We start from the raw sequence: 144,179 nt of genomic DNA, 5'->3' as shown, positions 1-144,179 counted from the left end.
TCGAATAAAAGTGGTTTTACATGTTAATAAACTAAAACTAAATACTCGATAGCTAAATAAACATTTGATCGCATTTTTCCCTTGAAACTATGAAATTCCCCTCAAGGGGGAATTCCTACCTGGTTGAGAACACTTAAGCTACACTTTAGGACTGAACTATACTTACGGATGCTTTAATCTACCTGCCTTAGAACTGCGACTGAGAACAGTTTGACAGTGTACTACTGAAAATTTGATAAAACTATTTCCATCATAAATGATCTCCCTAATAATGAAATAATATGTTATGTATATAAATAAAGCATCTTTCCAGTTGGGGACTGGTAAATATAATGCAAGCATCTAATAATGGTTTTTAAAACGTTTAATGATATTTTTTTTAAGAAAAACGTGAAAATGACTGGTTTCCGAATCTGTGCAGTTCTTCTATAGTAGAACTGACAGTTCTTTTATTTTCTCTCAACAAAAAGCACAATACTAAGTGATTTCAGTTAAAACTCTCGCACTTGTTTAAATGATGATTTGGAACGGAATGAGGGATCAATAGGCCAAGGACGTTTCAGTCGGTAGCGGAGTTCGCATGGCTACGAGTGACTCAAATGTTGGAATGCAGCTTACGGCATCAGTCCCAAACTACAGATACCATTAACAGAAGGCCTGACCAAGACCATTCGAGAGCCATTATGCATACGCTGGATCGATAAATGGCATTAAAAGCGCCACTCTTATCGCTGCATCTGGAACAATAGTTTGCAGATGAATTGTATAGAGACGCCTAGCCTTTACACTCAGCGACGAGCCGTTCATAACCTCCTCAACGTCACAGAAGTGAGCCCGTCGGGTTTGGAGCCAAGCATAACATTCTTGCGTCCAGTAAGATGAGAGCTATGCCCTCTTTAATGAAGGATCGATATTTAATACACAGAATGATTCTCGATAAGTTTTCACCTGAAGAGAGCCTGGGACCTGTTATCGTCCCTCCAAACATAAGAAAAATCTAACATTTTGGTGGAAGTGGAAACATTGTATGTTCAGGCATCATTATGGACGACTGCACATCACTACATGTGTTTTAGCAACCACACGGAGTTATGGAGATGAGGGTCTTAAACTCTGTATGATGCCAGGTATTAGAGGAAGGGACCCGGGAAGGTATTAGAGACCACTTCCATTTTTACAGACGATAACACGAGGCCGCACAAATCTAAACTAATCGATAATTTTTGGATGAGGATGGTATTAAGTATAGCACGGCTAGCCAAATCACTGGAAATAAATCCAAAGCAGCTTATGGGGTATAAAAAGAACCATTCCATGATGTCAAACTCTAACAGGACCCTTCGGACAATAAAATCATCGCTTTTAGAAGAATGGGATTTTTTACATAATTATGATTAATAACCTTATTTACAGTATAATAGCCCACTGTGAAGCATACAAAACTGTGTATGAGTATGGCTAATACACTCCTTATTAGTTGGACAATTCTGGAAATACAAAATGTTACGACGAAGCCATTTTTGGTTTCATTTGAATAACACAAACTACTTACTACTTTACTACTCTTATTTATTTTAAGGATGGTATTTGAAGTATAGTATAGCCGGACAAATCGCTGGAAATGAATTCAACACAGCATGTGTGGCATGCTTTAGAAAAGACCATTACGTAGTGTCAAAACTCTAACAGGACCATTCAGGCAATAATATCCTCGCTTTCATAAGAATGGAGTTGGCTGCCACAAACTATGATTAACAATCTCACTAACAATATGATTCCTCACTGTAAAGCATGAAAAAGCTGTGCAGGAATATTACTATCACACTCCTTATTAGACAAACTATTCAGGAAATATGAGGAAGTCGTCTTTAGTTTCATTTGAATAAAATAAACCACTTTCCCCTTATTTATTTTGTTATGTTACTGTTAGCTGTCTCATAATATTGGGGCATCTGCGTACAAAAATTTCATTACACTATGGAAGGAATTTTCTCTTCTCATCTCATGCATTCGTGGTGTAATTGGGATTGGCAGCAAGACCATAGCAGTCGGGAGGTCAAGAATTCGAATCCTCATCTAAGGCACTTTTCGAGTTTCATATTCCAAAATAAACCTAATGACTCTATAACCAAACCAATTGTTTTTCTGGAAATCATACCTTTTGCACTTGCAACCTAAATTTTGGACACCAGTGTAGTATATCTTCGTAGCATTAATCTAATTGTCTTTAAAAATTAAACGAATCGGAATCACTAAAATATCATCTTTAAAATTTCAAACGTGTAATTATACTCTTATTCATTTAGTAGTTTTGCTTCTTTGACAATCTTAAAAATTGATTAGCTCAAGTAATATTTGGATATATTGACTGTGAGGTTGTAAAGACATTAGGTATTTTTGGAAGCAGGCAAGATGAAAAATTAGCAGCCGCCTTCGCCGGGAATCGAACCACGGATCTCTGGAATACCGGCCCAACATGCTGACCACCACACCCCGAAGGCATGCTAGGAAGGCGGGAGAAATACCTTATAAGGTAAAAAATCTTGATTTATATATAAAATGCATAATTTCACCTTTCTGAGGTGTAGTGAAGGATATATTTCCATTCTTTTTATCTTTTTTATTGATGAAACTGTTTTCGATTTTTCAATACCTGTTTCCGATGCAAACTGCTTTTGTTACGAATGGAAGCTTCTGGCAATTTTATCTTATTTTTGTATTTGAAATCTTTACTTTTCAAATGTTTCCGTAAGATAAAATGGATTATAAATGCATTTAGTAAACTTAGAAACAGCTTTACTCTCTTCAAGAACAACTTGCTTGTTATAAAGTCTATGCGAATTGAAAAATAACAGCATATCGGTTAATCCCCATAATTTCTTTAAATTCTTTTTAATTTTTTTAATTTATTCTTTTTAATTTGCTTATTATTAAAAAATAATGCGTAAAACACATGGAAAAATATGAAAAACAAATTAAGATTTGGTTGGTTTATTTGATTTAGGAAAGCACGAGAGAGCTATCTACCGAAAGGGAAGAATACCTTCATGGAGGCCTTCCGAACGGAAATTGGTTCATATCCATGGTTTACATAGGGAAAACGAGGCCGGGATTCGAACCCAAGTCGAACTACCAATGTTATGCAACTTTTTTGCTCGGCTACTCCTGGAAGACTATTAAATTAAGATTTTTTAAGGAATTAGCGCTTCACCTATATATAAGTACTCTTATAGTATAAGCAAAAACGTCCAACTAGCATAATAAGATCCGTCATTCGAATCCCAGTGGAAGGAAGTAGTTGACTTTTTACGTTTTCTCTGATTTACTTACTGCTTCCTTTATGCTCTGTGTGTAAGAAAGTATTTTAAAGGAGAAAACTGCGAATATGGTTTTCCAATAATAACTAGACTGGTCAGTGATGAACTGGCAGAACACTATCAGTTCACAGAAGATTCGGTTCTCGACGCCTGAACATAATGGCTTTCTGAGGTACCTACTTGCTTCTTTTTACAAAGACCTCCTCAACGTCGGCAGAAAATCATCCCATGTTTTGCCATAACTAGTTAATTAGTGTCCTTACACACTGCTTTGTTGACTGTTTCATCAAGCACAGAATATCACATATGCATTATTTCAACCACTATCTACCTACACCAGCTTGAAATGACAAAAATGGCTCTAACACTATCATATAAACGTCTCATTACGTTACAAAATGTAAACAATGAAATATTTTCTAGCCCTTTCTATTATCAGGTTTGATACGGTAACAGGTTAAGAAAAATTACCTTTAATTTGCCTAGTACCAGCTGCTATAATTTATTACATACTTATGCTGCAATATATTCTAATAAAGCCACAGTGACTGTACCCCCGAATATTCATTCTTTCCCATAAATTATTCTTTCGATATGTTATACAAGAGTAAACCAGATTGGTAGGAAAGTAAAATTTCTCTCCTATTTTAAATTATATGTTCTTCCGGCCGTAACAAGAGTTTTCCCTGCTAAAAAAACATTAATTAATTCTCTTGAAGTATTATTACTATTATTTTTCACTAACCTCCTATTTTATGTTTTATATCTTTACTGTCACTTCTCGTTTCCGTTTTTCTACCAGAATGTAAATGAGGGAGAAAGAGTTAGTATTTAAAGGTAAGTTTCAGGAGTTTAGTTCAGAACGTGTTCTGCCTCTCAAGGCCACTTTACTAGGTTAACCTCAGATAAGATTATATTGCTCGGCTTTGCATTATAGTTGACGGTATTTATATTGCTACGCCAATAGGAAGTTTTGAGCCAACTTCGCATTAAATCCTTTGTGTAGTCCTTGATTACTAGACATAGTTTTAAATTTGAAATCTGAAGTTACTATTTCTTTACGATATCTCGCCACAAGTGACTAGCGGAGTTTGTAAGCAAGGATCGTGCATTTACGTTCAAATTTCTGATTTAATGAAAAGGTTTGTTTTAAAACCTTCATAAGATTTTGCTGTTCTGTTTAGAGATAACAATAATTCGCCTAACGTTTGTTAGGTGTTTGATAATAGTTTATGCGATCACAGCAAATCAAACCTTTTAGCGGTGCCCGAACAAAAGTAAGAACCATGGCTGAAGACAATTCGGCGTTTATTTTGCCCCTCCCCCCTTCAGCATCACAGGCTCCACCGGTACCAATAGATCCGAGGAAGCGCCAATGAAATAGACAGAAATTCCGTAATAAACTTTTTAAAACAACTGGATTCGTATTTCTTTCTTTACCCAATTGGGGAAATGCAAAAGTTCCCTATAGCAACCGCAGCATTGAGAAGACAGGCGTTGACCTAGTACAAAGTCATCGTTGGGTGAACCAAGCATTGAGACGTACAAGTTTCAAGTATTTAAAGCCGCCCTGGCAAAAGCATTACCTGTGGTAAAAAATAGGGCCGTCGCGTAGACGGTATAGTGGTTAGGGAAGCCTATTGCGGTACCGAAGGGGCCCAGCTTCGAATTCCGGAGAAGGCATGGATGTTTGTAAATGTATAGTGTCGGTGCGGAATGGCGGCACTCTAAATATGCGACAAGCCTAAAGTCCTCTCGTGTGGATTGCGGGATTAGAGAGGGATGGAAGACCCCCGGATTTCCCCGCGGGGTGCTCTCCCTCAAAATTGGGGGCGGGAAATAAAAGTCCAACCTCTCTTCGGAGTAGGCTCTGGCAACCATTGTTCCATGTAATATGGACAAGACAACAACAACAACAAAGATAGGGCCAAACTATAGGCGGAATTGTTTAGTACATACCAGATGAAGGTCAAATAACTGACCGAATTTTACAAATAAGGAAAAAAAGCATCATCAATGGCATTGATTGCTATTTCAATACATTTTGTATATTGCTACATTTTGGATTTCCTTGCAATGCCCAAATTTCGGATGCTTGTGAATTTAAACCAGTTAGTTATTTTAACTTTAAAAAAAAATAAGTAAGGTAGTAAGGCAATCAAGATTGCCATCTGATGATAATGGTCTGAAGATTGCAATCTGATGAGGTTAATGTTTAAATGTGAAATGAATAGTTGCTATTTATTATATATTATCAGATGACTATTAAATTGGCTAAAATTGCTAAGAAAGGTACTGAATGCTCTGCCAAAATATATTTACTAGGAAATTTGAATTTGATAATGAGTGTATCCAAAAACGTATTTTAAGTCAAAGGTTTGCAATGTAAATATAGATGTTAAAATATTTGTAATTCGGCACGTAAGTCAGGTTACGTTTTTTAAATAGGATAAAGCATGCAAGATCTATCTGCCTAGGGTGAAGAGACTCGAGATGGAAAACTGAATTTTTGAGTGCGTATTAAAAATAATGGCATGTAATTTCCAGTAATTTTTTATTTATACGTGTCTCTTATGCAAAAGCTCTGGTATTTGGTAAACTATTGTAAATTACTTTGCTTCAAAAATACTGTGAATGCACAGGAAATCAAGATTTGCACATGCCAAAAATGAAAAACCTTTAAATATATATATCAGTATTTATGCATATCCTTGTAAAAAAACGTGCATTTGCCTTGAACTAAATACGTAAATATTGATTAAATTATTTATAACTGTATTTCGAATGGAGGATTTATTCATGCATAAACTTCGGTGAATGTGACCGTGAAGAAAAAATCTAGTTATTAAATATATCTAAATTTATAATTATTATAAGTATTATCTAAATATATAATGACCTTAACATTTAATTGTAAACATAACCTAAAATTCTGATCATCAGATCAGAAGGAAATACCTGCCACATATTACTAATGATAATACAAATGAGCAATTCAAATTTTAGACAAATACAATTACATTACTGGCATATAGTCAGTCTTTTTGAAGTCGACACGAATGGAAACGAAAGAGTTGGTACATCATGGGGCATCGAATCAAAAAACACGTTTGGCTTGTATTAGCTTTTTTTTTTTTTTTTTTTTTTTAGTCACCTGCTAGGCTGCTTCTACTGCACCCCTAATTTATTTGTACTGTTTGTTAGAGAACAATAATAAGCCAGATGCCGAATACCCATTCCTACATCTGTACGATCAGCAATACGTCTGGCGAATGGGGTATGCCAGGGAAGGAGCGTCATCTGCTGTGCTGCAAATTGGATATTCCGGGCAACATGTGTTAGGCCGGGGTCTTATTGCAATATAACGCCATGAGTGATCTGATGAAAAGTATGATATCAGTCTCTACCTTGAAAGAGCGGTTGATATTTAGAGCAACCTCAGTTCACAACACCTGGAATCACTTATGATAATCTACAGTTCCTCACACCATCATGTCTATCGTTCATCGACTACGACGTTGTAAATTCCATGCCGGAAAATGCACTCGTCACAGTACTCTCTAATGAGTATGCGGCCGTCGTATATCTAAGTAGAACTCATCGAAAAATACGAATTCTGCATGTCTTTGTCAATGTTCATGCGCCCATAAGACTTCAATGGTTCACTTTCAAAGGACTCCACTGCAAATTAATGCTTGTACATAGACTTCTGCACAGCGAATTCAGTCTAATCGGGTAAGCAGATGGTATACCATACTTGTAGCAATATACCAGTGCTGTATTAAACCTCAAAAAAAAAAGTCGTACGGTTTATCACTGCTACGCGAATAAGATATCTATCATCATGTGTCGTCAAATTTCTTGGTTCATTGTCGGACATCTCTACACTCATATCATGGTGGTGACACTGTATATGGTACGAATAGCAGTGGAACCACATGAAGATTCTCTTTCATTCAGACTAATAATTCGTTCCCATTGGAAATTCTAAATTGCTTATAAGGTGCGCTTTGACATTCAGGAGGTATAGTTGTAAGGATCTTAAGTTTTACTAACGTTTATTTTATTTTAAATCTTTACTATCACTTCTTATTTTCTACTTCCGGCCAGAATTATAAACGTTAAGGTTTTTATGCAAAGTTTGTCTGGCGAACGCCAAGTATTTAAGTTGTGGCCTTTTGCCAAGCGAGAGAGAGGAAGCAGTTGAGTCAAAGCAGGCCGCTTACCTTAGAAGTTACGCAGTTGCTGTTTGCCTTCCAGGCCAGAGGTTTTAATCCTCTTGATAACTTTTAAACGTATTGTAGTGTTCTCAGTTATCTGTACTACATACGCCTTCCTGTTAATATAAGGCCAATCTTCCACGTTTATTATTCTAAAATTAGAGTTTAGTTTTATTTTTATACTTTTACGTTAGACCCCGAGTAGCGGGTCGGTGTATTCCGAAGTACGGAAGTTATTGTATATAGAGAAAAATAAAGGGTTTTGTATACCCTTCGTCTGTATCCTGTCTACTTACCACAATTAGTGAACATAGCTTTAGTAAGCTCTCTGTTCCGAGTCAGGTCCTTGTATGTTCCCGAAGAAGGTAAGAAGGAACATTGAACCTGATAGTGGCGCCCAACGAAGAAGAATAACCATGGCCGAGTTTCAAGAAGAACCTGTGCTGCCTGCAGAAACGGCTCAGAATCCAGAAATGCCAGCTGCCGCCCTGGAAGGATTTGGTTACATCGTCCAGACCATGCGCGCTTCGATGAAACCAGAAGCATCATTTAATGGAAACTCACCGGTAACCAGTTTTTTGGAAAAATTGGATGACCACTTCATGCTCTACCCCGTGCACGAGTTTCAAAAAGTTACCTTAGCTACCAGCGCTTTGAGGGGCCAAGCGCTTAACTGGTTCAAATGTATAGGCAGAAGTCTCTTGGGTCAAGCAGGAAGTCCCACCTATACTTACGAAAATTTCAAGACTGCCCTACTAAAAGCCTTCCCTGTTGTAAGGGATCGTGCGAAATTAGAAACGGAACTTTTCAGTATATATCAACAAAGAATTGAAAACCTCTCGAGCTTTATTTTAAGAAAAATTCATGTTTTCAAACTCTTGTATGGAAACCGTCCGGATCCTGAAATAATTCAAGTGATTTTGCCGAGGTTACTGCCCCAAGTGCAAGACTTTATTGAATTAAGAAATCCGACTACACTGGAAAAGTTATTTGAGCTAGCAATCCAGTTTGAAAGTAGAAGAACGGCGGACGTCGAAAGAAGACGCCAGTATCAACAGCGAAACCAATTTGACGCCAAGACTACAGCAAACTCAAGCACATGGCTACGGAGAAAAAGCGAATCAGTGGGCAAGGAAACCAGAGCATTCAAAAACAGCCGGCGAACATCGACAGTTCAATAGCAACCCAGGAAAAAAGTCTCAAGGCCAGTGGAAAAAGAAGGAAAGCACGGAAAGGAAAAATAATTTAAACTAAAACGGATTTCTGCTGACGAGAGGGTGCGGAAATCCGAAGGCCACGAAAACCCCTCTTCCTACAAGTTAAATAGAGTAATGGTGAAAAATTTGACTCTTCCGAAGATTGAAGTGTTGGTGAATAATATCCCAGCCACCGCACTCTTGGATACCGGCGCGCAGTGTTCCTGTGTGGCAGAAGAGTTTTTTAGGAAGTATTTTCGCAAATACCGCATATATAATGCGGATAATACGACAGTGTTAGCGGCGCAAGGAGAAAAATGTAAGTGCGTAGGTAAAGTACCTTTGTATATCCGTATCAAGGACGAACAAGTAAAGGTGATGTTTTTTATAGTAAAGAGTCTGCAAGCACATTTAATTTTAGGAATAGATTTTCTTTCAGAAGCACAAGCTACGCTGAATTTTAATGAAGCGTCCCTTAAGCTGACAATGAAACCAGTTCGTACAGAAAACGCTGAACCGCCGATGTTAAAACTTGACCACCTCCCTAATGACGAGCAAGGAAGAATCCGACAAGTGGTAAGTGAATTTGCTTCGTTATTTAGTGATATTCCAGGATTTACTCAGGTTACTAACCATAGTATTGACACCGGAGATGCAATGCCAGTTCGTCAAAAACCATACCGGTATGATAAGAATAAGGAAAAAATTATAGAATGGCATATTACCGATATGCTACGTAAAAAGATCATAACGCCCATCTCAAGTAGTTATGCTCTAGCCTGGTGGTTTTATGTAAGAAAAATAATGACTATCCTTTGACGCATCCAAAAAGATGGAGATTCGCTATTGATTACCGTAAATTAAACTCCATAACTAAATATCCGGTATATCCGTTACCGATTATAGAAGAAATTCTAAGGAACATAAAATCAACCAAATTTATGACGACTTTAGACTTAACGACTGGTTATTTTCAAATAGGGGTGAGGCCTGAGGACGTGCCTAAGACTGCTTTTATAACCAAGTCTGGCACTTATGCATTTTTGCGTATGCCGTTTGGCCTTTCAGGAGCCCCGGCAACATTTCAGCGATGCATGGACATTGTGTTAAGACCTGTTCTTGGAAAGTCCACATTTATCTATTTAGACGATATCATTATTACTAGTGATAATCTCGACCAACATGTACAGGATTTAAGACAGGTGTTTTCTTTATTAAATGAGGCCGGTCTAAAAGTTAATGTCGAAAAGTGCAAATCTGCAGCCCCTGAATTAAAATATTTAGGTTACAAAATATCTCAAAAAGGGATCGAGACAGATGAATAAAAAATAATCGCTGTACAAAAGTATCCGACTAAAAACACGGCAAAGAAGCTCTCTTCTTTTCTAGGACTTTTTTCATATTATAGGTCCTTTATAAAAAATTTTGCAGCTATTGCTGAGCCATTGTTAAAATTAAAAAAGAAAAAGGCAAGATTCTCGTGGACGGCCGAAGCCAATAGTGCTTTCGAAAAATTAAAACAAGCATTAACGCAAGCCCCTGTGTTGAAATTTTCTGAAAAGGATGAGAATTTAGAAATTTCAGCGGATGCTTCGGATTATGCGGTAGGAGCGGTACTTTCGCAAAATCAGCAGCCCGTGGCATTTTTAGCCGAACTTTAAATCAAACACAAAGAAACTATTCCGCGACCGAGAGAGAGGCACTTGCAGTTCTGTTAGCAGTGCAAAAGTTCCGAGTCTATTTTGGAAAGGCGCCGATAACAGTGTACTCTGATCATGCGGCGGTAACTAGATTGTACTCAGGGAAAAACTTATCCCCAAGGTTAATAAGATGGGCACTCAAGCTACAAGAATGTAATCTGGTAATCAAGCATACCCCCGGAAAGGAAAATATCGTAGCAGATGCCCTATCAAGAATTAAAATAGACGAACAAGGAAATACCGTAAAGGTGGAAATGCTTACAGCATGTACAATAAATTCCCGAGAAACTGTAATAACCGAACTGGGTAAGGATCCTGAGTTTGGAAGCATTTATGAGTATTTGAAGGATCCTGAAAATTTTAGCCACCAAGATATTGTGGCGATAAGAAATAGGGCGGCCCATTACGAACTAATAGATGGTCTATTATTCTATACAAAAACTACGAATTCCAACAACGAATTTCGACCTGTTATCCCAGCTAATCTTAGATTAAATATCCTGCAGGAGCTCCATGACAGCCCTTTAGCTTCTCATGCTGGTATTCGAAAAACTATCCAACGCGTACGCGAGGCAGTCTACTTTCCTGAACTGCAAAAGTTAACAAGGGCGTATGTCCAGTCCTGCCCAACATGTCAAGCAGTTAATTATATTAATTTCCGCCCGGCCGGGCTTCTAAATAGTATTAAATCCGAATTTCCAAATGAAATAATTGGCATCGATTTATTGGGCCTTTTCCCAAAAAGTCAGTTAAATAAAAGTCGCTATCTCCTTGTTATGGTTGATCATTTAAGTAAATGGACCGAAATTGTTCCCTTAAAACGAGCCTCCGCGAAATTAGTTACTGATTCTATTTTAAATAAGTATATTTTAAAATACGGGGCGCCCCTAAAAGTTATATCGGATAATGGTCCTCAATTTGTAAGTAATATATTTGAAGACGTGCCAAAAACTGGGCATACGTCATTTAAAAATGGTCCCGTATCGGCCGCAATCAAATATAGCGGAACGGGTCAATAGAAATATAGTGAAAATTTACCGTAGTTAAAAATTTTCATAAAAGCTGGGATAACTATGTCAATGAATTTGCTTTCGCCCTTAGGACCGCAAAACATGATACAACGGGCAAAACTCCTGCTGAGTTATTTCTAGGCAGAAAGATTATAACACCGTTAGATAAATTATTTTATGTGCAACAAAGAGCCCTAGAATTTAAAATGGGTGATATAGAAAAACTAGTAAAAGAAGCAAAAAAGAATACGGAAGTAGCACAAAGAAAACAGAAGCTCTATTATGATTTGAAACGACGGGGAGTAACTTATAAAGTAGGGAATGAAGTTTTAAAAATTAAGCATTCACTTTCTTCAGCACCAGAAGATAAAACTGCCAAATTTTTTCCACGATTTGAAGGACCATATGTTATAGAAAACATAACTCACGCTGTAGTAGTGTTAAAAGCCAGAAATGGTGAAACCTGTTCCGCAAACATTGATCAAATCAATTCCTACTTCGATCGTAATAAAATGCAAATATTTTCAGATCTTTTGCAGAATCCGGTACGGCAGACACCGCAGGCACAAGCTCCAGAGGTGGAAAAACGACAAGTACAAGGGCAAGTCAATAAGAGGCAGGAGCAAGTGAAAAGAAAATTGCCCCGCGGAAAAATTGAAGGTAGCAAGAAAAAGAAGCCGTTCCACCGTCCAGAAAAGAGAGTTCACGAACACCCCCAGAATGAAGAAGGGAGAAGTAAGACGTATGTGAAGAGAACCAGGAGAAATGACGGCAACTATAACCCGGCTCTAAAACGGAAGATCGACTCATCCGACAGGACTCCCCGCAGTAAATGTAGCCGAACTGCGGAAGGGCCATCAGCGGCGGAGGAAAAGTTACAAGGAAAATTTGAACGGCCAACAACGAGGTCCAAGCAGGAACACGACAGAAGTTTCCCGGTTCCGCCAAACCAGCTGCCATCAAACGGCCAAGACCACAAGCAGAGGAGAAAAAGAAGGTATTCAAGGGTGACCGAACTGGTGAAAAAAGGAAGCTTCCAGAGGAAAGCACTGAAGGGCGAGCCCGTACAAAAAGGAGGATAAATCACACTACTATCTGCAATACCTTTAAAGACTGGGCCCAGAAAAGGATGTCCGAATATCACAAAGATAAGTAAAATTTTATGTTACTTTGCAAACTTAAGTTAATCTTTCATTCTTACTGCAAGTGGTAGATTTCAAGAAGTTTTACCTCATGCGAGGTCTACCTTTATTGCCAAAAGGGCGAGAAATGAGTTGTTACCGATTTTCGTATTATGTTTTTAAATTACTCGCGCGTAAAACTAAAGTTGATGTATAATAGCGTTGTGTAAAGACTTAAATATTGAAAAAAAAAGTTATTGTATAAATTTTATTTAAAACATTCTAGCAAGAGAGAAGTTTTAGTCTGAAAGACTTTTTGAAATGTAGTATTTCAATGTAGAAAGAATTGGCACTTGCTTTGAAAAGAATAGAAGTTAACAATGTACTACTAATGTATGTTTTCAAATGTGTAAAATTAACGGCATGTTGATATGTTCTTATATACAATGTGAACTGTTATTTTAAATGTTAAGAAATACCGTGATATGGTAAAAGTGAATGTTAAATTTTTTTTTATTCGTGTGACTGTAAAAAGACTAAAGCATGGAGAATATGTGTTAAAGGTTGAATGATGTAGTTAGGCTCTCTGACGCTACACTTTAGAGTTAGACACTTTCAGAATAGTACCTCAGGGTTTAGAGTTGAAATTAGGGTGTGTTAAGAGGTCTGGTTATGTTGAATTTTAACACGTTAGTGTTTTGATTGTAGGAGGAAGTGTGGAACACGTAGACAGAAACACATTCGTGTTTGGTGTTCTTTTACAACACATGTCAGAGAGCACGGGGAGAGATAATTAAAATAGTCATGAATGAAATAAGAATGTTAAGAGAAGTATAATTGTATATGTTACTTGCCATTTCATTGTGTAACATTTCATTAAATTAGTTTTCCTTCCAGATCTCTGGAAGGAACCAGAATTGAATAAATGCTCCTGTTTAGATGCAGTACAGATGAAAAAAAAATTGTTGTATATCCTGGGAGCTGCTATTGTAAAAAAAAAAAAAAAAAAAAAAAAAAAAAAAAAAAATTTCTTTCTTTTAAATTTCTAGTTTCTAGCGAAGTATGTTTGTAAAAGATTGGCCTCGCGTTAGATTCTAGAGCTAAAAGTTTTCAACAAGGTCGTTTTAGACCTCAGTTTCAAACTAATTAACTCTGGCGGGAAGTATGTAAGGATCTTAAGTTTTACTAACGTTTATTTTATTTTAAATCTTTACTATCACTTCTTATTTTCTACTTCCGTCCAGAATTATAAGCGTTAAGGTTTGTATGCAAAGTTTGTCTGGCGAACGCCAAGTATTTAAGTTGTGGCCTTTTGCCAAGCGAGAGAGAGGAAGCAGTTGAGTCAAAGCAGGCCGCTTACCTTAGAAGTTACTCAGTTGCTGTTTGCCTTCCAGGCCAGAGGTTTTAATCCTCTTGATAACTTTTAAACGTATTGTAGTGTTCTCAGTTATCTGTACTACATACGCCTTCCTGTTAATATAAGGCCAATCTTCCACGTTTATTATTCTAAAATTAGAGTTTAGTTTTATTTTTATACTTTTACGTTAGACCCCGAGTAGCGGGTCGGTGTATTCCGAAGTACGGAAGTTATTGTATATAGAGAAAAATAAAGGGTTTTGTATACCCTTCGTCTGTATTCTGTCTACTTACCACAATTAGTGAACATAGCTTTAGTAAGCTCTCTGTTCCGAGTCAGGTCCTTGTATGTTCCCGAAGAAGGTAAGAAGGAACATTGAACCTGATATAGTGACCCCTTCAGAACAGTTTCTGAGCCCAAACATCAACTAACCCAAACGCAGCATTTCTAATCATTTTTCACAGTCTGTCTTCAGTGAATTTTATTCTATATTCTAAATATCTACATGCCGCCGCTCTAGTCGGTAAAGTGTTACCGACGCTGGCTGCCGTACCGATGGACACGGCTTCGAATCCTGAGGAAGGCATGAGTGTTTCTAAGTGTATAGTATGTGTGCGGCTTGGAAACATTTAAAATACTGTCTATCCGAAAATCCTTTCGAGTGGATTAGTACTCGATGAAGAAGGGTAAGATACCCTCAGGTGTCCCCCATTGTACTTTCCATCAAAACTGGGGTGGAGCTACACAGTTAGTGTGTAGGGACTATACCTGTACGACGTATTCTTAAAGACCATTCTTAAAAGATCGTGCTTTACATCTCCTGTAAAGGTCACGCTTTTCCGATTTCTTCATATTACTGCAGTTTTAATAAAGATGAGTGTATATAGGACAATGACTCAGCTGCAAACAAAGATAGCTTAGGAAATTATGTAAATTTACAGCAACAGACTGCTGCTGTAAATGATACTTAAATTGACATGAATTAAAGTTTGTAGTGATCAGTAAGAGCACCTTAAATGACCTAAATTCATGACAACGGTTGCGAATTTGTTAATAGAAGCCTCTACTAAAACTAAAATAGCCTCTTGTAAAACATTTTTTATTACTATTTTATGATCGAAATGTAGATATTCTCAAAGAGTGCAAAAGAGTGCAAGAGAATTGCAAACAAAAAAGTATTTGTTTCAAAATAACCTTTGTACCCACCAGTGGCAGAGTGGCTAAGACCGCTGAACACAAGCAGTTCGAGCTAGGTGTGAGTCCCGGAGAATGGGCTGACTGCAAGGGTGTACAACATGGACTGCAAGGGTGTGTAACATGGATCTGCATTTTCCTCACGTGTAACATGGATACGAGCTAGTTTCAATTAGAAATTCTTTCCCTCAGGCAACTAGTCGTCATGTACTTCGCCATATTCAAATAACCTAAAGTGTTACCATGTCAAAAAGTGTGCTACAAGCCCAACAGAGGGTGTGCGATCAAGTTGGATGGCTCTTTATAGAAATTTTCCGTGGTTTTCCGTAACACGGATAACACCCAGTTTTCACTTAAAACGTCCTGCTTGAAAATATCTCTACCCTTGACGAATACTCTTGTGGGGAACGCGAAAATGCCCCCTTCCTTCTGAAAGAAGATAGCGCATCATAATTCAGTACTTTAACTTAAGATAAACGACAGGTATTTAACATTGAGAAGAATTTTTTCGAAAGACGACATGCGTAATGCGAATACGAACGAATTCTTCTTAAAACGTCCTCCACGAGAGTATCCCTCCCCTTAGACAGATAATCTCGTGTGGTTTGTCATATTTAAAATAACCTAACCTAACATTTTGAAGAATGAAATTTAGCTATAAATTTTCAATATTTAAAGGTAAACTTTTACTTAATGTGAGAAGAAAGAAGAGTACCCGTATTACTATATCGTATATTTTTACTTTTTATTCTAGTAACTGCATTTCAGTTAAATTGATTTCCTTTGTAATTTTACGTTATGCGTTTAAAACCATTATTCAGTTAAAAGCATTATTCTACTCGGTGACCTTCACATGACTAATGAAGGAGTCTGATTAAGTGCATGAAACTGTGCGTGACTTACTAATTATTGCGGAGAAATCATTTGTTCACTCGTTGTGATCAAATGATTCTTCTATAATAATGACCAAGTTCAAATGTGAAACACTTCTTCATTATTAAGCATCTTAAAGTAAATTCTTCCTCCCCCCTGCTTCCATGTATTTTACTTTGTTTCTATTTTATTCAGAAGAGCTTATTATCTAACTTATAGCCCTAAAATTTTTTAAATGTTTGCATTTGAAAATTCTTATGTATAATGAAAAAAAAAATAGAGTTTATACCTTGTAAGTGAAATTAGTAGCACTGTTGCTTAGTCACTTCATACGTAATCTCAGTCAAACAGATTAACGCGTTTCTTTTTCTCATTATCTCTGATAGAAACTAATTCCTTTTTTATCGGACTTTCAACGAACTTCCCAAGCCAAGACTACGTTAAGAGAGCTTGGATTAAAGTCATTAATTCTTCTCGAACTTCTAACTCTGCGTTGAGCTTCAAACACAAACTGACAGTTTCCTAACAAAGCAGTTGCAACAGCTTTAAAAAGAAATGCAGACGCAGTGCAAAAATATCATAAGGTAAACAAGTGCAAAGTATTATTCCTTGGAAGGTTTGCAAAATATTTTTCTAGCAAAATTTTTAGTGTACACAAATCTAAACAGAGTTAAATCACATAATCCGTTCATGATTCTTTTTCACTCTAAACCTCTTTCGACCTCGATTTAAATGCCTTCTGCTTAGAGCAACTGGAATGTACTGACTGTCATCATCTTCCGGTAAATTTGTTTTGTTCATTTAACTATGGCAAAGCCCGCGGGGGCTATTTGCCTAATGGAAGGGATGCCGTCAGGGAGAGCTTTCTAAAGGAAACAGGCTCTTTTCCAAGTTATGCACGGCGAAAACCCCGAAAACTGCCGTTCGCCTAGAATCGAACACAAGTCAAACTACCAGTGTTCTGCGACTTTCCTGCACGGCCGCTGGTGGACTTCATGCGATAGAAAAAAATGCTGCTTTAAATAACATAATAGTTAAAAGTTGCATTAGTTATTTTTTTTAACTACTAAGAAAACTTTTCTTATTTTAGACATCTTCTACAGAATGCTAAAATTCCTGACAACCAAAAAGGGAGCCTTGTTTTACAAATAATTTGGGCACACGAGGGCTATCTGCCTAACGGGAGGATTTTCTAAAATAATTGACTCGTATTCAAGTTGCAATTGCGCAAAATTACGAAAAACCTGCAATCAGCCTGGGATTTCTCAATATTCAGAGGTTTTAACCATTCTGTAACTGGGTCAGACAATACATTGTCGTCCCCATTTTTAAGCATTTGAAAGCTCACAGCGCTTATTAGAGTAACTACATTAACATCATCTTATTTAAGCGTTAGGGTCTATCCCGTAGTTAAGATAAGCAATTACACAAAAGGGAAAGTTAAGAAAAGACTGAATAAAAAACTCATAATAAACCATAAATAACCATAAAGTTCTACTTTCAGAAATTCTGCTGTGGAATATTCATAAAATTAATGTAATCAACTTACGAATTTCTTTATAGAATGGAAAATAGGTATTTTGGTGTCATCGCAACCAATTTACTGCAAGTCGCCAAATTTTCTGAATGGGCCAAACTATAGCAAATATGATCATAACAATTCTATCCGGCAACCATTTTCATAACAATCCTTCAATTTAGCAACGTTGCCATTTTCGTACGCGTTCTCTTTGTTATATTTCGAGCACCAATCTGTAGACAAATCATGATATTTTTTGCCTTAAATTTGCTAGTTTTGAAATTTGTGCCTCAGGAATTTGCCAGGAGTAGAAGAAACCGCGGAAAATTTTCTGCAGAAATGTAGCTTTTTTTTTTCCGCAAAACTGATAAACAGAAGAATTGTTTTGAATCTTTTGTTAAAACGATCACCATGAAATTTCTACCAGAACAAAAGAAATAAAAACCACTTTGTAAATAGACTGAATAATTGATTTTTTTGGGAAAAGTACTTAACCAGAATGTAAACTATATCCGTAATAAGTAAATTTCTGGAAATGAATTGAATGATGTCTTATTCTTTTTTATTGGTCACTTTAATGGCGTTCTTTATATCTGCAATAAATCGCTGAATTACGCCTATATGGTTGCGCCAGTACGTAAGTACCAAAAACTATTCATTTAAAATACATTAAAAGCATTTCTATAATTTATGGAAACCACTGACGCTTCCGTTTTTGGTATATTACTAACTTGTTGTAAATTTATTTCATGTTATCTGACTCCAAATAAACGATTCGCGAGTAACAAATATTTCTTTATTTGGAATGAACAGCTTTCTTCTTCTTTACAAGCATCGCCCACTCGGCGATAGAAACAAAGACAATAGAATAAAGAATGTTTTCAACGCTTAAGATATACCTGCAGCTCCTTCAACAGTTAGAACTCAAAGTCCAAAATCAGCACCCAATTTTAAAGTCTGTAGGATGCGTGCTGCGCATGCTTGCGTTGTGCCAAGCCAGCAATGAATAATTGCATCATTTCTGTTACATCCTCCTCCCGAGATGATAAAATTCATCAGAAATAATTTAAACCGTATGAACCTAAACTAATTTACCTCTGCAAACTTCTTAGTTCTAAATAATAAATTAGTTGCACTGGTTCCAGTTGATGTCTTCAAAGCGCAGCTGCGTACCCAGTGGCGGACTAAGGCTAAAGCGGGCCCTAGGCAACATTATAATTCCTGGCCTATTTTTCAGTCATGACACATACTTTGCGTTTGGTAGTTTAGTTTTAAAGCATATAGTATGTAGTTCTATTTAATTATCGGATTCCAAGGAAAAAAAAAAGGAAAAATAATACACACAAAAATTAAATAAACATAATTTATTAAAACAAACAATAATACTTAAACAAATATACTCAGATTGATTAGTTATATTGCCTTTTTTCTCGCTTTTAATTCTGCAAACTCGTCAATTAGTTTGTCATAAATAGAGAAAAAGAGTAATTAAATTAGACTTATTTAATAACTCTTTTTCTATATAAAATAATGATAAACTATTTAATATAGAAAAGATATAACTTTATATAGAAAAAGACTAACTTTATATAAAAAAATAATAACTTTATATAAAAAATAATAACTTTATATAGAAAAAGAGTTATTAAATTAGAGTTATTTAATAACTCTTTTTCTATATAAAGTAATGATAAACTATTTAATTTTAGTTGGCCTAATGTGGATCTTAAAATTTTTTTTATTCTGGCCATTACTGAGAATGATCTTTCACCGCTTGCATTGCTTATTGGAAGTGATAAATAAATTCTCAGAATTATGTTTAAATTAGGAAATGTTGCAAAAATAATTTTTTTTCTGAATAAATGACCACATGGATACAGGCGAAATAATATTTTCTTTACTTATAAAAGTCTTACTAATTGTGAAATTAGTAATTGTAATACTTCATTGTAGTACTAATACTAAAATTGCAATACTTCATTTTTCAGTTCTGCTATGTTTAAATCTTGTTCATAACATTTTAATTCCTCTATTGAAGAATCACTAACATCACTATCATGAAAAATTGTTTTGAACTTAATTGTTAATAGTTTTATATCCCTCAGATCTTTTTTTAATGTTGCTAATTAAAAAATCGCATACAACAACAAAAAAAAAATTAGTTTTAAAATGTTCTTCGCCACTGAATCCTATTTCATGTTCTGGAATTTCACCATGAAATAGTTTTCGTATTTTCTGCCGTTTTTTATCATTAGTATATGCAATATCTTTAACTTTTTCTGCTTCTTTTTCTAATTTGTCAAAATCATCTCTAACAATTTGTATGAAATCTATCAATGAGTCATATATTAAAACTACTGTATTTAGGGATTCGTCTTTTTGTTGAAGAGTCTTGTTTGAAGCATCTATTCTCTCTAAAATATTTTCCCATATAGTAAGTAACAGTACATACTCAAATGTATTAAGTTTTTTATGTAAATCGGCAGCTTCGGATCTTGTTAATGGTTTTTCATCATTGTTTGAGGAAAAATGACGTAAACAATGTTTAATTTCTTCATAAATATATACGTGAATTTCTTCATAAATATATATGTATATAAATATATACGTTAAATACATACGTGAGATATATCTTTAAGGATTTCACAGCATCGGAACGAGCAGACCACCTGTGTCACAAATAGGTTTAATACTCAAGTGTTTGCTCTTACAAAATTTTTGTAATGCATTCCACTTTTGTGTAGAACTTGAAAAAAATACGTGCAATACCTGAACGATATTGAAAAAAGTGGTCATGCAACTTTCGGCAGCAGCGTTTCCAATTAAATTTAATGAATGATTTGCGCATGGTGTAAAATGGGCAGAAAAATATTGTAATACTTCATTTTATTCTGGATTGGAGTCCCTTATATATACCTGACATATTAAACGCATTATCATAACTCTGTCTCCGACAGTTAGTGATGTCTAAATCTATATTATTTAAAAATTCTAAAATAACTTTCTCCAAGTTTTCACCAGTATCAGAAAATATAGGTAGAAATCCCAAAAGTCTTTCTTTTATACCACTTGGAAGAACATAGCGAATAGTGACGGTCAGCTGATCTACGTGAGATATATCAGGTGTTGAATCAGTAATTAGAGAGTAAAATTTGGCTTCCTTTATTTCGTTCACTATTGTCAGTTGTAGATCTTTCGATATAATAGAAATAAATTCATCACATATTGTAGACGATAAATAGTTTATAGTACCGGTGCCGCAGTTTGCATATTTTTTCATGTGTTCCCGCAAAAATGGATCGAACACGGATAAATATTCCAAAGCACCTATATAATTACCATTATTTTCACTAAAAAACATTTCATTTTTACCACGAAACGCTAAAGAGTATGAAGACATAAATTTGATTGTCGCTGCCACACGTTTAAGTACTTCTCTCCAATATGTTTTTTCATTTATAATTTCTTTTCGCAGTTCAGTGTTAATGCGTCCGGTAATTTTAGATCTTGTTATAAAACTTAAAGTGGAGTTAATGTGGTCACTGGAGTTTTCATGCTCTGACAATTTTTTATGTACATTTTTCCAATCATTCGTCCCTTTTGTCATTAGCGTTGTTTGCTTGGAAAATAATTTACAGCCGTAACAATACAATAAATTGTTGATTTCAGTATAAGCCAACCAATCTCTTTTAACTTTTTCCCCGCTATTAATTGTTCTGAAGAAGGAGGCAATAGTTAATTTTCTTGTTATTTGTTTTGACCCTTCGTTGCATCGAATAGAAGATGATTCCAAAGACCCATTTATTGATTTTGATGGATTTCTTATATAATACCCTCGAATGGCGTCTGTTAAGTATTCTGGCCATAATGCAATATCGTTTACAAAACTCTTAGTTCCATCATTACTTTGAGATGATTTTAAATTTATATTTTCTCCTTTTGTTTCATCTTCACAAACGGAATTGCTTGGTTTCCTGCTGGTCTTTTTGCAGAATAGTTTCGGACACAAATGATGTTTCTGGAGTTTGAGCAGGTGACATTTGTGAAAATGATGACGATTGTTGTAATTGTTCTCCATCTACAGTTAAAAATTTGTCCAACGATCTTTTCATTTGTTTTGCCACTTTATCTCGATCTGCTTTTCGTTTTCTTTTTTTACTTACACTTAAATGTTTATAGGAACTAATTTTAAAGACCACGTACTAAAAAGAAAGAAGAAAATCATCTTCAATTAAATTTATTTTTACTCACTATCACAATCACAAACAAAATCACAATTTGTGGTATTTTATATTATATATTATTTTAATTAAATAATGTAATACTTTTATAAAAACTTACATTTTTATTTTAGTAATTCCAGAAAGTATTAACTATGAATCCAAAACAATCTATTTGCAATCAAGTCTAGGTACTTAAGTCTTAATTGTACAATTTTCAATCACAACTCACATAAGATGCAATACTTTCAGGAGACACTGATTTTAAATAGCTACGTTTGATTTTTTAAACGTGTGCATAGTAAAGGCTCGATAGGTGCGAGGCTCAATCGTATTTACACACATCGACACTCGTGTCGTCGTGGATGCATAAGCACGGGAACGCTCATCCACACCTTGTCGACTTTATCAATCAACGATTCGATATAATTTGGATACGTTTCATCAATAATTATGAATATCACGTTTTTCTGTTAAATAAAAATAAAAATTAATTATAAAAATTAAAAGCCTAATTTTCGGGCCCCTAGGTCTAACTGCCTAGGTCTTAGTCCGCCCCTGTGCGTACCTTTCCGTCTCTCTTTCCTGTATGTACATCTACTACCTTCCCAAGTCTCCACATATGGCAAGGTAACTTGTCTTCTTGAATTAACATGACACCACCAGTCTTGAACTCATGGCCACGCCGATAGGCGTTGTATAATGACCACCCTTTAGTTATAGCAAATACTCATTGCGCCACCTGTTCCAGCGTGTTTATAGTAGATCTTCGACGACTGTAAAAAGTGTTGTTGGAGCTGTCCTGATTAATATTGGCTAAATATAGTGTGTTTCGATACTTCATCAAGTGTCGTCGTTATTCACTCCAAATACATACGAACCCCGTACGAACGTGAACGAAAAAAATAACGCAACAACTGGTGTCAGAAGAAAAGGAAAAACGCAGCAATATGATATACATTATATTCTTTAATATGAGTAAAAAGAACCTTTTAAGACTTGCTTGGTGGTATTTGCATCGCATTTTCTTTTCCTCCTGTTCCTACAGCCAGCCCTCCTCAGGCATTTTCGGTGCCCTAGGCGATTAGATAAGTGATGCCCCGTACAAAGTAACATGTTTATACCTCGAAGCAAAATGCACCTTAATTTAGCTGGCGCTTGTTAAAACAACTTGCCCTCCTCCGAATATTCGGCAATCTAAAGCGGTTGCCTATGTCGCCCATGGCCCATGCTTAGAGCCTCCCTGCCTCCGAGTATACTTTTGACAATTACATATTATTAGTTAGACTAGTAGCGTGTGTGTGTGTGTGTGTGATTATGGCAAAGCCTCGAGTGCTATTTGCCTAAGGGAGGGATGCCTTTGTGGAGGACTTTCTATGGGAAACTGGCTCGTATACACGTTACACATGGGGAAAACCACGAAAACACCCATGCAGCCAGCCTGTTCGCGGGATTCGAACCTCGGACCGAACTACCAGTGTTCAGCGACTTTACCGCTCGGCCGCTGGTGGGCCCTATAGACTAGTAGCAAAGAGCACAGAATAAACAGTGATTTAGTGAACTGCAACCAGGCCTGTCTTTAGATATACATAGCAAATTCATATTGATTTTTCACAAAAAAAAAAAAAAAAAAAAAAAAAAAATAGCCATTCCTTCATTTTTCGCTTTAAGTTGCTTAATTACTTGAAATTCTTCAAAACCATTTTCAGAACGGTGTTGACATTTTAGAAGGTACGAAAGCAATCGTTTTGAAAAATAAGGGTTAATTATGTTGGAAGAAACGACGAAGTAAATAAACTTGAAAGTTACTACTAGTAATGAGGATTTTCAAGCTGATTAAGCATAAAAAATAAAACAAAGTTTTCAGATAAATCTAACCAATTAACGCCTGAAAGATAAGATAAACAGTTAAAGTTTTGATAAAAACAAATATCGGTGTGAGTATTTTTAAGCATTTGAAAGCAAGTTTGTTAGTTAAATAACTTCTAAGCTTCATTCGCCTAGCTTCTAGGGAGCATAAGATCATTTTGTAATTCATTGTCTGTTATAAATAAATATAAAGTATCCTTACTTTCCTTTAAAGAAAGATAATGCTGCCAAATTTATTGATTTGGAGGTGAATGGCAGTGAAGTTTTACCACAGTATTTCTCATTAAATGTTAGAAGCAGAAATAATTGTGTTATTAATTCTAATTTCATCTAATATAGCTAACCTAAATATGTTTGAAATTAAGATCTTGGAAGGTTTTTCTTTATAGACTAACAATTTTCATGGAACGTTCCTCTTGTTAAATGTGGTATATAGACTTAATTCGTGCAGCTGAAAATAACAAAGGACGAAAGCAAAGAAATTTGTCTGAAAATAAAGACTTGCTTTTTAAGTTTTAAAGCTAGTGAATGATTTGAATGATTACAGAGAGATGGTTGATTCATAGAACTAAGGCAAAGTAGGTCAGAGATGTCCGTCTATAGGAAACGGTGCCTGCATGGACGATTTTCAAATGGAAACTAACTCGTATTTACATTCCACATCAGGAAAATCGCGAAAACGCTCATGCAATCAGCCTTGTCGCCTGAACTTGAATTTGGTTTAAACTCCCAGTGTTCCGTGGTCTTAGCGGATTTGTGTAGTAAATCGCATCCCTTAATTCAATGAGCAATAATATGTTAAGTTAGGCTGTTTTAATATGACAAAGCACACAAGAATTATCTCCCTAGAAGAAGGGTTGCCTTCATGGAAGACTTTCTAAGAGGAACTGGCTCTAATTCACGTTATATATGGGGAAAACACAAAAACCAACCATGCAACCAGCCCATACGCCTGAGGTTAAACCTGGGTTGAACTCCCAACATTCAGCTGTCTTAACCACTCGGCCACTGGTAGGGTTAGAACAATAATCCATCTTGTTTCAAAATTTTGTCTATGTCATGTGCCCACATTTCTTGCTCTGAAGACAGTTCAATTACTGAAATTTCAATATTTTTAGAAAAATTCGTTTTAACACCGAAAGAATAAGTCTCCAAATATTTTGATATTACGATGCAAAATATTTGGAAAAAGATTAATTTTTTCAGTATTAAAACAAATTTTTCTAAAAATGTGTAAATTTTAAGAGAGGAACTGTCGTCAGGGCAAGTTACTTTATCTTTTGAGGCTACAATAGAGGCTATTTTAGAATGGCCGTTTCCTCTTTACCGCTTAGTATATAAGATATTTCTCCCACTTCCCTAGCGTGCCTTCGTGGTGTAACGGTAGCACGCTAGGCCGGTATTCCAGAGGTCCGTGGTTCGATTCCCGGCGAAGGCGGTTGCATATTTTTTATCTTTTCTACTTCCAATTAACCTAATGACTCTACAAGTAAGCGATGAAAAAATTCATTAAATGTTCCGTTCTGAGATGACTTCTTATGATGCAGATGATGACTTTCCATTTTCCGTAGCTGCAGTTCAGGATTTTATTAAGGGTTTAAAATTAGGTAAAATTCCTGAGCCGGACAGAACTACAAATTAACTGATTCAACACGATGTTTGTCCACCTACCTATAACGCCTGTCTAGATCAGAAACACTTTGAAGCAGTGTGGAAGAAAGCTAGAATTATGACTATTCCTAAAAATACTGATGTTAAGTGGTCTAGTATTGAAAATATCAGTAATATCAGCCCTCTTCAACGCCTGTAAATGTCTCGAAAAACTTCGTATAAACAGATTAAATTAGTACTTAAGAAACAGAAATACATTGGATAAGGATCGATACGACTTTGCGCCTCAGCGTTCGGCTGAAGATGCGCTTCTTTGCTTGTATGACAAAGGTACGCGGAAAAACTATCTTATGATTTTGATGTTTCTGGATATAAAAGGAGATTTTAAAAATGCCCTTCGTGTCCAGGAATCAAAAAGTTATCGAAACATGCTAATGTACTTAGGAACACTTTCTACTGATCAAGGGGTTTTTTGTCTACTCACACTGTATAACATTCTCTAGGTAATATTACGAAAGAACTTAGTTTGGGAAAGGGCTAACCTCAACGATATGTCTTTGGACCCTTTTTGAAGAATCTTATAATTAATGATCTTTCATGTGAATTATCTGCTTTTCAAAACGGCTTTAAAGTTGCTTTTGCGGAAGATTTTCTTTTAATTCTTCAGTGCAAACGTTTCGTTGATGTTTGTCCTTTATTTCAAGATTTATTTGATATTGCTCTTCGGTGGTCCAAACTTTATAAACTGAAATTCGATCCGCTTAAAAGCAAAGTTATAATGGTACATTGAAAAGATGAATACTGACTGCAGAATAAATTTATTATTTGGGGACGTTCCTGTAGAAGATGTTACTCAAATTATATAAAAGTTTCTCGGATAACGAATTTCAATGGAAATATCATATTTCCCATGTCTCAGAAATATGCGAGAAGGTATTATCAGGATTATTTAAAATTTCTAAAACCACTTATGGAGTCAATATAGATGCTCTTAAATTGATCTATAGGCAAAGAATAATGCCGGTTATTTCCTAGGCATCAAGGGTTTGGGGCCGTTCTTTACTGGAAAAAGTAAAACTGGAAGCTTCTAAGGAAAATTCAAAGATTTCTTTTAAGAATTACTCGTGCCTACAGAACTATTAGTTACGGGGCAACTTTTTACTGTCGCTGGTATTCCGCCCATAGATATTGAAATTTGGAGCAATATTGAGATGAAAAAAAGTATTTGCGCGCAATCCTTATCAAATTTTCTTGATGGCAGTCTTCCAGCTTCTTCTTTACTGCATTCTTTCAAGAGCATCCTATACCGGTTTTTGGTTATTTCGATGCTACTCTTGAAGAGTACAAATTAATTTGTTTTACTGACGAAAGTAAGATAAATGATAAGGCTGGCTTTGCTTTCGTTGTTTATGAAGGTAAACAAGAAAGAGGTTTCAAACAGCGATAAGTGCTCTGTTTTTCACGTTGAGTTGCTATGCTTCAACTTCGCTGTGAAATGATTCCAAAATTCTTATAGTGGCTGGGCATCAATGCGCATTTTATGATGTAGTGATTCTCTTTCTTCTGTACAAATATTATGCAGAAAATTTGTGTTTCAAAGAAGCTTGCTGTTGTAATTCAGGTTATTATTAAGCTCTTGATATCGAGATTTATTTTGTGTACGTTCGTAGACATTGCAAAATTTGGAAATGAGAGGGTTGATACACTAGCAAAGCTATTTTGATACAATTAGTTTTTTCTATACAAAATATTTCTATACAATTTGTTTGCAATTTCTATGCAATATTCTGCCTATACAATTTGAAGTTTCGTGACCAGCAAAGCTAGTCATGAAACTTCAAAATGATTTAAATCTCCGTGTTCCTGTTTCTCACTGGAAGCGCTTTTATAGAAAATAGAAATATTGCTATATATATCTGGAACAGAGAATATCTAGCCTCATCAAAAGCAAAATTGACCAAAAGGCATTTTCCTACAATTTTTCAAAAATTTTTAAACTCAAATTTTGATTGGACATGGCAATTTTAAGAGGTATTTAAAGCTAGTTGGACTTTCTTCACGTGCTTTGTGCAGCTGTGGTAACGGAAATGAAGATATAAAGCATATTCTTCTTGAGTGCTTTCATGCCCAGCAAAGGAAAGTATTTCAGCAACTTTGAAACGCTTGTCTGTACCATGGCCACCAAATTTTTCTGAACTTTTTCGGACTAAAGAGACAATTTCTGCTTTTCGTAATTTCATTCTCAATTTAGATTACTGAGTTTTCTTTGTTTTATTATTTTTTATTTTTCTTTTCTTTTACTTACTTTTTTATATTTTTTTTTTACCATTTGCAGTGCTATTATACATTTATTTATTTACTTCATTAGTGCTAACTTACTTGTATAAGCTCTAGGGTATACTTTGTGGAACACAAGGAGTTGAAATAACAACGAAAAGAAATCATACCGTAGTTTTGAAGTTTGGTTTGGTTTTATTAGATTACGGCAAAGCACTCGATGGCTATCTGCCTTAAGAGAGGGATGCCTTCGTGGAGGACTTTCTAAGGGAACCTGGCTCGTATACACGTTAAACATGGGGAAAACCACGAAAACGCCCATGCAGCCAGCCCATTCGCGGGATTCGAACATCGGACAGAACTACCAGTGTTCACCGTAGTTTTGACGAACTGAACTCATATTACCAACTACATTCCTGTTCTTCATTTTATTTCATTTATTTATTTTTGCTGAGCCTTGTTGGTGGTAGCTTGTTAAAATTTATAATGAGAAAACTTGGTCGGCTTTCAGATGATCATACTAAAAAGAAAAAGAGTTAGGATAGTAACGTATTATAATTATAGGTATTATGTATTATCCCGTCGAGCGTAAATGTTGACTGCCATTGAATCGGGAAAGTTGATGGAGATCTTACCAAAGTTGCGAAAGTCGTTCCTGCAGAATTTTTAAATAATTGACGTCTCTTTATTTCTCAACTAATCAGTTTTCGACCCACTTTGTTTTTACTCTTCAGAAAAAAAGCTTTCGCCGGTTTCTGCCGTTTTGTTAGGCCCTCCGATTTTATTGGAAGCTTTGTTTTATCGACCATATGCAGCTAACCATGTCTTATTCATTAGGATACACTTTTCCTATGATATTTTCTAGAAAGTAGTTCCCAAACATAAATATTTTTTAAATGCAAGAAAAAAAAACAACAATAGCAAATAATTTATACCTTTGGTCATAAAAACAAAGCCGACCAGCGGCCGAGCGGTAAAGTCGCTGAACACCGGCAGTTCGGTCCGAGATGAACGGGCTGACTGCATGGGCGTTTTCGTGGTTTTTGCCATATGTAACCTGTGTACATGCTACTTCCTCTTAAAAAGTGCTCCGCAAAGGTATTCCTTCTCTTAGGCACATAGCTATCGAGTGGTTTGCCATCCAAACCAAATCATTCTAAACCATAAAAACAAAATATGGCTTGTCTAAACTCAATCAGTCTACCGAAAACGCATATGTAATGAGTGTGTTGTTACCTCACGCTTATCCATAACTGGAGCTAAATCTCGTTGTTTGGCAATAGTTTCATGGTCGATGGATAATACGTAAGTACCCAAATCAGAAATATTTGTTTCATTTTTAAAAGATAAATGACTCAAGGGAAAAGATCTAATCGCTCTTTTTCTCTTCTTTCTAATTCCGTAAATTAAGTACTTTTTACTGGAAGAAGATCCTAATTCAGTTAAATTGTTCAGTTACCTGTTAATAGACAGTGATAACGATACCTTTCAGTTTCATCATATCTGCAAAGTAAAATCTTTATTATAAATGTGAAAGTAAAAGAAATATTATTGCAGAAAAACTGTTTGGTTGTAAGGAAAGAGAAGTTCGTGAGCAAAAAGTTATTAGTTGTAAGAAAGTGCCGTTTTGATGCAAGAAGGTTTCATACCGACGAAATCGATGCCTATATTCTAAAAAGGTTTAGAACAGAAATCAGGTGTTTCATCTGCCTACCAGTGGGTAGTGGCGGAAAAACTGGCAGTTAGCCTTTCACCCAGGGATGGCTGAGTGTAATTTTTTGCCTTTTCTATGCCTAATATAGAAACACAGTTAATTTTCTTTAGAAACAATTCTATGAAGGCAAGCTTCCTCTCAAGCAGATATCCCACGAGGCTTTGCGATAGTTAATTAACTAGCCGACCAGCTGCCTCACGTAAATATGATCTTGATATTATCTTGTATAACGAAAATTATCGCGAACAGTAAAAGAGTCGTTATAAGTCAGCAATGTAAATGTTAGCTGCTTCAGATATAAAATAGATTCGATCACTTGCGAAACAAAATTGATTTACTCCTTTCGGTGATTGAGAGACAATAATAAAGTAAGCGAGATTAGTACCAATCTACTTTCTTGAGCAGAATTACAATTTGATAAACATTTTTAATTTGAATAGTTTTGACAGCGTATATCGAATCTAATATTATTATTTTATTTGAATCAAATATGACAAAATACACGAAGGTTGTCTGACTGACAAGAGCGCCTATGTGAAGGTTTTTCTAGGCAAAAGTTTTCGCATTAGCATTACACTTGAGGAAAAATCCCAGAACGCCCATGCAGCCAGAAAGTTTGCAGGGATATGAACTCAACTCGAATTACTAGTGCTGGGTGTTCCAATACTTTAATTTTGTAAGCGATGGAAATGACAACACTACTAGAATGAATAATAGAAAAAGTTTGTAAGTTAAGGTGGGGAAAACATCCCTCAGGCACCTTTCTGCAAGATTTCATTTCTTCAAGGAAAAACAAAATGTTTTACGCGTATATTTTATATTCTTCTGGACGAAGATGGGGTATCAGAGTGTTTACAGCATCTTTTTATCAGGAAGAATAAAAAGATAAATTTAAAATAGGTAAAAAACAATAATCTAATCCATCTTGTTAGTGAATACAACATACCAGCTTAGCTCTTTTCTGTTCAAAAAGAAATTTCAAACTAAATTTTCAGTTAATCTGGAATGCATTTTAAGCACTCAAAGGTAGCCTAACGACGTATGAAACGTTGCATTTCAGATTAGTTTTCAATAAAATACTAGTAATAGACTCCAAAACTTCTCTTCCGTTTTACACTTTTCTTTTACTTATGCCACCTTTTCTTGCGGATGAGAGAAGCATCGATATTTTAATTTGCCTAGAAGTAATGGAATGTATGTTAGAAATTTACTTCAAAAATATATGTAACTGATAACATATCATTTTTTTTATTCCAGGTGCTGATACCGCAAAAACCGATTCTCTGTTAAAAGACATGTCATCAGTTCAGCTATCGATTGATCAGCTCAGTGGTAAAAACCTGTCATATTTACCACGACTCAACTTTAGCTTAGACGATGCGGAAAAGGAACTTCAACAACATTTCTCCAAGGATAAAGTTTTCGATCGAAACACGGAAATAATTATCATATGCTTATATTCTACACTTATCATTAGTGGAGTCATCAGCAATTTCCTGATATCGGGAATTATACTAAGAAATGCTCAAATTTGTAGTCCACGATATCCTTACGTCATAAATCTGAATATTGCGGACTTGATTATGTGTGTGTTTTGCATACCATTCACTCTAGTTGCTGTCATCAGAAAAAGGTGGATTCTAGGAGAAATTCTATGCAAACTTGTACCATTTGTGCAAGGATCGACTGTTTTCTTGTCATCCGCAACAGTTAGTGTAATTGCTGTTGATAGGCACAAAAACGTTTTAAACGCATTTCCAGCAGGAAGGAAAAAGAAAAACAAAGGAGTTATGTGTAGTATTATTAGTGTCTGGCTGATTTCTTTCGTACTTTCAAGTCCTATTTCTTATGCTCAGACAATCAAAAATGTTGGATTGCCGGGCATATACACTTACGAAAAATGCATCGAAAGTTGGCCTTGGACAAAAGCCAAAGGAATATACACAGTAATCACTGTTCTTGCCCAGTTTTTAATTCCAGCCCTAGTCTTGTTTATTACACATTTACGGATCGAATCTCATTTAAACTATGCTGTTAGCCGTTTCAACAAGTTTAACAACCGTCCTAGTGAAGACAGAGTCCAAAAGGAATTACGAAGAAACCGAAGAGCGACTATTGTACTCTTGACTATAACAATTGTTTTCAGTTTGACTTGGTTGCCATGGAATATTCTTAATTTGATTGCTGATTTTCATCCGACTTCCATGAGCCCTCAAAATCTTTATTTATCCTTCGTCATATGTCACATTATTGCGATGACTTCTGCTACCAGTAATCCTATCCTTTACGGTTGGCTTAATTCTAACATTCGTAGAGAAATTTTAATCGTGAAAGAACGATTAAGTAGTGCAATTTCAGTACAAAAACGCATAACTAGTGGTCAAAATGATTCAGTGGAAACCATGCGATGTAAAAATATGAACTTGCAATAGGAATTCAATAGAAATAAATATGTTAATCAAATTGAGTAAATGAACCGCTTTTAAGCGTGAGACCGTACTGCAAGTCTTAATTTATTACTGCACTAAATTTCAATTTTACTATAACACGTAATCACACGATAAATTTAAAATAAGAAGAGAACTATAAAGTAAATAATTTAAAAGCCTGTGAAGACTAACTGAAATTACAAACTTTTACAATACTGACTCGAACCAAGCCCATTTTTACCAAATTTTTAGTGGTTTTCAATTTTTAAAGCTTAATCTGAAACTATTATTTTCCAATAAGGCGTGGCATAGACTACTAGGGCTCACCTTGTACACTTAGTTTAAAATTTAGAAATAAAACGCTTGAGGATACCGGTTGTGAGTTAATTTGCAAAATATTAATATTTTTGTCAAAAGTTAATGAAGTATAATACTGCAAGAATTCTTAAATCCTTATCAACATAAAATTTGAATGTCCCCAGAAACATAAAAATTTATAAAACAACGGCAAAATTTTCGTAGATTATAGAGTAGTTTATTGAGTTTAATTATTTAGATTATTATAAAGCATACTAGGTTTAGCTGACTATGATGGATGGAGATAGAAGGCATCTTGAGTGCCTTTCTAACGGAATTTATTGAATAAAAATAACGCAGTTTAACTGGCTATCCTGAAACTGAAAAAAAAAGGGGGAAACGGGGTTCATAGTTTAGAAAACAATATTTTTTTAATATTTTCCCAAACTATGAAACCTTAATTGATTATTGATTCTATATGATTATAATGACTGTTAATAAATGTGTGAGTTCGTTTAGAATTAATATGCAAAACACACCAGCAAACCTTACGCTGTAATGTAAAATGACAAACTAACAGAGCTGAACTATAGATAAAACTTAGGAATAACATAACGGTATCAAAATAACGAAATGAATCTTAGGAAACTTTTCTAATCTCCATTATGAAGTTAAACAAATTTTTGAAATACAAGAAAATATGTTGTTGCAAGTGCAGATCTTAGGTCAATAATAGTTTTGAAAATGCTATAATTGAAATTGAAGTGAAGAAAACTACACCCCCAGTTTACATGGCCATCGTTGTTAATGTATAAATATGTAGATTTAAAAGTTTTTAAAAAATTTCTGAAGGTGAACTAAAATGCATCTTACCGAGGATCCGATTTATGCACTCTGTGGACCTCGGCATAGCAGCCTCAGACTGTATTTCAGGTCACCCAATACCCATCTTCCTTTATTTAGGACGAAAAAACAGTACTAAGAAAAATTATAGGATGATTTAGGGATTCCTGAAGTCTGGGTCGTAGGCTCTGGCCTCATGGGCCTGCCTGGGCGATAATCAGAGCTGAGATTAAATCGTTATTGGGAGAAAATAGTAGTAAAATATCGGTAACACTAAGGAAGAAAATGAAATAATATTAGTGAAAAAGGAGAGAAATAAAATCCATCCTTATTAATTCACCCTGTTGCAAAATATGATTTCCGTTAGACAAGTTCATGTCACATTATAAGCAAGAAAGGTGTATCCCGAAACGCATGAGTTATTAATTTAGAAAGTATAATAATTATATTTATCAAATGAAACAACTGAATTCATGTGAGTTCAACTGAATTAAACATGATACTCTACACTGTTTTCTGAAAGCATCCTGAATAATTCATAACAAACACATATTAAATAAAAACTTTTAAATACAATATTTCAGACATTTTCGTTTAACGGGACTTTGGAAAATTAAGAACAAAATCAGAAACTTATCGAAAAACTCTCATCTTCATATCCTAGTGTTGTGTAAGCTTTCGATAGCTCAGCGCTTTGACATAGTTCACGAAAAAACTTATATGCACAGGAAATAAACCCTTTAAGAAACTTCATAATCAAGGTCTGCAACTCGGATTATTATCATCGGTCATTTGATATTACCTGAAGAATAATAGCTTCTGTCAAATTAGATTTATATAACTGTGTTGGATTATCAGTTGGCTTGAAGAATATTAGTTGATAGCAATGAAGAGTCAAGACTTTCTTAACGTAAATCACGTAGATGATTAGCACAATATGTTGGTTTACATCCCCAGCAAATGTTCATTGACTGACTGTTACTATTTTGCTAATTATTAAATAGAGATGTACTACTTATATTCGTTATGCATATAATATAATATAATACTATATCCTGTGTAAAAATACTTATAATGGCCTATGTGTGTATACTACATTTCACTTAATAACTTCCGATAATTTCTGAAGAAATAAAATAAAAATATTGTATACTTTAAAATATATCTTTTGTTATTAATTTAAAACTCGCTTTTTGAAAGAAGAAAGCTTTTTAGAACATTGATTTTAATTCATTTTTTTTTTTAGCTACAAAGTTTCTTCAAATATAGAGATATTCAGAGATTATTAATATTCACAAATTCCAGATACACAATAATAAATGATGGCCCTTTTTAAAAAAATTAATTAAAGCGCACTTTTTAAAAATTATAAAATTAAACACCATATAATAATAATAAATTAGCACTTTTTGAAATTATAAAATGGTAAATAATGGCACTTTTTAAAAGTTGCATTAAAATTCAAGCGTGCATGTATCTAAAAATTAGCGTGAATATTGAATCACAAATATTCTAAATATTTATGTGTTAAGCACAATTTCTAAACAAAGAGAAAAATAGAAATAATAGGGAACTCAATTTTATTGACTGTATTATACAAATTGGTGTATTAACTAAGAATTCATACGAAACGAAAAGGCCTGTATTAGCAAACTGGCAAAGAATATTCGAAATCACTTCTAAATGCTTACTAAATATGTTTGTTTTCTTTTCACTTATACTTGAATTCACAGCCTCATAGCAATTTAATCTCATAAAAACTCATTTCCTAAATACAGAAGAAAATTTGAATGCTCGCATATGAATATGTGTGAGTATATGAAAGTAATAGAGAAATCGAAGTAAAAGAAATATGATTTACCAAGCAGTAATATAAAGAGTTTAAATAATACGCAATTTTTACACGAACTAGTAGATGAAAATCTTGGACCGAAGGAATTCATAAAAGGTCAGATTTTAAACTTAAGAATGCAAAAATATGAATATTTACGCAATTTAAACCATTTTTATAATCAGATGCATGTCTACGATTACGATCAAAGACCGAGAAAATAAAGGCGGGTGAGGAATTCTTTAGGGCCCATTGTACACACCAGATATCTTCCCTAGTGAAACCATACTAAGCTTCATTAATAGGAACATACGACTAAACTACATAATGTTTTATATAATTATTTCTTTAATTCATGTCTTCCTTTAAGCGCTGAAGCAACCATGTATATACACGGTAGTCATAAAAAACTACTTCGATATATAAACCCCTAGCGACTTATCCGGTCAGCCATTCCAAAGGAAATTTCAGATATTCTGATTTGAAGGTCTAAGCTCGAGATTGTGGTGATTTAAAACAATCGAGCTCTTCCGGTTACGGTTAGAGAGAAAAATTTCGACATTTTCGAATGACAACATCCACTTTTTTCCCGCACAAATTGATCAGCGCATTGAAAAACCATAAAGGGTGTTAGAATGATATACGTATGGCGAAATTTGCTGGCATAAAACATTTGCAAAGAAGAGCATTGTAAAGGACCAATGAGAACACAAGGTGAGGAAAGGGGGGAAAATGAGGCCTACAATTTTCGTCATACGCGTATCTTTCCAACACGATTTGTGCTTTTTCAATGCGCTGATCAATTTGCACAGGAAAAAAAGTGGGTGTTGCTATTCTAAAATGTTGAAGTATTTTCACTGTAACCGTAACCATGAGAGCTCTGTTGTTTTAAATTATCACAATCAATTAATTGAATCATCATCTTATCGCTCGTAATGTAAATTTTAACTGTAAACTTTAGAATCTTAGAATGCAGCTCCACCAGCGGCCGGGCGGGAAAGTCGTTGCAGACTGATAGTTCGGTTCGGGACTCGAATCCCGGCGAACCGGCTGGGTGCATGGATGTTTTCGTGGTTTATGCTCTAAGTGTGTACAAACCAATTTCCCTTTGAAAGTAATCCACAAAGGCATCCTTCCCCTTAGGCAGATAGCCTTCGATTACTTTGCCATTATTAAATAAACCAAACCTTAGAATACAGTTGAAAAAGCTACTTTGCGCGAAGTTAATTCTAACCCAGATATTATCATTTCAAAGGCTGACAAAGATGACCAGATAGTCGTCGTCGATAAAAACATTTACACTGGTGTCGCTAAACTCTTTATCAAAGGCCCATAAAATCTGATCTCTAAAGACGCTTCACCTTCGGATATATCGGAAAAACTAGGATTAAATCTTTGCAAATCCATTTGATCCACTTTTTAAAAAAAGTCGTTTATACCATTGTATCAGATTTAAGCACTTCTTCGTAACCATTAGCTAAATATTTAGTTTCTAGACTTTCGAATTTGTTAGTTAATAACACTCACATTATAAAAAATTCAATAGAGTTTATAAAAAAATTATAATGTATTTCCCTTAGAAATTTTGTCATGGTTTCAACATGCCAGTGGGAAGGCACACTTTAATGTCTAGAAACGAGACTTCGAGAATTTCATTTCTTCTGCATAGAACTTGATGAATTAATTTCTGAAATAAACACATTTTGTATTTTTAAATAAGTATTACAAGAAAAAGAGGAATTAGCCATGGAAAGTCCTCTTAGTCCTAGCCTTGCCGTTATCCATATCCATTATTATGAATCAAAATTATTTGAAATTTTAAACTTTCCTGTGTGGTTCCGCTACCTTTGCTCTGTCTGACAATACCTTTACCCTGTTTGACGGTAATTAAAATGATTTAAATAAAATTATTTCAATAATGAGTTCCATTGACCCTTTAACTTTAGCCATCCAATTCCCTTCCATTCCTCGACATCTTGCTCACTCGCAACATATCCAACCTTCAGTACTATTATTTACTAAACCTTCATTTGTTTGCCATCCACAACACTTCAAATAATGGCATTCGACTAAACAGATTGTTAGCTTCAGTTTATTCCTTCGTTTTCCGAGCCCTTCAAGTTTGCTCCTCGAAATCGACTCTTCATCAAGAGATAAATTACTTAAAAGTAGCACCTAACATTATAGACTTATCGGCTAAAAAAATTTCAACACATCCAAAAAGCACCTTCTCGTTTTTAGGAGATTATAAGAATTTTGCTGTTATTCTTTTCCTTCCGTTAATTAGTTATTAAATTACACGTATTTTAGATAAATTCCACTTTCCGGTAGTTTTCCCTTTTATGAATAAAATTCGCGATTCCATACTTAAGAACACCAGTCCGGATATGGAGTTCCCCGTTAAAGTCCGCCTTTACCCTCAGATTTTAAGAAAATTACTAGACAATTTTTTATTTCTCATCGAAATAGATGGCACCAGTAGCTTGAATTCCTTCTTTTCATTCTTATCACCTGCCTAAGCACTGGCTTGTCTTTCCTCATTTGCACTTCTACAGCTTGAGAAAAAGTTTCTACATTTAAACCTTCGAAAATTAGTCCTTCAAAGTTTTGAATATTGCACTGTTTCTTGCTGCTCCAATAACTCCTCCAATAATCATTATTCGGCGTGTTATTTTAACTCAAATATACACGACATCACTTTAAAAGGATTAAAAAATATATTAAATAAAAAAATTTCAACTAATGGGGAAAAAAATTAAGTTAAGCAAAACGCTTATTCAGAATATATAAAGCTGTCTGGCGATAATGATGCCAGATTAACTGATCAGTTAACTCATCAGTTAATCTAGCCTATTTGATATATTATTTGCGATATTATGCAATAGCGTATGCGTTTCGGAGCATGGGGATATTTCAAAGTATTTTCATCCCACACACTCGTATGATCAGGTGATGACTGTCAAAGGTGATGTTCTGCAGTCTCTCTGCAATGAAACATATAGTGATCCGGACCCCCTGCCACCTCATGAACAATGGTCGTTTTGACGTTATCTAAAGCGATGAAAATAAGTCGTGAAGGGCCTATGCCCACTTAGACACTGAGTAAGATGAGACGAGCCACTTCTTAGGAGTTAACCAACGTTTGGGGAAGATCTATGGACTCTTCTACCAGTAATCTCTGTTACTTACAGTTGTTGCCAAGTTTTCATTAGATATCTTTTTAGCTTTTTAAAACGACCCCGAAAATGGCACATCAAGTGTGCGTACGAAAGGCTCAGTTGCAACATCTGCAATTTCGTTACCCAGTATTCTGGTGTAACCAGGTACCGACTGAAGTTTTGGCTGAAGTTTGTCTGGTATACAAGTTAAGAGTTTTCATATGGTGATTTCCCCTTGATGGGTGGATTTTTCTTGGATTGTCTGACGGCTAAAAGCAGAGCTGTATATATTGCCAATGCATAGACAAATGCAGCTTGCTTAACTTTTTGACAGGCAAGATCATATATATAAATATACAAGTATATACGGTTTAGAATATTTTTTGTTATGCCTGCAAGAACGTATATATGCGTAAATTTTGAAACATGGCCAAGAAATTAGGGGGATATATTATAAATACATAAATCTAGGTATAAAGTACCAGGAACATTTTGGCATTAAATTCAAGAAAATACCTCTTTCTCATAGCAATTTTCGGAAATGCGGGCTTTCTTAGTGAAACCCCATTACTGTTAGAGGGTTAATGCAAGCATTTCAGCATAAAATATTGAGTTGTGCTGCTGAATTTTTTTTTTCCAGGGCCGATCCACTAGGGCAATTAAGGTCTTTATGATCTGGCTTCAAACGAGTACGCAACCGACAACACCACATTCTCCTTTTGACCCTTCATTGTAGATAATTGCGGTTTTGAACCACTTCGGCACCGTACAGTTAGTCGAATCATTGAATTCAGTCGGTTTGCAGGGTGGCTCAGGGATACTTTGGTTTTACCCAGTGGCGAAGCTAGAAAATTAGGGCCCTTATCCAAAACTTAAATTAAGTGCATACAGGGTGGTCATAGAATAATATGAATCCCTAGCGATATATTTGAACCCTTAGCGAGCTATCTGCTCAATTGAAGGTATGCGCTTGTGATTGTGATGATTTAAAACAATAGAGATCTCACGGTTGCGGTTAGGGTTAAAATATTTCGAAATTTTCAATGGAAATACCCATTTTTTTCCCTTGCACAAATTGATCAGCGCATTGAAAAAGCATAAATGGCTTTAGAACGATCCATGTATGACGTAAATTGCTGACGTAAAACATTTGTAAAGAAGAGGTTTGCAAGAACCAATGACAACACAAGAGAGGAAAGGAAAAAACTTTCATTGCAATTACCAATTTTCAACATATACAACATCTCAAAATAAAGTCATATCCCCTAACTTTGCAGTTTCATGGCCACCGCGATCCTCCGACCTCACTTCAATCGATTTCTGGTTCTGGGGTTATCCGAAATCTAAGAAGTACGAAATTTGCCAGAATTTGAAAGATGCCGTAAAATGTGAAATTATACAGATTCCTCCTGCGATGTTACACCTGCCATTATTGTCAACAATCTTCTGCATGCAATGCGTTATTGTCCGCTAAGGTAGGCAAGTTCAAAACTTGCAATTCAAATTACGGTTTTTTTCCCCGTGTCCTACCTTATGTTGTCATTGGTTCTTTTACAATGCTCTTCTTTGCAAACGTTTTACGCCGGTAATTACGTCATACGTACATCGTTCCCAAGGCATTTATGGTTTTTCAATGCTCTGGTCAGTTTGCGCAGGAATAAAGCAGGTGTCACCATTCAACAATTTCGAATTTTTTTCTCTGGATATATATATAATACACACAAACTAAATGTTCTGTTAGCATGATAATTATGAACTGAAAACCTAGTTTAGTCAAATCATTAATTTTGTTTAATATTTTAAGCAATTCAAGACTATTTTAATAACAAACAAAACCACACAGATATTATCCTAATAATCATAGCTAACTAAAAAGGAGAAAAAAATACTAATCAAGTTACATTCGCAATAATACACGGGTTTATGAAATACAGCATCAGAAAATAACAATGAAATATTAAATTAATAGAATTTTAAAGCGTTAGGAAGGAATCGCTAGGAACTAAAATCATTACCGAAATAAGATAAATCTTCGTGAATGTGAAAATTTTCAATTCACCGACTAAAAAGGCTTTTTGGATAATTTCTGCAGATCCCAAGTCAAAACTATGATTAAATTTCCAACTATGATTAGCTGTCAAAGATATATGTATTCCTCTTTTTGGGACATAACATTCATGTTTTGTGATACGAAACTTTAAAACTCTTTCAGTCTGGCCGATGTACCTTAAACCACACTGACAACATATGCTATAAATTCCCCAAGAATTCAAATCAGAAATGGAACCTTTAGGAATCGAAAAATGGATTTTATTGATAGGAGAGAAAATGATTCGAAGCTGAACTTCTGGACAATACGTACAGTTTTGTGACTGATAAAAGGGATAAAACAGAAGAACGACAAGGTTATTAATGTTGTTTTTAACAGCGGAATGTTTTCTTCGATGGCAAGATGAAAATTGCTTAAAGATTTTATGGATGAACATGGGGGGAAAATCCCCTGTCAATGGCAAATGATTTCAAATAATGGAGTTCGTTAGAAAGCAAAGATTCTGAGGAGCACACTTTGAGAGCACGAAATATATAGCAGTTAAAGGAAAGAATTCTTTAATGAGCCGGTGACATGATTTAGCAGGGAGAGGCATATAAACAGAAAAGGGTTTATAGTAAACAATAGTACTGAGATCAGATTCCTTACGGATTATAAGAACATCAATGAAGGGAAAGGTACTGTCAGATTCACTTTCAAAAGTGAACCGGATGGCTGGATCAGTCGAATTTAAAACACATAAAATCTGATATAAATCTTCTTTATTACCATCAAAAAGTGCGAAAGTGTCGTCTAAGTAGCGAATCCAGAAACGAAAAGATAGTTTCTCAAATAATTTGAGCTCAAAATAGTGCATTAAATGTCAGCAAGTACAGGGCTAAGGAGATAACCCATGGCTAATCCTTCAATTTGGCGATAATATTTATTTGGAAAACAAAGTTGGTTTGACTCAGAGACTTTGGTAAGCGAAATCAACTCTTCAATTCCAGTATGTGTGAAATGGAATTCTAAGAGCCTAATTTCAAGTTATATGTTTCTCGCTCTCAAAGTTTGCTCCTCAAAATCTTTGCTTTCAATTAAACTTCATTTTTTGAAATCACTTGTCATTGGCAGAGGATTTTTGCTCATGGTCATTGTTAACGCATTTAACATCTTTTCGTCTTGTCATCAAAAAAGACATTTCTCTGTTAGAAATAATATTAATAACCTTATTGTTGTTCCGTTTCATCCTTTTGTCAGTGACAAAATTACACATATCTGTATCAGTATCCGTACAAATATTGCCGATATATCGCGCGAAGCGTGACGTTTCCGGCTCATGATAAAAGGCCCAGAGGGCACATGACAGTAGTAGAATCCGAGCGAATAAATTAAAAGTCAGAGGCGAGAGAGAAAGGGGGCGACCATGCATCCCAGGCCAAGACAAGGCGAAAAGCGAACGAGTGGAAAAAGATCAGACAGAGCGGTGAGAAAGTGAAGCTGAACTGCATGTATGCGCTGCACTAAGGAGGAACAAGGACAGATCATGACAAACGAAACATAAGATAAAAATTAATTCATCAAAATTACATGCACGCATATAAATATAAATGCCTAAAGAACAGATGATACAATACATTAAACAGTCAAAATGTAAATAGTTATATACAGTTAAATATCAAATGCGATACAAAAATTTTATATAGCACAAAAATAAAAATAAGATGCAATACGAATTGAGAACAATAATTGCAGTAGCTGAAAGTACAAAATAAAATTAAGTAGGGAAACTGGAATTACGGGTGAGGTGGGCCGCGAGTGGTCTAATATCAGAGTCTTCCGTGAGAACAACGTAGTTTAAAACATTGAGCTTCTTGAAGTGTTCACAGTTTCTCGCATTTTTGAAAAAGTTATCATTCATCTTATGCAGGTACTCTTCCACCGGCTCGATTTTTAGGTCCTTGTGAAGTGTATTATTTGAAAGCAGGCAGTGTGCATTAGTCACAGTCCTCAGAAGCTTATTTTGGGTGATCTGCAGTTTCTGAAGATCTCTTTTCCGTGCTGAAGCCCAGGCAGGTGACGCGTAAGCAAAAATCGGCCTAATAATGGCAATGTAAATGTGCCTTTTGCGGCTTAAGTCCAATTTCGAGTTTGCATCCAACAGTGGTGTTAACCTCTGAATGACTCCTAGAGTTCCCTCTTGCATACTTTATGTGCTCAGACCATTTGAAGTTTTCAGTGTACTTAATTCCAAGATAGGTTGCTTTTGTAACTGAAGGAACTTCCGTGTTGAAAAGCTTAAGTTTGGTAGTTGGAAGAGTTCTGGAGTTTTTTCTTTTGATAATTTACAGTTGAGATTTATCAGCGTTAATTGCCACTCTCCATTTTGTGCACCAATACTCAAGGTGCGGCATGAAGTTCTGGAGTTTGTCAACTACAAGATCTTGACTAGCCGACTTCACAGCAACAACTGTGCCGTCGGCGTAGCAGCTCAGAAAGAAATTATGGTCCATGTTGATTTTCGGTATGTCAGCCACGTAGAAAAAATAGATAATGAGTTCCAAAATAAACCCCTGGAGACGTCAGCATGAATCATCTTACTCTCAGAACTTTCCCAATGTTGACAAAATATCTGCGTCCTTTAAGAAACGAGTGTAGAATGAGTATTAGCTCCCTCTACTGAAGTTTAAGCTGATAAGATTGAAAATTAGCCCCTCATGACAGACGAGGTCGAAGGCTTTCGCCACGTCTAGCATTAGTAAGGCAACATTCTTTTGATTGTGAAGGGCACCACCAATAAACTCGTTTAATCTGACTAACTGCTTGGTAGTGGAAAGTGACTTACGAAATCCAAATTGTTCCACTGGGAGTTTATTCATGTGATGTTGAAGCTTATTAAGTATGATTCTTTATAGAAGCTGATCGGCCTATATCCCTCAGGTTTCTTCAGATCCTTGCCTGGCTTAGGTAAGACGATCATTTTTGCGACCTTCCATTGTCTCGGAAAATAATTGTTATACAGGCATGCGTTAATAATTCCAGCGAGTCCTGAAATTATTCCAGGAGATAACCATTTAATAGCAACATTGTTGACTTCATCAAAGCCAGGGGCTTTTCTGTTACGTAACTTTTTAATGATATCATTCACTTCTTTGGGTGAGGTGAGCTCTATACTAGCATCTATTTTAGGAGTGTAAAGCCATTCTTTAACACAGTTCCTGACATCATAGACGAAGTCAAAGTCACAGGGACTTGTGTTAGGTATAAATTGAGCTTCAAAGTGCTCAGCAAGGACGGAAGCTTTATTCAGATTCGTTAAAGTAATTTTGTTATTGACACAAATAAGTTTACTCAGAGTAGGTTTATTCTTCAGTCGTTTAATAAAAGACAAAAAGTCATTGTTCGGCTCATTGAAAGTAGTGATTTTGTCATCTCGAAGCTCTTTTCGGTGAGTGACAATCATTTTCTTAATGCATCTATTGAGTTGATTTAGTCTTTTCTTAGTGTTTGGGTCCCAGGTTAAGTGGAAACGCTTTCTAAGTTTGTTGCGCTCTTTGATTTGTTGCCTGATGCAGCTTATCAGAAAAATGTTCACTGGGTATTTTCTAGTCGCCTTAATTGTACGCTTCTTGAATTTTTACAGTGAGCTGGTAAACAGCAACATCAGTGTCCTGAGTGGTCCTAAGGCTATTGAACTCAGGCGGGTTTTCAATAAGAAACTGATTGAAAAGTTTCCAGTTAGTAATTTTGTGATAATCATTTCCTAAGTTCCTAGTCGTGCCGACGGTGGCGATGACAAGGCAGTGGTCCGAGTCTAATTCTGCAAAACTTCCAGATAAATAGGAAAGTACACAGGGTACCTGTTGATATATTCAAAAAATTCTCTTCGTTGCGATTTGTTTTCCTACAGAACCATTCAGTGTTCTTCGCGTTTAGATCACCCGCGTGTATGACCTGCTTGCTTAAATCAAGACCATTATTGAGCGTGCTTTCAGTTAACGGGCTCTGGGGCGGATTATAGAGGGCGGTGAAGTAAACACTTCTATAATAAAGTAAGAGTACCGAAACGATGACATACTCCTGACCGTTGTTCCTGCTCTCACTTATCAGGCAGGATTGTAGTGAGTTTTTAATGTAGATGGCGACCCCTCCCACCTCTGTGACTCAACCTATCGCAACGATAATATTTGAAGTTAGCAATGCTCATACGTGAACTGGGTGTTGCATGCGTCTCGGTCAGCATGGCAATATCAATCTGATGCTTAATTAAAAAGTCAGCAAGTTCGTGAATTTTAGATTGAGCGTTACAAGCGTTCCAGGTCACTAATTTAATAGGAGTTCTGATGGGCCTAGTTCTTCCCATTATCACTATTTATGGGGTTGTTAGTTACAGGACTGGTTTGCGATAATTATTGTTTTAGTTGAAAACCTGCATTTTTTATCACGGATACAAACTCCGCTAAACCCATGAAGACATTTTTGGCCTCGCTTAAGGTATCTGAATACATGCCGTGGGAGAGAGCCTGAGCAAAGGTTTTGCTTTCAACAACTCCACAAGCGTAAGTGATTTCTCGATTTTGCGTTTCGAGAACTTCTCACATCCCCTAAAACTGGAGGTGTGAGAACCACCGCAGTTCACACAATATAATGTTTTTTCTTTGTTATTTTTATCTGAATAGTCTTTGATATAATGCTCTTTGCCACATTGAACGCATCTAGGTGCATAATTACCCCCAGATTGGGTGTGATTGAACCCCTGACAACGGAAACATTGCAGGGGTCCCTGTCTTCCTAAATACTCTTTGACATTTTCATGTCGCATAAATAACGCTCATTATAGATGCGTTTAGAGTCTTCATTTTTGAGTAGGGTAACTAGAAATAGTGGGAGTTTACTGATTTCTCCGTTGCGTCTGTTGGTCATTTGCTTAATGTCTTCTACTAGATAATTTAGATTTTCAAGATCACCTTTCGTATCATCTAATTCCGTGGTGCTCGTGAACCCTTTAGTTACAACTTTTAAGTTGCGATCTTCGGGTAGGGCATACGAGTGGTGCTCAATCTTTAGGTCTTTTAAAATTTTTACAATTGATCTGTAACACTCAGGACTCTTAGCAAGAACTTTAATTGTACCTGGGATTTGTTCTCCGTGAAATTTTAATTTATGCTGATGAAAGATTTTAACAATTGCACTCCATTTCATCCTGGTTTCCTTTATTGTAACGGGCGGAATCAGTGATTTACTAGTAGTTTGACTGCCGTCTGGTCTGCCGTTGACGTCAGTTGTGTTATGTTCATTAACAGGTGGATTAGTGTCCATAATATTGGCAGAGGTACCATTTGCCTGCTCAAGTAATTCAACATTGACAGTATTTTCATCTGAAGTTGTTTCCTTAATTTGTGAAATTAAGGGTGTAATTTCTGTCTGGTTGCTAAGTTTAGCTCTTTTGCAGTTGCTACGATATAGCTTAGTGCGAACGGTTTGACCTCCTCGCCTTTTATTTCTGGTTTCCTCTTCCGAGCTAGTATCCTGATCTAGTGGGTTTTCATATTCCGAGTCATTTATATGTGTTTCATAGCTTAATAGGGCTACGATCCCTTTCATTTTCATTCATTGATGTATTAGTTTTTTTGAATATTTTGTTTAGCATTATTAACCTGTGTGTCAGTAATGTTTTGAGTAGTCACACATTGTAAATTAACAGCCTGTAACATGTCAAGCATACTTAACAAAAATTATACATCTTTCTTTCCATGTCAGTAAACTGACCATTTCAATTCCGGATAAATTCCAAGTCTTTTATCCGACATCTCAACGATCCTAAAATCGAGTCCCTGTTCGCATAACATCCAACATCAGAGAATCCAGCGCTCAGAATTTTATCAGAGTCCTGCGCCCTGGAACCGGGCCCACTCGAAGGTGTCCCGGCAGGCAGATAGGCAGGCGGACAGTGTGAGCTTGGGGGTAACTAAGCAAATTATGCGACCAAAACCCAAGTTAAAACGCGCACCCTAATTAAATCTAAATTATTCGACAATAATATAATACTAACCACCTAAAATCAAAAATTCTTAAAAGCAATTATAGCACATAATATCACCGAACCAGCAATCAGGCCTATCGCTCTCAGTAAGCACGTGAAAATTACACATATATTCCAGAAGTTCGGTTTTCATGACATTTTGTCATGTGTCAAAATTATTTTTCGATTTTTAGATTCTAGTTCTGACTTTAATTCCTGGGGAATTTATAGCATATATTGGCATTATGGTTTAAGATATATCGGCCAAACTAAAACAGCGTTAAAATTTCATATCAAAAACACGAATTTTATGTCCGGAAAGAAGAAATAAATAAATCTTCAACAGCTAATCATAGTTGGAAATTTAATCACAATTTTGATTTTGGGTCTGTAAATATTATCCAAAGATCTTTCATTGATGAATTGAATTTTCCTGAAGCTTTTCTCTTTCACAAAGTTTTATCTTGTTTAGTTAATGACTTTAATTCCAATCCAATCCCTCCTAACACTTTTAAAATCGTAGTAATTAAATTTTACAATTATAGATAAGGCTGGGCTTCCTCCCTTCTTTAACTGTTGCTGATGATGAGGAACCTGTACCTGTTCACCCTCGAAATCATCGAATCGTCTTCATTTAAAACCTACACCAAACACAGAATCCTTACTCTTCCTAATTTTGCGACCTTCTAAACTGTCATAATTTCGTATTAACTCAGTTTCCTTGACATGGATTATATAAGGAGGTTCTAAAATAGCAAATCCATCTCTGATGTTTGTCATGCCAATAAATCGATAATTTATTTGCCAATAAATCGATAATTTATTAGATAATGTCTAAAGCACATAAAATGCATTCACTTTAAAATATTCTTCAATGGATTTAAATTTATGATGTGCCAAAAACTCATCAAAACGGCATCTTATCTTCTTTTGTCTTTCGGTTATAAATTCTGAACTGGCCATTCCAATTTTTGGCCATTTATTTCGGTTCTGCTAAATTAAATTCCAAGTTGTTTCGTAAATTTTTGTATTCATGCAAGTGTTGTTTAAACGTTGTGTAGCTTCATCTAGACATATGTTAGTTTTGTGTAGCATTTTTTAAACGCATTTTCATTTAATAATTTATGCAGAAATATACAAATAACAATAAATTCAAATTTTGCTATTTTCTTTTTGATCTGCAAAGCTTCTTCCCACTCCTCTTTGTTATTGCTTTTGAGGTGGATTCTAGTTCAAACTTTCAGAATGCAATTTTACAGTATTCAGCAAGGATCAAGGAGTTGGGTTTAGTATTTAAAGATAGTTTTAATTCAGCTATAAAATTTGTTAACAAATCTCATCGGTTTATATTTTTTCCACAGAAAAAAAGTATATATTTTAATAAATCAAAAAATAGTGGAATTTCTTTACAGCCACTTACAGAGTCATTTAATGACGAGGTTTAACTTGTGAGACCAGCAGTGTCCACGTCCTGCATTTGGCTGAATAGTTTTTATCTTTTGCTGAAGGCCATTATAGACACCATTCATGACATAAACCCCGTCTACTAGTCCATATAACTTTTTTAACTGCAATTCCTTTTCCATTCAAGAAATTCGGAAATACTTCCTTCAACCCTTCGGAAAAATAATGGTTTACAACATAAAATTCAAGAAATTCCACTTTAATTATAAAATTTATGGATTCTGAATTATCATCTCTTGCCATATATATGAACATATCCTTAGTACAACACTCATCTGATCAGTCTTCGACATATCTTGAGTAGTGCCTAATAATACTGAATAAAAGGAAGATGTATTAATTTGTTCACCAAAATTTCTTCTAAATGATGACCAGCACATTGAATTAATTCCTTCTGTGTATTAGGGCTCATGTATCGCCCACTTCCTACTGACATTTCAGAAACTTGTTTTATAACTTTGTCGTATTTACTTTACAGATGGTGTTTATACATCTTTAGAACGATTTTGGGACCACTTAATTAAAGTTTAAAATTCAAAGAGTTTTTTTTAATGTTCTCTTTGATAGTCTCGTTTCTGAACTATTAGTCTGCATCGTTATTTCCATTATAGAATGGATTTTCGTAAAATTTCCAGGGATATTGATTTCCATTCTGCATCCTCTACTTTTCAGCGTTCGTTAATCGTTGCGGGTTTGCGCTTAAAAAGAGCTCTTTTCAAGAGACCAGAGGTACAGTAGTCCACAGATGAGATGGCAGGGAAGTTCGCAGGAATATGTTGAGAAGATATATCTGCAATACCTGTATCAGTCTTCATTTTTTCTAGGAATGCAGTGTACTTTTAGAAGTATTACTTGTTGCCTTGTCTTGATGAATTGAAAGTCATTCGGATAATTGAATTTCTTCTGTAAATATCAAAGGTAAAACTTCCTCTTGATAGTACATTCACTTGATTTTAAACATTTTTTTTTCACTTTTCTTATTTCTAACTACGTGTTGTAAAAGAACCCTGCAAACTCATAAACCCCTTACTTCAACTTTCTTTGTATTGATGGAATCAGGTTTGTATATTTTTTTCTCTTCGTTTTCGATAATAAATAGATCTTTCTTCATTGCAGTCATTTAGGTAAGCCTATGCTTCCTCAATACTTACAATGTATATCCATTTATCTCCTACTAAATGGTTTTCATACAAGGTTCTACAAATTGCTCTACGCTGAACCACATGCCTCGGCAAAAGTTGGTGAACATTATGTTTTTTAGCTTTATGAATCATGGTTTTTTAGCGTAAATCATGGTTTATCATTTTATTTATTGTAGCTACATATGTGTTTAAAGACTTTGCAACTGATTTCTGCATCGGGGGATTTTCTTTCATTACAAGCTATTTAACTTTAGAAACAGTATGTACTTTTTAAAAGTATTCGTTTGAAGTCTTCTTTCCATGTAAAAGAAGTGATTGACGGTTTTTTTCTTTTCCAATTAATAATGTTGCTTATTTTGCACTTCGAAATTTAATAACCTGTATAATACCATGCCACAAGTTCGGCCAAGTAGCGCATTTCATTACAACATAGCACTGGACATTTTTCTTTCCTACCATGCTCTATAGTATTCTGCAAGCATGACTTCGAAATTTAATTAGTAACTTCGGCGATCTGTCAAATGCATGGGTAAGTCAACATTTATCTTTTATTCAGTTTTAGGTTACTGCATTGGTGGCAGAGAATTCGACTCGCATGAAACAGACCAAGGATCGAATTCAATGCCATTACTATCTTCAAGGGCATGCGAAACTTCTTATTGGTGCTAATAGATGGCGGCGTGAGTAAGTACCTACATGCCAAGCAGGACCAAGCGGCCATACCGCCACATGATCCCTACCAATTATTGACACACCAGAATCAAGTCTGAATATTCTTTCCTATTCGGGTTATTCTTAGTCTCAATGAAAACATGGTAAAACCCAAATTTAAATTACCTCTTCTTTTTGGCGTATTGCCAGTATAATTCAATATCATTTGGTACCGTGACACTTAAAATTTAGGACATTTTAGTTTTACAACATTCAGTAACCAAGAAAGGACACTTCTAGTCTTGTTTTATATTAAAAGCAGAGATTGATATGCTTGCCAAAAAAATCAGGGAAACTTGTCGAAAGATAGGAAAAGCAAAATTTATTCAGGGGCTAAAAAATAAAATGATGGAAAAAAATCGAGGAGACTTGCTGAAAGATAGGAAAAGCAAAATTGATTGAGGGGCTGAAAAATAAAATGATGGAAAAAGAACTTGTTTTGAGGAAAGCCAATTATGACAGCAAAGATCTGTGTTCCTAAGTTTAACAGAAGCTGGGGAAAAAAATTTTAGCCACCCTTTCCCCCCCCCCGAAACAAATTGAAAATTCTTTTCTCTCCTATTTTGCATATATATATATATTGCTTATAATACAAATTTTGTAAAATAAAGAATAAACATTAGTTAAGAATTTTTCGTATCGTTTAATAAAAATATTTTTATCATCATTGAAGTTACACAAATTAAAAATTGATTTTTCTCAAAATTCCTATCAATGGACCCAAATGGACTACCGTGTTACCATCTTAAAGTGCTTACTGTCACGATCCACACACATTTCCTCAAAATGACTCACCAATTCTAGATCATTATCGGGGGGAACATTAATGTCCTGCTACATGCAATTTAGTAGGCAACTAAAAGTTTGATTCCCCTCCCTGGAATATCACATTGCCCCTTCTTGCAGAAACAACAGCCAGTTAGTTATATCGCTAAACTAAATTTAATTTTCATACAGTAGTAAGTCTTTAATCTGGACGTCCATAATCCGGAATGATCTATAATCCAGACATCAAAGCTACAAACTTTCTGCGCATGCGTAAACGCATAATACGTTTACGCATGCGCGTTTAATGTATGTTGAGATATTTCTAATCGCATTCTTACTGGTTAAAAGGAAGTATAGGTTTCTGTCACGTCCGATACATTCATTTGCTTTCGGTCAGGTCCGAATTATTCTGAAACTGAATCCCATTCTTTATGTTACTTTTGATTGGTTATTTGTGTCTTGTTTATGATGTGTTAAACCATGATCTGTTGTAAAGTTATATATATGACCTCTGTGAACGTTTTCTCTGCTCGCGGACTTGGCTTTCAGTCGACTGTTGCTCTCGCTCATCGGCATACTCTCAGGTCGGAGGCTGTTCTCTCGAGTACTGTTTAACTGCGCATTTAGTTGATAAAAGTTTTTTCCTTCATTCTTATTTTTCGGACGTTTTAGCTTCTCAAGTTAGATCGCTATCGAGACTTGGTGAATTGAAAGGAGGCCTGGCGGTTTTGGGTCGCTTTAGTAAAAATTCTATCTTTTGTTTCTTGATGCATTACCGTGCCAACGCAGCCCGTTAGTAGCTTAGGTTATGGAGACGGATGTAACGCGATTAAAGCGGCTACGTGAGTATTACCCAGGAGTAGATGATTACACAATTAGAGACAAATTAATGCAGGAGTTAGACGCCCTTAAACAAAACAATTGCCCTGAAAATGATGCTAGGCCAAAAGATTTAAGCGAGCATATTGCTAGTATTACTATCAGTATGGAAAAGGATAATAAAGAAAAAACGGAAGGAGATTCACAAACCCCAAACTCATCCCCAAAAATGGAAAAGGGAAATATTTTAACTAGAAACGCAAGCGGCAAAAAACGTAAAAAGCAATCCACCGATAAAGAAGGATTTGTTACCCCGCGCGTTACGCACAAGCGTACACTATCAAATGAGTAACCGGAATATCCGTCGCAAAAAAATAAATTCGATCAGTTAAATGCTGATGACAAAATGGATGATGATAATGACGAACCATTCATTATACCAAAAAAGATCGCAGGCCACATTCCCCCATCGTCCTCGCAGATTTTGCAGGAAGTTGGGACAAATTAAAAGTTGAATTTGAAAATGATTTAAACATCAAAAAATACACCGGTAATCTGTCAGGCGGCAGACTGACAATCAGAGTATTTGAATCAGATCACTATAGAATCATTACTTCATTGCTAAAAAAGCGAGAAATTCCATTTCACACCTTTAAGCTGAAATCAGAAAAGCCAATAAAAGCTATCATTAAGAAACTCCCTAAAACATCTGACATTGAGATTCTAAAACAAGAAATCTTGGGTTTAAGAATCCCCGTTGAAAAGATAAGACAGATAACTGCCAAAAAAGATGGAGAAATAATTAAATTACCCGTTTTCTTAGCGGAGGTGAAAAGAAACGCCGATGGGAAAAAGATCTTCGACATAAAGAAACTTCGAGGGTTAGACGTTCTCGTAGTAAACTACAAATCAAAGCCAGGCCCTGTGCAATGTCATAAGTGCCAGAGGTACGGACATACACGGGACCTGTGCAACTACACTCCTAGGTGCCTAAAATGCGCAGAAAACCACGAGGCGCACTTATGCAAAACGCAAAAAGGTGTCCATGTTCCCATCTGTGTTCTTTGTGGAGAAAATCACGTTTCTTCCTACCGTGGTTGTAAAAAATACTCAATTAATATCCAAAAACGTATTGAGAAAGAAAAAACTGCAAAAGAAGCGCAGGAAAAAGCTGACAAAGATCAATTTAAACTTAATCCTGAAGATTTCCCCAAATTACTCAGCCGTAGTGCACAGGAAATCCGTGCTACCTCCCAAAATAACAATAACGCAGAAACAACCAATCAAAAAGAACATTCTTTCTTTGAATGGGTGAAAATCCAAATTATGCAAGTTAAGAAATTCTTTACTAAATTCAAGACTGCCAAGTCTATATTCGAAAAGTTAGAAGTCGGCATTGCCGCGTTTGATTACTTTTCAAGCCTGAATTATGAATTTTAGGCCCTCAGCACATAACCCGAACCTGATTTCAGCTAGTACAAGCTTTTTAAGAATTTCATATTTTAACGCAAACGGCGTTTACAGTCAACTTCAAGAAATAATTCATTACTTGATAAAATATAATGTTAATGTTATGATGATCAACGAGACGCATTTAAAACCAAGCAATAGAACAAATATTCCCGGATACAGCGTTCTTCGCGACGACCGAAGTCATAATAGAGGTGCAGGCACTGCCTTAATCATTAAAAATCATTTCAAGGACACCATATTCAAAATCCCCAATACTGGAAATTTAGAAAAAACGGCCGCAGTAATTTACACAGGATTCTACGAGCCTTACCTCATCATTGCTGCTTGCAACCCTCCAAATAATGCAATCAGAGCACAGGACTTAGATAAAATTACAAACTTTAATTTTCCCACCTTAATAGCGGGCGACTTAAATGCGAAACACTACATTTGGAACAGCAGAAACATTAACAGAAATTGCCAAATTCTTAGCGATTACGCCCAAAGGAACAACCCCTGAAAAGTCTTACATAAGGATCTAAGACCTCATCTCGATATATCTGGCCTGTCACAGATCCGCTGCTGAACACGTGTAGGGGCGTACGTCCATCGATCATTATTCCACCCCATACCATCACACCTCCACTACCAAAACGGTCACGTTCCACAATGTTCGAGGGATCATTTCGTGTTCCTGACTCCCTCCAGATGTAAACAAGTTTAGAATCACCAGTTAAACTAAACCGCGACTCATCAGTAAAGAGAACATGGGACCATTGATGTTCAGTCCAGTTTTGATGTTCTTTACACCAATTAAAGCGATCCCTCTTTTTCTGTGAAGACAGTAAAGCACATACCCTTGGCTTTCTGGTATAAAGGCCTTTTTCATTAAGCCTTCTGTATATTGTTTGCCGTGATGCAACAGTTCCAGTGGCGGCTGCAAGCTCTGAACTTAACTGGCGAGCAGTAGCCTTTCTGTTACGACGGGCAGTTAATGCCAGATACCGATCTTCAGAAGCAGTTGTCATTCGTTTCCGACCTTGTCCAGGCCTCCTTACAACACTTCCATCATTTTGAAACTGTTTCCATAGCTTAGAGACTGTCTGTCTTGAAATATTCAGACATGTGGCTGTTTCCATGATTGACTGCCCTGCTTCTTAAACGGCCGAAAATTCGCCACTTTACAGATTCTTCCAAATGATACTTCGAAGCCATAACAAACTGCTTTGAGTCCCTACACACTGAAATCAAACGCTATGTTGCAGAAATTCACTCAAATATTCAGTTTGCGCAAAGCGCTTGATTCACCCTTGGATGACGTAATGCCTAGATTTGCATATCACAAACCGTTTGATTACTTTTGATTGGATAATGCTATTTAGGCTTGGTTTTCACACATTCCTTGCAAATACGGATCACACTGATTCGATATTTCATTGAATATCATCATTTTTGGGTATATAAAGATAATTTTGGACATGAGTGTAGAAAACGCAGTTCATAATCTTAATACCAAGATTCAAGACGCCATTAAAAACGCTACCTTCACCAGTAAGAGACCATAGCAAAAACCTTCCGGAGCACATTTTAAATCTAATAAAGCAGCGAAATAACAGAAGAAAAATTTGGCAAATGACAAGAAACCCAATAGATAAAACACACTTTAATTATCTTTCAAGAAAGATTAAACAAGAAATTATTAACCATAGATCCAGAAGCTGGGATACCCTCCTTGAAAACATGGATTTAGAACCAAATGTAGTTTGGAAAATCGCAAGATCGCTCCGAAATACCCGAGCGCAACATCTGCATCCGACCGACTACATGGGTCACACATTCTACTCAGAATCCGACATAGCAGAAGTTCTAGCAAGCAACTTAAGTAAAGTTTTCAATAAACACAAAGAAGAAAATTCCGAACACGAGGAAGAAGTTAAGCAAGAAATAGTTAATATAAAATCCCGGCATAATTCTAACTTCATTAAATTCACTTCTCCAAACGAAGTTCAAAGTTCAAAGCATTATTAAAAAACTCAAAAAACGGAAGGCAAGAGGGTACGAGAACATAAACAATGAGGCTCTGCAAGCACTTCCAAGAAACTGTATTGTGTTACTCTTGGTTGTGCATTAGCACTGAAGGCATACTGAGTACGTTTCCTCAAGCACAGTTTTCATTAAAGAATCATAAGTAACAAATTAACTACGAAATCTTTATTTAATAAAACAGAATGATTTTGCTTAACTGTCTTTACTGACATTAAAACTCTGAATTATCGAAAAGGAGATAACTTACATAGAATCATCATCAGTCCTAAATATCAGGCTTACCTATTTTGGGCAATAAGAAAAAAGAAAACAGGAACATATTTTAACACCGTACCTGAAAAGAGAAAGTACTACTGGATTAGACCTTTGGCCAGGTACAAGTAGCTAGGGTGAAAATCAAATATACTGCATTGCACACGAACTTTACTTTCCCTCGCCAATATATACCTTGGCGCACGTTCGTTTCGTATGCCTTTCGAGTTTCATTATGCAAAATACCTAAATTTATGCTAACATTGCCCCTGTGTTGCTAATGAAACTCATACCAATTGTAATTCATTCCTGCAAAACTGAAATTTAGCTTTAGGAATTGGTTTAGTCATAATATCAGCAACCATTTGCTCTGTTGAAAGATAAGCAAGTTTTACTATTCCTTTGTTATTCAAGTCGCGTATATGATGAACTTTTGTATCAATATGTTTTGTGCGCGAACTGAATTTTTCAGATTTTACAAGTCTTATAGTAGACTGATTATCTTCAAATACCTTTATCGGTAGAGTTTGGGGTAGATTGAAATCTTTTGTTAATTTTAATAGCCATAATAGTTCTTGCGTAGGCGCCCACCAGCGGTCGAGCGGTAAAATCGCTGAACACTGGTAGTTCGGTCCGAGGTTCGAATCTTGCGAACGGGCTGGCTGCATGGGCGTTTTCGTGGTTTTCCCCATGTGTAACGTGTATACGAGCCAGTTTCTCTTAGAAAGTCCTCCACGAAGGCATCCCTCCCCTTAGGCAGATAGCCCTCGAGGCTTTGCCATAATCACACACACACAGTTCTTGCGTAGCTTGCGATAGTGCAACATATTCAGCTTCTGCTGAGGATAAAGAAACACAAGTTTGTTTTCTTGAAAACCACGAAATACAGTTTTTTCCTAATAAAATAACACTTCCTGATGTAGATTTTCTATCTTCAATATCTTGTCTCCAATCAGCATCTGAATAAACTGTAATATTAAGTTCTTCACTCGACGAAATTTGTAAGGTTAGATTCTTTGTCGTGTTTAAGTATCTAATGATTCTTTTAACAGCATTCCAGTCCTTTTGACGTGGATTATTACACCTTCTGTTGAGTATGTGAGTTGAAGCTGTGATATCTGGTCTTGTGATAGACGATATACACAAAAGACTTCCAATATCTTGGTGAAATTTATCATTTGAAGTTAGGAGATTTTCTTCCTTGTTTAGGTTATAATAGTTTGTTTCCATTGATGTGCAAGCGGGTTTCGCTTCTTCAAGTTGAAATTGCTTGACAAGTTGATTTATTTTATTTTTCTGTGATAAGAGATAACTTCCATCTTCCTTGCGATTTATTTCCATGCCTAAGAAATATTTAGCTTCACCAAGATGCGTTATTTGGTAACGTTTCTTGAAATCATTAATTGTTTGAAGAATTAGTCCATCTTCTGTAGAACTTATTAGGATGTCATCAACATACACTATTAAATTAATTCTTTTATCACTAACCACTCACTTTTGTGAAAAAACACGGATCTGCTTTGCCTTGACTGAACCCAAGACTCTTCAATGTATTTTCAATTTCTGCATTCCAGCACCTAGCTGCTTGTTTGAGACCATAAATCGACTTCTGTAATTTACAAACTTTATGTCTTTCTTCTGGAACCACGAATCCTTCTGGTTGTTCCATATATATTTCTTCATTTAAGTTGCCATACAAAAAGGCTGTTTTAACATCTAGTTAATGTACCTTGGCATTATTATACACTGCCCATGCTAAGAAAATTCTTATCGTAGTGTGTTTCACTACTGGTGAAAATGTTTCATCATAATCACTGCCGTATTTTTGAGTAAATCCTTTGGCTACTAAGCGTGCTTTGTATTTTATATTTTTACCAGTTTCATCATATTTTATCTTAAACACCCATTTGCTGCCTACTGCATGTTTTCCTGGTGGTAATTCTGTAAGTTTATAGGTTTCATTTTCTTTTAGAGAATGTATTTCTTCTTGCATAGCCTTGATCCAAGCTTCTTGTTCACGTTTTGGTAAGTTTAGAATTTCTTCAAAGCTTTCTGAATCTTTATTTTTAGGTAAGATTGATTCTTCGTCTTCTGCTTTATAAGAGAATCTTTCCGGTGGGACCCCTTTGGTTGATCTGCTAGAAACCCTTCTTTCTACATTTTCTTCGCATTTAATTAACTCTTCAGAACTTTTTGAATCTTCTGTAAAATCATCGCCAAGAGATGTTTCTTCATTATTTTCTTCATCTTTTTGCGAGTTATTGAAGTGAATTAATTCTAAATCTTCAGCATTATTTTCTGCATGTTTGTCAGATAAAGACGCGCTTTCTGAAAATTTAACAGTTCTACTTACTATTATTTTCCTTCCACCTACATAAATCCTGTATCCCTTACTTCGTAAATCGTATCCTACGAATATTCCTTCTTCAGCCCTGTTGTCGAATTTACGCCGTTTTTGTTTGTTTACATAATAAAATGCTTTACAGCCAAATACTCGTAAGTGACTTAAGTTTGGTTTTCTACCATTCCACAATTCATATAGTGTTCTATCTGTGGCTTTAGTTGGTAACCTATTTTGAAGATATGCGGCAGTAGCAGCTGCTTCAGCCCAGAATCCTTTCGGTAATTTAGAGTTTATTAGCATAGCTTTTGTCATTTCTATTAAAGAGCGATTTTTCCTTTCTGCTACGCCGTTCTGTGCCGGACAATAAGGAACCGAAGTTTCATGAAAAATGCCGAGTTTCTTTAAATAATTTTCAGTAGTTTCGTTACAGTATTCTGTACCGTTGTCGGATTTGAGAACCTTTATTTTCTTTCTAAATTTATTTGTTGTCAATGCAACATACTGTTTAAGTTTGTCGAATACTTCCTCTTTTGAAGTAATAAAATAAATTTGAGTATAACGCGAATAGTCATCAATGAAAGTTACGAAATATCTTTTCCCTCCTAAGCTGTTGACTTCAATTGGCCCACACACATCTGTGTGCACTAAATCCAGTGGATTTTTACATCTTAAACTAGTTTTGGGATAAGATTTTTCAGTTAGTTTCGCTTTTACACAAGTAGAACATTCCACACTATGAGTGCATTTGCCAAGTTTAATGCCGTCTGCCAAATCATTTTTCTCAAGTGTTTTTATGGCATCTATATTTCTGTGGCCTAATCTTTGATGCCATTTTAGTATACAGTTCGTATTAGAACATGAAACATCATTAGCTAAGTATGCTTTCTCGTCAATTGAGTTTACGGTCAATATATATAAACCTTGCTGAGCGTTGCCGTCGGCTGCGAGTATATTGTTACGCTTTATGTAACACTTATTACTATCAAATGTAACAATGCAACCTTTATTCGTAACAGATTTAACAGAAAGTAAATTACTATCTAAACCTGGTACATACAATACATTTTCTAATTTTATTTGTGTAATCTGACCCTTTAAGTTTTGAACTTTAAAATAGCCTTCACCAATACCATAAGAATTTAATTTAGCACCATTGGCTACAGTTACTATTTGTTTATTAGAGTCATTTAACTGAGAGAAAAAATTCTTATCACCCCTCATATGAGTTGAGGCTCCTGAGTCTATAACCCATTCTTGCGTTTGCGTGTTTTCATGTTTATTTTCCACTTTTAGAACTTGATTAAACTGAATCTGCGAATTTTCAGTTTCAATACTTTTTAGATACTTATTTTCTTTAAGTTTTGTTATGTTTTCTACTTTTTGCGTATTTGCTATTTGGCATGCATTACTTTTATAATTTTGAGAATAATTTCTTACTTTACTGTTATTTACATCTATTTTCGGAGAAGTTCTAGCGTTGCGTTTTAAATGAAAACAGTCATTTATCGTATGGTTATTTCTCTTACAATAAGTACAATATTGTGTACTATACTTTGATTTATTTTCGCTTTTACTTTTAAAGCAACTGAATCGTATTTTTGAACTTTCTTAGTTTCCACACGTCTACAATACTCATCTATAAGTTTGTTTTTAACATATTCTAGCGACAATTCATCTTCCGATTTACTTTCTATTGCAGTTATTAAGGAGTTGTATGAATTTGGTAAAGAACATAGTAATATTGCTATTAAGTTATTTTTTTTAATTTCTTCACCTATACTACGCACCTTTTCAGCCAATTCTAGTACTCCTTTGATATGTTCCTGCATTTTAGAACTTTCATTATATCTAATGGAATATAGTTTTCTAAGAAGAAATAACTTGTTTGTTAAAATTACACGTTCATGGACACATTTTAACTTTTGCCAAACTTCTTTTGCAGATTTACTATGCAAAACATGGATAATTTGCGAATCCGAAATGTTTAGACATATTAAAGCTTTAGCTTTACGATCATTCTTTAACCAAATATCAGTAACAGTTTCCGGTTTTTCTTCGAATACAACATCATCTAAACCTTCTTTTATTAGAAGTAGTTCTATTTTAAATTTCCACACTGAATAATTTTCATCTGTTAACTTTTCTATACAAATTGATTCTTTTAGAATAGACATAATTATTCGTTACAATTATTCTTTTAAATTTTGTAACTAGTATTTTCAACAACGAGTTTTAATACTTTATGCCCCTGGAATCTTACAACATTACAAAATTTCAATTTTAGAAGCATTTCCACAAGGCAATTACTCTAATCAGTCTCATAATCTTTTGTCGGTTGTGCATTAGCACTGAAGGCGTAATGAGTACGTTTCCTCAAGCACAGTTTTCATTAAAGAATCATAAGTCAAAAAATTAACTACAAAATCTTTATTTAATAAAATAGGATAATTTTGCTTAACTTAAGCATAACAAAAAATAATAATCTTCACTGACATTAAAACACTGAATTATCGAAAAGGAGATAACTTACATAGAATCATCATCAGTCCTAAATATCAGGCTTACCTATTTTGGGCAATAAGAAAAAAGATAACAGGAACATACTTTAACACCGTACCTGAAAAGAGAAAGTACTACTGGATTAGACCTTTGGTCAGGTACAAGTAGCTAGGGTGAAAATCAAATATACTGCATTGCACACGAACTTTACTTTCTCTCGCCAATATATACCTTGGCGCACGTTCGTTTCGTATGCCTTTCGAGTTTCATTATGCAAAATACCTAAATTTATGCTAACAGTTACTTTGTAACATATTTAACGCATGCATTCGACTCACACATTTCCCACAGCAATGGAAGCATTCAATTATATTTACGATACTAAAACCTGGAAAAAAAAAACCCATGAAGTCAGAAGCTACAGACCGATTAGTTTACTCCCGGCAATAGGAAAAGTTTTCGAGAGAATTTTAAATGACCGTTTGACTATTCACCTTGAAAGATTGAAAATTATTGACGAAAACCAATTTGGATTTAGGAGAGGCCATTGTACCACACACCAAATCCTAAACTTAATAGAATATATTGCTCTAAATTTCCAGAAAAAGACCGCAGTCGCTGCATGCTACCTCGATTTCGAAAAAGCTTTCGATCGAGTGTGGCATGCAGGACTTGTGTACAAGCTTTCAAACTGCATACTTCCTAATAGCTTTCTAAAACTGATTATTTCATTTCTCAAAAGAAGAACGTTTCAATTTAGATGCGGTGATTCTCTCTCCAGCAAGAAAGTAATGTACAAAGGCGTCCCACGGGGAAGCGTACTTTCGCCAAAATTATTTTGCGTTTTTGTCAATGACATGCCTCAGCCTTTTTCTTCAACTGTTTTAAAGTATGCTGATGACACCGTGGTTTTAACTAACTCCCTGAACTCTCAAAATGCTGTAGACAAGCTGAAGTACCAAATTAATGAAATAGATGCATGGTGCAAGTTATGGAAGATTAAAGTGAACCCTTCTAAATGTAATATAGTGATTTACAGACGGTATAAAAAATTGTTCCCGCTTAATATTGACGTAAAAATTGACTATATCCCAATTCCTGTTGTAAATTCTTACAAATATCTTGGAGTGCATATTGATAGAACTCTCTCTTTTCATGATCATGTGACTTACGCGACCAATAAAGCTAACGCAGCATTCATGGCCATCTACCCGTTATTCGGACGAAATTCTAAATTGGATTTAAAGATTAAAAGAACACTTTATATCACCTTAATTCGCCCAGTTTTATTATATGCCGTACCGGCCTGGGCTACAGCAACGAAAACAGACAGACAGAAGATGAATGTGTTACAAAACAAGATACTTCGATCTATTACAAACGCTCCCTGGTTCATAAGAAACTCGGAGCTCTATGAAGAGTTAAAAATTCTACCAATCCAGGAACAGATTCTGACCACAGCACACAATTTTTTCACAAGTATGCAAAATTCTCCATACTCTGCCATAAGAAATCTTACGACCTACGATCCCACTCGGGAGAGTGTTGTAAAACGCCTACGTTCAATCCACCACAACCCACGGTGGTAGTGATGTACATAATGTAAATATTTCGTATTTTTTTTCGTATCTTATTTACTCACTTTTTTGTCTAGTTTGTGTTTAGTGTTTTGCACCAAGGACTTTGTGATTTTTATAAATCATCTTGACAAAGCGAACTGTGCACCGTTTTTGTGTATAGCCAAGTTTGGTGTTATTTTAAAATGTGCTTTTCGTGTTTCTTCAACGGACTTTGATTTTGCAAAGCCATTGAACTGTGTAATTTAAATATTTACGAACTTGGAAATTACTTACTCTCTGAAGTTCAGTTAGAATAATCCCAGCTAATTTTTTTTTAAAAATTACATGTATTATAGATATCAGCTTTTTACGTCTCATCATCATAACCGCTCTGCTTAAAGCAAGGATCAATCTGAATTTGACTTTATGTCATGTGACTTTACGATGTACTTGTTTCTCCTGCTCTATGCACGCTCACGTAGCTGCTAACTGTGTGTAAGACTTCAGCCGCACCTACTCATGTATTTACGAAGGCATTATTGCTTAAATGGACTAATTTCAGCATCTTTATTTAAATGCTTGAACTTTCACGAAGGAATGATTTTCCTGACTTGCACCAGTGTTTCTTAGTTTTCTCGTCCCCAGGACGCGGCACACAATACAGTGTGCCTTTGATTGAAAAAAAATAAAGTAAGAACCCAAGAGCGAAGATATCTACTGGTGATTACTCTTTGTAGTAGAGGCCAGACTTTAAATTTACGATCCAGATCCAGTTTTCTCTGCTTCTACTTATCTCTGCTTGCTTGTATTTCTTTGCATGTAACTCTGCGTGTATCTCTGCGTATCTCAGTAAAAAATATTTGTTCTGCGAACCACGGCATTTTCTATGTTTAACAGCAGAGCGTGGTTCGTCAAAATTAGAATACACTGATAGTTTCCTAATTGAACCATCTATTTTCAGTGTAATAATTTATCGTTCGCGTGATTTTGTTTTGGTGTTTCGTGAATGATGGCCTTTTTCAACGAAAGGGAAGCTTTTGGTGTTGCGCCATTTGATGGTGTTAATAACTTTACTGCTTGGTGTCGAAAAGTTCAAGCAGTATTTACTGCAAGGGAATTGGATATATTTTTGGAAACAGAAGCAATTGCGGACAGAGTTGCAGATGTTTTGAAATAAAAAAAAAAGGCTTATGCCTTAATACTTGCGCTTTTAAGTGATAATGTTATTGCTTTTATGTTATTGCGCTTCTAAGTGATATGTTTAGCTACGTATAACACTAAAGGAGCAGTGAGTCAAATTTTAACGCGTAAACGCCTAGCTATCATAAGAAAATCCAAAGATGTGTCAATGAGACAGCATATCGACAGCATATTATGCTTGGTTAGTAGTCTCTGCGTCTCAGGATCTGAAGTAAGTGACTTTGATGTTATTATTTACATTTTAATGTCTTTGCCAAAGGAATATGAAAATATTAAAGCATCACCAGAAAATCAACCAAGTGATCATTTGAGTTTGTATTTTGTTACAAGCAGACTTATTGATTGTGAATCTTTTATGTTTGATTATAAAAGTGAAAATAAGTATTCTACACCAAATACGGACAAATCTGTTTTTATTAGTGCTCGTAAAGAATTGCTTTGTACTTATTGTAAAAGAAAAGGACATTCTGTTAAATTCTGTAGAAAAAAGAACTGCGTTTGTCATAACTGTGGGAAAACTGGTTATTTCAAAAGTGAATGTTTTGATAATTCTAAAAAGCAGGCAAATTCAAATAGTAATAAGTATGCATTCCCTGCAATATCTTTTATGGCTGGAAATCTTGTGCATGATCAATTTATTATTGATTCTGGTGCAACTTCTCATATGTCTTCTCACAAGGAATGGTTTACCCCAATTAAGCCCAAGACTGGAACTGTTAAGTGCGCGTCTAAGTCGGCGGTTTTAGAAGTGGAAGGAATTGGCGATATTTGCGGTAAAACTAAGAATGGTGTTGAAATAATGTTAAAAGATGTTCTTTACATTCCAAAGTTAAACTGGCAATTAATTTCTGTCAAAAATATTGAAGCAGCAGGTTTAAGCGTAATTTTTAAAAATGAAATAGTTTACATTGAAAACAAAAGGCAGCGTTTTCAATTTGGATATTTGGACAAATGCGGACAATATTTTAGTGATTTTTCACCAAACCTATTTACAGCTTTAGCAGTAAAGAATGATGATTTATGGCACAGAAGATTAGGACACTGCTGTGATCAAAAATTAAAACTAATGAATCTTCCTGCAAAAGAATCCTTCTGTGAAGTATGTGTTCGTGCCAAACAAAGTGCTTTGCCTATGGGAAAGGGTCCTCGCATAAAAGAATCCAAACCGCTCATAACTATACACACTGATATATGTGATCCAATAGAACCTCAAACACTCCATGGGGAAAAGTATTTAATGACTATGATTGATGACCCCTCGCGATTTATGGAAATAAGACTGCTCAAAAGAAAAAGTGATATTGTTGATGAACTTAAACTATTTTTTTAATTTAATCCAACTGTTACAAAACTGCGTTATGACAATGCCAAAGAATATGTCAGTGGAGAATTGTATGATGTTGCTAAAAGAGCAGGTGTAAAAATAGATCCTGCACCTACCTATACACCTTTTTCTAAATGGTGTTGCTGAACGAGCAAATAGAACTGTACTGGAAAAAGCTACAGCAATGATACTTCAGGCGGATTTACCAAAATTCCTTTGGGGGTGAAGCAGTACGTACGGCTGCTTTTATAAATAATCGACTCCCAAATAGTTCAATTGACAATCGTGTTCCTTATTTTCTGAAGTATGGTGAAAATCCTGATTTAACAAACATGCGTGTATTTGGCTGTTATGCTTATACTTTTGTGCCACCATCGCAAAGAAAGAATCTAGATGAAAAATCTGTCAGAATGATATTTGTAGGTTATTCTACAATGGGATATCGTTTAATGATTCCGGAAACAAGACGCATCATTGTTTCCAGAAATGTTAAATTTAATGAAGAAAAGAAGAAAGTAGAAAATCAAAAATATATTATAATAGTTCTGATTTGAGTGAAGATGACAATGATGACATTAAAAATGAAGAAAAATCAACTTCAGACACTGATAATGGCGAATTAAATGCTGCAAATAAGAAGGAGGAACAAAGAAAATCTTCAAGAGAAAAGAAACAGCCAGTTAGGTATCCCAATCCTGAGATTTAGCAAGTAATGTTTGCACAACAAGACACTGTGACATTTGAAGATATTGTAAATCTACCACAAGTAGAACAAGAACTATGGAAAAAAACTATGGACAAGGAAATGAAATCTATGGAAGATAACGACGTCTGAGACATACAAAGTTTACCCCCTGATAAAAGAGCCATTTCCTGCAGATGGGTTCTACGTAAAAAACGAGATGGAACTTACAAAGCCAGGCTTGTTGCTCGTGGCTTTATGCAAAAGGAAGGCATAGACTATAAGACGCGTTTTCTTCAGTGATTAGTATGTGCTCTTTACGTTTAATCCTGGTAATTATTAATAAAGAAGGTTTGCAAACTTTTACTTTAGATGTCAAGACAGCTTTCTTGAACGGTAAGTTAGATGAAATCATCTACATGGACCAGCCAAAAGGATATGAGGATATAAGTGGTAAGAAATGTAAACTTAAAAAGAGTTTCTATGGTCTTAAACGGTCCCTTCTACAATGGTATCAGAAATTTCTTAATTTTGTTATTAAATTAGATTTTAAGCAATTGGACTCTGAACCATGTATTTTTATCAGAAATCTAAATTGTAAGAAAGTAATTATGGCTCTTTATATAGATGATTTATTAATTGCAGGTTCGGATGTAAAAGAAACAAATATTATAATATCACTGCTATAAAATGAATTTCAAATGTCAAAATCCGAAAGGGTCTCAGAATTTTTAGGCATTAGACTGAAATTTGAGTCTGATTGTTTATATTTAGATCAGAAACCATATATTGAAAAATTACTTGATAAATTTAAAATGTCTGATTGTGAAACAGCCCAAACTCCCATTGAACCAAAATCTACAGCAGCTGATTTTCAGAAAGGAAATGCATTTCATGGCCCATACAAAGAATTAATTGGATCTTTACTTTACTTAGCATATATTACAAGGCCAGGTATTTTATTTGCATTGAATTGCTTAAGCCAACTGCAGGAGCATCCTACTGATGTTGCCTGGTGTGCTCTAAAGAGAATTCTTAGGTACTTGAAAAACACCTTAAATTTAAAATTAATATACAAAAAGGGTGATTTGGAAAGCGCAACTGTTCTATTATGTGGTAACAAGCAAAAGTGTATTGCACTTTCATCAACAGAAGCTGAAATAATTGCTTTATGCAAAAGTATTCAAGATGTTTTATGGTTAAAAAATGTAGTAAATGAAATTTCCAATGTTAAAAATGTTTATATTTTTTAACATAACCAGTCATGCATTAAAAGTATTGTTAATGAAAACTTTTCAGGTAGGTTGAAACATATAGATATAAAATTAAAGTTCACTCGTAAGATTGTTAAAGAAAATAATATTAGAATTGAATATGTACAATCAGGCTTACAAACTGCGGATATGTTAACTAAGGCTTTGTCGAAAACAAAATTCTATTAACTGTTATCATTGAGCTGTTTAAAAATTGTGTAATTCTTTTATGTTTTGTATAATGTGCGATTAAGGGGGAGTGTTGAAATATTTCTAATCGCATTCTTACTGGTTAAAAGGAAGTATAGCTTTTTGTCACGTCCGATACATTCATTAGCTTTCGGTCATGTCCGAATTATTCTGAAACTGAATCCCATTCTTTATGTTACTTTTGATTGGTTATTTATTGTCTTGGTTATGATTTGTTAAACCATGATCTGTTGTAAAGCTATATATATGACCTCTGTAAACGTTTTCTCTGCTTCTACTTATCTCTGCTTGCTTGTATTTCATAAAGGACGGTATAAGCTAGGCTAAAATGATCTAATTATCTATTTCAGTTAATGTTGCAGATTGCGTTGTTCCTTAATCTTCTAACTGGATCCGACTTATTATTTTTTGCAGACTGTTAGAGCAATTTTATAAAAAGTAAGCTTGAACTTTCGATTATGTCAAAAAGAGTTTCCGATTCTGAAGCTGCCAAAGGAGCTACACGAAGAAAGTGACAGAGAGGTGATTTGTTTCTCTAAACATTCCGAAATCTGTTTATCAATTTGACGCTGCTCTGCGGGGGGTGGGAATGTCGCGGCGCGCAATGAACTGGAAGTTGATCCGTCAGCACTATCCTCATCTTCAGGGCAGATTTTTTATTTTATTCGGCTTATAATTCCTTACTAAATGTAGTGTTTCATCTCGATGTACTCCGATATGATTTAAATCAATTTCCTCGTCATTATAAATATCACGAATACACATCAAATCGTTTTCTGGTTGCAATTTTCTAATTTCGACTATGCGTATGCGTTACGCGTGCGCGCGTTGAAAGAAATGTTTAATAAAGTAAACAAATAAATATTAAGCCTTTTTTTTTTTGGTAAACTTTGATACCCCTTAGATCATAATTGCTCATTTCATAAATTACGGTTTCATATTTTTAATTGTATAATTTCTGCATGCGATCTTACCAGATTTAAATTGATGATCTATAATCCGGAAAAACCCCTAATCCGGAATCGCGGATTAAAGACTTTGTACTGTATCATTATTTTTACATAAAATTAAAGCTTACTTATCAAAAGAAAATTATCTTTCTAATTTTTATCACGAAAACTCGAGACTGTATTCTTTATTACATTCTGTGCTCTCTACCACCAGTTATTCTTACAAAGTGATTCTGATTAATCAAAATATTTTGTCTCGAAGTTGTTTAAACGTTCCTCTAAAGTAATTCCGTTTAAATTTGGGATCAATCAATCAATAAAATGCTTATTTTTCAACATATAAAAATGCATACTGTTAAATTTTAAAAGAATTATTTTTCTTACATTTATTACACTATACCGTGCAATGCTGGATGTAGAATGAATCTTTAAACTGTTTTGAGATTGAAAGAATGATTTACCTTTCCATTTTTAATCTCAGAAGGTTGAGCGTTGCGTACAAGTAAAATGTTTAAATTATGTGTTTAAAGAATTCTTCTGAAGAGATGTATTTTTCTAGAAGCGTTTTTTTAATTATAATAATAACGTTAATTTTTATTCAAATAAACATTTAACAAAATGTGAGGCATTCGCCTTCCCAATTGCCATACATCAATATTATTTCAAGCCTTGACAAAGTTTGAAAAGAGGTTATTGACAAACTCTGTGATTAGCACCCACCAGTGGAAGTGTTAGGTGATAAGCAGTAAACTGCTGAACTCTAATAGCTTGACCTAGTCGCAAATCCTGGTGAACGGGCTTGCTACATGGGCGCTTTCGTGATTTTCATGTGTAATGTGGATATGAGCCAGGTTCCCTTAAAGTCCTCCGTGAAGGCATCCCTGTCCTTAGGCAAGCAGACCTTGTATGCTTTGCCAAAATCAGTATACCATAAAACCATTACTTTGTGATGAATGAAATACATACAATACATAAGTGCTAATACAGGAATGAAAACACAAAGTGCTTCAAGATTAAGACCAATCTGCGGCAAAAGCGGATACAAAAGCTATGATAATAAGCATACAATTAAATATAAAGTTCACAGCAATCCAAAAAGTATCAATGTAATATGTTATGTAACCTAAAAACTGTTATCGATGGCACTTTTTAATAATCCTGTTTACAGTGCACTGGTTTTCTAAAGTGGTATCATAAAATAAGTTACATTTCAAAAATCAGACCAATGCTATATGCTAAATCCATATACAAGTAATGTTTTTATTATGTAATGCAATTTACAGTGCAGGATTCAATAAGGTTACACAATATTATCATACGTACCAAGTAGAACTTATATCACGAAAAGAGTTATAACAATCGGAGCAATATAATGAGAAACTTTTATGTAGGTAATAAGTAATGATGTTTTTATATAATGTGATTCGCAATGCAAAATGTAGTTTTTACCAAAGGACTACCATATAAAAGGCAACAGAGTGCAAACCGTAAAGGTGCGCAAACAATGGAGAGAATGTGCACTTGATTTGGCCAAGGACAGAAAACATTTGCATTTGAGTTCACATAATTACTTTCTTATACAGTGTTGACTTCTCAGATTAGTGGAACTTAATGATTACTCAAAGCGAAATATGTTGCTTTATATGAGAATATATGCCAGCAACTGAAGTGTTGGGCCGGATATTAGGCATCTTTCTGCAATATTTGCAAAGAGTAACAATATCTCGGATTGAAGTCTGCCATCTCTGCTTATGACAAAAGAATTCTTGCATGTACATAACAAAACTATCAGTATTTTCGCCAGGATATCCACGTTGGGTAGCTATTTACAATATAAAATTGCAAATAAATCAAAATGAAGTTGTCAGTTTCTGAAATCTTGCAATGTATTCTCAAAGTGTCCTAATAAATCATCAGCCAGTGCTTTTGTATATGCAACTATCCAAAGACAAAGCTCTTCAAACAATTATGTTGCTGATTTTAATGATAGGAACATGGCATGTAAAATTAAATTTGAATTATTTTATTGTTTAATTATTAAATTATTTTTCTTTAGAACACAGTTTATTGCTTGGTCTTGGGATTCAATGTGTACGTTTATTTTAGTAAGCAATCATATTCAAAAGATGTCGTTTTTTAGTTACGATTTTTTATTTTATCATAGCATGCTTTCCTCCTTTTGCTCATTCACTGAATATACAATGTGGGTCATGGAATGAGATTTTTGCTTTGGTCTGATTTATTTTGATAAAGTAAAGCAGTCAAAGGCTTTCTGTGTAAAGAGAGGGATGCCTTCATAAAGGACTTTCTAAGGGAAACTGGCTCATATACATGTTACACATGAGGAAAATCACGAAAATGACTATGTACACATTAAACTTGAATAATGAATTTCGTGAACATTTGTCCCTTAGTAATGGTTATTATCTGAAGTGTACAAATGGACTGTGTATAATCAGAAAGATGGTATAGCTAGTTTCTTATTTGGAAATTGCACTGGAACATTTGCTGTTTGTGTTAATGCCTTGTACAAGAATGAGATGCTCGCATCTGTATGTGCCGGAATTCTATCACAGCAGAACTGTGGCCTATTGTTTATCATTCCATGACACTGCTGCCTGTGTTGAGCAGAATATCATAACCATCAAGAAAATATGGAATCTATGGGTACCAGAATGCCATACTAAATGCAATGCAGGATCTCAGCAGCCCTAGGCCACCACCACCTGAGAGGACAAACACATTGTACTTCTGGCCTTGCAAGATCGTACAGCCAGTTCACATACAGAATCAGAAACTTAACTTGTGTGCAGGATATCAGCTATTTGATATCTGTAACATCACCACGGCAACGACTGTTACAGTTTCCCCTGACACTGCAGCAAAGACAGGAATGCCTACAATGATGCAATAAATAATGACAATGGGATGCAAGAGTGGCACTACATCTCTTCTCAGACCTTTCTCAGTTGTAAAGTATCATGATGGATATAGCCATGTGCGGAGGCATCGAGAATGCACGTTGTCAGTCTGCATTCATCCTCACTATATGGGCCCAGTGCCTGGCATGTTGGCATAGAGTACCATTGGATACACACCAGTCACCTTTTGTTCTCATAGCCAGTAATAAGGTCCAATCTATATTACTTTCTTGACCTATTAAGGTCAGTGGGCTTGCCCTATCTTTGAGACCTACCTGACACCACCTTTCAACAAGATAATGCAATATTGCATATTGCCTGTGTTGCCTTGACCTTCCTTGACAGAAAGGGTATTTGACTGTTGCCATGGCAAGCAATTTCTTCACATCTCTTACTCTTTCAGAATATCTGGCCATGAGTTTTCGAAAGACTTGAATACCATCACTTACAAGCCACTACCATTCATGCATTTATGAATTCTGGCAGAGTTGAAGCCGCATGGAATGAAATACCCATATCTGTCACCCAAGCTCAGCTCAGCATTTAGCTGGATTACAGCCATTGTTGTTGCCAGAGGTGGCAGCTCTATGTACCCCCAAACACCAGCAAATCCAGTCATGTCTTCCTCCTAATTATACTGTACATGTACAATAAATACTGCTACATGCCTTCTTTCCTGGTATAACAATTTTAATGGCCAAGAATGTATATAAGAAATTTCTTGATTGAAAAAAAGATGGATTTAGCTAATTTATGGAGTTCATAGCAATATCATTCTTGCATCTATGCCAACAAAAATTTCAATACATAGCACTTTAATGTAACAGAATACAAAAAAAAAAAAAAAAAAAATGTAACAGTAACAGAATCTTAGGGGCAGTAATATATTTTCGTAAAATCTCCCTTCAACTTTTTTAAATTACACTCAATATCGGATTAATCTCATGTTATCTAAAATTAAAAAAAAAAAAAAAAAAACCCTTCTGAACGCAGTATTTAAAGATGATGGAAAAACTCTTGACGCGTGAAGAAACTGCGTATTTTTATCTGTCGCAGGACATCCCCACACTTTTTCCAAAAGGGAAAAATATAAAAGCTTTATGATTATATTAATTAAATCAATGTCTCTACTTTAAAACTTCTGAAGAGTTCATTCCTATCCTCTCCTACGCAGAGGCATTTTTGAATTATCTGTGTTTTCCAGTTGTCCCTGTTGTATCTATGTATCAATTTGCATAGGAATTCAACATTTTAGTTACCATCATTCAATTTTGCTTGAAGCAAACAATGATCATCATTTGTAAAATGATCTGAAGCTTTGCTGTGATTTTAGAACTCCACTTTCCAGTTTCCTTCATCTAATATCTAAAAACTGTACTCAAGGCACAGAATGTTACCGATGGAGCTTATCTCATTAATATAAGAAAAAGTCCTGATTACTGCTTAGTACAGCCTCCACATATTTTACACATATGGAAAATGCTATGCAGCCAGCTCATTCCTCTACATGAAATAGAATGATTGAACTAGTAGAGATTTAAGTATCACAGCCAATCTTTGCCTGGCTTTAAATTCAATCCAAAGTGTCACTGAACAAGTTACAAAATTCAATAAATCAATAGCACTTAAATATAATTTTTAGCAAAGCAAATTCAATTTAACATTGAGATGAATTTATTAAGTTTTTTATGAATATTTCATTTAGTAATTCAGAAGTCAAACAACAAAAATCAGCGTTAATTTACAAAACTTTCACAGGACTAGTTTCGATGGTTTTACCGAACCATCATCTTCAGCTGCAAAACCGCAAATGAACAAGATAGGAAATAATGTTTAGATAAGATAAGAAAGCCTGGACAAGAATTATCTTATCTTATCTAAACATTATTTCCTATCTTGTTCATTTGCGTTTTTGCAGCTGAAGATGATGGTTCGGTAAAACCATCGAAACTAGTCCTGTGAAAGTTTTGTAAATTAACGCTGATTTTTGTTGTTTGACTTCTGAATTAGTATTTATTCGGCGTGTTATTGTTGTCTTAATTTCATTTAGTGCCAAACTAGGTTAGTTGGTTAATTAATTATGCCAAAATACTCAATGGGGCTATCTGTCCAAGAACAGAAATGGTTCGTGAACAGCTTTGAGAAACTGGTTCATATCATCAAACATGGGTAAAACCATGAATCATTCTTGCAGCCTGTCTTTTTACCCACCAGAAAAAGATAATGATGCTTCAAGGCTTTATCAACTTAACTACTAGGAGAATGCAATGAAACAATTTTAGATAAAATAACAAAAACCATTGTCACTTCAGCAACTACAGATGTAAAAAGATAATTTTGGTAAAGTTTTAGTGTAGTTTAATATCTAAAGAAAACACTTCATATTTGTTTATAAACAAGATGCTTTTCATATTATATCAAAGGAAGCTATTTCTAATGAATGTATCCCAGTTAAATTTCTAAAACTCTTTATTATAAACAAAATTTTCTAAAATTAACAAATCAAAAACAATCCATTTAATAATTTATGGGAAAAATCACCTAGCAAAAGGCGATTTTTTAACAAAACCAGATAACGGTGGAGGTCCTAATGGTTGAGAAACTAAAACATTGGGAGGAATATTAGGAATCTGAGGCAAAACTTTAGCATTGACATCGTCTGCTAAGACATTCGATGTTACTGGAAAAGGAGATGTCAAATTCTGATTAGCATAATTAGAAGGCACAGTATCAAAGCTCTGACCCACACTGTCGTGTGCCATTGATGTGAACGCATATTGATTTGATGCCACTGATCCAAGAGGAGCAATTCTGTTAAGTGTAGTGCTATTATAACCCGCCTGCTTGCTTTCGCTTTCAGATGCTGCTGATATTCCTTGCATTGCATATATCTCTCTTAAGATCATTAAAACTGTGTCTTCAGAATCCCTGGAAGGCAAAAAAAAAATAAAGAACTAAATATTAAAAAAAGTTAAACAACAGCCAAGCTATGTCATGAATTTTTATTTTAAAGTCATCAGAAAATTTTATTTATTAGTGTATTGAATATTCAAAGTACAAAATGCATAATATATATAAATATATATTTCAAAGCAAAAATACAGTAAAACAGATGCAGTGAAGATATAATTAAAAAAGATAAAATATAGTCTGAAAAAGAAATTATAGTTTTTTATGAAATAAATAACATGTACTTTTGAATGTTTTTCATTTACAAGTGTATTCAATTTCTATTTCTTTTTTGCTGTTGTTCATCGATAATTAAATGATCACGTAATATGCTACTTGTAACTTTTGCACAGAATACTACTTCCATCACTCCACTATCACTGCTCTGGTATACAGATGCATGGCATAAGTAAGCACACTACTACTATGCACTACTTTTACTTCATATACTACTTCTGTTTTCAGGAAATGGCTGGAGCACTGTAGTACCAGTTTTTTCAATAAGAATAATACTCATCATTTTACATGATCAAAAACACATTGCCATTTTTAATAAATGGGCCAACCTAGGAATAATATTTTTCTATCTATAACCAATATTAAAATGACAAGCAAACCCAATTTCTGCACACCAACAACACATTTACACATTTACATGTTAGTGTGCATCTACTTCCTTTAATCTTAATTTAAAAATATCACATAAAAGAAAGCACCACTTGCAAAAAATTCTAACTGCTGCCCATATGGTATAGTGGTTAGGGGAGCATGACTGTGATATCAAAAGGCCCCAGTTCGAATTCTGGAAAAGGCATGGAGGAAAAATTGTCTGTTCCTTCATAGGAGGTAACGTAGGCTGCCTGTTAGGTGCCTCCACAGTAAAACGACCACCACTTCTGGCCTTAGTAGTGGCCAATGCCATTATAGGCAAGTGCATGCCATTGGAAAAAAAATAAAATTCTAACTATCCTTTTTTAACAGCCTTGTACTTGTGTTTGCCTATTTTTACTGCACTGCTTTAAGTTCACAAGCATCATATATATATATGATTATAAAACAATTTTTTAAAACATAATATAATCATGCCTATTATTTTTGCACATTAAGCTGCTGAAAAATTATCAGTAAAGACATAAAGTACGAAATACCGTATTTGACGGCATATAAGATGCACCCTTATTTAGAAGGCCACACACAAGGGAAAAAAGTCTCAATAGTCCGTGCAACAGCGTGGTACCACAATAACTTAAAATGTGGTTTCTTTTAGTTCTCACGTTTCGTAAAAGCCAAATAAACAATCATTGAATGCAATTACCAAACATATTTTTATTAAGGAAAATTAACAAGCGGCAAGCTATTTTTTTCGGTAGGTGGTGGACCGAAATGCCTTGCTTCTGCTCTGTTTCCATGCACTTTGGCGTAGTTTAACACTCCTAATTTATACTGAATTGTATAGCTTAATCTTTTGTTTCCTGTAGTCATATTTTCCATGGTAGCTTTTTAAAACAAGCAGTTTTAAGCACAGAGTAGCCCCGATACCAACAAGTGTGTCAACTGAGTCAAAAAAAGCCTATGTAAAGAAGGATAGGCTCCACAGACGTAATGTGACTGTTGAACCTGTTTGAACTTCAACATCAGCTTCAAGCTTTGGCGCTTTTTGGCGACAGATATTTCACGTATGTGCAAAATAATTATGGCAGATGTAGAAAAAGATATGCGTGTCTACACCTTTATCCGGGCTAAAAATAGCATTCAGTATTGAAAGTTAACCTGTGTCCTTCAAGTATAAGACGCAGGTAACTTTTCTGAGACCAAATTTAGGGGAAAAAGTGCGTCTTATATGCCGTAAAATACGGTATATACAGGGTTGCCACTCAAACAGGAGAATGAAATTCCCTGATTTTTCCAGGTATGTTTCGAGAGAATTCCAGTCTATCCATGTAATGTACGTTGGCTGTGCTAAGAGGTAAATTAATTATGGTATTACTTGTACTGTGTAGCAAATTCACTTAATTATTCAATAAATCCCAGAGGACATTTATTCTTAATTATTCTTGGTACACTTTGTTTGATAATTTTGTCTACTTTTCACTTTACGTTCAACACGAGGCTAACCCGGTTCTTATAAATTACAATGCAATGCTAAAAGTTAGGTTAGATTTTAGGTAAATTTAATTTGTGTGAGGTGTATTCTTAAAAGACACCTAACACTTGAAAACACAAATATAATTATAATAGGAGTTGTTTTCTCCACTGAAGATTGAGATTAGAATCTGCCCAATCTGGAATAAAATAAGGCTTTTTTTGCAGACATTCTGCAGCCAAACAAAAGAAAGAAATCTATTTAATGATATTTATTTACTAAATTGAGGTATTTTATATTTATTTCGCAGCATACATAAGGAAAAAATTGTGCATTAAATTTTGTGATGTCATCATACTGCTAGAATTAATTTCAGGATTATGCCAGAGAAAATTTCCTGAAATTTGGAAATATTATTTACTAATGATAAATAAATTTAGAAGGAAGAAGCAACATTAAATGATATGAATAACATAAAAATAAAGATAATTACTTAAAAATTTAATTAGAATAATCAACGATATTTTAGCGAATATAGTTATATTACATGGTTATCCTAGATGATTGGTTACTATTTTTTATTTTACTGTAAAATGACAAGGTATTTATTAAAAAGAAAGAAAAAAAAAAAGGAAAAAAAAGATTTTGCGGTAAAATCCTAGTATACGATACTGCCTTCGCATGATTTTGAAAATTGTCGCCAAGAACAAAATGACCCTTTACTGCTCATCATCATGTTGCCAAATCCCGCTGTACCATACATGTAGATTATTCTAACCAATGAACGTCTATGTAAAAAGCGGAGGGAAAATTTGCCAAGGGATTTGGTGACGGAACCTAGCGGCCAGAATTTCCCTCTCCGCGATGTGTACAGTGAAATTGAGAAACATGTGTTAAGAAGAAACATTCTTTAAGAAAAAAGAAAACTACGAAAATCCGTTTTTAAATTATTGCGAAAAATCCAAAAAGAAACGTTTTATCAAAGAACGTTTTTTCTTGGATTTTTCGCAACAATTTTAAAAACGGATTTTCATAGATTTCCCCCCCCTCAAAATAACTAATCCATGAATTAATTTACTTGCGCCAAAAAATATTTTCTTTTCCTTTAGAGTTTAAAGAAATTTTAAATGATATTCATTTTATAAACTCTTGATAACGTGACCTTCGAACTTCCAACACCGGTTTCGAGCTTTGGCGACAGATATATCGCACATGCACAGCTGTTTCCCGCTATGATGGATGTCTGTTGCAGAGAGGTTTTCCTTCTTTACAATACATATATTTTTATTCTAACCTTCATGGTACCGTATACTAGGATTAAACCCATTTTGTTTTATACGAGAACAGGTTCTTAGTTCATGCACTGCACATGCGATTCTCGAGGTTACTGGAAACCAAAAGTTGTCGGGAAACTTGCTTTGCCTTTCTAAGAAGACAATCAAATTGGAGCTGCGAAAATTGGCTCTATGCCAGCTGCCCAAATGACACTCACGTGATATACAATTCGCCAAAAAATGTGATCTCTTCCAACGTCGGCACAAAACTCGCCTTTTTTGGCGGGATCGTTGTATGAAATTCCCTGACTTTTCCAGATTTTGACTAAAACACTTAAATTCTCTGACTTTTCCCTGAATTTTTTGGTCGATTTCCAAATTCCCTGACTTTTTCCGATTTTCCCGGTTTTCCAGGTAGCGTGGCAACCCTGTATATATATTAGTGAGAGCAGCTTTAGTGATGTACTTCATTATTCATGGATAAATATCATTTACCTTGCATGAAAGTTTCAGTAGAGAAATTTATTAAAATGCAGAACCCCAAAATAAAGAATTTCATTAGCCTTTTTAAGCACTCTGCTAAAGATCAAAACTTTCAATTAATAATAAATTAGAAGTGCAGTATGTCTAAAAAAAAAGTACGCATTTAAACATAAATAACCACTGAAGTAATCGACCACAGCATTATTTATTTCATTCCCACTGCAGATTAAGAATAATAATTATAAAAACCTGAGAAATTCATCAATGTATACTTACCATATCTACTTCATTCATATAACATTTTTTAACATAATAATAATCACTCGATGATCACCCAAATAACTTCAGATGTACACAAAGTGGATATTTTTGAGTTTCATTATGAAAGAAAAAGCTCAATATTCAGAGTTTAATTTCACGCACGAATAAAATCTGGCACTTGTAAAACCTAGTAACACATTTCTAATCTCCTGAATGGATAATTTTTTTATAAGCAGATAAATGGCAGATTTGAGTTCAAAAATGGTAATGAAATGACAATCAGTTTCACAAACATAAACACAGCAAACACACATATTAATCTAAGTACTTGATCTAGTACTTGATACCCTATGATAAATTGATGCAATTCTATCTTATAAAATTAACTATATTAAAATTTTTAAAAAAATGTACCAGTATGTAGCATGACTCGTAAGGGCAAATATATAATCATTTAATGCTTCAATTGGCTTTTCTTGAAGTACATAATCGATTCTTCGGCCACCATTAAGACAACCAATTTGAATATCATCTTCAGACGCTTCTGATGCACCTGAAAACAATCGCTCTACATTACATTGAGTAATTACTAAGACTGAATACGAATCAAAAATACAGTAGACTATTCAAGTAAATTACACTATTCAAACTAAAATAACTAATCAGTTTTACATTGAAAAATGTAATGATTATCAGAAATAATTTCACAAATTTTTTCTGTTGCTTACAACCATGCTTCCAACAGCATATATCATTATAACATAATGAATGGTAAATAAGTTAGACTGAAAGGTAAATTGATATGGGAAGAAGGCATTCCGAATTAATTTTCAGAATGGAATACAAAAGGTTTAATGCTTTGCAAAATGTACACAAAAAGTTAAAACAGCACAATGCAGCTAGATTCAAATGAAAATTATAACTTTTGCGAAAAAGGAAAGTGAAAAACTTGAATTACTGAAATGCAATCACAAAACTTATAAATGAATCGGTGTCATCAAAGCTCTGCCAGAAAAATACTATTACCAGGGCAAGTCTATTTAAAATTAAGGTAAACAGCTATCTTGCTAAACTGGCAACTAATTTTTGCATCGAATCTGGCTAGATATCAGTAAAACGTTTGCAACCACTGCGAACATTTAGTGACACTTTGGTCCAATCCCTGCATAACTAACTGATAACTATATTTAACTGTATCTAGACCTTTTAATTAAATTTAACCGTATACGTCTTCCAGTAATTTTGAGAAATGAAACATACTAGAGATTTCTCGGTGGACAGGGGAAATCTATATAAGACCAGACACAGCATCAGCTCTCAGTTGTTTAGTTCAGCGTTTCCATGACAGTACTGAGAGATCTCCATTGAGTCTAGCCTTTTAGATTTACTTTGTGCTGTGTTTAACATTCTTAGTAGTCTAAAGTGTAACTATTAATTGTACTCTTGAGATACTGAGAAGAACTGTATGAGTATTTTTGTGGAAAGCTCCAGAAGTGTAAAGTGTTTCTTTTAGTAAAAATTAATTTTATAATGCAGTCATCAGTTTCGTGTGCAGTCAGTTCATTATGTACTCGTTTGCACATTACACTACTACAAGAAAAAAACTTAAATAGAAAGAAATTATCTACCACAATAGTTGTATTATAAAGTATGGCATATATTAACAAATAAGGACCAAATTTCTATTTTTGTTTGACATTAGTAATGGTTAAAAGCTGCTAATAAAAGTTATTCACTTAAAAAGGTGCAGCTCTCAAATTTCTCCTCAAAGAATGCCTTTTAGTCCAGTAAGTAAAGCTTTAATGAGTAAGAACATACATGTAGAATTCACATGAATACAGACTGCTTTCTTGCATCCTGAAGTGCATCAAATTATTGTTAACACTACACAAAACCAGAATCGCATTAATCATTAAGAATGTCCATTAATATAGCTTGTAATATTTTTTTTTACTCAGTCGGACATGCAAATGTTAATTTTTTAAAATTTTCTGTTAAGTTATTCTAGTATATTTGGGAACTTGATACATATTATGAATGGCTTACACTTCCATTTCCACTATCAAGGTATTAAGGATCTGTATACATATTTTAAAAGATGTATGAATAGTTACAGCAGTAAAAAATACATGAGAACTTACTAGCTTGATTCCCAGATTTTACTAATTGATAGTATTAGCATTTTTTTTTAACATTCCATTCACTAAATATACATACATACCATGCCTCTCATTTTCAGATTCAGAAATTTGCTGTTTGACCAATTTATCCACCTCAGCTTCAACTACTTCAGAAGGGAATGTATGAGCTTTAGCAAATCCACTTAAGGAATTCCAAGTGTACCGCAGAGTTTCCATGACCTTTTCCTTTATTTCAATACCAACTTTGGCCAAATTTTCCCGGATTTCTAAGCATTTTTAATAAAACAATTGCATTTTATTGTAAATAGACTTCAACTGCATCAATAAAACATTATACAATGATTATAAATGTATAAAACAAGGCAATAAGGAATTTAAACTTTGTTGAAGTTATTATTGCAAATATCTAAACTAGTCTTAAAAGCATCTACTGCATGAATTTTTTATATAGCTCAATCTATTTTAGAATTCAATAACCTTACATGAAAATATGTAGGGAAAATTCAGTTGGCAAAATTTAATGCATTATTTTATTTACTAAACTTACCTTTTAACTTTAAACCTTTTAACTATAGCTAGCACAAGATGATGTCTCTTAAGGAGTCTGCCCAGATCAAGTTCTTTGATGTTAGCATACACATAAAAAGTCTTTATGAAAACATGTTAACATATCCAATCATAAAATCAGCTCACCAGACAAAGAACATCAAAAATTTTTTCAGAAGTTCTGATTAAGACTTCACTTAAAAAAACTACTATCACATATGACACTAAAAAGCACTTCCCAGCTATCTCAAAACTTCAATGTTTTATTTAATTGAGAACTATTTTAATAATTCATTGCATTCTGTATTACACATCAAACAGATAGAATTTTCTCAATTAAAAAAAATCAATTCTGTAAAAATTATAAAATCTAACATTTACACTATCTCAACATTTTTACCTATAATTTTAAGAACTTTAATGCTCATTTCTTACACGATAAAAATATTTAGTTTGAGGTACATGAATTGAACAGCCAGACAGACGCGACTAAAAACAAAATACCAGTTTAGAAAACTGTTTCTGGCATTAACTGATTATGTGACAAGCATTGCTATATAGATTGTTACGAAAAGTGTTGAACTAACTTTTTTTCAAAAATGAGATTCTATTCAAACTATCTTACAACATTAATGCTTTAGAAAATAGTGGCAGACTTCAGTACTAGTACATAGACAACTCACAATATTACATGCATAAATTAGGAATTCAAAATACTTCCAGTTTAATGAATTTTCTGTATAGTTATTATATTATGATGCTAAAGCAATAAAACTGCATGAGAATATTGACATATTTTTAACATATGAAAACAAAATTCATTCGGCATAACACACATAACAAAACAAATAATCTCACAAATTAGTAAATTACAAGAGATTAGTAAATTACATTATTAGATTAGTAAATTACAAGAGAATATCACTGAATGGCATTTAAAGGGGAAAAATCTCTAATTTTCTTTTTAACTAACCCCACAAAGTAAGCTGAAGATGATGTTGAAAATCCCAAACTTTAAATCGGTCATTTCCTTTTTCGACACACCAGTGAAACTCTGTGTTTTATATTTAATAATGAGTATAATTTTTTCCTAAGAGTAAATATAGAATCCAGAGAATCACATAAAATTTAAGATTTTGTAATTTTTACAAAATTCATATTTTAAAGTAGCAAAATATAGATATTTGCATCATTTGAAACACTTTTATAATTGGAAATAATTACCTACAAATAATGGTTGTAAAAATAAAGGCCATAAAGACGTGTGTGCTTTAGTTTCTAAAAACCAAAATACTGATGAGTCTGGGTGATAACCTTTGACCATTATTCTTACTATTTTCTATTTCATTGACTTTCATAATTTTTCGAAAATAGAAAAGAAGTCTTTCAACATATGAAGGTGACACAAAACGTGATCATACTCAAATTAAATTTGGAAGAGGACTAAATCTCCTTGATATGTCAGCCTTCTTCTGGGACGTCAAAAATAATTTACTTACTTTTTTATGTAATGTACTAGCCTACTTTACTATTTATGGATGTATTATTATTTTTTTAATTTTAAAATGTACGTTTTTGGTGCATACAAATACAAATTTTAAACAGCTTCTAGGTTTATTACATGTTTTCAACAGTTTTATTAAAGTCATCTTAAGGACTAACATTTCCTAATTTTAATTTGCAACAGTTTTACCCTTTCTTTCTAGGAAGTAATCATGAATGGAAAATTACTACTATACACTGACGAGTGAAAACATTATCACCATTCCCACATTCTTCAATGAACTCATCTGGATGACATGGATGGCATGTGATTAATTTGTAATGATATTTAACTGCTGCTGAAGAAGGTAAGGAATCATTCTTGTACTTACTTTTATGACTGATGGAAAAGGCTGCTGTTCTAAGTGAATTTGCTAGAGGGCAGATTGTAATGGCCCGAAGACTTCGAATGAGTATCTCCAAAACTACACAACTGGTAGGTTGCTAACAATCTGCATTATTGGTATTTATGCAAAGTGGATAAATGATGGTGAAACCAGCAGTAGATGCCAAGGAGATGAACATCCATGCATCATGGAAAAAAAAAAAAAGTGATTGTCCCGCTTGGTTCAGCAAAATCAACACCAGCTGACAGTCAAATACTATGTAAGTTCAAGTGCAAGTGTTTTGTAACACACAGTTCAGTAGACACTGTTGGATATGGGGCTGCACAGAAGACATCCCACTCATGCGCCTCTGTCGACCAAGCATTGTGGTCAACTAGTCACATAGTGGGCCTGGGAACATCAAGACTGGACCATGGATAAGTGGTAGAGAGTTGCCATATATCATATAAATCAGTTTTTCATTCATCATGTTCGTGGTCATATCAGGGTACATCATCTTCCAGGCAAACAGTTGCTGCCCCCTGTACAGCAAGTCATACACAGGCTGGTGGTAGAGCAACGTGCTTAGAGGGACGTTCTTGTGGGTAGCTCTGGGATCTTTAGTTGTGATAGAACAGACCATGAAAGCTGTAAACTATCTGAATATGACTATAGATCACTTGCACCCTCACATGGTATCTGTCTTCCCATGGAGAACAGATGCCATGTAAGGGTAGAAGTGGGAAAGGAATCTTCCAGCAGGACAATGCCCCATGGCACAAAGCTCGAACTGTGTTGGAGTGGTTTGAGGAGCATAAGGTTAACTTCCAATTAATGTTCTGGCCACCTAACTTACCGAATCATATCCTGACAGAGCACATTTAGGATGTCATGGAGTGGTTGCTCAGAGCTCAAACACCAGCGTGTCTGACTCAACTCTGTGTGACCGCTGCGAGGACATTTGGTTCATCTACCAAGAGCTTGTGGCATCCATGCCAAAACAAGTTTAAGTTGTTTTACATGCCAAAGGTTGTGCAATGCTTTACTGAGTAGGTGGTTATAATGTTTCGGATCTTCAGTGTATATACATAATACACATGCACAAAAGTATGCTAGTTTCATTCTATGAATTTTTTGTGTACATGCATTGCACATACTTCTGATGTTACACTAGAGCCTATCAAGCCAAAAATTTTTATTTAAAAAAATGAATTAACATCAACTACGTGAAATAGTAAATAGTACATTACAGTTCTGGAACACAAGAAACAGAAAAACATACATTACACTAGATAAGATTTAAAAAGTTTAAAGTTACCTAAATGCATACGTTTCCTTCCTTTATGATGAGGTATCAGTACAGGTTTTGCAGAAAAGTTGGGATCAATTAATGGCTCTATACGAAATGCCTTGATTTAAAATTTAAAAAAAAAAAAAAATTACTTCTCCATAATTATTCACTGCATTAACCAAAATACTATGATGATAGAACATACTTTTAAAGAAAGTATTTCAATATTATGTAATATGCTTTAGAAAAATACCCAAATTACCAAATTAAGAGTTACTTACCACTGGATCATACTGAAAAGAAATGAAAAAAGGTTTTTTTAAATGAAAGCACAAAATAATTTTATGTTACTAAATTTAAAAGCAAAAATCAATAAATAAATAAATAAAATCAGTTACCGGATGGAATATATGAAAGAATGATGGGCAAGTAGGAAACCTAAAATCTTCACTTATTGTGTCAAAACCTCGAACAGCCAGAAACATAGAAATTGGTGACCCAAGAGCAAAAAAACAAGCTGGTTCAAAATGCAACCTATAATACAAGTAGAACAATTTAACAGAGATATGCAGAAGATAAAATCTAATGACTCTCTAACATGTCTACTGACATGAATTTTAAAATAATGGTACATGTCTATTTACAGAATGAAATAAAAATAACTTTTTAATATATTACTCAAAGAAGAGCTTTCAATTGATAAAAGAAAATCTTCTTACTTAAAATCCTAGATGAAAACTTAACACTTGCATTTTAAGAGTATGAGACTATGTTAAAATCTAAGAGCAAACAGTAATAGTTAAGATAACAGTAATTATATCTCAGCTAAATGGATATTATTACAAAAAAAAAATCACCTTGGGTATTTTATTGCCGACATGCAAGAATTTGGCGTTTGTGATGGATATTCATAAGCTCTTTTTCCAAAATCCTGATCACTTTCTTCCAGTTTATTTTCTGATTTTCCATTGACATCTGAAGAAGTATCCTTCTTTTCTAATGGTGACTGCTAAACCAAAAGACAACCTTATGTGAGTATATCTGTTCAAATTTTCATATAAACACACAAAATAATTACAATATTTTCAAAATATAGCAAATGAAATTTTTGACAAAAATGATTTCTGCCATAAATTAAAAATTCTTGATCATTATTTACTTATACAATTTCTTTTATACACTTTTTGGTACTTATTTAAAAATTCTCATCATTTTTCCTTTTTAAAAAAAGTGCTGATGAAAAGTCACTCTTGAAGTGAAAATGACATTACTTTGAACATTTAATAGGATTTCTCATTTTCTGTAGTACTTCTTTAGCACAAACCCAAAGTTTTACGATGAAAATAATTTACATATGTGATGTAAATGAGGAGAAAGAAAACAGCAATTTCTAAACCATACCGTTTCTAATACTACCTATTAAAGTATAAAAATAAAATTCCTGAAACATAGCTAGCTAAAGTCATTTTTGCACTACAAGGAGGAGATATTCCATGACATTTCAATGTCAGATTTTATACTGCATAAAATTTCTCCAAATAGTCAAGAGAAATTAAATCATAGTAAATTTGAAAAAATTCAATAACAGGCAAACAACAATTAAAATTACTAAGCTGTATACCAAAATACATACTGGAAATTAAATATCACTAAAAATAATGAAGATATAAGAAATAAAACAAGTTGGTTAGTTAAAATAATGAAGATATAAGAAATAAAACAGGTTGGTTAGTTAACTGATTAAGGGAAAGCATATGAGGGCTATCAAACAAAGAGAAGGATGGGTTTCTAGGAGAATTTTTTTGTGGAAAACTGACAGATAGTTACATTACACATGGAGAAAACCATGAAATACCTATAGAGTCAGCTTCTTCACCAGATTTGAACCAAATTTGCTTAGGAAAAGGAAAAAAAACAGCAACTCTGAAATTCGTGAAAAGAGTAATTATAATAAATGAATGAATGCAGACAACAAATATAAGTCATAGACTAATTTTTAGGACCAATGTAGAATGAACATTGCTTAGTTATAAAAATTATTTTGCTACTTATCAATGACCACATTTTATTTTAAAAGTTTCCTTCTTTATTTTATTGGCTTGGCTTGTTTACATAACAAATTAAATTCTCAGGGACAAAAGTACATCTGGGACCCTTCTGGTAAATTTATAACAAAACATTACATAAATTAATTAATTTCATTAGGTTTCTAGTGAGACAATGAGACTTCACACAGTTTCTGTTGAGACGGGTTAATACTAACAGACTACACTTACAAATTTCTAAAAATTTTAAATAAAACTCAAATATACAAACACACAACAATACATTTACAAAATGATTTTAAATTGCAATTTTTTTCCCCTAACATGAAATGCCTACCAGTGGCTGAGTGCTTAAAGTCACTGAACACTGGTAGTTAAACCAAGGCTCTATTTCAAGTGAAAAGGCTGGTTGCATGGGTGTTTTTATGGTTTTCTCCATGTGTAACATGTATGCCAGCATGTTTCTCTTAGAAAGTCCACCGTGAAGGTATCCCTCCTCTAAGGCAGATAGCCCGTGCATGCTTTGGGATACTTATATAAACAAAACCAATTTTAACATAGAAATAGAAATAAAAAAAATTTCATCAGCAAAATTGCAAGAGTAATATCAGTTACTAACACATATAAACAGCAGAAAGTGCAAGCATGCTAAAGAGCAATTAAGTGGCAATAAAAATAATAACTGCTCTAAACAAAAAATTACATACACATTCATGATTCATCCTTGTATGAATGTAGTTCAGAAGTTTTGTGCGAGGACCAGTAGGTATTCCAAGATTTTTAAGATCATCATTAGCTAAAAGAGGCTAAAAAAGTACATTTAAGCAACAGTTATAGATAAAAATCATGGCATTAAAGAAATCTTCACTTATGAGCATTACTACAGTGTACAGAACTAATATTAACATGAATATTATTTACATTAGAGTACATAATTATCACAGATAAATGCTACACTTGAAAAACACAAATCTAACACAACATAACTTTAAAATAAGCTTTGTTGGTTCTTGTACATGTTTTTTTGCTTACTGAAGAAATAAATATCAAAACAATTTCATAACTGCTGAAGAAGACTGAATGAATAAAAAAATTAAAACATGGATTTCATGTATTTATTTCAGAATTAAACAAAACACATAGTATTCAACAACATTTCGTATGGCATAACAGGCAGTATCATATAATCAAAAGTAAACAGAAACTTACAAGTAGCACAAAGTAAAAATCTCCAACTGGGAAGGGGTCCAAATTTTTCAGAATTTCTTTCAGAGGTAGAAAATGTCATGTAATACACTATGTTAAGTTTAAGAAATAATCTGATCAATTATAATTATTACTATTCTATTAACTAATTAATTTACTTAATATACAGGGTGTCTTAAATAGGGACGCATGAACTGCATGAAATTTGATTGAAGATACCCCCTCCCCTCTTATCTAATCCACGAACTGCGTGACATTTTCCTGTCCCCTCCTTCTAAGAACTTGAATTCCCAAAAAGATGGGTGCTACAAAAAGACATTTATCACCATTAATGGGACATTTTATTGAGACTGCAAGCCTCTATTTTCATTTATCAATATTGTAAAAATTGTCATACAAAACAAACATTAATTTAAAATTTGGCATGCGCTAATGTAAAAAATGAATTTCTTTTACACTCATTTTAAAGTTTTATGATGCTTAAAAGAATAATGAGCCAGATCTTTTTTATTCTCTGTAAGAATGAAAAACTTTCCAAATTGTAGATTTTAGCTGCTGATATATATATAATAGGAAGAAAAATTGTAGTGAGCTTGCCAAAAATTTACCAGGCAGTTTTGAATAATAAAATTGATAGATTAATGACACACATAAAACTGATACATAATCAAATCAATCTATCAAATATTGGATTTGTAGCACAACTTAAATAAGTTTTCTTCTCTAGATAAATATTAAGAAATCTTCTTAGATAGCAGAATTTACTATTTTAGGTAAAGAGTTCTAATTTAATTTAAAAAATTATCTTTATTAAATCTAAAAATTGGACTTCTTAAGTCGTTCTAAATTCACACTAATATTATTGCAATATATTCCCATATTAAGCTTTCCATTTTTAGTCATTTAAGTTATTTTAAGGTTATTTAACTTTACTAATTCAGAAGTCAAACAACAAAAATCAGCGTTATATTTTCAAATTTTCACAGGACTAGTTTACCATCCTCAGCAAACCACCATCCTCAGCTGAAAAACTGCAAATGAACAAGATAAGAAATAGTGATTAGATAAGATAAGAGAGCCTGGTCAAGAATAAGCAAGTGGCGCCACCTGTTGGTGAAACCAGAACTAAAACATAATATTTTAAAGTTCAAAGGTAAAGATGGATTGGAATTAGGATCGTTAACTAGAACAGAAAGATTTTTTTGAATGTGAATGCCTCTAGAAAATCCAGTTCCCCAATTGAAGATGTTTTTTGAATAATTTTGGCAGCAGAAAAATCGAAAGTGTGATTTTCAGATCAACAATGTTGAGCAACAGAAGACTTCTGTGCTTCCTTTTTTTCTAACATATGCGGCATGTTCCTTGACGCGAAATTTTAAGGCTGTCTTAGTTTGGCCAATGTAAATTAAACCACACTAGCATGAAATCCTATAAATACCCCAAGAATTCATATCCGGAATGGGGTCCTTGAGTATGGAACTCGGAATTTTATTGATGGGAGAATAAACAACCCGAAAGTTAAATTTCTGCAAAATATGTGCAACTTTACAGCTAATTGATAAGAAGGGAATGAACACAGAATTTTTATCATCTCCTAAAACAAGAGTGTGCCTTTTAGTGTGTTGAGATGAGAATTTTTTAACTGCTTGATTAATAATGTTGGGTGAAAAGCCCCTGTCAATAGCTATTGCTTTTAAATAATTTAGTTCTTCATCAAGGGATAGTTTGGAGAAGCGAACTTGAAGAGCACGGAAAACATAGGAATAAAATGAAGCTAACTTTTGTCTAGTCGGATGGCATGATTTAAGGTATGGTGGAAGGCAAACCGATAATGGTTTACGGTAAACCGTAGTACTGAAGTTGGATTTGTTACGTGTGACCAGAATGTCGAGAAACGGAAGAGAATTGCAAGTCTCAAGTTCAAAAGTGAACTGAATAGCAGGATCAATAGAATTCATTGTTGAAAGAACTTAAAATTTAAATCATCTTTATTACCTTCAAACAGGATAAAAGTATCATCTACGTAGCAGAACCATACCGGGAAGTTTAAAGTTTCAAACAATTTTGATTCATAATAATGCATGCGGATATCAGCCAGGATCGGACTGAGGGTGTTTCCCATGGCTAATCCCTCAGTTTGCTTGTAATATTTATTTTGGAACACAAAATGTATTTGTTTCAAACAGAGTTGAGTGAGAGAAATTAGCTCATCAATTTCGATGCAAGAGAAATGAAATTCGCAAAGTCTGGTTTCTAGACATCTTAATGCACCCTCCACTGGAACATTGGTGAATAATAATTTTACATAAAAAGAAACCATGAGTAAATTTCTAGGAGAAATGTTTTGAACCTTTTTTATGGTGTAAATGTCTTATCTAATCACTTTTTCCTATCTTGTTCATTTGTGGTTTTGCAGCTGAGGATGGTGGTTCGGTAAAACCATCGAAACTAGTCCTGTGAAAATTTTGAAAATATAACGCTGATTTTTGTTGTTTGACTTCTGAATTAGTATTTATTCGGCATGTTATTGTGTCTTAATTATTTAACTTTGTTACAAATTCCATATTTTAATACTAGAAATGTTTAAATATTTATTCTGTTTTCCCCCTGATGTACTTTGGCATACATTTAATTTCTAATACACATTTAATTAATAAATTAATAATTATGAGCGTCAGCAGAATTTTCATAATTAACAAAGAAAAATTCAAACTCCCTTATATTCATATTTTTACCAAAGCAGCCATATTTGTTTATATTTGAAACTCGGCAGAATTGCGGATTTTTTGCCAATCTAGAGAAACTAAGCAATAATAAAGATAATATCTTTTATTATTGCAAATTAAATCATGCTTAATCCATTCGGGAATTATCATTTAAGTTAATTATCACTGAAGTTATTAAATTATTCCATATATTGACTCTGCAAAGTGTCCACAATAAATTAAGTTAGTTTCTACAATTTCAGTGTCTTTTTGCTGCCTTTGTCTTGCCTTCAGTAAACTATCAGTTTTGTGTAGCGAAAAATCTGCCTTCTTGCCTGCTTTTGCATAGAAACCTAATTCTAATTGTAAAAATTGTTCTTTATATTGTTTTAACTGTGTTTTTATGCTTTATATTTTTCTATATTTTTTAAATTTTAATAAAGATATTTTGAGGTTTTATGTATTTTTGTCTTGTCACAAAGTGAGAATTAAATTAATTGAATGAGAAATATATTCCTAATGAAATTCGAGGAAATAAGTTTAAATGAAATGCATTAAAAAATGAGTATAATTTAATATTCCTACCTACATTCCAACCTAATCAAGTTTACTGCATCAGAAGAGAGATATGATTTTGGCAATTTTAAATGAAATCAGTAGCTTTATGCCACTTACATAATGCAATATGAATCTAGAATTTTTCTTCATTTTTTGCATTTATTCTGAATTTAATAAAAGAATCCTTCTTTTCATAAAGCTCTTTCATAAGGTTTGCCATCTAGTTAAAAATTTTGCCAATGCTTATTCTTACCATTAAGTGATGTGCCCATAGCAGGGGTAACCAATATTTCTGTAATAAGAAGTATATGTCAATAACCAATGGATGTGAAAGTAAAGGCAGCATAATGACTTTCTGTGGATACAGGGTATATTATCACAAAAAGCTTATTTTGTAGCATTTAGCATTCACCTATATAAGGTATATCTCCTGCCTTCCTAGTGTGCCTTCGTGGTGTAATGGTCAGCACACTGAGCCGGTATTTCTGAGGTCCGTGGTTCGATTCCCGGTGAAGGCGTTGCTAATTTTTCAATCTCTCTTGCTTGCAAAAAGTCCTAATGTCTCTACAGTGGCACCTGAACTAAAAAGGGTGTTGAATGATGGTTTTCCACACCCAGGATTTGGATATTGGGTCCCCTAAAAACGCCAGTCACCTTTTAAAAGGAGGAGTATATAAGGCATTTCTCCCACCTTCCTAGAGTGCCTTCATGGTGTAGTGGTTCTGCATGCTGGGCTGGTATTCCAGAGGTCTGTGGTTCAATTCCCGGTGAAGGCGTTTCTAATTTTTCATCTAGCCTGCTACCAAAAAAAAAAAAAAAAAAAAAAAATACCTAATGTCTCTACACCTAAAAGTGAATGACATAAAATGTGAGAAACAAAGATTTTAGCATCTTTGTGAAATATACTTTAATCCGATGTGCTCTGGAGAGTATTCTTATGGATGTATGAGAGTTTCTCTAAAAATGTGTAACAAGCACAAAATATGGGCAAAAGTGTAAAATTCCAAAATATTTTAGCTGCCTGAACATTGGCAAACACAAAATTTTTATAGCCATATGCAGAAATTCTCAAATAGCTTACTTTAAAATGAGAAGTGAAGTATCAGCTCCAAAATACATCCAGAAAAAAATCTTTCCTAAAAACAATCTGGCTAGTGTTTGAATTCCATGTGAAAAAAATCATAAAAAAGACCTGGATAAATTCCTTTTACTAAAGAAAAATCTTGACGATCTTTGATTTTTAAAGTCTGTTGATAACTTATATCACATGGTTGAAGAATTAATTCATCAAAAATATTTTTTCCCCTGAAGTTACATTGCATTTTTCTTTTGGGACACTCATAATAATTTTTCATCTGTTAAAAAACTGAGGAATGTGTATACCTGAAAATACCAGTCTTTATTTATATACACATACAAATCTAAGCTTGGAATTGGATTAAAGCTTAGAAATGCATTCCATTTTAAAATGACATTCATTAAATATTCATGCATATTACTCTAATTAAATTTAAGTATTTCTAAAATGACAAATTAGTACAGAATTAAGGCATTCCTTTCAGGTACTCTTGTAATGTAAGAAGTGGAAAACTGAGACATATATCTGAGGTCCTATGTTTTTGCTTCTGCACAAAAGAACCATTAAGATTCATACAAATCTTAACTTCAAAGCTTATTTTAAACTAGGTCTAACTTCAGCTTTCTGCCTTCACCCACTCATGATGATTCACACAATAAAGTTATATACATATATAAAATAGCATACCAATGTTGCCAAATCTATTCGTTCTCTTGCAAATACTTCTTTAAAATCGTCTAAATTGAGAGACTCAAGTATGGAGCCAACAGATGTAATGGACCCATCGTCATTTGAAGCTGTTTCGAGCTTTGGTGGCTCACTGCTAATACTTTCAAGATTTTTGTTTTTTTCATCCATTTCATCATTAAGTGACTGACTAATGGCATCACATATATTTTGATTTGCAAGAATATCAAATAAGATTAAAGAACCTAAAAATACAAAACTAAACTTAACAAACAACAGAAATAATCAAACAGGCATATTAATGACATTTCTTTAATAAATAATAATGCAAAATAATATGCAGCAGTTTAAAATACATTACACACTAATGTCCTAAATTAAACAGTGCACGTAACAGTATATAGGGTTCTAGGAAAAAAGCCCACAAGAAAAAAGCCCAAAGGAATAATGCTCACAGGTATAAATGCTCACAGGAAAAAAGCCCACACAGAAAATAACTTACATGGGAAAATGCTCACACGGAAAAAATCTCACATAGATCTATGCTCACATGGAAATAAGCCCACTGATAAATAAAATATGCAGAAATATCCTTGCATTAATCAATCAATAATTGATTTGAAAATGGCACAACTACTTGAATTTTTTAAAGAAAAATTTCACTACTGCATAAAAGACAGTATTTTAATTAGGGCAATGGCAACACATTTCCTTACAGATCGCCGGGTTTGCAGATTAAATTTAAAAGATAAATATTTTGCATTTTCCTGAGTTGCAACATACTTTTTTTATATCAAACTTTTCTGATTAAAGTTGAAACATAAATATTTTATGCCTTACTGAATGCCAACACAAAGCTTTCACTTTTTAAACAAAAAATCTGTAAATTTGCACAAAATATGAAACAAAAAATAAATTCAAAATTTGGGCTTTGAGGTGTACATGTTTGGGTGAACACTATGTGTGTTCAAAATTTGGTGGCTCTATGTGAAAGTTTTTTCACAATGCGCATGTTTGTTGAGTAGCAATATACTTTTTATACCTCTTGATTATTTCTGATTAAAGCTGAGACTTATGCATTGACTAAATCTGACACACAAATATATTACACTTTGCAGAATGGCAACATCAAACAAAACATTTAAACTGTTGAGATTTTAATCGAAAATTGCTTAAATCCACAAAAAATAAATTTAAAAAAATTCATAATTCAGTCTTTGAGGTGCGCATGTTTGGGTGGTTTGGTTTTAGTTTGTTTGATTACAGAAAAACATACAAGAGTTATCTGCTTCACATGTTAGGTTAAAATTTGGTGACTCTAGGTGTTGCTGTTTTTCCACAACACAAGGAACATACATGCATACATATATATATATCATTATTTTATATTAGAGATAGAGTAAGATGAAGGTCATTGGAAAATCTGGTTAAATCAGACAAGCAGAGGGGGCACTTTCAAATAAGTAGTACACTATAATGCAGAAACAAGTCACACCTTCTGGATGTGGTAAACAATTGTGATGTGAAACAACAAAAGTGGGAAAAAAGGGGGGTTTCATAATGGACCACCTTGTGAGAATTCTTGTACCTTCCTTTTAATAATGTCTACATATTATGGTTAAATAAAAATCGATCAATTATTGGGTCCTTAGTTGCATTTAAAGGTTCCAGTTGCAGAAATGACTTAATAAAACCGGCTTGCTGACTAGGACAATTTCGGTGACATGCTATATTTTAGCAAAATTTATAAAATTTATCATAAAAGATGCAATTAGTAAGTTCATTTCTCCATTAAAGCTCTTTCTAACAAGCATAAAATCCATAACATGATAAATTGCTGGGGGGACTCAAAATAAAAATGTTTAAATGGCCTTTCACTTACAGAAGGAATATCAATCTTAGGGCACTATAAAAATGAATTTTTATTAAATAAACCATTTTTAATTTTTGCATTTCTAAAAATGCTTAAAAGCTATATATGCATGTATATATAAAGAGAAGAATTTATTTATGAGAAGAGTTTCGTATATTAGCTATTATCTCCTAGGAAAATACACTTGATGAAAAGCGATTTAGAATTCTATTGTAGTAAAAATTTTCTGCCAGCAGTTTAATTAAGAGCGATTTAGAATTCTATTGTATTAAAACTGTGCCAGCAGTTAATTAAGAGTTGGAAAGAAAAACATTTCTAGACAAAACAGTAAAAACCATAGCACCAAAATTGCAGCTAATGTTATTGACTGTAGATTGACTTATCAAGGGCAGAAAAACCAATCCACAGTCAATTAACAATAACCAAAATAAGCTAGTGTATTTCGTCTTTTTTCCAAGAAAGAATCAAATTTTTTTTCAGGATGGAACAAATTGAGGCTACTTGAGTTAAAAGCCATGAACAAAACTGAATATGTGATAAATGAAAAAGAATAATTAATTAGTTATGCTACTAAACAAGTAAAAACCAAGAATCAAACCGAATTTATCAGTAAAGTAAAAAAAAAAACATCCTTACACTAGAAAAACATTCCCCAACACTCGCATAGTTAAGCATAGTAAATCAATGTAAAAACAATGTAAAAAATATAAAATGATTGAAACATGCATAAAATTAATACAGTCTTATTAGTTTTCCCTAGAAAAACATTCTCTAACATTCCTGCAGTTAAGCATAGTAAATCAATGTAAAAAATATAAAACGATTGAAACATGCAGAAAATTAATACATTCTTATTACTTTTAAATGCAAAATCAAAAGGTAGGTATTTAAACACAGATTTAAGTATAAAATCAGACTAGAAAGGAATTAAAATTAACTTACCTGTTTGGAAAATTTGAATCCGAGACAAAATAGCTCATGTATATATGTCTCATATATATAAGATAAAATATGTAACACTGAATTATACTTTAAATTAGCAACAGCCCCTTAATTCCTCTTTTTTAATTTGAGTGTTTACCCCCTTCCTATTCTAAAAATAGTAACAGCTTTTCAAAACAGAATCATAACTGAAAAGTAATTCTGCTATATCATTTTTCCCTTTTGCATGCTGTATAATATAATTGCATAATATAAATCTTAGCCAATCAGATTAAGGAAAGATTTACTATATATATTACTGCAATCCAACCATATTCTCCCTTTTGCCATCCTTTCCTGCAGTAGCCTACAAGTGACACTCAGTTCGCTGTACAGTCCATTTTTTGAGCACGGGCTAAGTTTTACAATTGTCGGGTATATAATGCACCCATAATGCTGTGCAAAGCAAATATCGTGTCTCCAAAATTGCTTTAGTCAATAATTAAATTACATTGAATTCGGCCACATTTGTCTGCAATTCCATCATTTCCATCCATATGGCTTTGTCAATCCCTGTGCCCAGTTTGGGAATCAACAAGTCAACACCATCGAATCATTACAATTATAATTTAGCCATCACGATTTTCACCTCTCTCGTGAAACTTCAACAGAAAATTGGTCAATGTATAATAGCCTTGCCTTTAGTGCAGTTTATCTACAATATTCAAATAAATATGTTTGTTCATCTGAAAGTTTGAAAGTTCTAACATGAAATGCAGAATCACTATTTCAATTTAAAGCTAATCTGGTTAGGAAATTTTTTCAGTCTCTTCTTCAATATTCAGTAATAAAAAAAAATCCACTTTTAAACCATCGAAGTTATATATTGCTTAAGAGATTCAGCTTTGCAGTGGGTTTAAGGTCATCAATCTGGGTTTAATGTGCTTCAAGTAGAAGCAACAGAAAATTACTATTTGTGCTTCTGCTTTTCTTAATAGCATATTGTCAGTCAAAAACTCAAAACTTATCTTTGTATGAACTAAGGTTCATTTTCCAATGAAACAAAATAATTAAATATACAATGGGTTCTATTTTATATCTAAATTTTGTTTAAAATTTCAGCAATTTCATTGTGCTGTTTTGAAAGCATAAAATTATTGTTCAAGGAATGAAAGCATAACAATTCAATATACGAGGTGTGACAAAAAAAAAATGACTGTGTAGCTTGGAAAAAAAAAGTGGAGTTGGTAACAAATATTTTGTTGATGTCATCCCACATACCTGCTCTATCTATGCGACCAGTTTCGCCTTAACCGATCATGCCAGGTGGGAGTACTGTAACAGTGAGTGAACATGTGCAACTGCATTCTGCCAGAAAAATGTCTAATGTAAAAACTGAACAGTAAATGAACAAGTTTCTGATTTCTTAAACTCAGCCACAGAAACATTTCAAATGTTAAACAAGCCTTATGGAGATTAAACTTTGTCTCGTACACATGTTTTAATGGCATAAGCGGTTTTCAGGAGGAAGGGACAGTGTGGAAGATGATCAACGTGTTGGGCACCCAAGGTTAGAGATTACAGACCAAAACATTTCCAAAGTTCATGATCCAGGGTGGCCGAAGATTAAGTGTTTGTGCAGTGGTGAAGTTGGTTAATTTCGATAGGAAAACTGTTCAATGCATTTTAACTGACAAATTACACATGATGAAGATTTTATGTGAAGGTTTCCAGTGACCAAAAACAGTGCCATAAAGATATGTGTGTGGACATGTTAGAGCACATTGCAAACAAGCCAAATTTGTTGGAATCTGTTGTAAAATGTGATGAGACATGGATTTTTACCTATGACGCACAAAGTAAGTGCCAGTCGATGCAGAGTCTCCAGGATCCCCAAGACCCAAAAAGGCAGGCAAGTCAATATCAAAATTCAAGGTAATGCTAATTGTCTTCTTCGACATTAATGGAATTGCAATGATTGAGTGGGTTCTCAGAGGTCAGACTGTTAATCAACACTGCATTGAAGTACTAAAAACTACATTGAAGTACTAAAAAAGACTACATTGAAGTACTAAAAAAGACTACATTGAAGTACTAAAAAAGACTACATTGAAGTACTAAAAAAGACTGTGAAAAAATTAGGAAAGAAAGGCCACAGTTGTGGAGTGATGGATGGCGGTTGCACCAGGATAATGCAACCACTCACACGGCCCTATCTGTCAAGCAGTTTCTGACCAGCAAAAACAGTACTGTGATGGGGCAACCTCCGTATTCACCTGATTTGGCTCCATGCGACTTTTTATTTCCTAAAGTTAAATCTTGCTTAAAGGGAAGCAGTTTTACCTCAGTTGAAGAGGTTCAGGCAAAAACGGAGAATCTCCTCAAGAGGTTTTCCAAAAACCCTGTTCCAGAACTGTTACCAGCAACTGCAGCACTGAATGCAGAAGTGTGTGAATGCTCAAGGGGACTAACACTGAAGTTGATAATGTCACGGAAAACTGATTAATTTATTGGACCAGTCTTTTTTTGTGTGTGTCACACCTCATATATGCGTAGTTTTGGTTTTGAAAGCGTGAATTTTATGAGTATTTTTAATCTTATTTCATAATATATTTTTAATGTTGTTATCATAGTTTACAATATATATTTTTTCTTGGTCATGAAATCGATAATTTGAACATTCATTAATGTAATGAAAAATGTTTTATACAAAAGAAAACTACTAATAATAGTTATTGTTATTTTGAGATTTGAATGTGTAATGCTATTTCTTCTTACATTGGATTAAAAGTCTAGCAATGTTTTATGAAAAACGAAAGATTAAAAATTATATGGTATTAGAAATTGTAATTTTGCTAATTCGGTTTAATCAATTTTAAAAAAATTTTACTTAGAGAATGTTACTAACATGATTAAGCTATTTTTGCATTGTTTAAATATCTTTGGATTAATATTTGAATTTTTTAATTATTTCAATGAGATTATTGTTTAAAAATTTTTATTCTAAGAATTTCTAATTATTTTAAAAATATTAACTTTAAAGGCTCCCACCTTATAATTTTTTCACATGTAATTATTATTTCACGTGATTATTAATTATAAGCATATACTGTTTGCAATGAATACAAAGATATTACAAAAAACATAATATATAAGGAATATACATGAAAAATGTAAATAAGAGAAAAAATTAGCTTAAAAGAATTTGTTAGATAATACATTTAGAAGTAACATTAGTAACACTACTCACCTAAACTGTGACCAGCTACAAAAACTTTTCCACAGAAATCATGATTTCGGGATAAAAATATTTCATGTAATTTATTAAGCTCACTTGCCACAGTGTTTATTATTTGCTGACAATAGGAAGGACTGCTATAAAGTAGAATGTCTAATAAAGTATCATTGGTAAAGTGACGGAGTTTTGGAATACTGAGTAGAGTAATTTTCCGCATTTTCCTGTGCAAATATAAAAACTGGTCTTAAGAGAAATATGCTCAGCAGCACTATTATATTTACAAATAAATATGCATTAATTTCTAGTTTGATATAAAAAAATTACACAAATTATTACCTATCCAAACCAACCTCACTAGTGTGCAACTTAGCATGCCATGCAAGAGGCAAGAATTCAACTCTACCAACTCGCCCCCGATCCACTTCGTGTTTAAAATGGCTCATAATAAGTCTGTTTGCAATATCACGAAAACCATCAACTGTAAGAGAGTAGTTTCACATGAGTAAATATAATACACTTCAAAAAGTAAATATTACAATAAAAGATATTTCCTCTAAAAAAAGGAGCTAGTTAAAAATTTCAGTCAGAAAAGTATTACCACACTGAGCCACAGTTCTGAAACGTAGATCACAAAATGATCCAATTCCCTGGACAATAAAGACAAGATGGTCTATTTGGCTTGACTCATTAGGCATAATTTCATATCCTTCAGGCATACCCCGTTTAACTACTTTAGGATGAACTCTTGATTCCTATAATTTAAAAAAAAAATTATGAAAACCTCAAAAAGGGCACATTTTACTTGAAAATGTATGGATGGAATATTTACCGGCAGTGAAGGCCAAACATCAAGTTCATTTTTATAATGCAGCATGAGCTGTGGGTTTTCCAAAACAACACTCCCCAATCCTGATATATTAATTCGTCTCTGCCATTTCCCTGTAGTTATGCATTCATAATAGTGTTGCTATAGAGAATATTAAAACAACTCTTCAGAAAAAAACAGCATTTAAAAAACTGAACTTAAGAATGATAAACACTTAAGGCTGTTTTAATTCCAATATATGTTAAATTTATTATACAATACAAAATGCACATTGATCATTTGTGCAGTGTGCACAAAATAATACTCAGCAGTTTTTACTCTAAAAAAAAAATCGTTCATCTTAAGTCCAAATCAAATATCAAAAGGAACTTGACTGGATGACTACTAGTTCCTTACTTTCTAAAACACATGGAAACTAGAACAATTTTTCTGTCATGAGTTTATTTTTTATGCATCAGTCACATTAACAGTTATAACAGTTATAAACAGATTATTTACTAGGTAGATATTTTGCAGTCTCTTCCCACAGTTTTTTCTTCTCTCTCCATATTCCCCCTCCATTAACAATATATATGTTTGAAACTAAGCAAAAAACAACCTTAGTTTGGTACAAATTTAGATTCATGACTCATGGGTGGAGGAAAAGGGCAGCCTCTGTAAGTTGTGAAATCCGAGCACCAATACTTACTTAGGTCAGATGCCTACAGGCATCTGACTTATGCCTTAGCTGGCCCTACCAGGAGTATACACTCCCGACATACTTCGCCCATTCCACCCAGTGCCACACCCTCACCACATTGAGGCAGCCTACAGGTCTTGATGATAAAGAGTTGCTAAAGGAATTGCAATTCTTAGCAAGCTTAAGGAGGTCTCAGCACTCTGTTAAGTGCACCTTCGGTGGATTCCTTCCCATTTTGACATATGGGGGAATGAAATGGCAGACATTCTGGTGAAGGAGGGTTCTGAAGAACAATTACCAGTTACCAATTCATTGACATATCTTGAACTGTATTCCATTAGAAGACATGCAGATAGGCAAATTTGGCTCGTTCCCCCGAATCACCCCTGGTATCAAGCTGATTATCCTGGAAGATCTCTTGCTATCGATTGCAATAGATGTGTTCAGACAACACTTTCCCGATTCTTCAGTGGACACCTGAAAAGACTTACTTTTGAGAGAGGTCTCAAGATGCACCCAATTTGTTCTAAATGTCAAAATGCACCGGCATCACTGGCACATACGAGTCACGTATCCTTGAGTGCCTGGAGTTGTCTCTTGAGGAACAAGTCTCCTAAGCTTGTTTTCGATTTTCTGAAAGTGAATGGACTCATGGAATTCGTCTAGTATATTCCTAGACATGGAGATTAGTAACAACAACAAATTTGTGTCTGATCGCCCTCAAAATTGAAAGATTTTTATTTAAAACATATGTGAAACTAATATAAAAACTAAACTCAGTGGTGCAAACAGCCCTAATGGGCCAAGGCCTGCAATGCCCCGAAATCTGCTTTCTTGACTGTGGGCCTCATGGTGCGTAAGCATATGCCCTGAACAAGTAGTCAGCTTGTCGCAGGCCCCCCAGTGTTTAGCATCCAAGTGAATTTGGTACTCATTATATCGACTCAAGGGATGAAAGGCTGAGTTGACCTTGCCCAGCCCGGGGTTTGAACCCCAGACCTGTCGTGCCGCTGCACCACCGGGCCTCGAAACTAATATAACTTTTTCAAATATTAGATTAGTGCTTTTCTCTCCCAATTTGAATATATACGAGGGCTATCCAGAAAGTAGATTACGTTTTGGAATAAAAAAATAAACAAAGTATAGGAAACAAATTTTATTATATACAGATGAAAGCCACACTCAAATACTACTTTTCTACATAGTCACCATACAAATTAAGGCATTTATCGTAGCGATGTACGAGCTTGGAAATTCCTTCGTCGAAAAATTCGCCCGCCTGCACCTTCAACCACTTCGTTACCTCTTCTTGCCTTCCATCTTGCTCAAAACTTGTGGTAACCAAGCTTTTCGCTGATGATTTCGTGCAACAAACTTCGCGAAATTTGTGGAAAACTCAAAGAAAGTTCCGTTATTGTGAAATTTCGATTTTCACGGACTTTAGCATCAACTTTTTCGAGAAGTTCGGCGGTCACTATGCTGGGTCTCCCACTTCGATCTTCGTCGTGAACATTGGTTCGGCCATTTTGAAATCTTATGACCCACTGATGCACTCCACCTTCAGTGATAATGTTGTCCCCATACACTTCACGAAGCTGCCGATAGATTTCTATCGGTTTACAGTTTTTTGCAGTCAGAAACCTTATTACTGAGCGCACCTCGCAGCTCGCAGGATTTTCAATTAACGCAGACATTTCAAACCGTCACAGTATCTGAACGGAGCACAGCACGAACCTCTCACTAGCACGGCTAGATGCAGACTGAGCTGCGCAACGCTCTGACCCCAAGATGGCCGCGCTAGCCCCGCCCCTAGCGGACACAGACGGAAACGTAATCTACTTCCTGGATGGCCCTCGTAGCTTGGTGACTTGTTTTTGTAACATTTTTGCTGTTTAGATCACTTATTACAATACACATACTGCTTATATGCCATAATTAGAACAAAGTCTGCAAACTTTATATCATCATTTAATTTCTTTTCATTCAGAACTAAAGGATGTTTTTAGGAAACTTGCCTAACAAAAACACAATTTTAAATGCGTGCCTATTTTTAATAATTAAACTAGACATTTCAAACATCAGCCAACATCTTAGAATCAATTTTAAGGAAGACTGGCACAGAAGTATATTTTTATTGAAAAAATATACCAGTAATTAAATTTCTAAACAAAATAATACAATTAAAACTTTATACAAGCTAATGCTAATTGTATTTCCTATTAAGATGTAAAACACTGAGAAAGTTTACTAGCTAGATCGAATTTTGACACAATTTATGACTTTGCACATGATAAGACTGCAGCTTTATTTTTATTTAACTTTTATTGAAAACAATGTTCATAACTACTTTTTTGAATTTTATCTTACTACTGCATATCAACTTTAATAATAACGTTTTACATACTATAATCAAACAAAAGATTTGTGGTTTGTGACTAATATACCAGTCAAAAAAAAGGAGAGGGTATCTTAAACCATTTACAGGTTTCTTAGTTTTATTTTAAGGCCTTAAAACTTGATGCAAAAATTTGCATATATTTAATTTTGAATATTATGTAAAACATAATAAAACTGTGCTTTAATTTACAGAACTAGAAAGACTGCCCTATAAAAGCAAGTCTTAAATTATAGTAATTAAAAGGAAAGCACAACTGAACTTTTGAACTTAAAGGAGTAATTGAACATCATACATGCAAGCTGCATTTTTCATTTACAAACAGTGCTCCAGGTGTTGATATTTAGTTAAATATACATATGCCATAAGCTAAGCAAGCAATCTGCAATTCTTTTTACTTCTATTTAAATTCAGATAAAAATCATTTTGATTTTTGCATAATTTTCCTGAACTAAAAACAATCAGTTGTTAATAGCAATCATGGCAAACTGAATTTTAGCAACAGTAAATTCTAAAAATAGTAACAGCTTCTCAAAACAGAATCATAACTGAAAAGTAATTCTGCATTATATCAGTTTTAGCTTCTCCATTGCGTATAATATAATTGCGTATTATAGATCTTAGGCAAATGCAACCATACTCTCCTTTTTCCCCTCCTTCCCTGCGATAGCTTACACATGATATTCAATCCGCTGTATTGTCCATTGTTTGAGGATGGTATAAGTTTTAAAATTGTGCACCCATAATACTATGCAAAGCAAATATAGTGACTCCAAAACTGCTTGATTCAATAATTAAATTACATTAAATTCGGCCACATTTGTCTGCAATTCCATCCTTTCCATCTACATGGCTCTGTCAATCTATATAGTAGTTTGGGAATCAACAAGTCAACACCACTGAATCATTACAATTATAATTTAGCCATCAATATTTTAACCTGTCTCGTGAAACTTCAACAGAAAATTAGTCAATGTATAATAGCCTTGCCTTTAATACAGTTTATCTATAATATTGAAATAAGTATGTTTGTTCATCTGAAAGTTTGAAAGTTCTAACATGAAATGCAGAATCACTACTTCAATTTAAAGCTAATCTGGTTAAGAAATTTTTTCAGTTTCTTCTGCAATATTGAGAAATTAAAAAAAAAAAAAAAAAAAAAAAATCTGCTTTTAAACCATCGAAGTTATATATTGCTTAAGAAATTCAGCTTTGCAATGGGTTCAAGGTCATCGATTTGGGTTTAATATGCTTCAAGTACAAGCAACCGAAAATTACTATTTGTGCTTCTGCTTTTCTTAATAGTATTTTGTCGGTCAAAAACACAAAACTGTTACCTTTGTATGAAGTAAGGTTCATTTTCCAATGAAACAAAATTATTAAATATACTGTGGGTTCTATTTTATATCAAAATTTTGTTTAAAATTTCAGCAATTTGATTGTGCTGTTTTGACAACATTAAATTTTTTATCAACAATTAAATTTTTATATCGATAATAGTTCTTGTTAATTATGAGTTTATACAAATGCATCATGTTAATATTTTTAATTCTGCCAAATGTTGTAAAGACTTCACTATGTCCTAGTTATTGTAATACACATGTAATCCATGCACACACACACACATATATATTTAAATTAAATTTGTTCAAGCAATGAATATATATAAGCTCATACAATATCAATTTTACATTTAAGAATGATATAAACAGGAAAAGAATTTTTTCCATAAAGAACAAATAGCCTCACAAACTTTCCTAATTGATATTTTATACATGTCTGATGAACTACCTTTCAAAATTACAAAACCTAAAAAGTTAAAATAAAAAATAATAATAATAAAAATGCAAGTAAAATAACAAAATTTGAGAGTAAATCAGGTTTTGATTTCATTTCCAATTGAATTTTAAAAGTACAGTATAAAGAGGTGAATTCCCAGTTAAAAGGCAGATAACTGAAGTGCCTTCAGAATAATGACTGAAGTGACCTACATTCTACAGCACCTTCATTTAAACAGGCAAACTTTATTTACAGTTGATACTACAAATGTTACAACTTTCAAGCAAATTGTGTTAAAATCTAAATTTTTAACATCATATATTTTTTAATCGAATTTTTTCATATAAAAACGTGTTAAAAATATTTAAATATAAATTACTATTTTGTTGCACTTTTAAATTACTTTTTATTTTTTATCAATCTTTTGAGTTGAAATAATAATAATTTATACTATTACATATATTCACAGGAAGAGTTTCCATAAAAAAAATTGTGCATACAAAAATTTAAAAAAAAAATTCTTTCGAATTCTGCAACAACTATAAACATACTTCAAGCAGACTGGCTGTATGTTCTTCATATGGAACAAACTTCTGAGATGAATCTGACTTATAGAACCATGTGCAACGTCTAATATGCAGTTCCTTGGAATCATAATACACAGATTTTTTAATTCTTTGCTCAAGATATGCATCATATCTACCCCCATCAGTAGCAACAATAGCTTGTGGATCTGCAAAAATATAAAACAGAAAGTCTCCTTCAGAGTATAAATTAAATTAAAAATTTCAACTTAAACTGCAGCAATGAAAAATAAATATAGTTTTTATTACCAAAACAATTATTGTTTGATTACAGCAAATCATACAAGAACTAATTTCTAGGAAATAAAAATGCCTTCAGGGAGGATTTTTCAAAGAAAAACATTAATGTTATACAGGAGGGAAATCATTAAACTCAATGCCCTGTTTGCCACCCTGTCTGCCAAATCCCAAGTCAATAACAAATTTACTACTAGTAAGCAATATTATACACTCAGCCACAGGATGATTATACAAGATTACAGAAAGGGAAAGCTAAAAATGCTATCAAATATTTTTGTTATATATATATGCTACATGAAAAAAATTTTGTTCTGCAACTGATTCTCTATGTCAGTGGTCTCAAACTAGCAGCCTAAGAAGCAATTTTTAGGCAGCCTGCAAAGCCATTTCAATTATGCATTTGTTGCAAAAATGGTATTGCACAGATTTCAGTTACCTGAAGTTCAAATTTATGTTATTTTCATTTCAATTAAAAATTAATATGGACAATGCACTAGAAGATCTACAAATAGAGCTAATTAATTTAAAATATGAAATAAATCTTATTCAAAGATTTGCAGATATAGATTTGATTGATTTTATTCATACTTGTCAAAAAAAATAAAAAAGCTCAGCTCAGAATTTTTGCAGTAACAATAATCGCTTTACTGAAATACATGAACAGTTCTTTTTCACAGTTGAAAATTAATAAGAAAAGAACTCGATTAACTGATGAGCTTCCCCCCAGGGAAAAGTTATTGATAAGTTGAAAGCGAATTAAAGTGTTTACTGGTTTGAGACTAAATAGGAGAAGGTAGATAAATTTTATACTGCTCAGTGCTAAAACTTCTGGGATCTGGTCAGGGTGCGGAGGTTAACCGAACCCAATTTCAACTCAGGAAAACCCCAAGGTCCTGGCTGAATCAAGAAATGCAGACAAAGACTGTAGTTCAGAGCAATCTCATTGAAGATGCTTGATCTTAGTATAGTGATTTAGAGACTTCGGTAGAAGAATCTTCCAGGATAACTCTATCCTCAAGGAAGAAAATATTTCATGCACAAGAAGCGCTGTTCAGTTATATTATCACTCAAGCGTTAGAAATTACAATGCTGAAAAGAAAATTAAAGAAACATATTGAAATGCAATCTCAACAAAAATTACAACAATATCCTTAAAGAAGAAAATAATTAATGCACAAGAAATGCTTTTCAGTTATATTATTCCCAATGCATCAGATATTAATTTGAAAGGAAAATTAAAGGAACATAACATAATAAAATGCAACCTCGATAAAAATTACAATCTTTTGCAAATGAAAAGGTGGTTGAGAAGATGACTTCACAAAAACAGAATAAAATCAAGATTATGCAATTTTGTTACATCCCAACAAAATAGGAGCTTCTTCAGAAGAAATTAAGACAAGATCTGGCAAAACAAGAGTTCCTACAAAATTAAAAATAGTAATTAGAAATGTTTGAAAATCAATAATAGTGGTATTGTTACTGGATGTTTAAATAAAGATGACATAATAGGCTTATAACATGAAATTGATTCCCTTGTTTAAAAATGAGATGTAGATGATATCTCCCGCTAAGAAAAAGCCAACACAGATGGAAAGATGAAGCAAGATACGTTCAAGATGCTATAAAGAGGAAGAACCCTATTTTTAAGGACAGAGGAATTGAAGGCCTTCATGCAAAAACTGGCCAAGTCCACATTCGGGTCAAATTATGTTTTTTCACTGGGTATATTAATTTAAAGCGACCCCGATCAATTTAAAATGCTCAATGGACTTAGTCGACCATACCCTTTGGAGCAAGAAACAGTCATGTTCAGGACTTGTTCGATTTTTATACCCAACTTTAATAGTAGCAGAGTAGGAGGACATGACCTTGAACAATCTCACACTTCACTTACTAGATGCTTCTTGACATGTTTTAGTAGCTTCCTGTTGCTTCTTAATGTGTATGTGCACATGGTCTGTTGTTTATCATGTGGAATATATATATAATCGTGTGTGATATTATTAGAAATGATGTCATCTGATGAAGAACAGCTTTTTAACATGTTCACAGCAGCCACAAGTTGGTTGTAGCATCACCATGAGTATCTCGTTCACTTTGAAGCAAAGCTGTTAAATAATATCAGGTAGCAAATATTTGCCATCTGATACTGATCAATCTAATTTAAATCAATCCTACTTAAAAACAGAAAAAAAAAAAAAAAAAGAGAGACAATACAAGAAGATTCAAAATATTGCTTTAAATAATCCAAATTAGACATCTTTTGTAAACAAACCTATTTTACTAGACAGTGTAAGTACTTCTTGTACAAAAAAGGATAGAAGAAAATATGAAATGAGGCATCATGGCAAAGAAATATCAGGAAAATGAAAATGGCAATCAATAAGGGAAGCGGACACTACCATAAAAAGTGCAAAATTAATACCCGAGAGAAAAGTGGGAGAAGACTGTGCTTGTCGTCACAAATGTTTATTTGAATATCAATGCGGATGAAAGTAACCAAATCTTGCAAGAATTTAATGGCTTCGCTAAAAAAGAAAATGAAGATCTTTATTTGGTGGCTTAATCTGGGTAGATAATGTGGCAAGGTAAAAGAATAAAAACAAGAACCGACAGAGCAAAGGCTGTTATTTTCCACTGAAAGGTAGGTTAGGAAAATGACAAAAACATAGTTTCTATATGTTTGTGGCAAATTCATAGTTTGCCTAAAACGTTTTTAATAAACAAGATGGCATTGGATTTTTTCTAACACTTGGAGTTTATATAGGCTACATCACAGCACAAAGAAATCAAAATAAAAAATTTTAAACACCATCTACGAGGGCTATCCAGAAAGTAGATTACGTTTTGGAATAAAAAAATAAACAAAGTATAGGAAACAAATTTTATTATATACAGATGAAAGCCACACTCAAATACTACTTTTCTACATAGTCACCATACAAATTAAGGCATTTATCGTAGCGATGTACGAGCTTGGAAATTCCTTCGTCGAAAAATTCGGCCGCCTGCGCCTTCAACCACTTCGTTACCTCTTCTTGCAGCTGTGCGTCGTCATCAAAACGCTGCATAGCCAGCCACTTCTTCATTGCTGGGAATAGGTGGAAGTCGCTCGGTGCCAGGTCGGGACTGTACGGCGGATGAGGAAACAACTCCCACTTAAAAGATTCAAGAACTTTACGAGTGACATTTGCAGTGTGGGGCCGGGCGTTGTCGTAAATCAACAAGATCTTAGAGCTCAACATTCCTCTGCGCTTGTTTTGAATTGCTCTTCTGAGTTTTTGGAGAGTTTGGCAATACCTTTGAGAGTTTATTGTAGTGCCTCATTCCAGGAAGTCCACCAAAATTACACCTTTTCTGTCCCAAAAAACAGTCGCCATCATCTTCCTTGCCGACATTGTTTGCATGCATTTCTTGGGTTTTTGGGGAGAACTTGTGTGCCCCCACTGCATTGATTGCAATTTCGTTTCACAGTTCACATGTTTCACCCATGTTTCGTCACCAGTAACGATGCGATCGAGTAAAGAGTCACCATCCTTATGGTAAGCGTCCAAAAAGTTCAACGCTGCAGCCATTCGCTGATTTTTGTGGTCCTCTGTCAAGATTTTTGGAATCCATCTTGCACAAAACTTGTGGTAACCAAGCTTTTCGCTGATGATTTCGTGCAACAAACTTCGCGAAATTTGTGGAAAACTCAAAGAAAGTTCCGTTATTGTGAAATTTCGATTTTCACGGACTTTAGCATCGACTTTTTCGAGAAGTTCGGCGGTCACTATGCTGGGTCTCCCACTTCGATCTTCGTCGTGAACATTGGTTCGGCCATTTTGAAATCTTATGACCCACTGACGCACTCCACCTTCAGTGATAATGTTGTCCCCATACACTTCACGAAGCTGCCGATAGATTTCTATCGGTTTACAGTTTTTTGCAGTCAGAAACCTTATTACTGAGCGCACCTCGCAGCTCGCGGGATTTTCAATTAATGCAGACATTTCAAACCGTCACAGTATCTGAACGGAGCACAGCACGAACCTCTCACTAGCACGGCTAGATGCAGACTGAGCTGCGCAATGCTCTGACCCCAAGATGGCCGCGCTAGCCCCGCCCCTAGCGGACACAGACGGAAACGTAATCTACTTCCTGGATGGCCCTCGTATTTTACTAAATTTTGTTTTTAACTTTTTAGTTCTATTTATGCACAGTTGCGGTTCAATTTTTCAAAATTATTTTAATAAATTGTACTTAAAATATTTTTATTGTTGCAGATTCGTGTTAAGGGCACTGAATGTATAGTCTGCAGACAGGCATTATGTTCTATCCATAATTGCCAGACACTGGGTAAATCATATAGGCTTCACTTTACAAGAAAAAACTGCCACTCCACTGGACATGAGTTGCAAGCATAATACCCACCCTAACAAAATTCCTCAGAATACTGCAGCTACTACAGACAATCATATTTTAAGCTTTCCTAATCACTCATCACATCATAGTGAGGAGAAAAACAAACACTGAACTCATCACCTGATCTGAACATTTCCAAGATGTATACGTTAAACTTGGAAAACTATGAACCAGATGTATCTGAAAAACTTAAACATGGAGAAAAATGTTAATCAAAAGTTTCATACAACTTCTACTTTCATTATTTTTTCAAAAATTACAATATAAGCTTTGGTTCTCATTTGGATGTGATATGGCAGAAAATTTAATAGCAGCAGAGCAGGTTTGTAAGAGCAAATATATACTACAGACAGAAAAACAGTATATGCTAGAAAAGCAGAAGTATACTTTACATTGATGAAAGAGAAGCTTGTCAAGACCAATGAAACAGCAGAAGTTTTATGTTTTGACAATCCACAAAAATCTTCTTTTGCTGCGTGCTAAGGCTGGGAGATGCTTTTTACAAGCAACAGCTGTGACATCACAGCATCTACATTTTTTTCAGGAAAAGCCAAATTATCAACATTTTATATGCATGATGAGGCATCTTCACATACATAAAATGTACCAACAAAATCATTAATTTTCTCCGCCATTATATTACTACATTAACAACATTGTAGCTGTTTTCTAACAACTTGTTTGCTCAGAACAAAAATCATACTATAACCAAACATTAGTTCACCTTGGTTAAGCAGCATATTAAAATTATTACTCTAGTTTCATCACTATCCTGAGCCTGGTCATAGTTTCTTACTCTATGACCAATCCTTTGGCTTAGCTGAGAAAGAGAAAAGAAGACAGCAAGTTTACATATCTGCTTTTGGAAAGAACTAGTAAGGAAACCTAGCAAACAGTTTTGGGTCGTAGATGTAACTCAGGATGTAATACTGAACTGATTTCACCGAGCATTTTAAACCCATTTTTAAAGCAATATTTAGCAGCCAAACAAATGAGACAAAATTTTCTACTTCAACAATCTGATGTTCTAATTGAACTGAACATAGCAATAGCATTTCCCTTCCACTTTTCACTAAGTTTTCCGCTATTAAGCTTGGCACTAACTTATCGTTACCTACTACCAGAGCCGTAGCTAAGGTTTTCAGCACCTGGGAACAACTGAAGATTTTGTCCCCTTCTGTGGGACAAGAATGGAAAACATTTCATTCTAAAATTTTGTAGCATCAGTTTAGCGCTTTCTGGATGCTGTACTTAGGGACAGATGTTCCCCTTTGCCCCACCCTAACTACGCCAATGCCTATGACGAGGATGATCTAGATGTATCCTTTGCTGCAAAATTTTAAAAAAAGTTGAAGATTAAAAGCTTTTGGTTAAGAGATATGTACCAGAAGCATACCAAGGTAGCATACAATACAATATTCATGGAAACTAAAGAACCAGAATGACAACCTCCAGTGGAAGTGTAGAAGCTCAAGAGGAATCTCTAGAAGATGGAGCTTATGAATAAGACTCTTCATTTATCTAGTTCTGTGCTTCAATAAGATTTTATTTAAGAAATAAATATTGGTTTTTCAAGTCTGTGCTTTTTTGTTCAATATTTTGGTACAAAAGTCAGACAAGTCCAAATTTTCAAAAATCACTTTTGGTGTGATTTTTACAAAAATCTCAATTTTATATTGGGCCATATAACAAATACCAATAATATCTATATTCAAACCAAAATTTGGGACAGTTGCAAATTCATTTCGAAATTAGAAAGTTTTTTTTTAAAAATTCCCACAAACTTCCAAAATTCCTTCCTTTCAAATCCCAAAACTATACAAATCCTAAAATTAGGATTTGGTTGGTTTTTGCACCAAGGTCTTAAATTGTAATTTTCAGTAAAAGCCAAGCATGAGAAATTGCATTGGGTTGCAATGGTACAACCTGAAAAATTTAAGGCAATCATTTAATTTAAGTACAGTAAATCTGAAATAGTTCTATATAACAGTTAAAGAATATCTAAATGTTGTCATGTGTTTCAAATGTTTGAGATTTTGTAATTTTTATAAAAAATGAGATAAGGACATGACTTTCACCAAATTTCTTTAGAAGCGTCATAACCTTTGGAACTGTAAACACGATTCCAAATATGAAAATTGTAAAAATGCAAACAATAAATATAAATTACATTTAGGCACAAAACATTCTAATTTGGATAAAAAAAGTGTGTTTGCTTAGAAAGGCAATGCGACTTATTAATCCAAAGAACTGATTATTGTTGTTAGTTCTTTCAAGAATCTTGAAAGAGTGCAAATAAACCTCCATTATGATAGAGCTGCTGTGTTCCCAACTGCAACAAATATCTTAGCAGTATAATTATTCCATTGCATTTCTTTAACGACCATACAATGCTGATGATATAATTAATGGATATTGTAATTTTTCATAATACAATTTCTGTGATCAGAATATTGGCTACTGAAACTTTTGTGACTTCAAATATAAATTACCAATCAGATGATCTGTTACTTACTTCTGCAAATTGAATTCCTCCTTCAGAACTCACTGTGAAATACAAATATTGAGAAATTTGCATGGTGAAGAACTGGAAGTACTGAGCAAAGCATATTTCAAAGTAAAAGGCAAAATTTGGAGCCTTAACAGAAGGATTCCAGAGGAAAACTTGTAATTGAGTTTGCTAACTTTGTCTATCGATATTAAACAGTCCAGATTATCCACCTACATTTGAAAGAGCTAGAAGGAGTTTTGATCACAATTATACTGAATTGGATTTTAGAAATTTAACTGGGTCTATGAAGAATATCAATAGATACATATTAAAAGATTTAAACTGGCTGAATTTTAAGAGAGACATGCTACCTTTGATAGAAGATTTTAATTGAATCAAATATCAAGGAGAATATAAATTTACTTACAGGAGGGATCGCAAGCGTTTGTAAGAGAAATAAGATTAAAAATAAAATTCAATCTAATATGAAAAATGTTATTTTGTGGATTTCTAAATTGGTACTATTGTATTCCAAAGTACAAATAGTTAAAATTCTCTTCACATGTGTATTAAACACAGAAATTTTCTAAGAGTAAACTATTAAAATCTTAAAGCATTGCATAGGATAGAAATTAATTTGGTTAAGAATCAATCCTGGTATGAAGTTATTAATGTTAGACATCCATATGGTATTCCTTATGGAATTACATTGACTAAAAAAAAGTCTTCTATGATTCTGAATGTTATGAAAAAGGATGACAGTTCTAGGACATGTTCTATTACAGACACAGAGGAATATCTGATGACTTATCATTTTCCTGATGGTGATCTGACATTGGATTCAGCCTCCAAAAAATTACAGAAAACTATGGAATAATTATAAAGATGATGATCTAGAGTTTCCAATGAATAATGGTATAATTCTGGGTATAATTCTGGTCTGGGTATAATTCACAAAAGAATTATGGTCTCTATTTAGATTTTCAAGAAGTTATTGAAACAGATATGCTTTCTTTTATCTTCTTTGAAAGGTATGTAAACTAATAATTCAACAAAGTTTGTTATATCAGCATTTTCAGCAAATTGCAATGTGAAATACTCACCGTGTTTTATTTTTTTAATAAGCATCTCTTTTATGGAGTTTGCCATTTCCTTATTTCGTAACCTTACTATATCAATTCATAATGTATTTTTATTAAATTTATTAGCTGCTTTGTCAGTGAATAATGTTAAAGCAATATCTTTAGCTGCTTGTAATGTAAGGTTTTATCCTATAGTGCGAGCCTGTCCAGTCAAGATGATTCTTAGATTTACTAGGCTTACTAGCTTTGAAAGCTTTTTCACATGAAGTAACAAAACCTTTCATTACTTGTTTACCATTTCTTAACTCCGCTGATTTCCTCTTAATATATTCTTTAGATTTATCCTTTAAATTGACATGCTTAGATTTAAGATGTCTTTTAGGAAACGATAGTTTCGTACTTTGCAAACAGCACACTGAGATTGAGGGTTTCATTTCATATCAATTCCAAGAAAACTCAAATGATAAAATAACTTTCATTATATTTTCTATATTTTTCTTTTCAATATACTTAGTGCTAGTAAACTATCCTGGATCCATCACCTATCAATCATCACTTTTCCACTGAGTCAATCCTAGCCATTTTTCCATTTTGAAAATCTAGGTTTGTTTTATTAGTTTTTCACAAATATTTAAATGCACATATTACGAGTTCTTCAAAAACAAACAACAATATTCTCAAATCGCATAGAAAAGTAAGGGATACAAAGCAACACAAAGACAAAATATCCACTGTTAGAGATAGCAAATCAACATTAAAAAATGATTCAAATTGAAAATAGAGCATTATGAGCCCAGAAATGGTGGTGCATAAAATGTAGACATTCTAATAAATCAATCAAATCTAAAAGAATTAATGAGATACTATCATCTTTTATGGGAATTTATTTTTATTTCCCATTAAATACAATATCCATTCCTATTACTCATTTTAAAAACATCAATTATGACAAATTTTGTTATATGTATGGCTAAAAGAATATTTGTGAAAATATTTCACTGAAGTCCTTAAACAAAGCTCAGATTGCATATTTTTATGAGTGTCAGAGAAAAAACTTTAACAGGATGTTGAAGTATTTAATTTTTGAATTTAATAGTTAAAAATACTTTGTTCCTTTGCATACCACCTATTTTTCTCTTGTGTATCACCAGTAGTACACGTACCACTGGTTGAGAACCGCTGCTCTAGACCAAATATAGCAATGTTCTAAGAAAGTTACACTGGAATTCGATCCTAAAAAAATGTGGAATTTGGGGTATCGTTACAAAAGGCAAAATCACAACTCCTTCTAGGGGAAGATTAAATTGAAGGATATTAAAAAGTGTAACAGATATCAAGTATCATGAAATTACTTTTTTCAAAAGAATTTTTACACTCTTAGGAGACAGAAAAATTAATGTACTGCATTTTTAACGTCCCTGCAGTGGGTTTTTCATTAAAATATATCTCTCTGCTGCTAGTGTTTTCTATGTATTAGGCCATTTACCTAAAAGTTTTGATTTAATTACAATTGGTCAAAGATTTTACTTTTGCCTTAAAAACATGTATCATTAGCATTATGTAAAAATCATATGGATGAATTTTGAAATAACACACTTCAGAAAGATTTATTATAAGTTTATTACTATCTTCAGGTGAGAAAAGGGGAATAACCAAATTAAAACAGACTTAAAACGCTATTTGAAATTAATGTTATCTCTCTCTCTCACACACACACATATATATATGTATACAGTGGTGGCCAAAATTGTGGACAGTTTTGGAAATTTTTATGTTTTGAACTTTGTATGCTTATAGAAAAGGTTAGGTTTCACAAAATGCAAACTTGTATATATCATTTTAAAGAGAATTTATTACTGAATTCAATACAAAACACAAAATTCAATTATTTGCAATACAAAAAAAGTTATATGTACTTTAATATAAATAAAAAACACAGTTATGAAGTGGTTTGTAATGTCTAGCTTTCCTGGCCAATCACTGTTCTTGTTCTGAGAACCAATCAAATGTTAGTAACTGCCAGTAGAAGCTGCCATCATGTTTACACTTGAAACAATTCATTATTTTGCTTTGTTCTGTAGAAGGAGGACCTGTTTCTTATACACTGCAATTACAAGTAGGAAATTTTGTAAAAATTTTAATATTTAGTCAAAAAGCAATGACATCAAATAAAAGAGTAGAATGGACACCTAGAAAGAGATGTAATATTATTGTGTTACGAGAAAGTGGTCTTTCCTATGCTGAAATTGCAAGACAGGTGGGTGGTTCAGTGACTGCATCTGGAGTTCGAAAGTTTTGTTTATGATATCAGCAGACAAATTCAATAAAAAACAAAGAAGGAAAAGGCCAAAAAAGGTGCACCACATCTATCGATGACAGAAGAATAAGAAGACTATGTCTCCAAGATATAAAAATGTCATCAGCGGCCATCAGAAGTGATCTGAACGATGCTGGTGTTTCTGTTAGTTCAAGAACAATCAAGAGAAGATTAACAGATGTTGGACGGAGAGGTAGAATTCCACGAAAAAAGCCTTATCTTAATTTTCAGCAACGAAAAAAAAAAAGACTACAGTGGGAAAAGGAACACGTTAATTGGACAGATGATCAGTGGTCACAAGTTATATGGAGTGATGAAACTAAGATATCGTTATTCGGTAGTGATGGGCAAAAATATGTAAGATGTAGAATAGTTGAAGAGCTACATCCTGACTGCATTCAAGCAACTTTGAAGAACCCAGTTAGTGTTATACATGTCAGCAGATGGTATTGGTCGCCTTCATGTTATCGATGGGACACTGAATGCCAGAAAATACATTGACACTATTCTAGAACCAAAACTTCTACCTTCCATCAGAGATCTCTTTCCCAACAATGCTTCATTTATTTTTCGGCAGGATTCTGCTCCTTGCCACACGGCTTAAATATCGAAAGAGTGGTTTCGTACAAAGAGCATTAAATTGTTGTCATGGCCAGGAAACAGTCCTAACCTCAATCCTATCGAAAATTTGTGTCACTGTTTGAAAACTCTTGTCCGAATGAGGCGCCCATCAAATAAAAGGGAACTAATTGAGGCTATAATTGTTTCCTGGCATCATGTAATAACGAAAGAAGAGCTTAAAACTCTTGTCAGCTCAATGAAACGTCGATGTGAAGCTGTAATCAAAAATAAAAGGTGAGTACTAAGTACTGATAACTCACTGCAATCATCACTATCTAATGTATATCGATAACTATTATCGTTTAATTTTTTTTGTATTGCAAATAATTGAATTTTGTGTTTTGTATTGAATTCAGTAATATATTCTCTTTAAAATGATATATACAAGTTTGCATTTTGTGAAATGTAATGTTTTCTATAAGCATACAAAGTTCAAAAACATAAAAATTTCCAAAATTGTCCACAATTTTGGCCACCACTTTATATATAATAAAAATCACCAACCTTTTTGAAAAGCTTCTTCCAGTGCTTCAGAATCTAACTCACTAAATCCATACCATATTTCTTTTGACTCAACTGTGTCACAAAAAAGCCAAGCAGGTTTTACAGGATAATATGCCATATTAAGAATTCCTTGTCTATCATCACTTTGCATATCATTACTAGTATAAGGAAATGCATTTACAGTAGTTTGCGCTTGATGCATTTGTATATCAGAATGATACATGGATGATGAACTGTTGCCAGATATTGGTCCACTATAGTATCCAGGAGGAGCCATATTTGGATTAGAAATTTCACCTACCAAAAAAAAAAAAAAAAAAAAAAAAAAAATTAATACCAAATATAAGAAAAAAGGGGTATACAATATGTATATACAATGAAGAAAACTTAGAATTAATGGTGTAGAAATATTGATTGCACAAAATGCTGATCCATAATGAAAAGCAAACTGAGCAGCCGAGACAAGTTAAATATGCACCTGTATTTTTGAAAACATATTGTGACCACAAACAACATGGCATACTACTCATGCCTATTTCAAAACATTTACATTTTTTATAGGTTTTGCAGTAAGAAGAGAGAAGTAAGCAACAGTTCAGCTAGGCCAAAGTATAGAAAGCAAGTAACTTCTGTTCAACTCAAAGTGAGTGAGTTTTGATTCTCAATACATTCGAATGGATAATTAATACCACTGTAAAATTAATATTTGGCTGTTTGAGTTTTAGTTCATTTACATCACCATCATTATGTAAGAGACAATAAATGACATGGATTAGTCTCAAATTGACACAATGAAGAAAAGGATTACTATATTTAGAAAAGAAAGGGGAAATAGCAAATTAAAATAAGCATTAAGGGGCTATTGCTAATTTAAATTATAATTTATATTTACAAATTTTTTATCTTGCATATGCTCCCCCTTCAAGGAAAAAAGGCTTAGGGACAGAGAAGCCTTTTTTTTTTTTTTTTTTTTCCTTAAGAAAAAGCATTAAAGCAGTAGTTAAGAGAAATGTAAATCATAAAATTTCAACTAACATTTAATTAATTAAATAATCGTAAAGTACAATTTTTAATATCAGATTTTTAAAATAAATGTAATTTTTAGAGTTTTATAAAATTTTTGAGTATTTCAATTCAAAAGTCCGTTGTTCAAATTTGTTCTCACATATCACAAATATAAACTTCACATAGCCTTTACTTATTCTAACTTTACTTACTTAACATAACTTTACTTATTCTAACACATACAGAAATTTGTGACACTCATTTTCATATTGATAAATTATTTTTATATTGATAAATTATATTTTAACATCATTAATAAAGTAGAAATAGTATAGCAGAAATTATGATTTCAATACTGTAATAAAGTTCATAATAAAAGAATAAGAAGTAATAATAATATGTTAAAAAATTACACTCAGTCATAAAATGAGAGCCTTCAACATTATCATATATATAGACGGCAAAAAGAACAACTGTACAGAGGTAATAATAGGTCTCAGTTTTAGAACCAGTAGTCCCTCAACATACTCTATACATTCAGTTATTCATTACACAACTATAACATTAGTCCATCATAACTTGACACTACTTTCCTCTTCCCCATTTTACTTTTCAATTGCATTATACATATTTAATTTCATTACAATTATTCATTTTAAAATTATTAATATTTTTAATAGTCATCATGATAATTTTGAAAGTTATGCTTTTTATATTTTCTACATTATTACTCAAAACGAATTTCTTTATCTTTTTCTATAATAATATTCAAAATTATTTAATTTGCATTCTATACTTACTCCATTCTCAGAATAATTATTAAATTCTTAATGTTAATTCAAATATTTTTAAAATGATTCAAAATCATAATGATTAATTGCATTACAATTTAATCATCTTCCATGAAAAAATGTTAAAATTCTTTACTTATTTAATTCAAAAGTAGTTAAGTGCTATATATTAAAAAAAAAAAAAAATCTGAAAGTTTCAGATTTTATATTACCCCCAAAGGAGCATTTTTTAACATTTTGTGTGTTATCTTTATTTATTAAATATCATGTTCTTTGCACCTAAACCATAAAATGCAATTCAACAGCAATATCACAAAATATTTAAAAGAGCATATCTTTAGAATTTCCGATACACAGTCTCGCATGCTGGAGCTAAAAATGTTTTTTCGTACAGTGTTGCCATTGATCGCTTAGAAATCGTTCTGTCAAAAACTCATAAATGCTTTACAAAATATGAAAATAGATAATAAAACAGATTCCCAATTTGGGCTTCCAGATGCCCATATTCGAGTGGAGAACTATGTTATTCAAAATTTGATGTCTCTAGGTGCTGTTGTTTTTTCACAGTGTGAGAAACATGCATACATTCATGCAGATTCTTCATTATTTAATTTCTTTAAATATAATGCAGGGCTCTAATATTGTGTGGCAAGAATTTGAAAAGTGAACCAACATTTATAGCGAATCAAAGTAAAATGACGAAACGAAATTAATAGCCCTTCTGAGCTAAACACCTTTGGGCTAAAAAATAATCACTTTGCAATTCAATTACAATGCAAAATATTTTTAACTGCTCTACTAGATGAATTAATTACTACAAAGATATAAAACTCATCTAACATATACAATTACCAAGGTATCAGCATTTATTGTACACAAACATTTTATGACTGCAAAATCATATAATTAAAATTGTGTTACAATTTACTTATTTTTAAACAATAATTAATAGGCTTTTCCAAAATTGCTACATCAAAATACAATTTTAATTCAAATCATAGGCATCATGCTAAACTGGAAACTCATAGCACTTGTATCAATTTTGTATTAGTTAAATGACGTGCAGTTTATTCTATCAGTGAGATCTCTATTAATTTATATCTAAAACTGAACTGGAGAAACAATATCTGGCCTGATCCTTGAAACCCCTTCGCTATAAATATAGATGGATTGAATTTTTAAGCACTAGTCTACAACAGTAAAATGATTTTTTCCCCCTATTTTTAGATATTGCCATTGGGCATCTTATGTAAGTGAGGATTTCAATAGATGCTCAAAATATTATGCAGGTACAAAATAAAGGTTTAGCATAGTGAAAAAGATAAACAGAATGGCTTGAGTACAGAAGTTATTGACTAATCACATTATTTTGAAGATGTATACATTCATTTTGTAGATACTTTTCATGTTGAAGAATGGAGCATTAATTTCATCTTGATAATGGAAAATTTTTATTGAGACAAATGAATTTTTTCTATTGGTTTACCCGCCCGTTACTGTTGACTGTTGACTAGAGTGACCACATTTTCATTGAGACAAAGCAGGACAAATGGAATGAAATGAGAATTGTAATTTAGTTATTAAAGCAGACCAATTATTTAAAAAATTATGATTTTCTTTCACGGTCATATTTTTTTATCCAAGTGAATACTTTGCAATAGATTCGGATCATTTATTAAAATGTCATGAAATTTCTCACATGAATTGAACAAATTATATTTTACGCTTAATACAAATTTTAAAGTTTTAATGTTCAAATGCGTATTTTCAGTTGTCCATATTTTATTGATACTAGAAAAAACACGTTATGTTGCTGCATTTGTTCATGAAAGGGAAAGCGCGTATTCTACAATTTTCAAAATATTTTCATAAGGAATATTATTCTGTTTAAAATGAAGGAATAACTCCGTGCTATTTTTGTCTGTGTCCACATTTGCAGAGAACCAAAATTTAATTTTTTTTCTTCAGTATCTTTCTAACTCATCACCTCATCAAAAAGATCATTTTCGCAAATATGATTGTTTGGAAAATGGTTACTAATGTATTATAAAGATTTTCCCACATATGCCCATAAAATCTCCTTTTTTAATGTCACCCAATGAAAATTTTTAATATCCTCGCATTGAACTGTCCGTTCAAGATATTCTTCAAGAACTGTCCGTTCTTCAAGATATTAATATATGGATATAATGTACATTTAATCTAATTCTTTCTGCAATTGTGAAAACAAATACAGTGAAGAAACTTTACAAATAATTGCTTCGGATTTTGTCCTTGTACATGCAAATTTTTTGTCATACAATGTTTTGATCATGTGCAACGTAGCCAAACTGTCATTTTCAAGAAAAAGCTGCAATATTCTTGGACATTTATCTTATGATAAAAAGTATGATTTTAATGGTACGTATATTTTTAAAATATTTTGTACAGCTGGTAAAAGAGCTAGCCATTGTGTTTTGCTGTAACCAATAATTCTTTTATATTCGATTTCTGCGCTTTCACAAAATCCTCCAAATTTTCAACACGCACCAGTACATATATAAGAATACGAATAATTTTTTGCAATAATATTTTCAAGATCCACTGGAAGTAAGATGCTGTTTGAATACTACTGTGCAGAATGTGTGCTGCACAGTAGTATCCACAGTAGCAGAATGTGTGCTGCACAGTAGTATTAATATATAGATATAAATGTACATTTAATCTAATTCTTTCTGCAATTGTGAAAACAAATATAGTGAAGAAACTTTACAAATAATTGCTTCGGTTTTTGTCCTTGTACATGCAAATTTTTTGTCATACAATGTTTTGATCATGTGCGACGTACAATCAATTGATCTGAAACTTTGATTGTTCTTTATTGTGTGGAAAGCAAATAGTCCTTCAGCTAATGCTAGTTGTTCCTCCGTTAACAATACATATTCCTTGGCAAGACATAATGATAATGATCAAACACTAAGTAAATCACTAAGTAAATCTAACTCGTTACTTCGCCTAATTTAGTTCACTCTGAATGCATTTTATGTGTTTCTTTATTTATGTTTTTTTATTTCTTTATATTTACTATAATAATTAATAAATAATAGATAATATATATTTTACAGTACATTTAAAATAAGAAATACAGAGGTTTTCTAAAAAGTGGAACGCGCGACAGTCTTCCAAAAAGTGGGACTGTCCCGCCAAAATCGGGATGTGTGGTCACTTTACTATTGACCCATAGTAATGAAGCAAACTGAGAAGTAATGATGTAGAAATACTGACTGCACAGAATGTTCATTCATAATGAACAGCAAATTGGGCAGTCGAGCCAGATTAACTATGCATCTTTTATTAAAGCAAAATGTTGCAGCTACAAAAAACTTGGCACACTACTCCTGCCTTTTTCAAAACATTAATATTTTTTATAGATAAGAGAGCAGTATGCAGCTGCCCAGCTAGGCTAAAGTACTGAAAGCAACTGACTTCTGTTCAGGATGAAATCTAAATTCAGATTGAGTTAGTTTCAGTTGTTAATGCACTGGACTGGCAGTTATTATTAGCACTTTCAGTTATAGTTCCATTTACGTCAAGGGGAAATACCAAAATAAAGCTAAGCATTAAGGGGTTATACTAATTTAAATTATAATTTATATTTACACATTTTTATCTTATCTGCATATATTGGGTTGGAGGGAAAGTTCTGTCGTATTTTAAAGAAAATATTTGAATTCATTTATAAAAATAGGTGATTAATATTAATCAATTATATATGCTCCATTATTTGTTACAACCTGTTGCCATCTTCCAGGTAACCTGTAAATTCCTGTTTTGTAGAAGTTCTCATCCATGGAGTTAAAATAGTCAGCAACTGCCTTAGAAACACTTTCAAAAGACTTGAATTTTTTCCCGTTAGATAATTTTGCAGAGATCTGAACAGGTAATAATCAGAGGGTGCAATGTCAGGTGAATACGGGGGGTGACTAAGGATTTCCCATCCTAACGCATTCAGTTTTTGTAGTGTCACCACTGCAGTATGCGGGCGAGCATTATCGTGATGGAACACTATTCCTTTTCTGGACGCTAATGCTGGCCTTTTTTCTTTGATAGCTGCATTCAATTTATCCAGCTGATTGCAGTACAGATCCGCGTTGATGTTTTTTCCCTGTTTCAGCAACTCGTAATACACTGGACCTTTCCTGTCCCACCACAAACAAAGCAGTACTTTTCGTTGATGGATACTTGGTTTTGGAACTGTTGCTGATGATGTTCCTGGTTTGCAGTAAGATTTTTTTCTTTTAATATTCTCGTAAAGAATCCACTTTTCATCTCCAGTAACCAGCCTGTCCAAAAACGGCTCCACATTGTGTCTAATCAGATGTGATGAACATATTATTACACGATCAGACAAATTCTTTTCCGTTAATTCATGTGGAACCCAAACACTTTGCTTTAACACAAACCCAAGAGATTTAATGTGATCTCCAACAGTTGTATGATGAATGCCAAACTCTTCTGCAATTTCTCGACTTGTTAAATGTGGATTATTTTCCAACATGGATCGCAAAACATCATTATCGATCTTGGATGGTCGTCCAGATCGAACACTTTCTTTGAGGCTCAGGTCCCCGGAACGAAATTTGCTAAACCATCTTTGACAAGTACAAACATTTACAATATCTTTTCCAAATACCGCACATAAATTTTTACATGCAACAGATGCGTTGCTTCCTTTTTGGAATTCATATAAAATGCAGTGTCGTAAATGCACTTTATCTACCGACATGTTTTTTCCTTTAAATATTACAAGTAAATGATGAACGGTAAAAAAGGGCACCTTTTATATTATACAGCAGCTAAAAAAACAAAAACAAAAAAAAAAATCCGATTGACTCACTAGCCAGATGTTTTTTTTTTTATTTACAAGAAAAATCACCTGCCTATTTAAAATACCACAGAACTTTCCCTCCAACCCGGTACATATGTGTGTAAGAAAAGAATAGAAGATTAAATCAACAACGTAAATTTCCCTTCTCTGTTCTAAAAATAGTAACCCCTCTCTGCACTGAGTCATTTCGAGAAAAATCTGTCATATGACTCTTACGTAATTCTGGTGATGTAAATGGAACTAAAACTCAAGCAGCCAATAATAATGTTACAGCAATATTAACTATAAAATCAAAATGCTTTGAGAACCAAAACTAACTCTTGAGACTGACTTGAGATTTCATCCTGAACATTACGCACTTGCTTTCCACACTTTGGCTTAACTATACTGCTGCTTTCTTGTTACAAAGTTATCAAAAATGTAAGCCTTTTGGAAAAGGTACATTTAATGCAGACTTGTTTGTAGCCGTAACAATTTGCTGAAAATAAAACTGAAGATTTACTCTGCATTCGCCTCCAATTTCCTAGTCATTATGGATCAAAACATCTATGGCATTGAAATTCCTGCTCCTGAATATATTATAGTGAGTCTGAGTTTGAATTTATTACATATATATATATATATATATTACAATTAAGTATTAAATGCATTTTAAACATACACCACATGCCTGACAGTTAAATCATAGCACAGCAAATACACAACTTACATGATGCTGGCAAAACAGCAGATAAATCAGAAGTAGGGACAGTTGGTGACTCTACAGCTGACATTGAAGAATTTACACTAGTTGACACTGTAGTATTTATTTGATAAGTGTTTGCAGCACACAAATTTTGGCATTCGGCCTGTGGTACAGTTGTTTGAATGACATTTCCAGCATGGGATGACACAGGCCGTTTAAATGGGCCATTTGTGGATATATTTGGTTGTACAGAAGGTGAAAAATTGGAACCAGTTGGCTGAACATGAGATGCAGAATAGGATTGGGGTGGTTCTGGAGAGGTTTTTCGCATTAAAAGTGGTTGCTCGAGCTGACAGATAGATGAAGCACTGGCAGCCACTCCTGAAGACATACTACTTTTGCCAAGTTCTGTATTAGGGGTAGATGAACTGTTCTGAGTATCTGCAAATAAAGAAATGCTTCATGTTATATCCATCTGAAACAAAGGAATGGTATAAACCATGAATAGGAGTTTTCATCTTTTAGAATATTTCTTATTACAAAAAATGCATAGAAGTACATCAACAATAAATAAATATCAGTTAACATTGTGCAATGCATGCAAAGTTACTTTCAAAAGAGTATATAAGAAAGCTGAAAATATAGCTTCTTAAACTATGAAAGGGAAAATATTTTAATAATCTGAATGAATTTAAAACACACAAGCCTTTATTTAAACTCATTAAAAATTTTAAACTAAAAATGGAATAAAAAGTAACTGGCAGAGTAGGTTTTCCCAAGGGCTACATCTATAGTCTATCAGTAGAAGCTTTTGAATATACACTTTAAAGCATACATTTCACAAAGACACTTCTGCTCTAACAGAAGCTGCTTTCAGGTGAAAGCATAATAATGCCCTATGGCTGCAAGCTGACTCTTTGTTTACTTAAGAAATACCTGAGTGTGCATACACTTTTACCTTTACACAAATGATATTGCACCTTGGGATACCTACAATCCAATGATAATGCATGAACAGTAGAAAATAAACAATGAGAAATTTTTTGCAATACTTCTGAAAAGTGATAATACTGAAGAAAATATTTAAATATGGTTATTACAGCCCTTACATCATATTTAAATAATTTCAAATTATATATAATAGAGAATTTATCACTCTATAAAAATACTAATATTCAAACTTTATTTTCTTGAGAAATTTTGTAGATTATAAATTCCCCGGGGGGGGGGGATACACTTGAGAGGAGAGAATTCAAGCAAGATGTGCATTTAATATTTTATAGAGAAATCTGCTTATTATTATGAATCATCAATTTCATTAATAATATAAGCAAGTAAAACAATCTTCAAAGCTTATATGATGGCAGACCTATCTTTTGGGCCGAAGCTTAAATTGTGCCAGAACCCGGCTCCAGTACTTCTCAGTTTCTGAGGTAAATTGTGATTCTAGCCAGAGCCTAACACAGCTCTAAAAATAAAAAGGCTCCGGTACTTCTTTTATGTAAATGAAACACAGTTTCAGAGGGCAAATTTTATTTAAAAAATAAATATGCCTTAAAAATCAATTATAACTTCCGAATGCATACTCTGAGGAAAAAATGGACAAAAGTGGCAAGACTTATAAGGAAAGAAAATCCCCCCCCCCCATCCATATGTCAAAGGCTTATTCTCCAGGTAGTGTATTGAATTTATGAGAACGGTAAAATGTTTGATCTTAAAAGTACTAAGAGTGATTGCGTTAGTCATGCACGTCCAGCACTATCGACCTCTCACTGCGAAGCTCCTGTAGACCTGAATTACATGACCAAATACGGGAGACAAAAATTGTCACTTGTGAAGACCATATATTTGCTCTATTATTGTTATTATATTGGATTCAGGAGAAAATTTTTTGCCCAGTCGCAATCTGCTTGCCAGCTAGAATTAAAGCTTAGGACTCTTCTCTCTTTGTTTTCAAACCTACGCTTCTCCATTAAAATTTCATTCTATACTCTCATATTGTTTCTAGCATTCTCTCTATTCTCACTAGTGATGTTTTAATTGTTTTATTTTTTTTCCACCAGTGTTCTGGAAAAAGAATGATTTTTATTTCTCTCAATATTCAGAGCTTGAATTCAGCTTGAGACTAGCTACACTATTGCTTAGTTTTCTGAATGACATCTAAGTCCAGCCAGAGCTCCAACTAAGATGAGAAACGGTGTATTTTTTTATTTAGCTATTTATCATGAATTTAATAATTCATTAAACTTTTATTTACCAATATTTAGTATTGTGAGGAAAAGTAAAATTTATATCCTTGTAGTTTACTGAATTTTAATGTAATTATTTTAATTACGAGTCTTATTACGGTTAGCCCAGAAGGGCTATTAGTTTTATTTTGGCATTTTGCGTTGAAAACTTTAAATGTCGGTTCACTTTTCAAATTGTTGCCACCAAATATTATCGCCCTGTATCATATTTTAAAAAATTAAATAATGAAGAATCTGCATAAATGCATGTGTGTTTCTCACATGTGATAAAGCAACGGTACCTAGAGCCATCAAATTTTAAATAACGTACACTTCCATCTGAATATGGGCATATGGAAACCCTAATTTAGAATTTGAAATTTGTTTTATTATCGATTTCATATTTTGTAACACTTTAATGAATTTTTGATTAACAAACTCAACAATTTCAAAGTGAGCAATAGCAACACTGTACGAAAAAAGAATTTTATCTCCAGCGCTCGAGACTGTGTATCAGAAATTCTAAAGATATGCTCCTTTTAAAATTATATTGTGATATTGCTGTTGAACTGAATTTTATGGTTTAGGTGCAAAGAACATGATATTTAATAAATAAAGGCAACAAACAAAATGTTAAAAAAGTCCCTTTGGGCATAATATAAAATCTGAAAATGTAAGTAAAAAGGGGCTTTGTCCCAGAGGGACTATTGTTTTCATTTTGCATTGAAATCTTTAAAAGGCTGTATCACTTTTCAAACTGTTGCCACCAAATATTGTCGCCCTGTATTATATTTGAGGAAATTAAATAATGAAGAATCTGCATAAATGCATATGTATGTTTCTTGCATTGTGATAAAACAATGGTACATAGAGCCATCAAATTTTGAATGACATAATCCTACTACGAATGTGGGCATCTGGAAGCCCAAATTTGAAATTTGTTTTATTATCAATTTCATACTTTGTAAAACTTTAACGAATTTCCGATTAACAAGCTCAAGGATTTCAAAGCGAGCAATAGCCACATTGTACATTTATTAAAAACATTTTTATCTCAAGCGCATGAGAGTTTCTATCGGAAGTTCTAAAGATATGCTCGATTTAAAATTATTTTGCAATACTGCACTTGAACTGAATTTTATGGTTTAAGTGCGCAGAACATGATATTTAATAAATAAAGGTAATGCACAAAATGTTAAAAAAAAGCCCCTTTGGACGTAACTTTAAATCTGAAATCTTTCAGATTTTCCTTTTAATTATATTAGTTATTTATTTATTTTTCCCTTTTTCCTGATGGTTTTGAATAGAGCTCTGGCACTTCTGATTTTAGAAATTAAGTCCTGTTTTAGGCCTCTTTTTGAAATGAAACATGCTAAATTTTTATGAACTTTTCTAACACTTAAAGTGCAAAGCATGCATATGTTAAAATACTTGTATAATTAAACTTCACTTTCACATTTGTGCATTGACGCTCAGAAGCCACATTTCATTATGGAAAAAGTTTTCTTCACATAATTTTTAAAAATTATTTTATAAATTTTCTTATTCCCCTCTTCTACATAATTTTTCTTTCTGTAACTCCTTATTTTAAAGTTTGGTTTGTATCTGCTTTACTTACGCTACCATGATAAAATTCCAATGAATTAGCAAAAGATAGTTTCTCTAAAATATGAAATCGTCAGGAATTTATGTTAATCTGATTCTATTTCTTCTTTATAAAATTCTCAAATTTTGTTTAAAGTGCAAAGAGAAGACAATCGATTATTTGATTATGACGAAACATAGTGTTTTTGCCTATAAAAAAGCATGCTTCATGGAGGATTTAAGAAAAACTAATCTGCACTTACATTACACTATTACAAAATTACACCAGAAAAAGTACGAAGTAGATTTACCACCATGTGGTATACCCCAGCCAACATTTTATACAGCAAAATGATATATAGCTCTGGCTTTTCCATGGCTTTGCCATATCTCCATAAATGGCCCGCCCTTCCTCATATTTTGATTTGGGAGCACTCCTGAGTGGTAAAGATTCAACTGAGTTTACAGATATACTCAATGTCAATTTTTTTGCCTTTGTTTTGTATTTTATTTGATGTTCAGTTGTCTTGTAAAGTGCCATTAGAAATTTAAAAAAAAAAAAAAAAACACTAGACAAAGTGGAAGAGAGCTTAGAAGATAATTATGATTAGGTAAGGTGATTATTTTGATTATCTGCTTTAAGAGGATATTTTTGGGAAGAACATCTAAGTGAAACATGCTCATATTCATATTAAAAATGGCCAAAATCTCAAAATCCTGAGCACAGAGGCATAGCTAGGGATTTCAGTGCCTGCAGATACCTAAAGATTTTGCGCCCCCTTCTTGCATGCCAAGAATGAAAAACTTTTCATTCTAAAATTTCTTAATTACAATTTGGCACCCTCTCGATGCTGCACCTGGGAACAGTTGTCCCCCCTTGCCCCACCCTAGCTACACCACTGCCTGAGCATGCAGTCTCATTCAAACATCATAACTTCACCTGAGATGAATTAAAAGCAATCAATAATATTTTACTACCAAATTGCTAGTGGGCTAGAAGAAACTGAGTTTGTACTCACAAAAACCTGTATTAGTGAAGACTATTTTTTATATAAATTTAGAATGAATAATCTTAGGAAACAAGGATATGCTTAAATACTAAAGTCAAATGAGTAGACAACACCACAACCACAGATAATGGAAAGAAACAATTCATCAAGAAAATGTTTTTATAATTAAGTCTTACCCTATAAGTATGTATGTCAAAAAGAATTTCTTACAATAAGCAATACTCAAACTATACGGAAGCTTTACCATTGCCTTTCCAGACCTAAGTAATTAATGACCACAACATTGATATTAGCACTTGCACCTCAGAGGTTCATCTCCCGCAATCTATGGCAATGTTTCTAGGAGTAACTGTTTCACTGAACTGTATGAACAAATCACAGCACAATATTTCAAAGTATTTTGAAATTTTAATATTAGCATAAAGAATATATTGTGCACTTCTGACTTCAACTCTGAAATATTGTCAACTTTTAATCACAAATATGAGTTTATACAGGTTTTCACATAGTAAATTTAGCTATATTGCTAGATGTTTTTATTTATTCACGAAAAGAGGCTTCTGTGAGTATATATGACAGATATTTATGTGGTCATCTACTGAAAAACTACAGAACAAATTTATAATGCAAGACTTCATAAATTCTCTTGAATTCAGCCAAAATAATTCTGATTTATTAAATTCAAAAACTAATTATGTTAGTAACAAAGCCTAATGCAAAATTGCTCAATTATGATAGTGACAAAAGGTAAAATTTAAAAAGAAAGTGTTAAAAAAGGAAAGAAAAACAAGTAAACACATAATGGATTACATCAAAGGTAAACCAAGAAACATACTATTTGCATGCTGAATAAGGATAACACCATATTTAAAGCAATTTGATATTTAATTGTTAAAGCAAACCTTCTCATTGCAATTTTTCTGAACTATATCCTACCTCTAAAAGTAGTCAATGTAGAGGAACTCATGATGTCTTTATAAGAATACTCATCATTTCATATTCTTTGAATTTTAATTGATGCTTAAGTTTCTTAACCAAAATTTTTCTTTACTGAAGTAAAAATTTCTGAAAAATAATAAAAGTTCAGATGCTTTATCAGCTAATTAAAGAGAGATAGAAAATGATTACTTGGAATAAACAAGAAAGAGAAACGAAGTAGAGCTTAGCAAATGTAAGTCTACTCTTAAGTAGGATTATTAATTGATCAGCACTGATCTGAAGATATTCCAAAATACTTGCTTCCTTTTCTTATTTATTAAAATTCAAAATTATGTAATAAATTAATATAACAAATTATAATAAATTTTAAAATGAAAATGCATAACATTCAAAAAATTTTTTGGATTTTTAATACTATAAAATTTTACAAAACTTATAAAAATTATGCACATAAACATTATATATTATGAAAAGAATTAACCACCATACATTACTGGGATACCTCAAAAGCTCTGTAATTTAAAATGCAACATGATCTTACCTGATAACTACACTAGAAAAACAAAAATGCCTCGATACAGTATTTATTCGAAAATAAAGGGATTAGCCATGGGAAGCCCCCTCAGTCCCATCCTGGCTGATATCTACATGCATTATTATGAATCAAAATTGTTTGAAACTTTAAACTTCCCGGCATGGTTCCGCTACGTAGACGATACTTTTACCCTGTTTGAAGGTAATAAAGATGATTTAAATAGAGTTCTTTCAACAATGAATTCTATTGATCCTGCTATTCAGTTCACTTTTGAACTTGAGACTTGCAATTCTCTTCCGTTTCTCGACATTCTGGTCACACGTAACACATCCAACTTCAGTACTACAGTTTACCGTAAACCTTCATCGGTTTGCCTTCCACCACACTTTAAATCATGTCATCCGACTAAACAAAAGTTAGCTTCATTTTATTCCTATGTTTTCCGTGCTCTTCAAGTTTGCTCCTCCAAACTAGCCCTTGATGAAGAACTAAATTATTTAAAAGCAATAGCTATTGACAGGGGCTTTTCACCCAACATTATTAATCAAGCAGTTAAAAAATTCTCATCTCAACACACTAAAAGCAACACTCTTATTTTAGGAGATTATAAAAATTCTGTTGTCATTCCCTTCTTTCCATCAATTAGCTATAAAGTTGCACATATTTTGCAGAAATTTAACTTTCGGGTTGTTTACTCTCCCATCAATAAAATTCCAACTTCTATACTCAAGGACCCCATTCCGGATATGAATTCCTGGGGTATTTATAGGATTCCTTGCCAGTGCGGTTTAATTTACATTGGCCAAACTAAGAGAGCCTTAAAATTTCGCGTCAAAGAACATGAGGCATATGTTAGAAAAAAGGAAACACAGAAGTCTTCTGTTGCTCAACATTGTTGGTCCGAAAATCACACTTTCAATTTTTCTGCTGCCAAAATTATTCAAAAAACATCTTCCATTGGAGAACTGGATTTTCTAGAGGCATTTCACATTCATAAAAATCTTTCTGTTCTAGTTAACGATCCTAATTCCAATCCAAATTTGCCTTCGGCTTTTAGAGAAATTATGTTTTAGTTCTGGTTTCGCCAACAGATGGCGCCACTTGCTTATTCTTGTCCAGGCTTTCTTATCTTATCTAAACATTATTTCCTGTCTTGTTCATTTGCGGTTTTGCAGCTGAAGATGATGGTTCGGTAAAACCATCGAAACTAGTCCTGTGAAAGTTTTGTAAATTAACGCTGATTTTTGTTGTTTGACTTCTGAATTAGTATTTATTCGGCGTGTTATTGTTGTCTTAATTATAAGATTTGTTGTTTAATGTTTTTATGTTAGGAAATATGTATTTTTGGTTATTTATTCCTCTCTGTTTGTGTATTTCTGATTATTTGTTCATCTCTGTGTGTTAAGAGAGCGGCAAATTTTTTCTCGTTGCCATGATAGTTTTAACTTTGTTTTAGCTGCCTGATTTTGTTTAAGTGAAAATAGATCTATGCATACATGGACAAAGTTAAGGCAGTGTGCAATGTCTAGTTTGTGTAATTCTCTGACCTTTTTTTTGAGTTGAAATAGGTTGATGTGTACATTGACACCAAGTTTGTGTAAGTCTTTGACTTCTTATTTTGGTTTTGTGTAGTAGCCATCTTGAAACTGGTGCTGATCTTGGCGTCAAAAAAGAAACAATTCACCAAGGGGTACAGTAGAGTAAATTTTTATCATGAATGATATAAGCCATTTAGTGTTGTCTGAAGTAATAATAACTGATTTGTTGTTCCAATAAGACTTTTTTGGCACATGGCAAGTAATGATCTATTGGCCATCACCTGCCACACAGTATGTGTGAGTGTGTTTGTCATCTATAAACCTATTCTTATAACCAGAAATTGTTTACAATTAGACAAGCTAAGCTTTACAATGATAGCAAATTTGAAGGTTTTTGAATATCACAAAGAAATCGTAAAATTCTCTATTTAATAGAATTTATGGAGAAGTGAAAATAAATGAAGACGCTATAAGACGAGTTCTCCAATGTGATGATAATGCCCCAATAATCAATCAACTAAAGGATGGCAAAACTGGCGGTATGATTCCAAATCCAGAAAATATTGCTACTGATATTGAAATGACAGAGAGGTTGTTGACAGAGAAAAAATTTCGATAAATAACTTAATGGGAATCTTTTACATGGTACTCACAGATCTAGAATTTTTATAACTGAACAAGAAATTGTGTCTATCTATAAAATTAATGAAAATGTATTAGCACAAAAAAATGAAGCAACTTAAACAACTTACACTGAAAGAAATGTTGATAAACATAAATACTTTTTTTGGGGGAGGGGGTTGGTAAATTTTGATTTCCTTAAGGTCATAAATGTTTCATTATTTCATAAACTACTATTTCAAATTTTTAATTTTATGACTTCTAAATGTCATCTTATTGGGTTTAAATTAAGGATCTAAAATCCAGAAATTTCATAAATCCAAAATCGCTTAAGTTCTGACAAAACTGCATCTTGGACTTTGTACTGCATTTAAAATAAAAATCAATACATGTACTATACATGTTCAGAAAGTTTACAAATGCTGAATGCAAGTTTATAAAAATAAAATACACTTTACAGAGAGTAAGTAGTTCTTTTACCTATTTACTTAGGTTTTTCTACAGAATTATTATTTTCAGCAGTTTTAACTTAAATTCTATTTACATTTTTCCTTCATGGTTCCAATACGTTATATGAACAAAGATCTACACTATTCCCACAGCAATATCATTTTGGAGGGAAATTAAATTACTTTCATAATTAAAACGTAAATATGCCACTGATTACAAGAACATGCATCATACTACTGTAGGATCAGTTGCAGCTGAGCCTCCTTTTTTGACAGATGGAAAAATTTTAGCTATATTAATATTTTATGTATTAACTTATAATAAAAACAGACAGAACTTTTGAAAAACAAAATATTTGGCAGTTTCTGATTAACCATACCCCTAATGAACAGTAATGGAAAAGTAACGACGAGGCAACAAACTACATCACCAAAAATATTAAGGTAACCCAGATATGTACATAGCATACCTCCCCCCCCCCAAACAACCTTTTACTTCTCTGGACATCTTCATCGTGATAGAAAAATATGATCCCTCTAATGAAAATTTCAGTGTTTCAGCATAGTAGTGGATTGACTGTATACTGCAGTTTATGTTGTCTTCAAAATCTCGGACTTAGTTTTTTGTATGTGTAAAACATAATGTGGCTTAAAGACATCATGTGCACTTTTTTTCACCCCTTCTTATTTTACGAATTTGGCAGCAAGTTGTGCACAATGTCGAACTTTTGCAATTTTTCCCCTTTTTTTAAAAAACTAAATCTGATTGCTGTGTACATGGAAACAAAAGCAATGCAAAAAAGCACATTTTATATGGAAAAAGAAGAATGTAAAAAAATGGGTGGCACTGAATGCATCATTGAAATTAATTTAACCCTTTGAATGCAAGATCCACAAATAATCATGTTCATCTTTTATCCTGAATGTACTTGTACGTCGGGAATGTTCCTATCCTTTAGGTAGAAACTGCAATCACTTTCACAGCCAGAAAAGGTATAAAGTAATTTTTTATGAATTTTACACCGACACTCAAGGGATTAAAAATAATGAAACCAATGCTCTCCCCAAAGTTGCCAACAAGTGTGTGAAGGTTCTGCAAAATCAAAGATGTTTTCACGACTCAATGGGGGGTGTGGATAATCGGAAATTATCAACACTCTTTTGCAACATTTGCTATATCCCGCTTTATTGTCATTTTATGTTACAGCACATCAAAATGCTGAAATACCTCATCATTATATTCATTTGACTCCTTTTGTTTTTGTTTTAGAAAAACTTAGAAAATGTTTCTTATTCAAATAAGCTACACTGGTCGAAATTTACTGTACGGTTCCACTTTATGTCTGTCTGAAAAAAATCGCCAAGTGGCATTGATTGTTTGTGAAATCTGGAAGCCCGCTGCGTGAAGACGTCTTTTGGTAACCCTAATATTGATAATGCTGGCGAAACTAGTTTTGGGGAAAACTGCGAATATTCAATCAAATGCAATCAAATGTGTTGTGATAAATTGAGATTTTGGCTATTTTTTGTAATAGTAAGCCTTTCCTATGGGCCGGAGATTTTGAATTGCTGTATTTGGTTGCACGTGCATAATATTTTATGAAAGTGGTGCCTGAAAGTTTGCTTAGTGTTATAAATGAGTATATTTTTCTGGATATGACTATAATTTCTGGAAGGAGTACATAAAATAGAAGGAATGGATTTATGGCTTTCTTGGATGCGTATTTACATATGCATACAGATACATATTTAACTGCTATTAACAGCAGATGAGCTGAAACAACCAGATATTTAATTGAATTGCTTACGTGGACGAAATGCTGATGGGAGGCATTAACATATGCCATGTAAAGAAAAGGTATGTTAACGAATTAATGTTTTATTTATTTATTGGCATCTGTGTGTTAATTTATTTTGAAAGATTTGTTGTTTAACGTTTTTATGTTAGGAAATGTGTATTTTTGGTTATTTATTACTCTGTGTTTGTGTATTTTTGGTTATTTGCTCATGTCTGTGTGTTACGACAGTAGCAAAATTTTTTTGGTTACATGATAGTTTTAACTTTGGTTATAGTAGAGAGAAAGGTACCCCCTGTATTACCATAAAATTGTTGTTTCATTATTAGTTGCCTGAGTAGTTGAATGTTATGGAAACTCTATTATGACATAATCAGTTGTATGATTGCGGTAAATTCGTAAGGGCTTGTCTGTGTGTTTGTTAGGAAGTATATCGCTTGTTTTGTGGTTTAGACGGTAAAATGGCTGAATGTGATAAGATTAATTTGAAGTTTCTGTACGATTTGGAAAGAAAAGGGAAAAGAGAGTTACTTGACTGGTGTGTAAATGAAGGTTTACTTAGTAGCCATTGTTAAGTATCCTGTTTGTAGGAAGGAAATGTGGCTAATCTTTGGAATATGGTAACAGGTAGTTTGGCGACATTTTGGTAAGGCGATAAAGGTTACTAGCTAGGACTTTAGCAGTGTACATGGATAAAGTCAAGACTGTGCGCAATGCCATTTTTGTGCAATTCTGGGATGTTTTTTTAAGTGAAAATAGGTCGACGTGTACATAGTTACCGTGTATGTGCAATTCTTAAAAACGCGGCAAGCAGTTTGCGATTCTGCAATTTCTCCCAATTTCACACCTAATCTTCGTCATTATTAAGCACTTTTGTTCCATAAAAGTTCTAGCATAAGCGTAATTCAGCCAGCAGATTGTTGGAAAAAAATGTTGAGTAAAAAAAAGCCTTTACTTTGTGAAAACAAAATGGCATCCAAACAAAAGCTAGCAGGCTGCTGTAGCAGGATTGGTCGCCAAATTTTTGCCAAAAAATCGCCGAGTTACCATAATCCAAAGATTAACAGGAAATGCGTATAGCCGAACGTCGGAATGGCACTACAGAGGATATTTTTTACTCTTATTTTGTGAATTTATGTGGCGATGCCAGTATACAGATTCTAGTTCAGATAATTTTAGGAAGTTTTTGGATGCTGTTAAGGAATTTTGTTTGAGTGAAGACATATTAATTCATAAATAAGCTAAGTGGATATTCCCTTTGTGTAGTGCAAAGATGAATCTCCTTTTTTATGTTATTTCATTGCTTGATTTCAAATGTAGCTTATTGAGATTATATATATTTTTTGTTGGCTGCTCCTTTGACTTTTTAAGTGAATATAGTTCGATGTGTACATGGACGAAGTCAAGGGAGTGCACAATGCCCAGTTTGTGCAATTCACCGATTTTTTTTCAAGTGAAAATAGGTCAATGTGCACACAGATAAAGTCAAGGGAGTGTGCAATGCCAAGTTTATGCAATTCTCTGATTTTTTTTTTTTTTTTTTTTGCCTTTACTTAAAAAAAGCATACTTCGAGAAAACAAAAATGGCGTCCAAAACAAAACTAGCAGGTTGCTGTAGCAGGCTTGGTTGCCAAATTTTCCCCAAAAAATCGCCAAGTTACCATAATCCAAAGATTAACCTTTTTTACTTTTATTTTTGTGAATTTCTGTGGCGACGCGGATATACGGATTCTAGTTCAGATAATTTTAGGAAGTTTTTAGATGCTGTTAAGGAATTTTTTGGAGAGTAGACTTTAAGGTAACCCTTGTATTATGGCGAAGTTGTTGTTTGATTTATTGCCAAGTTGTTGTTTCATTTATGATAACCTGAGTAGTTGAATGTTATGGAAATCCTATTGTGACGTAATCGGGTGCAGTTATTCTGGGAAATTCTGAATCATCGGATGTTTTGTAAGCGTTTTTGTGGTGTGCGTTGGTTTGATTCTTTAGACGGTAGAATGACCGAATGTAGTAAGATTAATTTGGAGTTTCTGTACAATTTTGAGCGAAAGGGGAAACAGCTTTAATTGACTGGTGTGTAAATGAAGGTTTACTCAGTAGCTATTATAAGTGTCCTGTATGTAGGAAGGATATGCCTCTAGTCGAATGTAAAAACCTTTTAGATGGATTTGAATGGGTTTGTAGGAAGAAAGGTTCAGATGGTCACTATGTGAAGCGTTCGATCAGAAAGAGTACCTGGTTTGAAAAAAGTCATTTGAATATGATTGATATTTTGATTTTTATGTAGCTCTGGGTGTGCGAAAAAACTCGAAAATCATGGTAAGTGAATATTTGCTTTTGGTAGTGCTTAAATGTATAACATGTTTTCCTTTTTTATGTTATTTTATTGTTTGGTTTAAAATTTATTTTATTGAGATTATGTATTTTTTGTTTGCCTACATTGTAGAATTTGGTGTAGCGGCAATTTTTAGCACCAAAATCGCCGCTACACAAGCCAAAATAACAAGTCAAAGCATTGCACAAACTCGGTATCCATGTACCACCAAGTTTCGCCAAGGGGTACCTTAAAATATACTTTTACCAAAGTAGTCATATGATGGAATGATTTCTGTTAATTGAATCACTAAGCACAGATCCTTTGTTAATCCCACACTATTTATGAATATAACAGTTTCATTCATATCATAATTAACCAGTATAAAAATTAAAAACACCACACATATAGATATAATATTAAACAATTTCAAATTATTAATTTGTTTTTGTTGAGCTTGCTCTTACATATAATACACAAAAGTGTATTCGATGATCGAAAACAGATATTAAAACACAGGGAATCAATTAAGAACTAGAAACACAAATATTTATTTTAAATTTATAAGTTGAGAGCTACAGTAACTGACTTGACTTGTACATTAGCGTAATGAATACCTTGACAGATGCTTCATTTATAACATGTTACTATATTTAAACAATAAATTCAAGAACTTTTTTTTCAACTTCATAGCCGATTTTACAGACAAAATGAGTTTAACTTAGATACATTTTAAACTAGTAGCAATTAGTACACATCTTTGAGAGAAATGGCAAAATGCAGAATTGAACAGAAATATACTTAGATTGCTTCATTACATATTACAGAAACACTTACAGAAGTTAAACAAAGAAGATGAAAATCACCTGTTTTCACGTCTATCACAAAAAGGAGGAGTTACACAGATGAAGTTGTACACTGAAACATTTAGCAAGTGAAAAGAAAAATAATTAAACACGTTAATTTGTTTCTAATGTGTGCTGTCTCCTATTTTAAAAACATGAGCTAAATAATCATATTAACATTTATATTTAAGAAGAGCAAAGAAACTTAAAATCAATATTTGTGTCGAAATATTTCTTACCAGATTTATCAATCGCTACAGGCATTAGGAAAGTATTACTAGAAAAATCATGAACAGAAAACATTGATTTTGGCATCTGTAACAGAAGCGATGATTCTCCATCAACATTATTTCTTACTTTATTATCCATGGCGTATACCCTGCATTAATTTTTTTTACAAGCATTCAAATACGAAGTTGACGTACCACTCACTCAAAAACGCAACTTGCACACCCATTCATGATTGCCATACGAATAAAATAAATTTCGATATTTAAATGTCCAAAACAGGCTGTGTCTACCCGTCAAACGTCGGACAGGTAGCTGATTCCAAGGAGGTTAGCAGTGCTAAACCAACACCTCCTAGAACTAACTCAAGGCCACGGCGCGTTTCCCAGGAGGAGGTGTGACGTCAGTGTCAGTAGGGATTCCATTTCATTTAACTCTCCCCACCCAGGACTGTGGTGGGTGGATTTCCGGAGTTTTGACGGTCACTCGGTCAGAAGTCGTCCATAAGAACAGTCGACATTTTTTTTTTCTTTTTTCAGATATTTCCATATTTTAACTATTCCACTTTGTTATTTGTTTTTCAAATTTTTGATATGGTTTACACATGCTGTGTACCTAACTGTAAAGGGAACTATCCAAATGGTCCTAAAGTACATGTTTTCTCTTTTCCGAAAAAGAAAGAATTCATAAATAAATGGATAAAGGCGATTCATAAAAGCAATTTCAAGTCAACAAAATTTTCGAAGGTAAGTTGCGTTTTCTCTTTTTTTTTTTTTTAGTCCAAAGGGACTTGAGTCCCGAAGGACTATTACTTTCGTTTTGGCATTTTGCGTCGGACGGATAAATGTCGGTTCACTTTTCAAACTGTTGCCATAAAATGTTAGAGTCCTGCATTATATTTGAAGAAATTAAATAATGAAAATCTGCGTAAATGTATGTATATTTCTCACATTATCATAAAATAACGGTACATAGAGTCATCGAATTTTGAATAACGTAATCCTCCAACGAATATGAGCATGTGGAAGACCAAATTTGAAATTTGAAATTTGTTTTATGATCGATTTCCTATTTTTTAAAACTTTGACGAATTTTTGATTAACAAACTCAAGGATTTCAAAGCGAGCAATGGCAACGTTGTGCAGAAAAAACATTTTTATCTCCAGCGCGTGAGTCTCTGCATCGGAAATTCTAAAGATATGCTCATTTTAAAACTATTTTGCGATATTGCTGTTGCACTGGATCTTATGGTTTAAGTGCGAGGAACATGATATTTAATAAAGAAAGGTAACACACAAAATGTTAAAAAACGCCCCTTTGGACGTAATTTAAAATCTGAAACATTTCAGATTTTTTTTTTATATGAATAAGTTTATACTTATCTGTGCTTTAAACAGTGCTTCTGTGTTAAGTATGTTATAATTATCATAAACTAAAGCGAGTACATACATTTATAGAAAGTAAACATATTTAATCTTATTGTAAGTCTAATAGTGATTATATAAATATGATGACTTAATCATACTATTAATTTAATTTATAGCAGATAGTACTGTTTATCATCATGCTAATCGTTCAATCTATAGCAGATGGCATTCTTTATCATCATGCTAGTCAATTTGTAGTAAATAGCATCATATACCAAGTAAATTAAACAAATGTGTGACTTAAAAGTAGGATTAGATTAAATGTAGGATTAATAAAAATTCAAAATTGTAAATACATTTTGTATGTTGCAAAATGCTTGCCTAGAATATCTCGACACATTTGTCACAGGAACAGCGTATTTATTAAAATCCGAAGACCTTAAAAAATCTTGATAATATCTCTGTAACTAATACCAATTTTGTTTCTGATATCAATGCGAAAAAATAAGCTATTTAAATTTTTGTGAGTTCATGCCTGATATTCATAACATTCACTTAATTAAAGTAAATAATTAAATATGAAGTTTTACAAAATCTTGTATTTAATTCTAGTTTAGATAATTAAATTCGATTATAACAATCTTTGCATGTAAGTGTTTCGTATTTTTTGTAAGTAAATAATTAAATTTTGGCAACTCTTTATTTGACAAAAGTTTTTTCTATCTAATTAGACATGATTCTTCAAAACTAGTTATCTGTTTCACTTTATACAATTAATAGATAAGTATGATTTTCTTTCTATTAGTCGTGAAGAAACATTAACTTATATTATTTTAGCGGCCCACCAGCGGCCGAGCGTTTAAGTTGCTGAACACTGATAGTTCGGTCCGAGGTTCGAATCCCGTGAACGGGCTGGCTGCATGGGTGTTTTCGGTGCTTTCCCCATGTGTAACGTGTATACGAGCCAGTTCCCCTTAGAAAGTCCTCCACAAAGGCATCCCTCCCCTTAGGCAGATAGCCCTCGAGGCTTTGCCGTAGTTAAAATAACTTAACCTAACCTATATTATTTTATGCTACAAATTTTAATGAAATTGAATAATGTATGCTCAGTTTAAAGCCGAAAAACTTAATGTGTAAAAATACAGATAGTTTTGAATAATTCTGAATTGACTGCAAAGACAATTTCGATGATTTTCTTCTTTCTCTTCTTTTCCTCTATTGGAACAATCCTTCCTCTTTTTAGTTGACTGATTGAAAATAAGCATATACATATTATCTAAAGTATTTCGAATTGTAATGCATAATTTAGTGCATCCTAAGGGCATTATATGTTAGTCATTTTATTCGGCAGTAATAATGCAATGATAATTGTGTTTTTCATTTTATGTGTTCAATATCCCAGTTTAGGATTTGTTACATTTGCCTTCCACATAATACTGCTAAACCATGTTATAAAATTTCCCTGTAAAGATCAGAGGTTAGCTATTTATATCTATATCAGACCTCTATCAGAGGTTTGATATTTGCCATTTAAAATGCAAAATAATATTTAATTCTCTCTGTGCACCAAATGTCTCAAATAATTATGAAAACTTATTTAAATCGTTGCAAGCTTAGCGTTATTTTTTTCAAACGTGAGTATTTATTATTATTCGGCAACATATGTTAAAAATAAGATATATTACTTATACTTATCAAAGATGTTTATTAGTCAAGGCATAAATTGTTGTAAGTATAATTAATACGACCCTTGACCAATAAACATCTCTGATTAATTATATTTGTTTTCAACTAATGATTTTATGTTGCTACATGATTCCAGGTAAAATAGCTTCATAATTTAAATCAGTTAGAATTATCTCAATTTTTTAGGATCTATATCCTGCCTTCATGTCTTAAATTGTCTTTCTGTTTAATTATTGCGTACAAAAAACAAAAACAAAAAAAAAAAAAATTCCGATTCATTAAGTGTGAGATTTCTTTAGTTAACAAGAGTTTCTCAGCGATTAAATTTGGTAAAATCAGTAATAACTTTTAATGGAATTAAAAATTCTAGTTATTCGTATCGAAAACATTCTAAAAATAAAAATCTTGGTTCTTCACATTCTAATGAAAGCAAGGTATTTCCCAGATTTATAAACGATGAGAATTAAATATAAAAATTTCAGTTTAATTATAAGCCTGTCAAATGGACATTTAAGAAGGCACCCTTAAAGTTGGCGAGGACGAAAGTATCCCTACTGCAGTGACGTCACGAACTGCGCGCCGTGGCCTTGAGTTAGTTCTAGGAGGTGTTGGCTAAACCTGCCGAAAAGGCACCTTGTTGCCTATCCATTTATACTTTTCCACTGTCTTCCTTTAATCTGAACTACAGCTCTAACTGATTTTCTCCGTAACAAGCCTTTCGAGGTCTACTGACTGAGTATGGATGGTGAGGCAGATGCCTACAGCTCGTTGCGATACGTCTAAAGCATAAAGGTGAATTGTAATAGCATAGACAGACTTAAATAACAATGTTCGAAAATGAAATGTCCCCATTATCAGTCTTTTGCTTTTCCGCTTGTAAGGATTTGCCATTGAATGCGAAGTATAGTTTGAGGATTTGTTTTGTTGTGGCCATATTTGATTTGCGAAAACACTGTGCGGTATACAATTATTTCTGGAGCAGTTATACATATTTCTGGACGGATTAAACGAATCGGTACGTTAGTTTGTCTTATTTTTTGTCAAGACTAAAATGTAAACGTGAGGTAAGACGTGGTTCTCTCTCTCTCTCTTTTTTATTCACGCGGTAGTTTACAATGAAACAATAAAATGAGTTGTTTAGCATTTAAAAAAGAAAACTTTTAAATTTTTGGGGAAGGTTGAAGACAAATCTTTCTGCTTATTCTAATATGAGTGATATTGATTTAAAAGAAAACAAATAGCTTCATTCCATTAATTCTTAGGAAACTGATACAAAAATATATTTAAGAAAGATATTTTTCTTGATAAAGAAATTTTAAGAGATACAGTTTCGAAAAAAACAAAACTTACAGAAAGAGAAATAAAAAAATGCAATAAACCGGTTGATTTAAAGATTTAAAAACCAACAGAAACAGAAAAATCAAATGGACCAGGAGTGGCAAACGTGCTGTGAATAAAAATCAGTATTAAATACATAATTTCGGAATTTAATACACTGAAGCCCCTTGAGATATCTGCTGAAATGGGGAAAAGTAAAGATAAAGCATGAGTTATCATTAAATCTTGTTAATTTTATAACTATGTTTATATCGCAGCTATATGATGAGAAAGAGAGCCTATAAAACTATTTTCTGACAGCTAATGTATTGGTCATACCTATATTTAAATTAGAGTTAGCTGACGAAGCTCTGTTTAAGCTCAGATAAGAGTTTCTTGCAATAAAATTTTATTTCATTAGTAACCGGCGTGCGACTATTAACTACTAATCCATTTCATCATTTATAGCATTTATAGTAAAGTACGTCGGCTACATGCCTTAAAAGGGATACTTTCGTGAAGGATATTTCAATTCCTAAATTTTCTAAATGTGAATGCCAAAACAGATTTATTATTTGTGCTTCAGTTTTGAAGTCACGCAGAAACAAATTCTATTTAGAAGCTCTGAAACTGATGAATTTGCAACACTCAGAAAGCATGATAATTTCCTTTACATATAAGCATACATAAACATTGTTCCTTAAACATATACCAGGTTACTTATATGAAATGTATACTAAGCTTTAACTTAATTAACCCTTTCGGGCCCGCTAACTTTTAAAATTGTAATTTCGATTTAAAAAAAAAAAAAAGTAGGCAGTTTAATAAGGCCTAGAGGAGTACACAAGTAAAATTTTGTAAAGCTTATCGTTTTAATTCTGTCGTTTGGATTTCACTTATAGTTTTGATTCTGTGGGTGTGTCCGAAGCGGGCATGATTGAATATAGCTTCGAAAAGAGTGCTGAAACGAGCATTTCTGGGAAGCGCGTAAAAGAGTAAGAGATTCTGCCTACGATTAAAAAACACTAGATTCTGTATACCATAGCAGATTTATCGTTACCCGAGGTGTGCCACGGGGAGATCTGCTACTCTACATCCCCTAAAAAGCTCATTTTTGGTTATATGATGATACATACTTATGAATGAAAAAAAAAAGTAACTTGGGTATACGATATTTGCATTATTTACATTTCATATTTAAACTTTAGTCTATTTTTTTCATCGTGGTACTTTTCGAAGAAAGTGACACTACTTTTAAAAAAAGCACAACCCAATATTGCATGTTTTGCATATGTGCTGGGATCTGTATCAGATTCACTATCTGAAAGCAATTCCTGTAGCACTTTCAGTGCTTTAGAACCCATACAGCACAATTAGTTGCTATGACGTTGCAGTGACCTCTCAATGTTGCATTTTCTTCAACATCACATTGTGACCACGGTACAACGTCGCATTGTGATGTGGATGTGAATGTCGTACGGATATCACATACACGTCGCAGCAAACGTTTAATGCGACCACAAGAAATTCGCAGTCTTCCCCGCCCTGACCTTTCCTGACCTTGCTCACATAATTCTTCTTTAATGGGAGGTATTCCTGCGTGCTGACCTCCTTCCCCCCGAAGAAGAATCCTAAAGAAATGATTCTTTTATGCTAATAGCTTGCAATTTTAGTTATTTCTTTTTTATTAAAAATATTACTAGTTTTTAGCGTGTTTTTATTGATGTGGTACTTCGAAATCATTGAACTATATTCTGTGGTGAATGGATTCACATTCTACCGTATCTAGTGTTATCAAGAGAGACTGACGAAAGAGTTTGTTGTCTGCATAGCGTTTGTTTGTCTTAAGGATTTTCGCGACCATTTTTTCAGTTCTGTTCACCGAACACATCGTCTGTGCTACATTTTCAGGTAAGCACTGCTTATTGTACATTGAAGTGAATGATATCAGTAATAATTAATATGTAATAATAAAAGCGTAATTTAAATGCTATGAACGAAAAGAAATACTGGCAGTAGACTAACTTTTATTTGTATTACAAAGAGTGAGGAAGCAAGGGCCATTATCAAAAGTCATCTTATTTTTGTCTCACTGCTTAGAAATTTTAATTTAGGGAGTCAGGTTTATTTGGTAGATATAATTCACTTTGGGCTCCTCAGCGGAACGGTGCTTCGGTACAACAGGGTACCTGGGCCGGAGGCCCTACCCTTTGTATAATAGTTGAAAGTTTCGAATTATAACCAAAAAATAACCTGGTGATGATCTCGAAATTTTGATGGGTAGAATAAATTTTGTGATGACAAGAAGCATCGAAGATGGACTAAGTGTTGGGAAAGCTGTTCAAGAAATTAAGGAAGAGGTGAAATTGTCAGAACACATCAGTTTTCGTCTTCCGCGATTTTCATCATGTACGTGGCAGCTCGAAAACCTGCAGAAAGTTTATCAGCAACAGTCCTTGCATTGCAAATTTTTCTATGAGCGTAACGATATTTCTCAGGAAATCTTGCACTTTATCGTCCATAATCCAGTCAGTTACAGCGCTTGCTTCCCTCGGGATTTGAAGTTTTCGCCCTTTGATCTTTTCGCTATACCTAGGGGTGTATAGCATTGGCGTTAGTTTCCTTGTTTTCTCTACTTTCATCAGTTCTTTTCAAATTGGGAAAATCTTCTTTCGTCCAAGTAGGTGTGGGGGGGGGGTCTTAGCTTTTCTTTCAAACTTCTCCTGGTAAGCTTTACATTCGCGATAACTGCTGACATGTCCTTGGCCGCAAAAAGAGCAGGTGGGGGTATGTTCTGGTTTTTAGGGCAACTCCTGGTGCTATGGTTTTCACCACACTTACAGCAACGTTCCAGATTTTTACAGAGATGTTGGGTATGTCCATAATCTTGACATCGGCAGCACTGGGTCGGTCTCTTCCTCGGGGCAAACTTTTCAATTTTGGCACTGAAACTGAACATTTTCAATTTTGACACTGAAACCGAACATTTTCAATTTCTCTTCAGTATCTTATTCAGGTTAAAAAAGCGTTTTCAGCTTCATTTCTGTGTAATTCCATGAAAAATATGAACAGCCTTTCAGTGAATCCACGCCTAGTACGAGTAAATTGCTTGACTTTGATAATAGGGAGTTTTCTGCGTTTCAAGTCATCAAAAATTGCCTCTTCGGTTACAGTTTCCGGAATATTCTCCATTATTGCTTTCACTTTCTTTTCGCTCGGCAGTTGGCAAGTACGAAACGGAATACTTTTTCCATTGTGTCAGTCATTTTCTTGAAACCTTGCATGTTTTTAACTTGAACGTATATACTTTTCATTTTCAGATTCGATTCCTATTCCTCAGTACAGTTAGTTTGAAAAATTTCATAGAGTTAAGCCACTCTACAGCATTTCGCCGAAACACAATGGGTGGGGGTATAATTCACTTTTTGTTGTTTTTAATGTTAAAAGGATAATGTGAAAAAAGAATTGATTTTATGCATTTTACTGCAGTACTTTCATCGTGTTCAGCTATTTTTCGAAATTATTGACAAAATAATTATTTACTTCCATGCGCGGTACTTAGCGCCACATTATAGATAATGCAATACTTCCATAACCACGTTTTAATTTTATAGAACACGTTTTTTAATTATTATAACTCTACGGATGGTGTATTACTTTAAAACACTGAACTTTTCCACATGTTTCCTATATGTAAATTTCTGAGATTAGTTTTAAAATTTATTATATCAGATTTTTTCTTTTCGCAAATTATGTCAAACTTTTACGTACAATATATTTGTATTTTTAAAGTAACCCAATTTCCTTATTAAGAGATTTAGTTAGAGAAAAATACTTGT

At 33.6% G+C, this 144,179-nt stretch overlaps 2 protein-coding genes across 4 annotated transcripts; one reads left to right on the top strand and one right to left on the bottom strand.

The window, feature by feature from the left end:
- The first annotated feature begins 30,473 nt into the window (after nucleotides 1-30,473).
- On the top strand, nucleotides 30,474-33,864 carry LOC118192523 (neuropeptide F receptor-like). Its single transcript, XM_085808924.1, has one exon. The coding sequence runs from the start codon at nucleotides 30,494-30,496 to the stop codon at nucleotides 31,628-31,630; it is 1,137 nt and encodes a 378-aa protein (XP_085665050.1). The 5' UTR covers nucleotides 30,474-30,493; the 3' UTR covers nucleotides 31,631-33,864.
- Nucleotides 33,865-71,854: 37,990 nt separating this feature from the next.
- Nucleotides 71,855-136,203, bottom strand: PAPLA1 (Phosphatidic Acid Phospholipase A1). 3 transcript variants are annotated; one of them, XM_035370332.2, is made up of 18 exons: nucleotides 135,982-136,118; nucleotides 127,642-127,770; nucleotides 121,908-122,324; nucleotides 114,536-114,832; nucleotides 102,841-103,022; nucleotides 97,440-97,577; nucleotides 97,209-97,362; nucleotides 96,947-97,088; nucleotides 96,623-96,831; nucleotides 90,579-90,823; nucleotides 85,052-85,150; nucleotides 83,157-83,308; nucleotides 82,698-82,833; nucleotides 82,581-82,592; nucleotides 82,327-82,417; nucleotides 78,675-78,860; nucleotides 76,868-77,006; nucleotides 71,855-72,331 (listed from the first exon to the last, which is right to left on the bottom strand). In XM_035370332.2, the coding sequence occupies exons 2-18, from the start codon at nucleotides 127,670-127,672 to the stop codon at nucleotides 71,941-71,943; spliced, it is 3,021 nt and encodes a 1,006-aa protein (XP_035226223.2). In that variant the 5' UTR covers nucleotides 127,673-127,770; nucleotides 135,982-136,118; the 3' UTR covers nucleotides 71,855-71,940. The 3 variants fall into 3 exon arrangements, with proteins under 3 accessions (XP_035226223.2, XP_035226222.2, XP_035226221.2); XM_035370331.2 differs by lacking the exon at nucleotides 127,642-127,770 and having other exon boundaries at nucleotides 83,157-83,305; nucleotides 135,982-136,203; XM_035370330.2 differs by lacking the exon at nucleotides 127,642-127,770 and having other exon boundaries at nucleotides 135,982-136,202.
- Nucleotides 136,204-144,179: the final 7,976 nt, after the last annotated feature.

Source organism: Stegodyphus dumicola, chromosome X2 (assembly GCF_044657685.1).
Source record: "Stegodyphus dumicola isolate Sdum_Otavi_A_Nest chromosome X2, ASM4465768v1".
NCBI classification, from domain to species: Eukaryota; Metazoa; Arthropoda; class Arachnida; order Araneae; family Eresidae; genus Stegodyphus; species Stegodyphus dumicola.
Note: the sequence above shows the minus strand (reverse complement) of the source record. Positions and strands in the feature narration are given on the sequence as shown.

Excerpts from the sequence above, each read along its gene's own strand:
- PAPLA1 (XM_035370330.2), bottom strand. The coding sequence starts at position 136,111 with ATGGATAATAAAGTAAGAAATAATGTTGATGGAGAATCATCGCTTCTG. Across the intron at positions 90,824-96,622 it reads TGTAGCTGGTCACAGTTTAG|GTTCTTTAATCTTATTTGAT; the intron begins GTGAGTAGTGTT and ends TTGTATTTTTAG. Across the intron at positions 72,332-76,867 it reads ACGAGTCATGCTACATACTG|GGATTCTGAAGACACAGTTT; the intron begins GTACATTTTTTT and ends TTTGCCTTCCAG.
- LOC118192523 (XM_085808924.1), top strand. The coding sequence starts at position 30,494 with ATGTCATCAGTTCAGCTATCGATTGATCAGCTCAGTGGTAAAAACCTG.